The 128,447-nt window shown below is 26.6% G+C and overlaps 6 protein-coding genes and 3 long non-coding RNA genes across 16 annotated transcripts; 4 read left to right on the top strand and 5 right to left on the bottom strand.

The window, feature by feature from the left end:
* The first annotated feature begins 4,100 nt into the window (after positions 1–4,100).
* LOC135925076 (uncharacterized) lies at positions 4,101–4,633 on the top strand. The gene is made up of 3 exons (XR_010571518.1): positions 4,101–4,186; positions 4,230–4,252; positions 4,414–4,633. It is a non-coding gene; the product is annotated as an uncharacterized LOC135925076 (long non-coding RNA).
* Positions 4,634–21,891: 17,258 nt separating this feature from the next.
* On the top strand, positions 21,892–23,010 carry LOC135924167 (uncharacterized). Its single transcript, XM_065459216.1, has one exon. The coding sequence runs from the start codon at positions 21,892–21,894 to the stop codon at positions 23,008–23,010; it is 1,119 nt and encodes a 372-aa protein (XP_065315288.1).
* Positions 23,011–26,962: 3,952 nt separating this feature from the next.
* On the bottom strand, positions 26,963–28,521 carry LOC135924686 (uncharacterized). Of its 3 annotated transcripts, none has more exons than XR_010571356.1 (3): positions 27,617–28,521; positions 27,161–27,514; positions 26,963–27,118 (listed from the first exon to the last, which is right to left on the bottom strand). XR_010571356.1 is itself a non-coding variant. In XM_065459783.1 (2 exons), exons 1-2 carry the CDS (start codon positions 28,193–28,195, stop codon positions 27,362–27,364), a joined length of 732 nt encoding a protein of 243 aa, XP_065315855.1. In that variant the 5' UTR covers positions 28,196–28,521; the 3' UTR covers positions 26,963–27,361. The 3 variants fall into 3 exon arrangements, 1 of the variants encoding a protein (XP_065315855.1); XR_010571357.1 differs by having other exon boundaries at positions 27,307–27,514; XM_065459783.1 differs by having other exon boundaries at positions 26,963–27,514.
* A 2,829-nt stretch (positions 28,522–31,350) lies between these two features.
* LOC135924887 (uncharacterized) lies at positions 31,351–32,828 on the bottom strand. Its single transcript, XR_010571435.1, has 3 exons — positions 32,765–32,828; positions 32,216–32,453; positions 31,351–31,724 (listed from the first exon to the last, which is right to left on the bottom strand). It is a non-coding gene; the product is annotated as an uncharacterized LOC135924887 (long non-coding RNA).
* Positions 32,829–34,071: 1,243 nt separating this feature from the next.
* Positions 34,072–37,209, bottom strand: LOC135924601 (uncharacterized). The gene is made up of 7 exons (XM_065459689.1): positions 37,019–37,209; positions 34,984–35,262; positions 34,843–34,938; positions 34,662–34,791; positions 34,532–34,607; positions 34,329–34,476; positions 34,072–34,287 (listed from the first exon to the last, which is right to left on the bottom strand). The coding sequence occupies exons 1-7, from the start codon at positions 37,151–37,153 to the stop codon at positions 34,252–34,254; spliced, it is 900 nt and encodes a 299-aa protein (XP_065315761.1). The 5' UTR covers positions 37,154–37,209; the 3' UTR covers positions 34,072–34,251.
* Positions 37,210–37,641: 432 nt separating this feature from the next.
* LOC135924722 (uncharacterized) lies at positions 37,642–49,121 on the bottom strand. The gene is made up of 2 exons (XR_010571374.1): positions 48,276–49,121; positions 37,642–37,829 (listed from the first exon to the last, which is right to left on the bottom strand). It is a non-coding gene; the product is annotated as an uncharacterized LOC135924722 (long non-coding RNA).
* Positions 49,122–53,889: 4,768 nt separating this feature from the next.
* LOC135923499 (GPI mannosyltransferase 2-like) lies at positions 53,890–62,817 on the top strand. 3 transcript variants are annotated; one of them, XM_065458289.1, is made up of 5 exons: positions 53,890–54,112; positions 54,158–54,249; positions 61,389–61,902; positions 62,115–62,416; positions 62,480–62,817. In XM_065458289.1, exons 1-5 carry the CDS (start codon positions 54,076–54,078, stop codon positions 62,663–62,665), a joined length of 1,131 nt encoding a protein of 376 aa, XP_065314361.1. In that variant the 5' UTR covers positions 53,890–54,075; the 3' UTR covers positions 62,666–62,817. The 3 variants fall into 3 exon arrangements, with proteins under 3 accessions (XP_065314361.1, XP_065314360.1, XP_065314359.1); XM_065458288.1 differs by having other exon boundaries at positions 53,894–54,112; positions 62,112–62,416; XM_065458287.1 differs by lacking the exons at positions 61,389–61,902; positions 62,115–62,416; positions 62,480–62,817 and having other exon boundaries at positions 54,064–54,112; positions 54,158–56,282.
* Positions 62,818–77,416: 14,599 nt separating this feature from the next.
* Positions 77,417–118,669, top strand: LOC135925092 (uncharacterized). 4 transcript variants are annotated; one of them, XM_065460270.1, is made up of 20 exons: positions 77,419–77,612; positions 77,666–77,830; positions 79,321–79,541; positions 82,793–83,087; positions 83,136–83,243; positions 83,316–85,653; positions 86,385–87,859; positions 87,909–88,154; positions 88,204–89,593; positions 89,636–90,042; positions 94,815–95,334; positions 101,746–101,883; positions 102,575–102,801; positions 105,148–105,272; positions 105,643–105,881; positions 107,666–107,830; positions 109,710–109,851; positions 113,288–113,431; positions 116,589–116,786; positions 118,083–118,669. In XM_065460270.1, exons 1-20 carry the CDS (start codon positions 77,478–77,480, stop codon positions 118,417–118,419), a joined length of 9,015 nt encoding a protein of 3,004 aa, XP_065316342.1. In that variant the 5' UTR covers positions 77,419–77,477; the 3' UTR covers positions 118,420–118,669. The 4 variants fall into 4 exon arrangements, 3 of the variants coding, with proteins under 3 accessions (XP_065316343.1, XP_065316342.1, XP_065316341.1); XM_065460269.1 differs by having other exon boundaries at positions 88,204–90,042; XR_010571525.1 differs by lacking the exons at positions 105,643–105,881; positions 107,666–107,830; positions 109,710–109,851; ... (1 more) ...; positions 116,589–116,786; positions 118,083–118,669 and having other exon boundaries at positions 77,417–77,612; positions 88,204–90,042; positions 102,579–102,801.
* Positions 118,670–119,136: 467 nt separating this feature from the next.
* Positions 119,137–123,043, bottom strand: LOC135923858 (uncharacterized). The gene is made up of 10 exons (XM_065458837.1): positions 122,707–123,043; positions 122,360–122,650; positions 122,146–122,299; positions 121,270–122,087; positions 120,745–120,843; positions 120,256–120,687; positions 120,116–120,209; positions 119,992–120,068; positions 119,713–119,931; positions 119,137–119,413 (listed from the first exon to the last, which is right to left on the bottom strand). Exons 1-10 carry the CDS (start codon positions 122,986–122,988, stop codon positions 119,255–119,257), a joined length of 2,625 nt encoding a protein of 874 aa, XP_065314909.1. The 5' UTR covers positions 122,989–123,043; the 3' UTR covers positions 119,137–119,254.
* Positions 123,044–128,447: the final 5,404 nt, after the last annotated feature.

Here is a 128,447-nt window from a genome sequence, read left to right as displayed (position 1 = left end):
AGCAAAGCGTATTACAAACAACATTTATAAAATAAGGGTGAGCTATGCCCCAACTAATCACTCGCATTATTATTTTTCACCATACTCAAGGGTTAATATTGGTGATTGATGAAGAAACCATCATCACCGCACAACAAATTTTTCAACTTAATTGAACTTTACTTCAAATGCTAGAAAATTTAAAGTACCGCCCCCCTCCCCAATGTTAAAAATGTGCTTAAACTAGTGATGAAAATGTTTTATTAATAAAAGCTAGCAATATATTTTGGTTTCGGTTTTTTCAGGTGCGATGGATGTTGAATATGAAATGGATCATTAATTTTGGAAGACTCAACAGCGCTATTTATTGTATAGCTATATATTTTTTTTTCTATATCACGCTATAAACATTAACATAATATAGTTATTTGCTCAATATTTCCAACCAACAGATTCTACTTATTTAACATAGATATATAGTAATTTAAAGTTAAAATCGGTCTTCCCTTACCTTACAATGTTATTAAATATAGCTGTAGTTTTTGGACGTGGGTTTTTAATTTTGACTCATTTCCTTACGCCCACAGGTGTTTAAATAATACTCCTTGAACTGTTATGTATACAAGTACGTGCGGCTTAACGTGTAAAGGGCTTTTCGTAATTTTTCCTCAAATTTTTTTTTATCTGTTGTACCTACAACGTTTAGATGTCATGCGCTTTATCGCATAAAAGCTAGCATTAATATCATTTAATAATATATAAATGAATGGTAATGGAGTGGGGGGAGGGGGGGGGGGTTCCAATGGAAAAAGAATGTTCACACTGGGATACCTTAATGAAGAAAACTATGAAAATGTTTTATTAATAAAAGCGAACAGTAATATTTTATAATCATTTAATTATATATTAACGAAATATTAATGACCCCCATCCTCTCCTTGAAAAATAAATTTTTGGAAGAAACCCAAAATTATTTTTGCATAAAATATGTCTTATTTTACAATTATTTTTTCTGACCTTTAAATTTATTAGGTTAGGAAATGCAAAATTAATTCACAACTAAGGTACTGAATAAAATAAACTTGATAAAATTTTTTTTATTTTATTAGGCAAGGCATTTGCATTTAATATCTAAACCAATAGATCTTATAAAATCAGGCCTCGCATTCCATCACAGTATTCCTCGCAAAGTTTAATTGACGAACTTGGGTATTTGTTCGTTTGCGCTTTAATGCCTGGTGTCTACCTACACGCCATTGTTTTAGTATTCTGTCGGAAGCTTTCTCGTATTTCATTTTCTTATCAATACCTAAATCGATAGTGTTTAACGGTTGTTCCATCCTTCACATTGATGGTTAGTAGTTCTTCATTAGTTAGGTACTATGAATTATGTTAATGCAGATCAACAAATTTTTATCGAAATAGTTGAGAATATCTTTTCTATTGTTAAAACTAATCGTTCTTATGAATTTCATTGCATTGTTTATATAATGTAGCAAATGCTAATTTGTCCATCATTCCGAAAAGAAGCTTACAGTTTCATTGGTCCTGTATTGACTTTCCAGGCATTGTCTGAATTTTTATATATGTGCTTTGACACTAAATAAAAATACCATATGATATGATATGATCCCCTCATTAAAAGATAGAATGTAAATAATAAATATATTATTAATCATTCGAAATTTATCTTGCGTTATTTTTGAAGTACACAAAAAACAGCGGTGATAAAAATAGCGTTCATTGATGTTCGAATGACATAATTGAGGTTGGATTACTCTTTCTTCGGCAAATCGACCATTATCAAATAATAAAAATATGCTTGAGTTCTATCTAGGAACCACAATCTGCCATATCACCTATAATACATAAATTTTATAAAAATATAATTATATTTTATATATAACATGTGATTAACACTTTGGTTTATTTTACAACTTCTGCTTAAATTTGAAGAGGCTTTGTTAAATTATCTGTTCAGTGATTTTACGTGTAGTAAGCGGATTTCATTGCCGTTAGTTTATTAATATTGGGTGGGTGAGTAAGAACAGTTACAATTACAGGATTTTGAATTGTTTACTTTAATATCGCTTGACATTTAAACGATGAATACTTTGAGCAACACCATCTAATCTTGTTAAACATTTCTTATGATGGTATACAAATAGTTTTCAAATATGATCTTTTTAGAATGAATTAGATCGATATAAAATTTACCTTATTAGTAATTTATATTTTTAATTGAGAAATTATTTTATATCATAATTAACATTTTGTGATATTATGTTACAAATTATATTTTACTCTCTTTATTTGTATATTATGCCATATAATGATGTCTATAAATCCATTATAATCCACACAATTCGCACTTATTTTTCCATCTAAATAGAAAAAATATTGGTTCTTTGTTTCTTGCAAAAATTTTAAAATATAATTCTATCTCATTTCACAAAATGAAATCATATATTTCAATATTTAAGCCCAGCCCATTTTTTTTTAATATTAAGCCCGACCCAGCCCAAACGATTTTTAAACTTTTGCAGACCTTTAATTTAAAGATCAAATAACAAATAAAATATAATTTAGGTTAAGCTAAATCTCGAGATATGTTCACAATCTTGATTTAAAATATATCGTTTATTGCAATTGAAAACTTAAATTTAGATATTCATTGAACAATTTTTCATAGGTGTAGTGTAGTTAGAATATTTTTCCGTCAAGTAAGATGAGGAAAAGTTAATATTAAGCTTGCCTTTATAATTTTTCAGTGATAACCTTAATAAGAAAATTACCTTTTTTGGTAGTTTATTTTCCGGGAGGGGGAATTCAGAACATTTTTTGAGGTACTTTTACTGTAGATCCTTAATGTATTTAGACTTAATTAATTTTTGAATTACAAATTAGCCAGGATTTAAAACTCAGTGACTGGCAAATCTGATTGATGAATTAGTTATTATTCCTTATACATTAAGGCTGATATTAAATGATAAGGGTTGACATAATTTTGCTAGGGGGGGGGGGGGGTTATTAGGAGTTTTCTGCATAAATTTTACTTAAAGTCTTTAAGTCCATAAATTGTGGGCCTTTGGCTATGTTGCATTTTTTAAAGAATGATTCGGGTATTTAACTTTTTTTATAATGCTTTTATCCTACAAAGTTTGAATTATAGTCATTATTTTAAAAAATTAATCATTTTTACTCGTTTTTCTTTTAAATATTGTTTATAATAATATATTGTAAACATTTTTTATACATTTTTGGGGGAGAAAATGTTGAGTGGTGAATTCAAAAATTTTATGGCACTTCTAATTTATTAGCAAATTGTAAGATATTTTATGATCTCCCCTCTAATATGGTTAAATTACATGTAGGGGATGTGGAATTTCTTTCTGATATTCAACAAAATTAATATAAACTAAACATCATTTGTCAACTTGGTAAAACTGGAATTAATACCTTGTTCTATATTATCTACTTTAAATAATATATTTCTTTAATCCATGGACGTTGCTCATATTAATAAAATTGGATGAAATAGATAAAATCTTGATTCTTCTTTCTAATCTGATCATAATATTTATATCTTAAGCAATTAATTGTGGATTTCTCATCTATAAATATTTTTAAATCCTAATAAATACAAGGTACTTTATAATTTTTACTATTTAAAATACAATTCCTTACATTATTCAAATAAATACTAAATATAAAAAAATATATTTAGTATTTTAATACAATTATCCATGATAATACCAACCTTGTGTTTATAGGGGAGAATAGGTGGGGGGGGGGGGGGGGTGCTTTATACATACAATTAGCAAGCCTAATTATCCATCAAGATATCGTAAAGCCTCAAAAAAAATTTACGCTATATAATTAATTAGTAATTTTTAAAAACAAGAGGTCTCAAAATCTTACATATCATTAAACAAAACTAGAAATTCCTTTTTATCCGACATAAGATTCATTCCGACATAACAGAGTCCTTTTTGGGAAAGCAAATAGTAAATATTTGTAAATAATTATACTATGATATATAAATTATTTATTTTTTTTTCTTGTATCTTTTTAAATAGTTAAATACAAATATAGATAGATATTTCAAAATTTTATAGAATGTGATATAGTAAGTTGTTAAGTATCTATCCTACTTTAAATTTCCTGTATTACAATTTTCAGTTAATTTCCAAGTATGAGACCTAAAGTAATTCAATATTTAAAATGTTAATTTTTATATTATATTTTAGTGGAAGAAAAAAAGAATGAGAAGGTATAAATATAGTTTTTATGACCCAGTGATGATATCTATAGCATACAAATTATTTTTTAATTATTCTTTTTTATTTTAATTTTTTTCGTCCACCATGTTCGTGAATGAAGATTATGAGATCTGAGGGTCATATTTATTACATCTTTATAACTTATTTTTAGGCTCAAGCGTAAAAGAAGGAAGATGAGAGAACGCTCGAAATAATTACCAAGAAAATAATGCTGCTAAAATATATCTTCATTATGAATTAATTCATTTTTTAATAACATTCTTCTCATACAATATATTGTGAATTACAAATAAAAGCAATCGATGAATTAAAGTGTATTTGTAAATAAAACATGTAAGCATTTATTATCATGAAATAAATTTCGAAATTCTTATGTTGCCCTTTTTCTTGTAAACACTGTCAGTTTAATTTTTTGGGTGTTGAGTTGATACCTTTATTTTTTAATCTGTGAAGAAAAGCTATAATGAGCTTTATTTTCTTCTTTTGCTTTAAGTTGACCCATTTTTAGTAATAAATTAAGTTCTTAAAAGGAACTTGATTTTCTCAGACTAATATATCAAAAAATATTAATATCACAATTTTTATTTTCAAATATGTTTTAAAAAATATTCCAAAAGAAATGTTTTGAGGTTCTAGGAAACTTAGCTACCTTGAGAGATTTTATTTAGACTATAATTTTAAAGGAATATCTCTATCATAACCTTGGGCACCCAAAGACCCATTGGGATGGAATAGGGACATGAAAGATTGTGATTTTATCTAATTTGGTAAATCAGACTAGTGTTTTGGTTTAAAGTTAATTATTAGGCAGCTGAAATCCTAAATGAAATTAAAAAATAAGTTTAAAATTTTACTAGTCAGGAATATTTTATATCATTTGGTATATCAGGAGTTCCTATAACAACAGTGTAGTGATATTGTTATCAAATTACTATATTTTGGTCATTTTAAAATGAGATTTTATCTATATGAAAAATGTTTTTATTAGGGATATCAAAACATTGTTTAATATAGATTTTTTTGACATTTATAGAAGATATAACTTGAACAGGCATATAACATTTTTGGTTGTGGCTTCTTTTGGGGGGCTTATTCTTTTTTGCTTTAATATTGGATTGGTTCTTTTTCTAACTGGTTTATTTTTTATTTCATTTTTAAGATATTTTTTCCAAATATCCATATAATTACAGAGTTTATATATGCGGGTTAGGAGTATTTTGCCTATAAATTTTGTAATGGGTTAGGATAGGAGTAAGGTGAATGAAGGTTTTCAATTAAATTTTTAGATGAAACCAGGGTTGGCCAGTCATATTCAAATAAAAGTTTTTAAGATAATATTTACTTTATCTTAAATATAATAGCAAAATGAATCTATAATATTTTTTAATTTATTTTCATTCAAAGGCTAATATTTTGCTCTGCCTGTTCTGATTTATATTCAATATTAGCTTTTTCTTTAATATTTTTTATAATCTTATATATAATTGTAAAATGAATTTATAATATTTTTTAAATTCATATTCATTCAACAGCTAATATTTTGCTCTTCAGGGCAGTTTTGTTCTGATTCATATTCAATATTAACATTTTCTTAAATATTTTTTATGCTTTCCTGTTGAGATCTTCATTCAATTTTTGTTTTAATAAGAAAGAAATGGGAATTTTTAATAAAATGCCACTTCTGCTAATGGGCATAGTGAGCAACCATTTAACTAAATTGAGATCGGAATCTGATTGTTTGCTATTATAAGTGAAATGCCTAATTCATGCATTATATCATATACTATTAAATAAACTACTAGTAAGTTCCTCCCCTTTATATTGGGGATCCAACAAGCAGCATTGTGATCATGTAATTATCTTGAATTTTTTTTAATAAACGCAATATGTGTAAATAATATGCCAAATTAAATAGAATGCTTAGCATCTATGTAAATAATATATTATTAGTAATAACATAAAAATAGCTTATATTAAAAAATTATAATTAATCTTATAATTGTGATAATCGGATAAGTGCGAAAAAATAAATCTTTTCAGTTCCAACACTTCACAATTGATTGCACCAATATAATTACCAAAAATATTCTCCAGTTATTAGCCCTCCTCTATTCCTAAGTAAGAAAAACTTTTAACTCTGCTCAAGTTTTAAAAAACCTTGCGGAGTGAAAAATAATAGTTGTTCTAACTTCTTATCATATAACTAAATGTTTTAGAACTTTTTCCAATCGCAAATACTTTTAACCAAGCTCTAAACATAGTATTTAAAAAATTTTATAGGTGTTTATTCAATTTTTTTAAACTATTTCCAATACCAAAAAAATTGGGCTAAAAATAAAGTATTTTAATTTATATATATTTTTTGTTTTCCTTCTGGAGTAACATAATAACAAAGGTGCCAATATTTTAGTTGACCCAAAAGTCTAAGAAATATTTTCTGATTCCATAACTGGCCTCAAAACAGAGTATTATACATATTTTTTTATTTTCCTTCGAATTAAAAAAAATAAAAGTAGTGACAATTTCTTACCAGACTTTAGTGTTTTGTAACTTATTCTATTACTAAAAAACCATTAACTCGTCTTACGTAGTTTTAGTTTATTTTTCTTTTTTGATCCAAAAAGCCAACAGAGTAAGTCTATATGAGGAGTACATTAAGTCAATTAGGTCATGGCGTATCGATGGCTCAATAAATTGTCTCAGGTTTGAAGCTGTACTTTGAAATAAATTGTTAACATTATTAAATTTAGAACTCTTAATTTAAAGATAATCTTAAATATTCATAAATCAGATAAATTTTATTCAAAATATTATATAATTATTCCATTAAATTTTTTTATCTTAGAAAAAATTTGATATATAATTTAAAATTTTTTGATGTTATTATAACTCTAGTCTACATTAGTTTTAGCTTAGTTCCACGGTTAAATATAGTATTTAAATACACTAATATAAAAAGTATCTGTATATCTAGATGCTATTTTAGAGGTATCTGTTAGATATTTTTCAAAATATGTTTTGATATACCTTTATTTAACGCTTTTTATATCAAAAGTAAAAATATATGAATAAAAAATTCATTTTATTTCATATGGTCATATGATTTAAATAAATATATATTAAAAAATATTAAGATTATACTAATATAATAAAAAAAATATAATATAAAAACTTATATATAAAATATTAAAGCCTTTATATAAATATTATTATATTAAAACATATAATATCATTGATGCACAAAATTATTTTAAGTATATAAATTCAAATATTATAATCAATTGAAGGGATTTCGTTTTCATAATATCATATGATTTTATGAAAGGTTAGTGAAGCATCCGGTGGTAAATATTATTTTATTTTAATCATATTTATTTACAGATATAACTTACATTAAAGAAATTAAGCTTAAAATCAGCCATCACCCACCTTTAAAGTAATTAAATTATACTGTAGTTCTCTGATATAGGCTTTTTCTTTGTCCCACTCCTTTTAAATTAAAGCCTATAGAGGTTTAAACAACATTTTTCGAAATGTTGTGCCTACAAGTACGGCTTGCCCACAAACGTGTAAAGGGCTTCTCATCTTTTTCCCAAATTATATTTAATCCAATTAGATGGAAATGAACCTAGCGTAGCTCTGTTGTACCTACAACGTTTAGAGGGCGTATGCGCTTTATGACGTATGACGTATTTAGAATTTTTAAAATATTTTTTAGATATTACGCTGACATTTAATAATAAATTATAAGTTTAATACAAAATTTTTTTTAAATAAATACTCGTTTTAAATATGAATTTTTTTCGAAAGAACGATAAAAATGGGAGTATTACACTATCAACAAAATTGTAAAAAAGTTGCAAAAAAATATTTTAAATGGAAAACGGAAATGTGCTCAATTTGAACGAATGCATTTAAAATCCATTGTTTGCGTTTTGAAACGCAACGTTCAATTTGTGCGCACTATTAATATTTATTTTATTATTATTTTATATGGTGTTCGAATTAAATGAAAACAAAATATAAAAATATTGTTTAGATGTTTTGTTTTGTGTTCTCATAATAAAGTTTCTGTTCTAGAACAAAGGCTACAAGCATGACAAATATTGTATCTGTTTACAAATACATTTGTGTAACAATACCACTACTGCTTTTTATTTCAATTTATTTCAAACATCAAAATTTTATTAATTAATTTTCGAATGTTCCATTCTATTTTTATATATAATATCTATAAATAATATTTTATTAATTTATTACATTTCTTCATTTTGAAGTTAGATTTCTTCAATAAACCTCTTTGTAGGTTTACGGTTTCTTAATGAACAACGTAATGTGGTATTTGTGTTTGTATTTGCTTCATTCACTGGCACAACCATTTCTATAACTTCCAAAGAATTTTCATGATTTGGGATAACTAAACGATTTTCTTAACTGATCTCCATGCTTTCGTAATGTTTTCCCAGAAGTTTCAACAATATAAGAATAAAGTCCTATTCTTTTTTTAATTACTCCCTCTCTCCAACTATTGGTTATTTACATTATTTAACTATACAGGTTGTAAGATTTCAAATTCTTTTTCCTTTGAATGTAAATTATGATGTTGGCTTTGTCTATCATTGGCCTTTACTATTTCATGTTCAGCATTTGGTCGGATCCAATCCAGACTTGTTTTCAATTGCCTCCCAAACATATTTGGCAGGAGATCTCCCTGTGGAGCTATGCTCTCCCAATCGGTAGGTTGTTAAAACCTAAGTCATAGCTTCTTAGGGATCGCTAATTGAATCTCTCGTCGCATAATAACGACTTCAAAGTTCGTACTGTACGTTCAGCTAATCCATTAGTTTTTGAATAGTAGGGTGCCGAACGTAGGCCTACAAAAAAACGAATCGAATATTTGTGCTATTCGTATTCGTACGATCAAAGTTTCGCTAACTTTGCTGAATATGTATTGCTACTTTTTTTAATATTAAATCTTGCATCGACTCTTTTCGTAGGATATTTTCTGACAATTGCATATCATCCAAATTAATACTTCGAATATCCAAAGCATGTTTAGAATCTTGATTCTCTTCCGTGTCTAATATCGGAAGCCTTGATAATGCGTCGGCGATTATATTTTTATTACCACGTCTATATTCTATTGTAAAATCATAAGAAGCCATCTTCCAGGCCCAACGTGTCAAAAGATTATTAGAAATTTTAGGTAAATCGCGTTTCTCCCCAAAAATTCGCTCTAATGGTTTACGATCAGTTTGAAGTAAAAATTTTATACCATAAATAAATGAAAGAAATTACCAAATAAAAGTGCTCGAGCTTCTTTATCAATCGGAGCGTAGTGTTTCTCTGATTCTAATAAAGTATGTGACGCGAACGAAATAGGTTTTGTCCTTCCGTCTACTAATTGATGTAACAACACAGCCCCTAATCCTAAATCAGATGCGTCGCATTCCAAAATTATTAACGTTTCCTCGGATGACAATAATTTCTTAACCTCATCGAAGGAATTTTATTCATCTTCCGACAATCGCCAAGGTATTTAACGCTCGTTAATCTATGTAATAGCGCAGATTTACAATGTAGATTACGAATAAAACGTTCATGATAATTTACGAGTCCTTGAAAAGATCTAAGTTGTTGTATATTTTTAGGTTTTGGTACATTTCGGATAGCCTTCGCCTTTTCCGGTTTAGGATGTATACCGAATTTATCAATAATTACCCCTAGAAATAAAACCGATTTTTGTAAAAATCTCACTATGGTCAATTTCGCCTTAAGACCTGCTGTCTGTAATCTGTCTAACACTTTTCGCAAATTATTTATGTGCTCCTCATCATTTCGACCAGAAATAATTACGTCATCTAAGTAGACACCAGTCATTTGGCAATCTTTTAGCAACTGATCTATATATCTTTGGAATTATAGTAGGTGCACTTGCCAATCCAAAAGGCAATCGTCGGTAACGGAAATAGCCCTTATGAGTCACTATCATTAGTAATTGCTGAGATTCTGATTCTACTTCCATCTTTAAATACTACCACCTTGGATTTTCTCTAACAAATCGTCTAAGGTAGGAATAACATGATGGTCATACAATAAACACGGATTGAGTGTAACTTTGAAATCAGCACAAATTAGAATATCGCCATTACTCTTGCGTATATTTACGGTTGGCGTTGACCACTGTACTCTAGTTATAGTCGATCACTATTGAGATTTAATGTTCATAGAATCTGTAAATAAATATGATTAAAATAAAAAAAAATTTGCCGTAACAGTAGATATAGTGTTATTTTTTTATTAATGATTCAACCCATACAATACAGTAATCATAGTCTATGTTCAATTTAATGTAACCATTTCCAAAGGGAATTGAGTGGTATAAAAATATTTAATATAAAATTGGATAATCCTTTGCTCTTATAAATTGCAAAAGGATGTAGATATATACAATCAAGAGTGGAATGAAATGTTCAATAACCTAGTTGTGTGATCTTTTGGTTCTTATATATACAAGAATAAGGATGTCAATATAACTTATTGTGTGACCCTTCACTTAACTTTGGATCTGATATACTCAACAAATTAAAATAGATCAAATGTAACCATTCCAGTTTAGAAAGTATATGTGTAAGTAAACTTATAATTGCAAAAGGAAGTGTAGAATATTATAATAAATCTAATTTTTTGGTTATTTTATACGTACTAAGTGGAATAAAAATATTCAATATAAAATTGCATGTCTTTTAATCCTTACAAAGAATAAAGATATTCTATATATCTAATTGTGTAAACTTATAAATTACAAAATAATGTAGATATATACAATCAAGAGTGGAATGAAATGTTCAATAACCAAATTTGGTCTTTTAGATCTATCTGATGTACACAACAAATTTAAAATAGATCAAATGTAACCATTCCAGTTTAAAGGTATATGTGTAAAAAAAATGATATATTTATCTACATTATAGTTAATAAATGCTACTTCCTTAAAAGGGATTTATAGATGTAATATCATTACAGTTCCTTAAAAGGGATTTATAGATGTAATATCATTACAGTTCTAAAAACATGTCCATAATTAGGGTTCCACAGGTAGCAAAACCTTTCTTTAGGTGTAACTAAGGGATTTACAAATGCAAGATCATTACAATCCTATACATATACATAATTAGGGTTCCATAAGTACCAAAACCTTTCGTTAGGTATAACTATCTAAAGTTTTCTAAGAATAGATCAAAGTTACGAGTTAAATTTTATTTAATTAATTTTTTAAAATTTTACATCTGTTTAAAAACTAAAAATGTAATGCTTATATAGCATGTTACAAACAAAAAATCAATTTACATATTAATATAATAATTTATATAAAAAATCAATTTTCACAATTTATAAAAAAAAATCAATTTATATATACACAATAAGAAAAAAACTCATATCAACATTCCACCCTTTAAAAAATGATCTCCACTCAGGTTTTTCTTGCATGTGAATCTTATCGTGCAGTCAACGTTTCTTGATAGTTATATTGTCATCATTAGTATATTTCATTAACTTTTGCTATTGAAAGTTTATAAAATATTTTATTATATATATATATATATATATTTTTAGTCTTTATTTCATTATAAAATTATCGAATTTTTTGGGCAAAATTATATTCCTGCTTGGTCTTTGACTAACAAGACTCTGTTCTTGTATGCCTAAATTTTGATCATCATTTCTTCTAAAACTTACAGTAAAAGGTATTGCATTTTCAGTATTTGTTTTCAAATGTGTCGTTTCATCAAGAGGTGTGCTACTCGTAGATCTTTTTTTAATTTGGTCTAAATGTCTTCTAATAATCTTGTCTCCTGTATCCACTTCAAATATTAAATTCCTTTTTTACGTTTTACCGTGCCTTTGCCCCATATAATATCCTTGAAGATTTTATACCAAACTTTGTCACCATTCATGATATTTCTATTTGACGTTAAATTACGATTAAATTCATTCACATTATCTTCTTGCGGTTTGATTAAATCCTATCTGGTTCTTATGGTTCTGTTGAACATCACTTGGCTTGGTATCTTGTTGGTTGTCGCGTTTAGTGTGTTGCGATAATTGAATAAAAACTTTTATAAAGCTATATCTAAGTCTATTTTATTATTACTTTCTATATTCCTTTTCATACATATTTTCATTGATCTTATCATTCGCTCACAATGGCCATTGGACTGTTGGTGGTGAGGCGCGGTGAAAATGTGATCAATTCCATGATCATTACAAAATTTTTTGAACAAGCTACTTGTAAAATTCGTACCATTATCGCTGATTATCATATTGGGTATACCAAACAAACTGATTATTTTTAACAATTCTCTAATTGTAGACTCAGTAGTTATATCTCTCATTCTTCTAATGATAGGAAACTTGCTAAGTGCGTCAACATATACAAAGAAATTGCTACCTTCAAACTGTGCAAAGTCGATGTGCACGCGTTCGAACACTTTTACAGCTGTTTCCAATGGATTTTGTATATTATGAGGATTGTCCGCATATTTATTACACGTATCACAGTTTCTCACCTCCTGATCTATTTCAGCGTTTAGACCAGGCCAGCACAAGTAATCTCTCGCCAACAATTTCGTTTTCCCAGCACCAAGATGCCCTTTGTGTAATTCCTGTAATATCTCCTTTCTCATATTTTTCGGTATAATGATCCTATTATCTTTAAAAAGACAATCTTTAATTAAGCTTAGTTCCATTTCCATATTTTTATATATTTTATTATTTATATTGTTAATTACCTCCATTAATTCGATAAATACTAGTTAATTGAACTATTCTTTTAAAATTTATTGGTAAGTTCCAAAATTTGTCATCAATTTTTTTATCATCTATCTCTTGTACCATTTCTTCTGTGTTCATTTGGGGTAATCTTGACAAACAATCCGGTACTACATTTCGTTTCCCTGGTCTATGAATTATCATAAAGTCATAAGCTCCCATAGTCAAACTCCACTTTTGAAGTCGCATTGATATAGATGAATTATCCTTGAATCCCAGTGGCTTGTGGTTGTGATCTGTGATTATTGTAAATCTCGTACCAATTAAATATTCTTAATACCTTTTTACCAAATATATAACATATAAAGCTTCCCTCTCTACATTAGTGTAATTAAACTCTGATTTTAATAAAGCTCTTGATGCGAAAGCAATGGGTTTCTTTTTGCCATCACCTTCAATATGAAATAAGACTGCGCCTAGACCTTTCTCTGAAGCATCAGTTGCAATACCTATTGGTAGATCCGGATTATAAAAATTTAAAGTAGGCGGAGTACTTATCAGTTTTTTTAGGTCGTCGAAGCTTTCTTGATGTGTACTATCCCATAACCATTTGTCTTTATTAACCATTTTGTATAAGGGATCAGCTATGTCCGCAAAATTACATAAAAATTTTCGATAATAGCTCGCCATCCCTAAAAAAGTTGTCAATTCATCTTTTGTCTTCGGTTCCGGCATGCTAGAAATAGCTTTTATCTTATCATCGTTGGGATGTATACCTTGTTTGTCTATATCATGTCCCAAAAAGCGTATTTTATCTTGAAAGAAGTTTAAAAACTAAAAATGTAATGGTTATATACCATGTTACAAACAAAAAATCAATTTACATATTAATATAATAATTTATATAAAAAAATCAATTTATATAAACACAAAAAGAATAAAAACAATCTAAAGGTTAGTATTAATCGGTCATATCAACACTATCTATGTACTGATCATGATTCAAATGTATATAAGATAAGAAAATTAAATGTTATAAATATAAATTGTATAAGCTGGAAGTACATAATTAACAAAATATCTCATTTGAGGATCTTCTGATAAATATAAAGCTTCTTGAAAATAATTCCATAACTTTGAATGTTCTTCATAGGACTTCAATTAGTGTTTACATGGCATACCCGCCACCGATGTTATAGTTTGATTTCTAATATATTATTGAATCTTGTTATTCTTTATTGTGATTGAGGATAACAAATTTTATTTCGTTTCAACGGAAATCAATCCGAAATCCAGTAATATAATTTTCTAATAAAAATTCACATTTTCGCCCCCCCCCTCCCCTTGAAATATGAACACCTTTATTTAACAGCAATAAATGGTGTCATATAAAGTTATTTTATTTTTTTATTCAACACGCTTGTTTTACAAACAAATATTAAAAAAAAGTTGTTTATTATTTTTTTTAATAAATTTTTTTTTACGTATTTTTTTTAATAAATTTTTTTACGTATTTTTTTGGGAGGGCCTCCTTTGATCGTATTATTTTGATCGTAAAATGGTACCTTTGTCCATTTCAGGTCAAAATGGTCGATTTTTTAATTCATATGAATTTATATGCACGTAATTTTTCTAATTCTTTATATCAGATTAATGTAGTAATGTATACCTATTAATAAACATATATCAATGTATTATTTATTAGATAATGAAGAAAGAAGAGCTACTGATTTTGAACTCCTTAAATAATGGAAATATTTTTCTAATTCTTTATATCAGATTAGTGTAATAATGTATACCTATTAATAAACATATATCAATTATTTATTAGATAATGAAGAAAGAAGAGCTACTGATTTTGAACTCCTTAAATAATGGAAATAGAAGCAACTGATAAATATGATTACAATTTATTATTTATTAGATAATTATAACTTTTAAATTAAATTAATTGATAATTTGGTCAGAATATTATATTTTATTATACATCTATATTATAATTATACATAAGTTTTAAACAAATAAATATTTATTTATAATTTTTAAATTATATTGAGTAATTAGATTTTGAATATTCTTTTCTTTTGTTATATATTATCCATCATGATACAAGCACAAATTCCCTTTTGAAGTTGGAATATATTGTATATCTAAAAATTACAGTGTCAAAATATAAATTATTTATAATCAGATTATGTAAATGTAATAATCAGATTATGTAAATGTAATAATATAATTTATTTACTTAAATTTTCATTGTTGGAATTATGTAAGTCTAATAAAATTCCTGCATTGTTAATGTCTTCCAGGTCTAATTATATTAAAATATAATTTAAAAAAAATATTTGTAATCTACTTGTAAAAGTAGTTTGATCATTAGTGTGGTTAAATGCAAAACTTTGTATTTGGGCCACATTTGTTAATATATCTAAAAAAATGTTTATTAATTTATACAATTATTTTTGTTACTTGAAATTGGAGGGTAAAAGTTATCTCTAGTAATTGGTTGTAATATTTGGGGATGTATATGTTGTGGTTGTATTTGTTGAATTGTATTAGCTTGTTTATTCAAAAATAATTATTTTATTTGTTACTTATTGATTACTAGATGAGCTACTGGGTTGGCTAATATTCTGATCTATATTACACTGAGAATCTTTATCTAAATTAATGTATGTAATCTAGATAAGTTTAGTATTAAATATACCTTCAACTGTTAGATGATTTTGTGTCACTCTAAAAAAAATATTTTTTTAAAAATCAAATTAAATATATCATACTTTGTAATGATTCATTTCTTCTTTTAAAAAATAGTCTTAAAATATCAGCTACAGTATTAAGCATAATGTTTTTAAATGATTTTAATTTACCGCGATTAAATAGACCAATCAGAGAAAAATTGACAAAATTTACGATCAAATGACTTTACGATCAAAGTTAGGCAAATCATTTTTTTAAATAAAATTTTTTTACGTATTTTTTTTATCTAATAGAAAAAGTGGTAATTTTAAAATTGATGCTTATTTAATATATTTTTATTTAATAGGAATTAAGATATAATTTAGAACTAAAAGATTTTTCTACTTTAAAACAGGTTGTGAGTAATTATGAGAAGAATAATCATCAGCTCATTATTCTTCTCAAAAAGGATTAATTTCAAATAAAAAATAATGAAAAATATTAAAATGCCCATAAAATATAAACGAGGATCAATACACAAAAGGCCTAAAAAAATGTAAAAAAAGAGTATTATTTAAAAATTATAAAATATTTCACAGTTAGCAATTTTTGAAAATGATATTATAATATACATGTATTTTAAAAAAAGATTTTTCCCAAGCTAATCAAAATATGACTGATACAATTAACCTACCACATTCTAATACAGAAAACACTCAACTATATGGTATCACTAAAAATTAAATGTTTATTGTTTATTAAAATACATTAGCAGTCAAATTATCTTCATGTCAAATTATTTCAAAAAATATGTTAGGCACTCAAGTTAAGATACCAGAGAGTAAACATTTTACTCAACAAAAAAATAGCAACAAACTTATATTCCCAATATCATTTTCAAAATATATCAAAAAATTTAGGCCCTCAGTCAAAAACTATTCCAGCTAGTATATTTTATGTTTTCATTTTTATTAAATATAAAATAAAAATAGCATTCGAATTCTCTTCATCTCAAAATATTTCAAAAAATATATTAGGCACTCAAATTAAGCTACCAAATAGTAAACATTTTTCCTTTATTTTATAGAACAAAAATTATAGCAACCAAAACTTTAGACTACACTGGATATTCTCTTCAAAATCTTTCAAAATTTTTTTAGGAAACCATAAATAAAACAAATAATTTTATATTTAAAATGTTTATATTAAATTTAAAAATATATAGAAACCAAATACAATCTAATAGAGCTTCCTGAAAACATTACAATCAAGATTTCAAAAACCTAATAAAAAGCAATTTATAATTTATATTATATCAAATTTTATTTCTATATATATATTTACAAATATAATATAATACATAATTTTAATTATATATATATAGAATTATAATATATTATTGTATTCTTACAAATTTTATTTCTATATATATATTTTCAATATATTTCTAAAATATAGAATAAAAAATATAAAATAGATTCTTGTGTTATAAATAACAAACATTCAATATTTTCGACAAAAAAAACAATAAAAATAATTCTTTATGTTAAATTATATTGTTTAAGATATATTCATAGGAGGATTCATAAAATAGTTATTTGCAATGCCTGATCACCCATTAAAAATATTATAAGAATTACACAATATAATAAATATTAAAATAAAGTAAATTTTTAGGTTTGAATGGGAATGACTAAAATACGCGTCCCCGAAAACTACGCGTCCCCAGTCAAAACGACTTATTTTTATTAATATTAATAGGAAATCTTATTAAGCTTTATAAGATGAGTTAGAAAATGTTTTTTTTAATTTAAAAAAAATACGGTAACTATAAAAAATTTACAAAAATTTATTTTTTTAAAAAATAAACTACGCGTCCCCGGTCAAAATACAGTTTTTTTAAAAAAATCAAAACGGATTCATATTTAGCTCATTAAAAGAATACAGAATATGTAAATATTATATTTTAAACTATTTTATAACTTAGTGATTTTTTCAAAAAACACTTTTTTTTTCAAAAACACTACGCGTCCCCGGTCAAAAAAACCGTTTTTTTTAAAAAATAAAAGCAGATTCATGTTTAGCTTTTTAAGGAGATTCAGAAAATGGTATTAATAAAAAAAAATTAAAAAAAAAATTTTTTAAAAGATTTTTTTTTTGGGTAACCTACGCGTCCCTACGCGTCCCCGGTCAAAATACAGTTTTTTTTAAAAAATCAAAACAGATTCATATTTAGCTCATTAAAAGAATACAGAATATGTAAATATTATATTTTAAACTATTTTATAACTTAGTGATTTTTTCAAAAAACACTTTTTTTTTCAAAAACACTACGCGTCTTAGGTCAAAAAACCGTTTTTTTTTAAAATAAAAGCAGATTCATGTTTAGCTTTTCAAGGAGATTCAGAATAATTTTGGTAGTTGAGAATTCAAATAAAATATTTAAAAAAGCCAATGTCTAGCCCATATTTAAAATTAAAAAATTTTCAAGGATATCTATTTTAAATTTTACCCAAGTTGATTTCTATCATAAATGTAAATTATGATATTTCTAATACCCTTACATTGCAACATTTTTACCTCTTTTTCTCCTAAATATTAATATTTTTATGAAATATATTAATAAAGCATATTTAGTATCGTATACACCTAACTAATTAGTAATTACCCATCAACCCCGTCATTCTGATTAAATTAAATTAATTTTATAAAAAAAAAATTTAATATATATATATACAAATATATCAAATTATAAAATTGACGGGGGCTCAATGGTTAGAACGTATGCCTTCCGAACGATAAGTTGCGAGTTCGAATCCCGTGTTGCCATAAAAATTTAAAAAAAAAATTTAAACATTAGCGAGATAATAATAGCTCTCGATTTATTTAACATTAAGATGATAGGAAAGTTGATAGAAAAAAAAATTTTAACATTAGGAGATAGGAAAGTGAAATTAACGTTAAGAAGATATCAAAGTTGTATGTAAAAATTTTTTGAAAATTTCATCAAAATTTTATTTCTTAAATAAAATATTTCAAAAGATTTTTTGTCTATAGATGTAAACTAATAAAAACTATATTAGGATATTTAATTTTGAAATGAGATTAAGTGGTTTGCCAAGCCCGGGGTACTAACCCCAGTCTCCCATATACAAAACATATAAAATGATAAATTTTAACTATTAATGTAAGAATAGAAAGTTATTTTAAAAAACTTATTACTAACATAAATGAAAAATAAATTATAATTATAATATTTTCATTCATCAATCAGATTTAGAACACTCAACTTTGTTTGATTTTTTAGCTTTTTAACACATTGATTTAATATGTATATCTATCTATCTATAAATGTAATCAAGAAATGAACGTTTTCGTATCTTGGTAATGTTAATTTTTTTCTATCAACTTTGATATCTTCTTAACGTTAATTTCACTTTCCTATCTCCTAATGTTAAAATTTTTTTTTCTATCAACTTTCCTATCATCTTAATGTTAAATAAATCGAGAGCTATTATTATCTCGCTAATGTTAAAAATTTTTTTTAAAAATTTTTTATGGCAAAACGGGATTCGAACTCGCAACTTATCGTTCGGAAGGCATACGTTCTAACCATTGAGCCCCCGTCAATTTTATAATTTGATATATTTGTATATATATATTAAAAATTTTTTTTTATAAAATAAATTTAATTTAATCAGAATGACGGGGTTGATGGGTAATTACTAATTATAGGTGTATACGATACTAAATATGCTTTATTAATATATTTCATAAAAATATTAATATTTAGGAGAAAAAGAGGTAAAAATGTTGCAATGTAAGGGTATTAGAAATATCATAATTTACATTTATGATAGAAATCAACTTGGGTAAAATTTAAAATAGATATCCTTGAAAATTTTTTAATTTTAAATATGGGCTAGACATTGGCTTTTTTAAATATTTTATTTGAATTCTCAACTACCAAAATTATTCTGAATCTCCTTGAAAAGCTAAACATGAATCTGCTTTTATTTTAAAAAAAAAACAATTTTTTGACCGGGGACGCGTAGTGTTTTCGAAAAAAAGTGTTTTTTCAAAAAATCACTAAGTTATTAAATAGTTTAAAATATAATATTTACATATTCTGTATTCTTTTAATGAGCTAAATATGAATCTGTTTTGATTTTTTAAAAAAAACTGTATTTTGACCGGGGACGCGTAGGGACGCGTAATTTAGCCAAAAATTTTAAATTTTTTTTTATTAATACCATTTTCTGAATCTCCTTAAAAAGCTAAACATGAATCTGCTTTTATTTTTTAAAAAAAACGGTTTTTTGACCGGGGACGCGTAGTGTTTTTGAAAAAAAGAAGTGTTTTTTGAAAAAATCACTAAGTTATAAAATAGTTTAAAATATAATATTTACATATTCTGTATTCTTTTAATGAGCTAAATATGAATCTGTTTTGATTTTTTAAAAAAAACTGTATTTTGACCGGGGACGCGTAGGGACGCGTAGTTTAGCCAAAAAAAATTTTTTTTAATTTTTTTAAATTTTTTTTTATTAATACCATTTTCTGAATCTCCTTAAAAAGCTAAACATGAATCTGCTTTTATTTTTTTAAAAAAACGGTTTTTTGACCGGGGACGCGTAGTGTTTTTGAAAAAAAAAGTGTTTTTTTGAAAAAATCACTAAGTTATAAAATAGTTTAAAATATAATATTTACATATTCTGTATTCTTTTAATGAGCTAAATATGAATCCGTTTTGATTTTTTTAAAAAAACTGTATTTTGACCGGGGACGCGTAGTTTATTTTTTAAAAAAATAAATTTTTGTAAATTTTATATAGTTACCGTATTTTTTTTAAATTAAAAAAAACATTTTCTAACTCATCTTATAAAGCTTAATAAGATTTCCTATTAATATTAATAAAAATAAGTCGTTTTGACCGGGGACGCGTAGGGACGCGTAGTTTTCGGGGACGCGTATTTTAGTCATTCCCGGTTTGAATGATTTAAACAAAGTATAAAACAGATTGTGTAAATCCTATAAATAGAAATATTAGGAGTAACATAATTAGCAAAGTTATAATATTAAGAATTATTTGAAACAATTTATTGAAGAGATCAAAATTTGAAGCCTTTCCTAAATTTTCAATGACATAAGAATAAGCTGTAGACATTGATGTTGATGTTTTTCACAAGTCCCTTGCAATTTATTTTAGTATCTTTCAGCCAATTTATTTTTATGTTATGTAAAAAAATAATAGCATATTTGGGATTTGTTTAAGAAATCTGTCACCATGTCTTAATAAGCCTACAAAAATATTTTACTTTTATATATAAAATATCAAACTGAATAAATATTATTTAGTAAATTTTGATATTACATTCACCTTACGATTAAAATAAAATATTGTATTTATAAATCTTAAAACATTAAGCTTAGGCCATGCATCTATATAAATATGAAAAGCATAACAAGTCTGGTGTACCAGGATATATAGGTTGTTTTACTTTATTAACATTATATGACAAAATTGCATGAAGGTTAATTTATATAATGAAATATTACATTTTTAATAGTATCAAAAGATTATAATAAAAACCTAATTCATGATTAAATAAGACATTCAATTAATCCCATTAATTGACCCTATTGTTTGGGAATATTGTTAAATTCCTCAACATCTATAAAAAATTTTAACAATTGGAATATAAATGTTTTAAATATAATAATTTGAAAAGGTATTCTTCTCATAATTACTCACAAACTGTTTTAAAGTAGAAAAAAATATAATAATTTGATAAGGTTTTCTTCTCATAATTACTCACAAACTGTTTTAAAGTAGAAAAATCTTTTAGTTCTAAATTATATCTTAATTTCTATTAAATAAAAATATATTAAATAAGAATCAATTTTAAAATTACTATTTTTTCCATTAGATAAAAAAAATACGTAAAAATTTTTATTAAAATACGTAAAAAAAATTACTTTTTTTTAATATTTGTTTGTTAAAGAAAAAAAAACAAGCGTGTTGAATAAAAAAATAAAATAACCTAATTTTTTCCTGTAATTTTAAATTTCAAAAAAGTTTCATTACCTTCTTTGTCTATTATATTATTATTTGATTCTGCACTTATAATTTCCTAATTGTGTTAATACACTTTTGGATTCAAACCAGTACACTGTTATGGAGGAATTATTAGCAGGAAAGTTACAAATAGCTTCATTAAATATAAATGGACTAAATAATAAATTGGCGGTTCTTTTAAGATTGTTGGAAGCAGAAGAAGTAGATTTAATAGGCATCCAGGAAACTCATTGCCCAGGTAACAGTACGGCAAATTTTAGTGTATATAAGATGTTTTGTTCGGGAACCACTTCAAATAGTTGGGCCGGAATCGCCTTTTTGACTAAGAAACGTTTACATAAATACATTATAAAATTTGTACCCGTGTCGGAGAGGTGTGGACTTCTATATCTGAATACCAAGTTTAGACCCACTATTGTTGTGAATTTTTATGCCCCACCTAATAGGAACATGAGGAAATTTTTTTTGGACGAAATGATAAATATATTAAACTCTCTCTCAAATAGATATAACGTAATAATCCTGGGTGATTTCAAAATAGGTAAAGACAGTGAATATATAAGTAGAGGAGTTATTGGGCAAGCTGCCATTCAACAATCTAATGATGTAGACAGCATAAAATTCCTAGATTACTACAGTAACAAAAACTTTAAGGTAGAAAATGCTTTTTTCTGCCATCGTGATATCAACAAATATAACTTTATGAGGGGCAGGCAGATATCTCAAATTGACTTTTTTATTTCTAATATTCATAGTTGGTTTGTGGATGTTAAAGCATCTACCAGGGTCAACATATCTGATCATAAGATGGTTATTGCAGTTATAAAAATAAAAAACATCTGGGGATATCATAATAATAGTATTCCTAACTTAATGGCCATCAATGTTACCTCGTCCAATATAATTTTTCCACGTAAATCAAATAAGTTTCTATTGCAAGGAAACAAAACTCTCTTTGAACAATCCCTTATTTCGAAAAAAGGAACCTTTATTAATGTTACCAGAAATGGAAACGTTGAAAATTGTTGGGATCTTTTTAAGAAAGAACTAGCGGAATCTTATGAGAGACTGCCAAACGTAAATCTTGTATCTAGGAAAGAATGGATGTCTGATGAAACTCTTGAGAAGATATATCAACTAAGAATGACGAACAGCTCTAACATTGATTTATGGAAAGACATTAAAAGATTACTACGGAAAGATAGGAGAATTTTTTAGCTAAAAGGGCGGCTGACATTGATAAAGATATGAAAGAGAACAGGATCTACGATGCATTTAAAGTGCTTCTGCAAATCCAGTTGCTTCGTGAAACTCCCTACGATTGTCTTAGCGAATGGGAAAACCATAACAGACCAAGATGAGCAAATGGCACTATGGCTGGATCATTATATGTCGATTTCCGACTCCCGCAAGGCTACTCCTTTAACTACTATGAATTCTCATACAATTATATCCCTGGCTGGTTTCTCTTCAAATGAAATTTCAAACATTGTAAAGAAACTACGGAACAATAGAGCTCCGGGTTTGGATAACATTACTGCTGAATATTTAAAAATATCCTAGAACATAATCTCTTCTTTTCTCCTTGCTCTCTTTAATAAAATTTGGGAAAATGGGAAAACTCCGACAGAATGGAATAAATCTCTCCTGTGCAACTTCCCGAAAATCAAGGAACCTAAGAAATTCGTGGACTATCGGGCAGTAGTTCTGACCTCCTGTGTATCGAAAGTCTTTATGACACTCATCAAGAACAGGATCTTAACTTCTACACCCCATCTTCTTTCTAAATATATCTGCGCATATAAGCCAAATAAAAACATTTTGGAACCTAATGCAAAAGTGCTGGAAATACAGGATTCCGTCTTATTACACTTTTATTGATTTTAGTAGGGCCTTTGATAATGTAGACCATAACGCCTTATGGGTAGCACTATCAGAGTGCGGTATCGAACAAAATATTATCTCCATCTTAAGGAATCATTATTCCAAATTAACTTCATGTTTTAAAACAAACGATAAAATATCACCCTCCTTCAAGATAAAAAAGGGAGTAAAACAAGGTTGCACTTTATCACCGCTTCTCTTTAACATCATAATAGATAAAGTCATAAAGGAGGTAAATGCTGCTGCAGACTTGGCTGACTTTGGGTCTAATGAAAATTTTCACTTTGTTAATAAGATCGTTTCGTATGCCGACGATATTGTTGTAATATCAAAAAATATTGAAGAGACTGTAAGTCTGATTTACCTTATCGAAACCATAAGCCTCAGAGTTGGTTTAAAAATTAATTTCAATAAAACGGTTATTCTTTCCTCGCCAAATACACCACCGCTCCAAAATCTTTTGGTAGGCGGGAACGTTATCAAAAAAGTAGATAATATCAAATAGCTGGGTGTGATGCTCAATAACAAGGGGGAATGCAAAGAGGAAATGAAGATTAGAACGCAAAAAGCCAAAAGAGCGTTCTATATGTACATGAAAATCTGGAAGTCTAAGGAAATATCGGTTTTTACGAGGTTGAGGCTATTCAACTCTACTATTATCCCCATTTTATTATACGGAAGTGACATATGGGAAGTTAACAAGACTGACTTAAGATGCATTCAATCCTTTATAAATAATTGTCTGAGAACTATAAATGGTATTTTTTATCCCAGAGTCATCTCTAACTCTAACCTCTGGAGGAAATCTAGCCACACTCCGATAAATATTACGTTAAAAAAACGTCGGATACAGTTCCTAGCCCATATAATAAGGAATTCAGATCACAACCTTGCACATGATGCTATCGTTTGGTTATATACACATAAAGGGAAACAGTATACTAAATATAAATCGTTATGGAGCTGAATGTAAACAAGAAACAATTTATAAAGCTTAATAATTGCAAAAGGTCTATCAGAAAACTCTTTCGCATCAAAGATAGATATTTCAGATGAAAATTGTTCCTAGGGATCTCTCGTTTACATACCTTTTTCTTACTTTTCTTCTTCGATTTCTCATGTGGATTTATTCCTCTCGAAAGTATTTTTCTTTTTTACCTCTAAAATAAATAAACTTACAGTAAAACCTTTTAATTTAAATTATCCACCTCCCACCTTTAAAGTAATTAATTTTAAAATCAGTTCTTGGGTATAAACTATTTTTTGGTCCCGCTCTTTCCTCTAAGCCTATAGACGTTTTAATAACATTTCTTAGAAATGTTGTGCGTACAAGTACGTGCGGCTTGCCCACAAACGTGTGGAGGGCTCCTCATATTTTTTTTCTCCCCCAAATTAATAAATTCCAATTAGATGGAAATGAGGAAAGCGTTGCTCTGTTGTGTATTCAACGTTAGAGGGCGAATGCATATATCACGTATCACGTATCACGTATATTACACCATTTATTGCTGTTAAATAAAGGCGTTCTTAAAATATATTAATTGAGTTATGTTAATTTTCTACATTTTGCGTATGGACTATTAACAAATTATTTATGAGTGGCAAGATTATCTGTAATAAATATCAAAATTTTGTTAAATTAATTAATTCTATTAATATATTAATAATTCGCGAATATGGAATATTATTCAGCATAGTTAAAAAGATCAAAAATATACACAAAAATTCAAAAATTTTGAGATATTTAAATCAAGTACATTATAAATTTTAATATTTATTTTATTTTTAGTTATAGATAAAATCAGCTTTTCATCTTAATAATAAAATAGACAATAATTTTAAAAAATTCAAATTTATTAAGGCAATCAATTTCTTAAATTTGAATACTTCCAAAAGTCATGTTTTTACAATCTGGAAACTTAGAAACAAATCTCTATATTATTGCAATTCTCAATGTTGTCATATAACAACATGCAAACTTCACACACTTATCAAACGTTATGCAAAACAAAAATCTTATATTATACGAAAAATAAAGAATTTATCTAAAATAGTCTTCATTTACTCTTATAGAACAATTAAAATGGGATTTTATTTGGGTTTAAATTTATTATTATTATCTTTATGTAGTAGGTTACATATTTTATTTACATATCAAAAAACACAAATACACAAAATGTATATATTTAACAATAAACTAAAATAAATATATCTGACAATAATAGTCATTAACATGTAATTTATTATAAATGTGTCATTATTAAATAACCAAAGTCATAGGTAGACTGAACACTAAGCTAGTTACAAAAGTCTCACAGATCCTTGAGATTTAAAAAAAAGTGAAAACCTTTAAGAAAGTAAAATAAAAATTGCTTAACATTGAATGTTTAAAAGAGATTATTTTGTTAAAAATTTTTTTTTAAAAAATTGTTTATATTTCTAACACTAAATTTAAAACACTTTAAAATAAAAATATAATTTCATAAACAATTATATCAAAAAATTTCTATTTAAATTTTTTGTCATATATATAAATTCTATAAAAATGATATAGTGAAACTTGAATGAATGATATTATATTATTGATCTAAAATAATGTCAAGAACAATACTATTCAATTATCAATTATATTAATAGATTGTTATATATATAATCTAAAATACAATTAATCGATTATTCATTACAAACATCAAAATTATATTTAATTTTTAGTGGAATCACCTATGATGTCAATTATAATTTTAATTTATTATCTGGGCATGACTAAAATATGCACCCCTGAAAACTACACGCCCCTACGTGCCCCCTATGAAAGAAGCTTAATTTAAATTATATTAATGCTTCATAGGATGAGTTAGAAAATTTTTTTTTTATTTAAAAATTAAAAAAAAATGGTAACATAATAAAATTAAATTTTTTTTATTTTTACATGACTAAACTACGCTCCCCCATACGCGAACGCGCCCTATCAATGAAACTTAATTTATAAAAAATGAACGCAGATCATATATAGCTTATTAAAAGGAATCAAAAAATGTTAATATATTTTAAAACTTTTTATAACCTAGTGGGCAGGGATGCGAACCCGACAAAATTTTAGACCGGGTTCGGTTCGGGGTATAAAAAAAAAGTTCGGGTTCGGTTCAGGGAAATATTTTTGAACCCGGGTTTGGTTCGGGTTCAAGAATTTTTGAGTTGATAAAAAAAATTCTATATTTAAATCATAATAAAAAACTAGACATAAATTTGATATAAAAAATAAATTTTTTATTTTATTTATAGGCCAATATAGTTAAAAATACAAAGCATATAGTCATGTATCAATTTTAAAAATTTTATTTAGACGTATTAGCATAATATCTTCCAAGAGTTGTTCACTCATCCTCGATCTATGTGGTGAAAGAATGAATTTCAAATGTGAAAAAGATCTTTCAACGCTAACCTATGTTAAATGTATTTATATGTGAAAATATGAAAAATTAACTTGGGTTGCAGGAACAGCAAATAAGATTTTAGATAAAATATATAATTCAGGGTGTTCCAGCTTAGCAGACTCCCAAAAATGCAAAATATTTTCCTTCTTATCTAATCTTATATAATCGCTAAATCCAGTAATTATTGTTCCAATACTTTTCTCAGCAATCGTTGGCCCTCTTTTAAATATTTTCTCCTGCCTTTCTTTAAGTTATATCAATTTCTCTAAATCATCTTCTTGTTCAATAACTTCATCGGAACTAATATCATCAGATAAAATTGGCGTTGTTAAGCTTTTAATTCGTCTCCATAAATTGACAAGATGTTTTTTCGCACAAATCTTATCATCATCACTAAGTAATACCTGTAATATTTAAGGATTTATATTGTTTATATTTAAATATTTCATAAAATAACAATTTTAATATAAATCTAAAATAATTAATTTACTAAGCTTTTAATTAACCTTGTATCTTGGGCCCAGGTATATGGCAGCTAAGAGAATTTCGTTCTTTATAAACCTTTCTTCTCTGTTTTTAAGACAAGAATATAGTAATTGAGCAAAATGGTTTGGATTTTTTTCCAGTTCGATGCAGCATCTTGCTGCATAAAAATCTGTCAGTGTTAACTGTTCAGATTGGAATTGTTTGGTTGCGATTTTTAGCGGTTTTAAAATTTCAACAATCGTTATTATCTCTTTCCAATCTTCAGTCAATAAATAATCAGATTGCTCTGTAAAAAAATCTTCGATATTGGGTTTTAGTAAAATCAGCCTTTCTAACATATCATGGGTTGAATGCCATCTGTGGCAATCTAACACAGGCTTAGGGAGTTTCATATTTTTTAATAACTTTTGGTAAGTGGGATGTCTTAATTTTAAATTTAGGCTCCTAGCTTTTGCAATGGTTTCCACAATAGGTGATAATTTTATAGCATCTTGAAGTGCCAGCTGAAGTGTGTGCACACCGTACACTATAAATCGGATAGGATATAATAGTTGATAAAAAAGTATTTTGTATATCATCAATATCATATTTATATACATTTACATCCATATTTTCCTCATCTGCTGATTCACTCCTTATATCATAATCAGTTTCAGGTTGCAGGAGCTTTATAGCTCTTAAAAAATTACAACCATTATCAGAAGTAATTGTGTATATTTGTTGAATATTAATTTTAAATTTTAGTAAAGTTTTTAATATATTCTCTTTTATATATTCTCCTGTACATCTCTCTTTCAGCTCTACAATTCCAAGAGCCTCAAATTTATAATGGACTTTGATATAAATTGAATATTTACACCAAGAATTGACCTATCTAGTCGTTGAACTGCATCAACTTTTAAACTTATTAATTTTCCTTCTACCTCTCTCGATATTTTGTCTCTAATTGATTGGGCTGTTTTATTAATAGTTCTGGATAAATTTTCTTTGTTTATAACTAAATTGAGCCCAGATAAAAGTGGATTTATAATTCTTTGAAATCCCGAATCTTCAATAATTGATAAAGGCCGGCCATTTACAGTAACAAGTTCTAATATAGAACTCATCAAATCATTAGATGATATATTTATACTCATATGCTTTTTTGGAAAAAAGGTTTCTATATTAATTTTAGGTTTTTTTGCCAATAACAATTCCTGATATTTGGTTTTTTCATTTAAATAATTTAAATATTCATTGTTGTGATTTCTTTCCAGGTGTCTTTCTAAATTTGACAAGTGATTACCAGACATTTTTACTTTGCAATATGAACATATTGATTTTTTTTCTATTTTATTAAGGGTAAAATGCTTATCAAATATGACTTTATCTTTAATCTTAAATCTATAAAAAGAGAACAATTTTTTTAAATAGCAATGATTTCAGAATTAAAAAAGAGATATTTATAAATTTAATTTCATTTATAATATGCACTTCATTAATATCTTGTAAAAATTAAACTGAACCAAAAATAAATGATTAGCATATATAAATTTTAAAATCATTTTAATAAGTTCACAAAAACTGCCCTACATTTAACAATTTTTAAGTTAGATGTTTAGAATTTTTTAAATTAACAATATAATAATTTTTACTTTGATTTGTTAACCATTTTCTTCTAATTAATAATCTTTAAGAATAATAAGATAAAAATTTAAAAATAAATGGCGTAAATTAATTCAATTGTTTAAAATTTTTTAACACTCCAATAGGAATCGAGAATAAATTTAAAAATGGCATAAATGAATTAAATTGTTTAAAATTTATTAAGACTTCATTTAATTGGAAATTTGAAAATATAATATTTGTATTTACATATATTAATATATGATTTTAAATAATACACTGAACCCGATTGAACCCGGGTTCAAATAAAATTCTTGGGTTCGGTTCGGGGTTTTGGAAATTTTATAAATGGGGTTCAGGTTCGGTTCGGGTTCAGAGTTTTTTTCTAAAAACCCGGGTTCACTTCTCCGGGTTCGGGTTCGGTTCGAATCCCTGCTAGTGGGCTTTTGAAAAAACAGAATTATTTTTTGACAAAATACTCACCCCCTATCAAAGAAGCTTAATTCATAAAAAATTAAAGCTTAATCCTATTAAGCTTATAAGGAATCAAAAAATATTTATTAAGTTTATAAATTATTTATAACTTATTGAGATTTTAAATAAACACTTAATTTTTTCTTTTTTTGACTAAACTATGCGCTCCCAGTAATTCTACATTATTTTTAAAAAATGAATACAGAATCATGTATAACTTTTCAAGGAGATTCAGAAAATGATATTATTCATTTTTTTTAAAAAATTTTTTAAATATAATATTAACATTTTTTTTACCTTTTAATAAGCTCTATATGATTCTGTGTTTATTTTTTATATTAAGCTTCTTTAATAGGGGGCGCGTAGTTTAGTCATGTAAAAAAAATTTTTTTTTAAATAAAAAAAAACATTTTCTAACTCATCCTATGAAGCTAATTAATATAATATAAATTAAGCTTCTTTCATAGGGGGCGCGTATTTCTCATATGCAATGTCAACAAATCAGGGATCCAAATCAAAGCTAATATTGGTTTAGTTTCTTATAAAATTAACACTTCAGGTTCTGTTCATAAAACATAATATCTGTTTAGTTCAATCTAAAAACTGGTTTAATAATCTTTTTAGAAATAAATATAAAAAACGAAATTATTTATAAAACGTTGTAAAATGGTAATATACAAAAATATATAAAAAATGTGACTGATACTTATCAATCAAAATTGAATAATAATTTTTAAAACAATTTGAATATTAGAATTTTTGCAATATACTAGTAATAACTTTCACTTTATTTTATAAGCATAAAATCATGAGTTTCAAACTGTTCGCAAGCATTTTTAGTAGTTCAGGTTGATAGAAAATGATTTAATAGCTCATGTTGGGTTCAAGTTTGATAAAAATAATGGTTATACCAGTTTAAAGGCTCGGTTTCCTGGCTTAGTCATATTATTCCATATAGATACAAATGCAGCAATTTCACATAAACAAAAAAACTAAAGTCCATGCTAATGTATCAACTTGAAATTATATAATGGGAGAACCTTGCCCTAGAATAAAAATAAAAATTGTGTATTATTTAGGCCTAAAATGAATTATTTGATTGGTATTTTAAGAATACGAATAGCACAATTGTTCTAATCGAATATGAATAATGAGAAAATATTCGTCGTATAGTAAATTTTAATTATTTATTCGTAATTTTTAGGAAATATTTTATTTTTTCATTAGTATTCGTAAGTAAGTAAAAATCAATGACATAAAAATATAAAGTAATTCTTAAATTTTACTAAGATAATTTATTTTATTTTAATCTTCATAAGAAGTAATTTAATTAATTAATTTATATTATATATATATGTTGGATAAGGTTATGAAATCTTTGGGTTTTATTTCGCTTGTTATTTTCTACAAATCTTGATACACTAATGACAAATGGTTTAATAGAATTCTTAAAGGTGTCATTTTAAAACATCCACATCTGTTCATAATTTTTTTTTCAAGATATAATTTATTTTTTTATAAACTTTAAAAAAAAATCGAATAATTATTGGATTCTTTTGTAGGCCTAACCATGTTTGGGTTTAATGAAGATCTTAGACTGGACCATTTTAAGAAAAAGATTGGACTAATATCTGATCGCAATTGGAATAATTTTTTTTAAAGTTTTGACGATTATCATTATTTTTATATTTTTAAAGCGAAATTGTTAGAGAGAAGCAGAAAAATAAATTTATGAGGATCAAACATTGAAAAATAAAATGTATTTATTTGCCGTTTATCAGGGGGATACGCAATTGTCGTAATCATTTGAAAGACCCACTGGTTTAAGAGTGGTTGGAATATTAACTTTTTTGAGAGCAGCTAGGAGAAAATTTATGGCATTGACGTCCGCGGGAGAACTTGCAGTGCAAGGGATGGTTGGTCGATTCGATAGGCTGTACACAATTGACATGGAGGGTACAATTGTTCATATTTTTATTTATTGTTATTTAGTTTTGTCATAATTCCCAATATCCACAGCAAAATAATTGAGCATTAATTTAATATAATCTTTATAAATTTAAAAATAATCTTTTTTTAGTATATACGAAATGATAAAAATAGAAATCAGTTTGAAAACAAAAAGCTTTTTGCATATTAAAAGCAGCATAAAAGAAATGAATCAGGACAACCTCTTTAGTTATCAAAATATCATATTTTGTTTTTTTTTGAGCCACCTATATTAATAATAAATGCTTGGCAATTATATTTATCAGAGTCCAGTAGAAATAGCAATGGCATGGCCCTGTAAAGAAATTTCGGCCTGGTGGGCTGAATTATTTAAAAGTATTCAGCTCGGTCCAGGTTCTGGCCTGTATTATTTATGAAAATTTGGCCCAGGCTTTAAAAAATAAATCAGCATTTTACAGTTTATCATTCAGCTAATATGAAATCATGTAATATCTAATAACTTTTAAAATTTTCTTCTTTATTTTAAAATTAAGAGTATTTTTTATTTAGTGCCAAAGAAAAACTACATTTGTGTTCATTCTCCCACTGACCTGGGACTACACGTGGATTGATTTTGCAGCGATGTCTAACCTTTTATTCTGTCATCGAAAAGGCAGAAGTTGTTATGCTGGCTTCACAAGCCCAGTTTATTCATCTTAGGGATATTCGGAAAGGGAGCTCAACAGGCAAAAAAGGAAGCTCGTTACAAGTGGCCCTAACGAAGGATTCTACCTTCGTAGGCATAGCATATTTCCTGCCGATCCAATTTTATAAGCAATAGTGACATTCCTTTAAAAATGTTTTTTTATAAATTATATATATATTTTTTTTAAAACATATTTATTTTTATTATATAAGTTTTATATTTTTTTAAATATATATATATTTTCTAAATTTGCGATTATTTGAAATTGGAAATAAAATAAACGAATAAGCATTTAAATAAGTTAAAAATTCATATCCCAATATTTTCAACAAGTTAAAAAAATGTCCCCCTGTTCTTAGGGAATTTAGGAATCTAACTTGATGAATTTCATTTTATTTCTCATTACATAATTTTATCAGTATAAAATCATATTTTGATAGCATTTTTAACTTACAGAATTATCGTCTGATTTTGCTTGTTGTGGGTAATAAAACATGTTTTTTAATCTGATGTTTGATAACCTAAATATTTTGTTATAATTAGAATTTTTTAAGGCGAACCTGAGTACCCATATAGCTAGTGTTGTGTAATTGGTTAATTTTAGCCGATTACAAAACGGCTTGGCCAAGTTTTTAGGTAAATAAATCGCTAAGCTTATCGGCTAAACCTAATTAAGCCTAAAAATAGGGCTAAACCTAATTAGGAGTAGCCGAAAAATCGTCGACAACTAATTAGGCATTGGCCAAGGAGCTCGGCTAATCGTCCATTAGCGTTACATAATAAATCTAAATAAAATAACGATATATAAATAATTTTATTAAATATAAATAAATACTTAAGGCTAGGTTTATCTTACGTAACGCTGACGAACGAATGGCCGAACTCCTTAGCCATGACTAATTAGTCTTATTTTTCAGTTAAGGCTAATTAGATTCAGCCGATTTTCAGGCTAAGCTTAATTGGACTTAGGGAAAATTTATATCCGATTATGCATTATATATAGCCTCTTTAAAAAAATTTTTTTTCAAGGGTCGTTATTTTTTGTTAAATTTTAGCATTTTTTATCAATTCCCTAAAAAATGAAGTTCTAATTAATTTAGATTTTAGAATATTGTATTCCATATATTCTTTATAGAATATAAAATCTAAAAAAAACGATTGGCGGGTTTAAAATTATAAAGATTTTACATTTTTTGAGGCACCCGGTATAAAAAAAGATACTAGAAATCGAAAATTAAAATATTTAGCATTAAAAAATTTTAACATCCTGACAAAAAAACCTGATTGAAGACCTTTTTTAAAATCTAGCCCATTTAAATTATATATTAATATTTTAATTTTTTAATATAAAATATAAAATATAATCTTGACCTCTAGAAATTTTTCAAATTTGATATCAAAATATTATTTCTCATAAAATTTTTAATAGTCATTTATTTCAAGATATTTTTTGTCTATAGTTGCATACTACTAAAATATATATTAGGACAAGATTTAAATATCTGTGCTTCTTTAATTTTAATGGAATCCCGTGGTTTGCCAAGCTCCACATTTTAACTGGCCTCGTCTGCCCTTATAAAATATTAAAAGATGGAAAAGATCGGCACCCTTTGTTAACGCTAACTAAACTTTGGGCAATAAATATTTGACAATTTTTTTTTTAATTTTCAATATAAAATTATATATAGCATGTATAAAAATGATTAATGAATTATAATTTATTGAATTGATCATTGAAATACTCAAAAGTTTAATATTTAAGGCATAAATATTATTATAAATGATTTTATATACATTTATTTAAAAACTAAATTATAATATATAACAAATGATTGTATTTAAATAAGGCTCATCAAATTTATACCCGTATTTTATCATGATTAATTATGGATTAAAAATCAAATATTCTTTAATTCATGGAATGGTCTGTTACTATGAATTTTATTCTGGTAATGGAAACTGACCCTTTTCTATAACCTAAAAACATATGAGATATTATTTTAAAAAATTGTAATAACTTGTAGTTTCTTCAGCAAATTAGTGCACAATTGTTCTAAACCTTTTTGTCTCTCTTCTAAACTTTTAATTTTTTCCTCATAATTCTGACATTCTTTGATGTAATTAACGGAAGCCTTTAAAATAGTGCCTTTATTATGTTTAATATCCCTATATAATATGTAATATGGCGAATAAAATCATTTATTTGTCAATTAAAACTTACGCCAAAATACTGGTAGGCAATAAAGAGGCGAGCTCTTTGATTCGGTAATTAATATTGTCTCTTCTAGCTCTTTCAACTATTTTTTAAATGAGTGAATAAGGTTTATATAATATAAATATTTAAAAAAAACCTCGATTGTGATTGTTTTTCTTTACCCTGTCCTTGCCGCCATAATTTATATTGTCATAATGCCGGTATTTTTCACTGCAATCAGAATTTTTTGTTAAGATATAATCAGGGCAAGATGCAGAACTTTGAAACTAACAGGGATTTTAATAAAAAAATGAAATTTTTTTTATTAATGAAATTACATTATTCGAGATATCATCACCCGGAAAACACTTGATTTCATAATCGGTTTTTATGAGATCTTCGATCATGTCCAATTCTCTATCGAACTTTTCGATCTAAAATTAGGTTATATTTTATTATAATATCAATATTTTTTTTACATAAAATCCTTGATCTTTGCCATTCTTTGTATATTTTTCTCTTTCCAATTCGGATTTTGAATTGAAATCATAGGTAATCATGTCAGAAAAATTGATCTCTTCTTCTAAATGAGGTAGCACATAGCAATTATCTCCATTTACATTGGTTTGGAAGTTTTTATAATAACCTCTATATTTATTATTGTTGATCGGATCAATCTTTTTTTCGTCTAGATCTGTGTATTTTTTGTAAAGTTCCTGAATGTGATATGATGTGGGATGTGCTAGAGGGCTTATGTCCTGTAAATAAAAGCATTATTTTTTTACACAAATTATTTGGAAATCGATTTGAATTCGCAAAATATATTTATAAAGGAAACCACAAGGTGATCACTTAAGTTTAGGTTGCAAGTAATTTTTTTTAAACTAGGATGTCAAAATTGCAACTAGGCCTCGAACCAAATGCGATTTTTTTTGGACAATTTAAAGCAAAACAAAAACATTTTTTGGAAAAAGCAAATTTTTAAACTAAAAAAGAACCAAGATAAAAATGTATATTTATTTAAAAATTTGGCAAATGAAGGTAAAGTTGTTTATATTTAATTTCATAGATTCACGCCAATTTTTGACTATCCAAAAAAGGTGCTTGTTTACCAATGCAACCTTAATATTTAAAATATGAAAATCTGACACAGGGTGTGAAAGCTTTTGGATTAGAATTGCTATATTTGATGTAATACTATAAATAGAATATAAACAAAAAATAACTAAAACAAATAACCTTTTCAAAAGTAAACATAAGATTCAAATTTCTAAGCCTTGAATCACAATGATTTTATGTCATTAGTATTTTGAATGTTATTTTAAAAATAAGGAGATATCAGTATTTTTTTTTTACAAGACGTCACTTCATAAAATAGAAATATTTCTTTAATAATTTTAGTGTTTTCTTGAGGGGGGAAAGTGCATGTCTGTAATATTAAGATATTGTAAAGCTTGAACATGATCCCATTAATAATAAGGTGCTGACGAATGGGTCGAGATAATAATTGCACGATGAGAAACGGTGACTTATGTTGGGGAAGTAAAGGATAAGATCCTATACGGACTATTCCACCGGATTCGATTGGGAAAAAAAATGTATGCATTAAAATAAATCATTTTCCCCAAGCTCTTATAATTTTAACGTTACTTAAAAAATAAATGCTGATTTTTGATAGTCTGGATCTATTTTTAAAAATAGTATAGTTGGGATTTGGACCTTCGAAAAATATTAATATTTACATTAAAAAAAGAGATGCCCCAAATAATCTTCTTTGGTGACACTATCTCGTAATTAGAAAATTCTAGCCAATACAGTCAAATGACGACGACTATTTTTCTTCAAAAATCAAGAGCCTTACAATCATAACCAAATACTAAAATAGAAATAACTATTTTACAATATTTAAGAAATCCATCTTTTGAAATATATCATTTTTAAGAATCCATAAATTAAATAAATATTTATTAGTTTTAATAATGCGCCTATCTTCAGCTTTTGTTTAATAGATTGCTTTCTGTTGTAACTTTAATTTAATAAACTGAATAGATGGCGATGGATTTTTTTAAAAATTAGCTAAAGGAACTAATTTGTATATTTATTTTATAATGAACTGCATATATTTATATTTATTTTTTTTAGAGTTTTCTATAAAAAATAATTCTTTTTGTATAAACAAACATTTCCAAAAATATTTTAAAATTTTTAGGTATTTTGAATGAAATTTTATATTATAGATAACTAACGAAAGGAACTTTCATTTTTCTGAAAGTATTTTATAGTTGCAACTAAATACTATGATAAGTATTTTGCCTAATTCTGCTGTTATCATTTTAGGCGGCTGAGAGTATTGGAACTTTTTTTTAAAATCTAATTTGGGAACATTTATAAATCATATTTAGAAAATATTAGTTTTTATAAATTATATCACTTGAACTTTATATCTTCTTAAATAATAAATTACGAAAAAATTAATAAAAAGTCAATTTTAAACTAAATTAAAATTTTTTTTACCTTATTTGATTCGATTGAGTGATTACTTGAATTAAAAATAATAGAGGAATTTGATGCAGTTGACGAATCAGTCATTTGATAAGTTTCCGAATTTAATCTTTTAAATGATTCAAATGGAAGCACGTTATTTCGCATAATTTGAAAATTGAAAAGCCTTTTATTTTTTAAAAATGAGAAAAACTCTAATACTAACGCTTTTGTTGGACCGTAACTTTTTGGCAATTTAGCCAATTTTATTTAATATATTTTAAAAATAAAAAAACACATGTTTTCTAAGAAAAACGAGTAAAATTAATTTTTTAAATGATGAGAAAGCGTCAATATTTTAGAGCAACTCTTACTTAATTATTATAATGCTTGCTATTAATCATTAGTAAATCACTCAGAAATATTGAAAAGAGCTCAGCTAGATTTTTATATTAGATATTTTTCGATTTAATATTGTTTTTCTATTCTAGGATTTACCCCTTTCGTCATTTTCTTGGCCTCAAAAGAATATTTTGAAAATGCCAAAACATGATGATTGATAGTTAAATAAAACATCAATACACAATGAAATAGATTTATATTATAATTTATTAAAGACTTGAAATATATCAACATTATACATAATCTAGGGCAAAAAAATGCATTTCTTTATTGAATTCACAAAAAATATAATTAAATAATGATTTCAAAATCTCCAAGTTCTTCGTCGGACGGCAAAATCACCCTCTCAGGTGGGATTAGGTTCATGTCTACATGTGGCAAGCCGTATTTTTCTCTCCTTGCTATTTCAAAACACGCCTCTCGAAAAGTCCAATCTTTGTCTCTAAATAAAATTCATTAATATAATTAATTTTTAATTAGAGAAATGATCAAAAATTAAGGCTACGTCGATATTAAATATCTAATCGGGACTTTATTCACCGTTTAGAAAAGATGAGATCGATATTTCCAAAAAAAAACAAATTCAATATTATCAATGCTTTTGGCTATTTTATGATTGTAAATGTCATATTGGGATATGAAATCCAAGGGAATTCAGAATATCTCAATTTTATATAATTTATTAAGGGCAATTTTTAAATTGATTTGATCGGAAATCTATCCAGCATGTGTAACCTGTAAATTTTAGACAATTTTTGCCATTAAATTTTGTGCATTTTTTCAATTTATACGAAAAATTTGTATAAAAATGAGATAAATTAAATGTAAATTAAAAAATTAAAGGTAAAATTGTTTGAAATTCAGTGTTGGCACTTTATACGCCAAATCAGATTTTTGATATTTAAAAATCGCCCTCAGTAATAGATATAAAATTGAAAGATTTCGAATCCCCATAAATTCCATTATTTTTAATTTTACGTTTAAATTTCCTTAATAATAAATGAATAAAAGAAAAATAACCAAAATTCAAATGTTTAAAATATATCAACTCATTATAAAAGAATGAGTAGCTAAAAATGTGATATTGTTCTTTTTTAGTTTTATTTGTATCGAACGAGCCACATTTAGCATCATTTAGCATTAAGCTTTGCCCATCGATATTAAATGAGATGATTCACTTTTGAGGAATAAAAAAAAATACACTTTTCGTGATAATATACGTCAAATATCGCCTTAGATATGAGAAACCAAACATTGTTTTTTTGTTTTGCTTGTAGTTTAAATTTAGTTTTTTTTTATAGAAAATAAAAATAATAATTTTTTTTATCATATTGATTTAAAGATAGATGGTAAATAAAAATCATTTTAAATATCAGACCGGTAAAAAATTGCACAGTCGCATTAAAAATATAAAACACTTCAATAGCTTATAAAAAATAGGAAGTAAAACATAAATTACAAAGTTGTGCATAAAATAATTAATTTTTAACCAGAATCTGTTTAGACCGGTCAACAATCCTAAAAATCCAAAAAGTGGAGGCAGCATTCAGGTCGTGTTAAAATACCAAATAAAATCGACCGGATAGATTTGGCTGATAAAATATCTAAATTTCTAAACTCGATCTAAATACAACCGACCACATCTTTTGGATTATAAAGTGGTCTGATATGGGTTTAGTTGACCTTCGCTAATGAGAATTCCTTTTATAATAGTTTAGCGCCTTTAGCATTTGAATTTTGGATTCCAGAAATATTATCAGAGACTCGAACCAGTAGTTGATTTCATATCTAGATACAGATACATTGTCAAAAGGGTCACTAGCAATATATTATGAATAATTTATTTAAATATAGATACAATTTTTTTAAGATATAATGTTTAAAATTATAATCGTGTATCAAAATGGGAATCTATTTTTAAATTTTGAAATGAAACAAACACCTTTTATTTATTTTATAAATACATGTAAAATAAATAATTATTTGATAAAATATTATTATTAGCTTTTAATGATAAAATATTCTCAAAGTTTTCATTAGTGAGGTATCCCCGTTTATCTTTAAACACATTTTACCCAAACTAAAATGTCTTCCCAAGGCGAGCAAGGGAGGATAGTACTATGCTATACTTTAGGAATAGCAGCTTAATATTAGGATAATCTTCACAAATATAAAAAAATTCTGATTCATTTAAAAAAAAATCATATAAAGTTTGTTGGGTGCAAAATGTGTCCTTGTTCATTATCTTCTAAGGAGCGCGTTTAAGTATATTAAATCTGAGAATTTTTTCTGGGATTTATCCAGAGTGTAAAATAAAATTTGTCTTGAATATTAATAAATTAATATAAAAGATGGAATTAAATATTTTTAATATAATAAATAACGCAAAATATATCTATATCAAATAATCGATACTACAGCCAAAAATGCCTTATTGTCATGATATTTTTTATGAAAATATATTTAGAATAGACACAGCATCTCTAACAATTTGTTTCACTCATTTTCATTTTGGCTCGGTTAAGGTTCTACTCCCGATTCTGGTTAAAAAATTTGTTAGGGAAAATGGTTTAGGACTTAAGAGGAGTGAGTTTGTGGAGGATTAAAAGTAAGTGTTAAATTTAATTTTTATGATTAATACATTTTCTATATTGTGTTTATGTAGAACGCGTAATGATCTATTCCAATGAGTTTTAAATTATCTAATACTTATTAAATGTTATGTTTTTTTTAAATTTAAATCTACAAATAAAAATATACTCTATTATTTCACCAGCTATCTTAAACTTATGAAAAGAGATATACTCAATAAGGGACGAACGTGGTAGATTGCAAGGCTTATATAATTATTTCATGAGAATAATGAAAACCCATGAGGAAAATAAAAAATACAAATTACATTCGGGTTCAGGGATAAATTTAAAATAGGTTCAGAAAACCAGTTTGGGTTATCTCTTGTAGGTCTAACATAATCAGAGGTCTGCAGAAAAGGCATATTAAAAATATATAATTTTCAGGCACGGCCATTAGTAAAATTTGGTCTTATATATATAAAAATATGAATCGAATATTTGCCTTATTCGTATTTTCAAATCAAATAATAAAAACATTATTCGAATTGATTCGTCGAATAATGAATCGGTTCAAAAACATAATTCTTTAAAAATATTTTGAAAAATGGAATATTAAATAAGTGATTTATATATGTGGGAAAAAAGTAAAAAATCCTGCAAGGAACATGAAATGATTAATAATAATTTCAAATATTTATGAATAATTTTGAATATTTACTTATTTATAATAATTTTAAATTGTACCAATTCGATCGAATAATAGATAAAAAATTATTCTACAGATATTTTTCTTATTCGTATTCGATTCTTTTTATTCGAATAATTTTGTTATATGTATTTGTAAATCGTTATAAGTTTATTTGGTTTTTTAAAAATAATTTTATAACTTATCCTATTGCTTTTACTAATCCGGCCCGACCCGGTTTTTAAAATACTTTTTCCAACCTCATCCCGGTTACAAAAATATTGATTTTAAGAATCGGTCGGGCCTCGTCTCTACTAAAAATGGGAAAAATTAGGTCATTTACTGTGGTGTAGTTGGGAGGGTATGTCCCCTAAAAATGTGGGAAAAATTTAGCTTAACCTTTCCCTGAAAGTCCTTTTAAATTTTTTGAATATAATATTATTTTAACATATTAATTACTATTATTAAATAAAAATATTTTTATAAAAACAAATGATAAAATATGGAAAAAATTTTTTTTGCGAGCATTTTAAATCTCACCGGGTTAACATTTTACTAATTTTTAGATCTATACATAATATCAAGAATAGTTTCATTAGTAATTTTTGTCATAGGACCCAAAGTTTATTTGAGTTTTATTTAAAAGGGAAGGATAACCGTCTATTGTTTAGTAAAAATGTAACTCTAAAAAATACTTTAAACACAAAACAATAGGGGATTATAATAGTAAACATGAAAACAAAAATTAAACCTTCGACTTATCTAAAAAATAAATCTAAGTAATAGCGATCAATTTGATTCATAGATGTTGAGTGGTATTAATTTTGATTCGTATACTATTTACTAACATTTAATTATCGCCTTAATATGTAGAGCATGTGTACGCTATAAGATTTATAATATCATATTATTTTTCTATAAATAAAATTTTATGTTAAAATTTAATAATTATAAAAGTAACATTTTGAGCGATCTTATTAAATTTTAGTAGTTTGTGGGGAAAAAAATTTGTAGAAAAAATTTATTTAGGTTTTAAAAGCTTTTCTTAAATTTTACAAATATATTTTAAAAAAATTAAAAAAATACAAAATAGATCTTGGTAATCAAAAGTAAATAAACAAATTTCCAAAAATTGATATTAAGGTTTCGATTCGTTCCTTTTGGGAATTTAGTGAAAAATAATTTTAAAAAAAAATGTAGAAGTTTTTTTAATCTTAAAATTCAATTGCGTGCCCTCTATTTTTTTTAGCGAACTAGCGTGCCATAGAACTACTGCACTGTTTATTACTAATTATTACTTAAAAATTTAATAAATTTCTGGTTTCCTTAGTTTATATCGCATTATAATTTTGGGGCAATATTATTATATAGTATTATCTTCTCCTTTCTAAAATACAAATGGTTTGTTTAAAAATATTTTTTTTATATCTATTGAAATTATTTTGATGTAATTTTATTAATTAATTATATCTTATATGATGGTTTGCCAAAAAAATAAAAAGCTTTAATATCTAAATATTATACCTTATAAATGTATATTAAATGATGAAATTTCTAATATGTATAATTTATCATATATCACTCATTGTTACTTGAAAATATTTTTTGGAACAATAACATAATAAAGGATAAAAGACTGATAATACCTACTATAGCAAAAATAATTAATAAAATGTATACTTTCCACTTATATACAATACTTATCATAATTTATAACTGTAGATTAATGATAAGTGTTGCGAAAGGTAACCTCTAGCAATGTCAAAATATTTTCCCCAGAGGCGTAGCCAAGGAGACACCCACCCCCCTCCCCCAATCAAGTAATTTTGCTAAATAATTATCTCTATTCACCCCACCCCCCTCTCCCCTGCTCGCTCTAAAAAATTAATGTAATTATAAAATAAAGATTAACGGACATAGACCTTGGTAAAAAGGTCTGGACAAAAATATATTCCGACAAAAAACTCTAATTTAATGTTTAAATGCTTTGAATGGGGATTTTTTTTAGAAAAATTAATTTATTTTATCAGGGTTAAAAAAATAAAATATTTGAAGTGATTTTAAAAATATTGAAACCCTATTTTAATGTTACATAAACCGTATCCGTGCTGGATTGCTGCCATTTATTTAACTCCTAGCTAACTATTGGTGATGATTTGCCTCAGAAAGAGGTGCCAAAAATATGAGTCCCGTTCAAATTTAAACGCATAAATATGGGATAGCTCAGATGCATTATTAAAAAATGAACGACCTAATTTTATTAAATCCTTTTTTAAATATATATTAACCCTATCCCAGTGTCCGTGCTGGCGTGCTGCCATCTCTCTAACCCTCAGCTAACTGCTGACGTACTCCCTAGCTTGTTTCATTTATTTTTGAGCCTTCATTGATTCCGTCGACCAGATAAATTATTAAAAAATATAGAGCACCTATTTATTTTATTTGATTACCAAGATCAGCTGACGCCTTGTGTACTATATATGTGCAAACTAGATCTTTTGCTACCTATTCGCTTTTTTTAAATTAAATTCTTATTTTTACCTATAACACCATTATATTTTATTATAATTGTATTTAACAATAAAGTTATTAAAAACCTCTTCCCATAGATTTTGAACATTATATTAGTTATACTTAAACCGGTGCGCCAAAGCCTCATTTGACGTCGGAGGTCCTTATATATCTTTTTATCAGCGTTCGGCATAATTCAATATATTACATTTTTTTATAATTTATTTTGGCGTCCTTATATCTAATACATAGTTTAATTCATTTCTTAAATTGTTTCCTGTCTCATTCCTATTTAAATTTAAGAAAAAGAGTAAGGAAATGCATTTTTACTCAGATCGGAGTCACATTTAGTAATGATTTAAATAGTATTTTATCAGATTCGTGGGACATAAAGTAGTCCTTTTTGCATTGAGTATTAATACAGGGAAGGTGTACTGGTTGCAGGTATACAAAGAACCTTTCTAGCTAAATTATCAAGCTTAGGAAGTTCCAATCGCTTTTTCCCAAAAAAGTTAGTGCATCCTCTTCTGGTATACTATTGGCTTAGCAAAAGAAACATTCTTATTCTAGATCGTTAATGTTGTTATAATCGTTGCTTGAAAGGGACTGATTACGAGCTATTTTACCTATGTATGAACTGGATGTTTGCCCATTATCTTCAACTTGTATCTCGCTCTGTGCATTTCTATTATGCTCTAAAAGTTTTAAATATCTAATTAAAAATTGCAATGATGTAAAATTTCGAATTTAAATATTCTGAAACAATTTTAAGATTTCGAAATCTCGTATCAAGTAGTGTCGATAATATCCAATGTTTAAAATAAAATTTTATTAATAAAAATAGAATATAAAATTACTTAAATTTCGGTAATCGGAAACCTATGGTCAAGCTTTTTTTTGCATTAGGCAAGTGATATCTGAGCAATCAGATTTATTGTTTAGTATAGGTGTTTCTACTTTACTATGATATAATAACCCTAAATTTATTATCGATCCCTTTTAAGAGGAAAGAAATTCCACCGACTTTCTAAATGGATTTAATGTTTAAAGCTAGTCAATTATATCTACCATTTGTTATTAAAAAGTTTTAAGGGTTGTTTTCCTATTTTATTTAGAACATTATTTATAAGAATCATGTTGGATACTATATAGCATAATTAATATGTTGTGCTAGTGGGTAAGGCAATTTAATTACAAAGTTTTCATCCTAATTAGATCTGTTGGTGAAATACAATTTATAACCAGAGATATCAAAATGTTCATCAAGGTATGAATAGGAATCACCAATATCCAAAATATGGCCTGCCTCATAAACTGATATCAGCTGCTCGATATCTAAGGGCTGAAATTATTTCTCTATTTTTTTAAATCAGAATATTGATTCTGGCAACTTTTTTATGTCATCAACTATAACTAAATTATGAAGTCCATGCCCTAGGCATTAATGATGCTCATAATCCCAATCTTACGCTTCTCTTGACATCAGTCCCAGCATCAGTTACCATCTATATTCTTTAGTTTATTAAATGGAATTCCTCTGTTATACTATCGATATCAGATAATATGGTTTCAATCAATTATCTTATATTAATTTTTTAGACAATTTATTTTTTAATAATCATTTTATTTAAAAATCAACCTTTCAAATCAATCATTCCTTTATTGTTTAAAGAACCAAATAACAATAATCTAACAGCACATCAAAACATATATATTTATTTTATACAATACAATTCATATTTTATTAATGTTAATATTCAAATTTAAATAATTATAATTTAATATATAAATATAATTAAATAGCATTCTAAAAATTCTACACACCGAGCCGCCTCTAAAAAAAAAAGCCTGATGCGTCGCGCATCTTAATCGGCGACTTTTCCGGCGTTAATAAAATTGCCGGCGGCACCACAAGTCTAGTTATTTTCAATAAATTTTTTAATATTAATATCAACAAAATACATATTTCTATTAAATATAATCTGTATTATATTTTCTTATTAATAAAAATTTAAATAAAATTAAAAAAACCAAAATGACTATCGATATTCATGATCAAACAAGTTAAATATGAAGGGGTAATAAGCATTCCTAACGATCAATACCCAAAAAAATATTTTCTCAACAATGTTAATTTGTTATTTTTACCAAAATAAGAAAACACTGATTTTTTTAAATTTTTTTTCATATTTTCCAATGTAGAATTTTAAGAGCTATAAAATATTATGTAATTTATAACTCTATCTTAAGAATTTTTTTAAAAAACAAGATTTAATTAAAGGCATTGCGTGTTCTCCGAATTTGAAACGTATATCTTTGGGTCTGGTTGTAATGGCTCAATAATAATATTCAATTTAATAAACAGCTGCTTCCATAACTTCAAAATATCTTGATTAATATTTTATGGCCGATGAACCTTTTTAGTTCATCCTCATAATCGTAGGTAGATGTTGACATTTCATCAGAATCAGAAAATATCAGAATTTTATAAATGGTTCAGTAATAAATATGTGGTTTTTTATGGATGTAAAAATGTGAGTGGGTATAGTTAGATGCATATCATCGAGATTAATTATATATTGCAGTTACAAAATTGTTGTAATTATTTTTGTTTTTCTACATCAGTTAAAAACTTAAAATTTGGATCTAGAATCAAGTCTATCTTTCTTTTATAACTTGTTCTTAGGTGTTTTATTATTATCGTATCACCGGAAGGTTGATAAAATTTTATTAAATTTGTTTCCATAGATAAACTTCATTTATTGTGGGATGAGTCTGCGCTCAGATTAATCGAGCATTCTTTGAATGTATAGAAAATTATCTAATTCGTTTATGATTCTTTTCTTATATCAATTGCCGCTAAAGGTAAACCAGTATTTCATCATATGATTATGTCATTTAATATATGACACGAAGATGGTATCCTTTCATCATCTTTGAAGGCGCTTGCCATTTATAACCACGTCAGGCGCATAACCAAAGGGGGTGGATTCCCCCTATAGCAAATTCGTCTATTTCGTAAATATCGTTTTAAAATAAAAATCCCCCCTATCCACCAAATGTGTATACAATATAGTGAAGGTCACGGTCCGGTCTTCGGTCCGGACTGGGCCGATACCCTCGGACCGGACCGGATCACGGTCCTTAAGAAAAAGATCGATCCAGACCGTGGTCCTAAATAAAAAGACCGGTCCTGGACCGGTCTTTTTATTTGTTTAAAAAACATATTTTTTTAAACTAATTTGATTTGTTTTATCATTTTATTAAATATAAGAGTATTATATAAACAATAAAATTTATCCAATGGTAATGAAAAAAATGATTTTGTGCTTGTAGAGGGCATATTAAAATTAAGAGTAGATTGTGTTTTTTGAGATATTTTCATTTTCATCATTAGAAGTATATATTTTATGTTTTATCAGATGTCTGCTTAAGGTACCTAATTATTTTATTAAGAATAAGGTTAAGTAATTTTTACAATAAATTATACAGACAGTTTCTTTAAAAAAAATAGAACTATATAATAACTAAAATATTTTAATAATATTATTGCTTTATTTTGATTAATTTATTGCTTAAAAAATTATAAACAATTATTTTGTTACTAGGTGCTGACGATACATTAAATTTGGTACTGCAGTGAACACATACTCTATGTTTTTATTGGGACTATAAGTAAAATGTTTCTTGGACAAACTTATGGTTTTCATATTGTAAAATAAAAATTAACAAAATCTAAAATGACTCCTCTAGAAAAATATCATAAAATAAAATATACAAAAATATTATATTAATTGTATAGTAAAGCAAACTTAAACAATAATAAAAGATCGGTCCGGACCGCGGTCTGGACCGTAAAAAATAAAAAGACCGGTCCGGGCCAAGGTCCTCAAGAAAAAGATCGGTCCGCCGGTCCGATCCCGGTCTAAGACCGATAGGACCGGACCGTTGACCTTCACTAATACAATATATCACACAATAAAGAAGATGAAAGAAAAATTAGTTAAAGTTATAATTTTTCGAGGAAAATAAAACATTTTTATAATAAAATAAGTTTAAACCCAAAGCCTACAATAAGTGAACCTAAAGACCTCCAATAAAGTTTATGGGAGAAAAATTCGCCTAATAATGTTCCCCTCTATAGGAAAATTTTGGACACACCTTTGAGTCACGTCTAAACATTTTTATGCTTTGCCTTTCTATGTATTCTTCTAGCATTGAATTGACTACACTTTTAATATCGTTGCCCGGTTTTTTATTCATTTCTCTTATGGCCAAAACCATGTTTTAAAATACAATCCATATTAATTATAAACCCTTAACTGTATTGGTTGAAAAACTTCGTTTTAACAATCATCGTCCACAAATTGGTGATTATGGACAAGTAATTATTAATTATGCTTTTAAACTTAATTTCATAATTTTTTTTTTGACAATTTTCCATTTTACAAAATTTTGTAGGTTTCCTTAATAGTATATGGTTAAAATATTATCCCAAATTTTGCTCTTCCTATTTTCTGAAGCCTTAAAGATATCAACGTCTCTTATTTTAGTTAACCAAATCATTTAAAAACCCCAATTATTTCATTTTTTAATTTGACGGGGTAATAAAATGTTTTTTATAAAATGAGGAAGATTTTTAGTTTTCAAAATATTCCTCTTTCTAAAAGAATTAAATAAAATTTTTAAAAGAAATTATAATAATTATAAAATTAATATTCATAAAAAACAATTTTAAAATTAAAATTTCTGTGATTCACGAGAAATTTATATTCACACCCAATCACGCCTGGTAATATTAATTTTGGAGAAGCCAGTCATGCCTAGTAATTTAAAATTTACATTGTGACCCATTTTGTCACACATAATTTCATAGCCTGCCTCCACCTCTACTAAGAATAACAATCAACAACATATTTTGTTTTTAATCTTGCCTTTTTTGTCCATTGCACACTTCTACTATACCCTACCCCTATTTGAGGTTAATAGCTTATTTTTTAAATATTATTAATGTTGTTTAAAATATAATTTTAATGAATTTTCTCTTTTATGGTTAGAGATTTAATAAAATTATTACTTATTATATAAAATAAAAAATTATATAATTTAATAATTTTACCTGATTGATGTACTAATATGATCTATTGCTATTGTTAATATTTTTATTTTATTGTTAATATTTTTATCTTATTAATAACAAGCAGCATTAACTATTTAGGTAAAATGTTTTTGAAAAATAATAAATAATAGGTTATTAAATATTTATAATTAAATTAAAACAATAAAATTATAGAGTAATATAAATAAAAACAATGAGGTGAGAAGAGATCAGAAGAAAACATAAATATTAAAATAAAAAATATATAAATTAAAATTAAGTAATTTATTTAAAAATATTAACTATAAATTTAAAAAAATTATTATTCTTTTGGCCTAACCAAGCCAATGGGCTTGACAGTTTCTAATGTAAATATTTCTTTAATTTTAGTTTGAAATCAAATTTTGCATATTACAAACAATCTGTATATATATATTGTTTTGGGTAAAATATAGTTTAAAAAAACAATTTGGATTGATTTTTAAAAACAATATGATTAATATTTTAGATAATTAGCTGAAATCTAAATCTTGTTAAAAATTGACCCAAATTTGGCCCTTTAACAATTTCAGTAAAATGTTGTAATATCTAAAAATAATTAATAGTATAAAACTATCAAAATATAATAAAGGAGTATTGGGAAGGGAGGGAGGAGTCACTTGCCTATAAATTTGGAAGTTGGTTAAAATTTTTGATCAATTGGTGGGAAAAAATTTAGGGATGGATTACATTTTATATTTATATAAATAAAGTTTAAAATAGATTATATAATATAAAAACATAACTTTTAATCTATAACTTTTATATTTTATTAGATAAACAAAAATAAGATATATTTTCATAAAAATAATTGAATGTCTTTGTAGATACAATTATATTAAATTTTTTTTTTACTATATCTGAATTAGTTTATTTAAATTTAAGTTCAAATTCAGCTGCCTAAGCCAACTAAATATGAAATATAAATTAATATTTGGAAAAGGTTATCTGATATAATAATGGTAAATATACTAACTTTGGAGATGGGAAATAGTGAAGTATGAATACCAAGGGTACTAAAAATATCGATACACCCCAAAAAAATACATATCTTGCTCTCCATGTATCTATAAATTGATCAGTTTCATGATAGCCAAAAGACATCCAATTCTTAAAATAAATTTGTAGTTTTATTAAGCTATACTTATATATACAGGATCATGGTAATTTGTTTTAAATCGAGCCTCAACATCTGAAATTTTTTGAAGTAAAATATCTTGATCAATTTTTGGAGATGGTCCCATCATTTTTTTGTCAGGCATAAGAGGAGATTTAGATTTTTTAAATGCATTTAATGATAGAAACTTAATAAACCTTAAAACCATAATTAGACAAATAGTTTTAGTAATATGGCAAAAAATATGGTGGCAACATGTGGTTTTTTAACATATGTTTTAATATTTTTTAAATTAAAGATATAGCACTATTTTGGTTAGGTTGCTTACATGTGTTTTTTTTCTTTAAAATTTCAGCGTTCTTTTGTAAAAATAAATTGGGAATTCAATGGAACAACTAAATTAAATTCATATAAATGAGATGCGACGCGATGGACAAAAGTTATTTATTTAATTATATATGTTCCAGCACGACAATAAGACGTTCAATTTATTCATATAACATCAACACCACCAGCATTTACTTATTTAACAATGACATTTAAAATTAAAATCTGTCAATCATTGACATACCAAATAAAGTAATTAAACATATGTCAAATTCGCAAGTATATGCTTTCCATTTTCCCAAATCGTTTTTTTATCTTGGTTTATAGTTGTTTAACCTGTTGCTACAAACATGCAGAATGCTCCCCATTTTTGATTTTTCATGAAACTTGACTTATCCGTTAGATGGGACTGAGGAATATTTAAAGTACCTCTGTTAAATTCTTAACATCAGAGTCAGTGCGATCATGAGCGGGTGGGGTGTAGAGTAGTTACGATGCTTCTAATTTTTAAGAGGGATTGGGGATAGGTATTTAGGGGGGTGGGAGGAACCAGATGTTATCGCACTCTAGATAAACATTTATATATCGCTAATCGTATCATCATTTTAACGCATTCAAATCGGTACCTAGAAAAATATAATTTATCTTATAGGTGTCGGAAATTTGTTCAGCAATATAACTATTCGAGCCATATACTATTAAATATCAATGTAATCACTTTAACTTATTATTTTTATCAAGAATATTTTAAAAACTTATTTTAATTGTAAAAAAATTTCATTATAAGATATTATTAATTATTTCTAATTTGAATACAAATTGCAATATAAAAAACTTTTGTAATATAATAGCAATAGCCCGCCTTTTTTATAGAAGGTAGCTAATTAGTAACGAAGCCACTAGTTTTGGGAATTAGCTATAGCGGGTTTCTTTTTAAAGTAGCGTTAACAACATTAATTTAAACCAATTAATATATCATTATAGTTTTTGTAGTAATACCAACTACTAATTATAAACAATACGACCACTGATTTATATTTCAATTAATTTTTGATATCAAATATTTTATTGATTATTTTTCGAATGTTCGATTCTATTTTTAATATACAATATACATAAATAATCATTTATTAATTTATTAAATTTCCTTCAAACAATTTAAAGTTAGATTTCTTCAATAAACCTCTTTGTTGGTTTACGGTTTCTTGATGAGCAACGTAATGTGGTATTTGTATTTGTGTTTGTATTTGCTTCATTCACTGGCACAACCATTTCTGTAACTTCCAAAGAACTTTCATGATTTGGGATAACTAAACGATTTCTTAACTGATCTGCATGCTTCCGTAATGTTTTCCCGGAAGATTCAACAATATAAGAATAAAGTCCTATTCTTTCTTTAATTACTCCCTCTCTCCAACCATTGGTATTTTCATTATTTAACCATATAGGTTGTGAGATTTCAAATTCTCTTTCCTTTGAATGTAAATCATGATGAAGGCTTTGTTTATCATTAGCTCTTAATATTTCGTGTTCGGCATTTGGTCGGATCCAATCCAGACTTGTTTTCAATTGCCTCCCAAACATAATTTTAGCAGGAGATCTCCCTGTGGAACTATGCTCTCCCAATCGGTAGGTTGTTAAAACCTGTGTCATAGCTTCTTCGGGATCGCTAATTGAATCTCTCGTTGCATAATACCGACCTTTCAAAGTTCGTACTGTACGTTCAGCTAATCCGTTAGTTTTTGGATGATAGGGTGCTGAACGTATATGACGTATGTTATTTAAATCACAATACCTACGGAATTCCCCAGATAAGAATTGTGGTCCATTGTCTGACACAATGTACTTGGGTATTCCAAACCTAGAAAACCATTTATTTAATCGTTTTATCATAGCATCAGCAGAGGTATTCTGCATTAGATCAACTTCTAACCATGGTCTATTTTTCTGGCATCCAGAACATATTTTGATAAAATTTTCTATATCAACATCACATCTGGGCCACCAACAATACAATCTAAAAATAGATTTCATTACATTTTCCCCAGGATGTCCCCAGTGAATCATTCCTAACACTGCATTTCTTAATTTATTAGGAATAACCAATCTCCCATTCCATTCTATAATATTACGATTGACAGAAAGCTCTTCCCGTCGATTATAAAAATTAACTATTTCTTTATCTTTATGACGATCAAAGTTTCGCCAACTTTGCTGAATATGTATTGCTACTTTTTTTAATATTAAATCTTGCTTCGACTCTTTTCGCAGAATATTTTCTGACAATTGTATATCATCCAAATTAATACTTCGAATATCCAAAGCATGTTTAGAATCTTGATTCTCTTCCGAAATTTCTTGGTGTTTATTAATCAAATCTCGAATTCTAGAATCTAGTGTTATGCAACATTTTTCTTTTTCAATATTGTTGACCAAATTGCGTACTTGTTTAATCATAACCTGACGAGGCATTTCTAAATTGAATGCTATAATCCACGGTAATCCGAAAAGAGGCACCCCAGTTGTATTCATTATTACCACTGGTAGAGTCCTTGTCTGTGATCCAATCCTAACATTGACTTGGGTCTCGCCCTTGACGTCTAACAGATGATCACCATATGCAGTCAATGGACTGGTTGGCCTAATTTTTGGTCGCCCAATACTTGTCCATATATCAATTCCTATCAATGACGCTTGTGCACCAGTGTCAAAATCAAATTCAACATCTAACCCATTTATCTCTGCAGTTAGTTTTGCTCGATTCTCTCGATTTTGTTGAATCTTCCAAATATTATGAATAGAATCACTTGATGACACTCTTATATAATTTAAATTCTTTGATTTACAGCAAACTGCAAAATGACCAATTTTTTTACATTTATTACATGCCGCATTTGTAGCTGGACATCTCACTTCTCGGTTATGAATAAAACCACATTTATAACATTTAAGTTTATTATAATCTTTATCTTTATCATTATTATATTTGTAGTTATTATTCTCTTTATCAAATGTATTATTATACTTGACTTTATTATAGCCTTTATCAATTGTAGTCGTCGTTTTTATTGGATGTTTATAATTATTATCATTATCATTTCTTTTGTTATTAACATTTATCTTATTAACAACTGGCATATTTTTATTTGCCATTTCTTTATCTGCTCGCTCAGAAGCTAATGCCAGATCAAGAATAAATTGAAAAGTCAGCACATTATTATCTCTATCAAGACCGTCGGGATATAGAGCTCTAAGATCTCTTTCCAATCCCGGTATTTCCATGCCAACCATAAACTGATCACGTAAACGCTCGTCAGTATCATTAAGATAATGACAACGCTTGCCAATTGCTCTAATTTTATCTGCAAATTCAGTTATGGTTTCAGTTGTTCTCCGTAATCTAACGAAATCAAATCTAGAAGCAAAAGCTGTTGACGTCGGTTTAAATAGTTTAAAACATATTGACTTAATTTCCTTAAAAGATAAAGTTTCGATCGAATCAGGATAACAAAAACGGTCCACCAACTCAATATTCTTATTGCCAAAAAATGTTAAAAATATATCTTTATATTGACATTCAGATGGGCTTACGTTTTTTAACCGAAAACTGGCTTCCCATTGAGAAAAATATCTGTGGATAGAAGTATCCAACTCGAATTTATCAAATTTAATCGTAGATAAATCCGCTATTTTTTTTGAATCTCCATTTAAGGAATTATTTTCTCCATTTAAGGAATTATTATCTCCATTTAAGGAATTATTTTCTCCATTTATCGTCGCCATTTGTAGTAATACCAACTACTAATTATAAACAATACGACCACTGATTTATATTTCAATTTATTTTTGATATCAAATATTTTATTGATTATTTTTCGAATGTTCGATTCTATTTTTAATATACAATATACATAAATAATCATTTATTAATTTATTACAGTTTTATCTTCCATATTTGGAATTTATAAATAATAAAAAGCCACAAAAATAAGAATATATAAATGACCTAGCCTAGAGTATACTATACAATGCCATATGACATTGATACTAAATCTTCTTAACATTTTTTTTAAAAAAATTTAAAAGATATTTTTGTTAATGCAATTAAATTCGATTGCAAATCAATTTTTGCATCGCCATACAAAAGCGCATATTTTAGGGTTATTTTAAAATTAGTCACTATCATAACAAATATAATCTACAAAAAAAATTATTTTTAAACCAATCAGAAGAACTTTTCAAAATATGAATTTATTGAATATTTTGTCAGATATAGCAATTGTACTTTATACAGAAGCAGTTGATGATTTTATTTTCTAAAAAATAAGAAAACATGTAATGGGACCGCAGAGAAAACCAAGAAAAACAGCTTATAGTATTTATTTTTTTAAATACAATAATTTTTTAACTAAATTATTAGCAAAAATAGAATTGAATTCAATCATAAATGATACACAAAGTCCTATTCGTGTGTCCAGTCGAGCAAACAAATCTACTTCAAATAGATTTAATGTAAATTCATATTTAAAACATTTTATTCATACAAATGGCTTGTAGCCATATTATATCCTTTATTTTTATTGGAAACTTGTTCTATTTTTTTTAAAAATTAATATAAAAAATAACACTTATGATTATATATATATTTATTTTAACTTTGTTTACTCGCTTGTTATCCATCATCATCCAATTTATATTCAATAATATGATAGCAGATCATGTTCCTGATGCTTTTCAATTTCCTTTTATATTACAAATCAATAATAGTATACCATTTCTTAATAATACAAACAATGTTTTAGATGGATATTCAAAATGGGATGCTAAATATTTTTTATTTATATCAAAAAATGGTTATATATTTGAAAACTTATTAGCATTCTTTCCACTCTATCCCATGATGATAGTAGTTTTATCTAAACTTATAATCACTTGTTTTAGATATGAAGAAAATATTTTCGAACATCTTTTACTGCTTTCAGGAGTTGTATTAAATGCAACCTTGTTTATTATGGCATCAGTTGTTATGTATCATCTTTCCAAAAACATATTTCTATTATCTCCCAGTTATACAAGTAATATAATCCAGCTTATTTTTAAAAAGGAGTTAGAAAAAGTGGATATTGTTACAAATTATTCTATTAATGAAAAATTAGCTTTGTTATCAACATTGTTTTTTATTTTTAATCCTGCAAATATTTTTTTCATTGCATGCTATTCTGAATCATTGTATACTTTTTTTACATTTTTATCTTTTTATTTTCTAACAAAGTTTTATATAAATTTTCAAGACCATACAAACAAATTCCCCATATTAGAATTAATTATGGCATCTATGTTAATAGGACTGAGTCTAATTACACGTTTTATTGGTATATTCAACATAATTTATATTATCCATACCCTTATATTTTTCACATTTAAATTCAATTGTGGTTATGGTTTTAATTACAATGAGTATGCTGATGATTTACAGAAATGTTTACCAGTGAAACATATTATTAAATCATTTATTAAGGCAGGTTTATATTATATAATTTCATTTGTCTTGATATTTTTACCTTTCTTTGCTTACTCTTACATAGCCCATTCTTTGTTTTGCTTTCATCAAAATAATATCCCACATATTATGAATAACTATGTTAGTGATAAGATTTTAAGTAGAGCATTAGCCGAAAATTATAAAATAACTCCATATGTGTATGACTGCAGTGTTGCTTTAAATACATCTATAGAATACAAAAGTCCCTCTTGGTGTTCAAATAATTCCTACAACTATGTTTTAAGCAAAAAATTTAAATACTTTATCCAAATGTTGAGGTATAACCCGTTTACATTTTATTTCTCTATTCAAGAAAAATATTGGAACGTTGGATTTTTGGGATATTACAAATTACGTAAAATACCTTGTTTCATATTAGCGTTTCCCATTCTATTCTATTTTATCAAAGCTCTTATATATTCATATCAACAGATGCTGATCGAATCAAAGAATAGTTGTCTGCACATTAAGATATCACATAGATATTATTCATTTTTATCAAAATTATATTTGGCTGGCATCAATATAATAATTTATCCTCTCTTCCCTTACACATTTAATGCCATTATTCTGGTATCTGTTTTGGTATTTATGTCACACATTGAAATATCCACTCGGGTTATTTGCTCCTCAAACCCCTTACTATACTGGTATTTGGCATGTCAATTCTTAAAGAAATTTCCCACCTTTCCCTCAAAGGGCATTATCCTAGAGAAATACAAAGGTTACTTTGGAACTAAATTAGTGATAAATTTTTGGGCGTCACTTTTTCGAAAATTTCCATGCTATGCCTGGTATAACGCGTTATTTATTGTTGTCGGAATGTTAGCGCACGTTAACTTTTATCCTTGGACTTGATGAAGATTATTTTTGATATATTTACCCTAATTTATAAAATATTGCATTTTGAAGATAACTAAATTTGAATTTTTTTTGTTTAAATATACTTATAATTTTAATAAATATTTTTTTTAAACATAAATTATATGAGAATTTTTAGACTTGACGCATATCGATCCAACCAATTTTATTAATGAAATTGGAAAATATATTTCTAACTAGCAAACTGATCATTTAATGACTTATCTATTTTATGCAAATATATGATCTGAAAATGATTATAAAATATATCCCAGTTCATAATTTTTTTTCAAAAATTTTTGTTTTTTTCTTTCATTTTGTAACATTTAATTGAGCAAAATAGTAAAATTAGGAAGGAAATATAGAATTAATATTTTTTTCGGGCCACGGGCTAGAGATGCGAGCCCTGCAATACTCTGATCAGAAGGGTAATTGAAGTTTAGTTTAAATATAAATTCTACACATCTGCATTGTTGGTTTTAAAAAAATAATTCCATTATCTTTCCAAATATGCGAATAATGAATGCAATATTCGTTTCATATGGGTATAAATGTTAAATCATAAAAAGGTTTAGATTATTTTTTTAAGTTATGATCTGCCATCTTTTTTAATCTTGAAATTAATTTTTTAAACACCATATATTATTTTGGTATCATAGAGGTGTGTCAATATCATTTTTTAGAGGCCGATCTGGCCTATTACTATTCATCTAATCCGATTTATTCTTACTACAGGCATAAATTGTCTATAATAGAATAGAATTAACCAATAAACTAATTAAATTTATATACAATATAAAACATATTAGTTATTCCCATTTAAAATGAATAATTAACCATAGTTTAAAAAAAATTCGCATGATTCAATATTAGTATTACCATTAATAATTTTTTATCCGCCATTTTGATATATCGCCCGAATTTAATAATATCAATTGCTCATAAGATATTCCTAAAAATATAAATGCTCGGACCTATCCGATATTAAAAATCGGTATAAATTCCTATGTTTTTTTATTTATATAAGATAAGGTCAGGGTTGGGCAAATTTTCTTAAATATATTCAAATATAAATACAAATACACTCCAAAAAAGTATTTTAAAATACAAATACGCCTTTAAAGTATTTTAAATGCAAATAACTATAAAAAAAATTTGTAAATAGTATTTAACTACAAATACTTTATGACTAATACTTTTTGCAAGTAAATTCTTATAGTATTACTATCAATTTTTTTTTTACTTAACCCGTTAAATATCAAGACATAAAAAACTTTTTAAAAAATTTATTTTTCTTTATTAATTCATTATATGATTTTTTTTTGAATGTTCCAAAAATCAAACATTAGGAGGTAATGAGTTATTTTTTTTGGTTAAATAATCTTGAGCATATCATGAATCAGTACAATCATGCTTATATGTCGAATTTATCTTACACCATTTGCAACGACCTGAATGATTGGCATCATTCTTACCTTTCGAATTAAATCAATTAATCATCTTGATGGACTAGGAGGGTATTGTTTTCAGGTGCATTTTCAGTCATAAATCACACAATTAATTTTTTGAATGGAAGATGAGACATATTCCCACCAAATGAAATATATATTGTATTAATATTATTATGGTTATCACTATTATATTAAAATTTTTCCATCTTTTAGATGGTTGTATATTATATACTATATTCTGACTATTTAGTTCAACTTTTCCCGCAACATCCTCTAATTGTTATGACGATATACCTTAATCATTACCTTCTTTATCTGTGACTCATATGGTTGTAATATATCAGTTTCATGTTCATTTCAATTTTCTATAATGCTTCTAAAGCTGTTTTTAAATGAGAAAATTTCAGGCTGGCTATAATAAATCTAAAAAAAAATAGAGATTTAGATTAGTGATCTGCATCGGGCCTAATTTCCCAAGCCCGACCCAAATTTTTAAAAAAAATTTGTCCGGCACGATCCATAAAGAATTTTTTTATTTGTCCCGAAAAGTCCTACCTAAAATAAAAATTATTTGCCCGTCCCCTGGCCCCAAAGAAAATTTTAATTCTTTTTTAAATTCTACAAATAAAAGATATTAGCCACTAATTTCTTGCAAGAAATTTATAATACATCACTTTATTTGACAAAATGTAATGATATCATATTTAAAAATTTAAACCCGACCCGAAATTATTTTTTTTAAATAAACCTCGGGCCTGGTACGAGCCTGGCCATGATTTGCAGATCTCTAATTTAGATATCGTTATTTATCATTGCCTACAAAATTAAACAAACATAAAAATATTTAACCTTATTTCGGTAATGAAAATATCTGAGACTAATATTTTAAAAATTTATAGTTTAGGATATGTGTTATTAGAATATATATTTTAATTTTTTGAATTAAAATTTTATCTAAACTAATTTTTTTTTTATGCTTAAAAAAAATCATAAAATTTGCAAAAAGTACAAATTCAACAAAATAATTTCAAAAAAATTTTTCTGTGCATTTTTAGAGAAAAAGATATGGAGAGTCAGTTCACACTTTTTTAAAACTTATAAATCACAAAACAAAAAAAATTATCCAACACCAAAGTTGATGTTCCAAAAATCAACCGTTAGTAGTTGTAGGTTCATATATTTTCTTCAAAAAAATTTGTAGAAATTGTTTTCAGTAAATGAAACGATATTTATACCTGTCCAACAATTTTGATATCGATAAAACTGACAAAGAAAGTTATACTTTTTGGATATTAATCGTTGAAATCTGTAAAAATTTTAGGTATACAGATAAAATATAAGTTTGGCTAGATGACCAAATTCCTTATTATGGAAACCAAACTTTAAAGATGTACATGCGAGAAAAGCCGTTATTTATACTGGGAATGATAACAATGAAATTTGTCCTCTTGGTGTGGTGAAAAAATTAATATTATTTATAACGTTGAAGAACATGCACTATTCTTCGATAATTTTTTTAACTCCACAATTTATATTGAAATATAAAAGAAAAATTGTACAGGATTAATCCGCATAAATTAAACCAAAAAATGTTCATTGGATCAAAAATTAATGAAGAAAGAATATCTTATAAAATCTTCAGCGATAAAAAGATAATTTTTTGTTATTGGAATGATGATTGACTAGTAGCGGTGGTGTGCAATCATTAAGGAATATATCCTCTAATTAAAGTCAAGCGATGGAGTTCTAAACAAAAGGTAAATATTAATATCGATTGACCAAATATGATTACCTCATATTATCAACATATGGGATGAGTTGATCTATTGGATAAAATTTTAGGTGATTATCATACTGCACATCTATGGTGATGGTGTCTATTCTCTAACTTTCTCAATTTATGTGTTGCAGCCGCTTGGAGAATACATATTTCTTCTGGTGGGAATATTCTATTCAGATTTATTGTGCCATCTATAATAGGAAATGGACCTGAAAAGCAATGTTTTCCTGGCCCATCCAGATGGCCAATGGATTCAATCTGAGAGATAGAGATAAGTCATATGTCAATTAAAGCTAATCATCAAGATCGTTGCAAATGATGCAAGATAAATACGATATATAAGTGTGTTAAATATGATGTACTGATTCATGTAAAATGCAATAAATTATTTCACCAAAAAATGAATTATCTACCTTCCAATATTGATTTATCTAACATTCAAAAAATCTTGTAACTTTATTATTAAACATTTTCGAAAATTTTGGCATCGAAACTTTTTAGTTTTGTTTTTATCTGCCGTAATCAAACATTATAAATACAGGAAATATGCAAAAGAAGGCCTGGCATCGGGCCTATCTTTTTTTAAAAACCGGTCCGATATTTTTTATTTTGGTTATTTTATAATTGAATATATCATCATAATTTTTTTTATTTTATAAATGATTTCATAATAATGAATTAATGAAAGAAATTAATATACAATTTATTTGTTATAATGTTTAAATAATAATATAAAATTTTACACTATTTTTTGTTATATTATATGCAAAAAGAAAAGAATTTTAAAATATCTAACGAGTCACATTCAGTAAGTGTTGATAAAAGCTCGATTTAACCAATTTTAAAAACGATTAACTCTAAATTTTGGCCAAGACTAAATTACCAAACCTTATTGATTTTCCCTATAGATATCAGAAAGTTTGAATCTATTGGCGAAATTTGGAGGCAATTTTAGTTAAAATTTGGATTTGGTTCTTTTTAAAAATCAGTTAAATGGAGCTATTTAACACACTACATTCAACCATTGCAAATATTTTAAATGAGAATATTAACTTATGAAAAATTAAAAAAAATAAAATATACTTAATCATTCGTGAAAGTCATTTGGTTTTTTTAAAGTAGAATATATATATATATTTATGACATTGATACAAAGATAGATAGTAAATAAAAATCAATATAAATATCAGATCGGTTTTTTAGTAGTATCGGATTCGGATTGGTGAAAAATTTGTGGATCGGCACAACCCCAGTTAACATTTTATAAATTTTCAAAACTAATATAATTGCCTTCATCAACATAAGAAAATGGAATATTTGCCTAGTCCATTATCTTATTTTCTTTTTGAGTTAAGAAGCGAGAGCCGCTAAAAAGGTTTTTAAAATTGTTAAATGACATGTAGAAGATGTGGATGTTGCTAGTATTACAAATTCTCTACTTATATTATAAACATAATAGCTTAATGATAAAAAAACTCAGTGGAAATGAAATCTATATCTTCATTAGTTCATATCATTATCTTCAAAAAAATTTATATCTTCGGTTTCGCTTTTGTAAATACTCATTTTAAAAATAAAGTGGGATTAAACGAATAAAATTTTATTTTTTTCACTAACTTGGATCTCAAATATAATGTATAAATAAATAAATTTTTATATTTAAAATAAAAATAGCATATTTGTATTTGTATGAAATCGTAATAAATTTAAAATACTCTATTATTTAGTTTAAAATACCAAATACTTTCGAACTTAAAAGTGTTTGATACTTTATTTACGTTACTTTCCAACCCTAAATAGCTTTAAACACATATATAAGTGTAACACGAATTTATAAAAGTTATCTACAATAAAATAAAATTTTATTAATTATATTTTTTTTTCAAAAACGTAAAGAAAGGGGGGAGGTATAATTATGTAATTAAAGAAATGGGTTCAAAAATAATTGCGTATAAAATTATGAATGTTTTTCTATCGATTTATATTTTCAATATATATCTAATCAAAAAATTAAAAGAGCGATGAATACCTCACATATTTTCCGTTTAAGAGGAGCCCTTTTAAGACTCCCGATTCCACTCACAAGAAGCGTAAAAAACTTGTTGACGACAATCAATCCTCGATAACAGCAAGTACGAAATCTAAGTCAGAAGTAGATGAAAACCTTATAGTGGGTAAAAGGTTTTCGAGTTCTAATCATTCCGCGAGACTTTTAGATAGTCTGGATATAGGCATTACATCTGCTAAGCATAAACATGTTAAGGCTATCGGGTCCGAGACAGGACCCGTATCAGAGCGTGATAACCATAAATCGGGGCAAGGGATAGGCCAATTGTTACCTATATCAGTGTTAGGAGACGGAAAATTTTCTTGCTCAGATATGGTGGCTATGGGAATATTAGGAATCGTCTCTTCAACCACTTCCCCTCGCCCTTCTTACTTCAAAAAACAGGCTGATTGCCCTAAGCCCGCCAGAAATAACGTTCAAGCTAATAAGTGCGAACAGAAATTGTTATCCCCACTATCTATGAGTTAGTTTTTATTTTGTACATTCGATGTTCATTTATATAATATTATCTGATATTTTTATAGTAAATTAATCACTAATCATATTTCAATTTGGCAAGGGCCTAGGGTAAAGAAACCAATAAATTATTTCTATCTATACCTATAGTATAATATACTAATATATGAATGGTTATTCAGAGAAGATTGCTTTTAAATTTTATATTTAACTCAGAAGATAAATATTTTCGAAACGTCCCCGATAATATTACTCAAGAGGACCAGCAGCACGCTTCCTTGTATTCTCTTTGTAGAACGTGGGTAAATGGGAAATTTAATAGATCTGCTTTCCGGAATGATTTTCTAGCCATAGAAACCACTGAAACATTTTCAGATGAACAAGTCACCAGCCTCCCTGCCCCACTTCCTATTTCAGGTGGAAAAGGATTAAATAGGCATCCTAGGATTGCACTTGCGCTATCTAAAGAGGAAAGGCAAGAACTTGCCGACAAGATGATAAAACAAAATCAAACTTTAGAGGTATATATTTATATATACTTTAATATTTACTCATGATTTCTATCCATTATAATTCTACTTAAGAAACAACTCGAATCAAAAAATGAAAATTTAGTTCCGAGCATATCCCATCATATGGACATCTGGAAAGCTGTTAGATCAAAATGGGTGAAACAGGCGGATATAGATGATAATCGTTATACTGAAAGCTTTTTAATGTTGGATTCTCTATTTCAAAACAATATTAACACAGTCACTTCTGTGACTTGAAGAAATCTTTTATTATTTTATGAATATATATATATATTTGTATATCCATAAATATATTATAATAATTTTTCACTTTTTATATATTTTTTTCCATTAAAATTTATAGCACTACTTTAGAAACGTATCCACATTATTTGGGCCGCGATATTATAAATGGATAAATAAAAAATATATTTCTCAACTTTACATGCCTAAGCATTAAGGTACGGTGGGAATTTAATGGGTTCTGAAAAAATAATTTTTAGGGTGATTGGATTTCCTTTTTATTTATTAATCATTTTTGAACGGTAAAATGTGATTCTAGATACACCAGTGCCTGCCCCTTTCACATTCTATTAAAATATCACGTCATGCTCCCCTCCCCTCCTAAGATGACTTTACCTCATTATAATACATCTAGTAAATTACATAAGAAAAAATTTACATATCATGCAGTGTAATATATTATATTTATAACAATTTTTTAGTAAGTCTAAGGTAAATAAAACATGCAATAAAAATAAGGCAGATCAATTTCATAAAAATTTACAAATTAAGTGATCAGATTATCGGTAATGGAATATTTTCGATTAATTGGGGCTTTACCAATCAACCCTTTTATGCTTATACCGATTTCGATATTTACCACAATAGACCGATTCCGATATTTGTATTGATTTATAGTTTTTAAAAAATAATTGGTGATAGTGATATTTTTAAAAAAATCCCAAATAAATGGAGCAAAAAATGATAATATTTAAAATAATAAGATTCATAAGCAACTGAATATATTAAAATTCAGCAGCATTAATATAAACCGATTTACCAATATATTGATGCAAGTCAATGATATGATATAATTATTGTGAACGATGGTCATTGATGACTCTTTTTCTCCCTATTTGATTTTTGTTCATATTTGGTAACCTTTGTAGTATTACCCGATTTTGGCTAACATTTTTTCAACCTATCACGATTTTGATTTTTTAAACTTAATTTTCCTCATTTACATTTGTATTTCTCTGCCTATTATGAGTGTTTTATATTTTTTTAAATTTTAATCTGACTGTTTTCAGTTATTTATATTTTCTTATAATATTTTATTATCTTTGAAACTTAATTTTTATCTAATTTTGTATTTTTACACTCATTTTGGAGTATTTCAAGATATTTAACCGGATATATCTTAATTTCTGACTGATCTTGTATTTCCAATTGAGTTTTTTTAATAATATTTTTAATTTAAATGTATTTTTTCCCCTTTTGGCTTACTTCCCTCTCCCCTACCCAATCCTCTCACAGGATTTTATTTGATTTCTCCTAATTTCTCCACAAATAAATTCATACTTTTTTAAGTTGTATGTTTATTTTATTACTTATATTTCAATGTTATTAAAAGTTATTTTTGAAATGAAAAGTAATTAGTAAAATTTACTTATATATTTTTTAATACAATTTACAATAGTTACATTGCTAATTACTATTTATATTTATACAATTCATTATTTTTAATATAATTTTTTTATTTACGAAATAATTTTACGATTTAACAATTATATGCACTGATAAAGTATCATAATTTGATATGTATTTGCAACGAAAATATCTAAACTCAATTTAATATTTATTCTTCAAAAATATTAGGCGCTATTTTTATAATTGGTGACTAAATGGTATGCGAGTAAGTTAAACAAGCGTTCTATAGAGCGCTTTATATAAGTGAGGCATATTTGGTTAATAGTAATTTTAAATTAAATCAACATTAAAAGATATTGAATAACATAATATTTTTTGTCTTTAAATTTCAAAAAATGTAACTAGCTATAGTTAATTACTGGTAACTCTTTATTTAACAACACCAATTTTTTCTGTATGATACAAAACATGTAGGCATACCTAATTCATCGTATAAGTTTGGCACTAACAAAGCTTAGATTACATAAGTTAAATTCGATTTTCGTGAAAACATCTTAGTAGAAAACTTTAGGCATACTAAGATTATATAATCAATCTTCTTGACTGATTATTACTGTCCACATATTTCGTGGTCCCAAAAATCGGGAACCTAGATTGACATATTTATTCCCAGGGAGTAAAGTTTTCTAAATGTAAAAATAATTTTCTCAGCTTGTTTTAGCACCTTTATTCCGCAATTCATTTTCTTAACAAAGTGCCAAAATAAAACGAAAACAAATTTATAATAGTTAGAAAAGGAGGAATCCTGAAAATAGTTCATTAGGAGACTTTGATGGCAAATCTTTATGTAACAAATCTCTGAAATTAGCTAAAGGAATGTGGAATAAAATCTTAAAAAGTCTAGGAAATGCTTGCATCATCTAGGTAAATTTAACTCTTTGGGGAATTGGGATATAGAATTCGAACCTTGGTTCCAGATTTTGATTATAAAAGAGGGGATCATGGTTGACAATAATTATAAATCAAGAAGTTGGCTTTTTTTAAATGCTTTTACGAGAAACTAATTCAACAGGGGGTATAAAATTAGAACAAAGGGAGAAATAATAAGTTTAAATTAAGATAATCATAAATGAAACTCAAAAATTGGAAATATAAGTCGGGAAATAATTTAGATATATCCTGATTAGTCACAAATTATATATAAATTATAAAATGCAAAAAAAAAATAGAAAGATATCGAAAACAGTAAAAATCAGATCAAAATACTCAAAAATGAATTATATATTAAAGTTAAACGAAAGAGACATGTTTAGAAACTAATCAAAAATGTATAAAATTTGTTTAGGGTGTTGAGGTACTTCGCCTTTCCTTGTTAAAGCAAAGAGATACTTAATGGATAGTAAATTGGTTTCTGCAAAAATACTTAGGAAAATTATTTCATGATATAACTTGCTGTGATAAGTTGAGTATCAGAGCCTATAAATAAAATACATAGTATAAATTCTAATTATTTTATTAAAATAAATTAACATAAAAGGAAAAAGTAACAACAAATAAAAAGATTAAAAATTAAGAAATTATAAGCGAAAAATAAAATGTTTATAAGAAAAAGGGGTAAATTAAATAAAATTCCAAAATTTAGAAAGTGGTATGATATTCACAAAATCTCAATTACATATCCTTTCTCTAATAATCATTTACATGGTCTGTAATCTTAAATAATATCATTATAATTAATTTAATTTGAATAATAATTTTTCGTTTTCATTTAAATATTACACTTGATCGCACCAAAAACATTTTATTTTTACCTTATCAAATTATGATTTTTAACAACCTCACACAGTCTGTGATCCATCATCATTTGTTACTCTCCATTATTTGTGATTTAAAACAATAAGTAATTCACTATCATATAAGATGGACCGGGCTGTCTCTAATTTTATTATTATTTAAATAAATTTATATCCTAGTTATTCTTAAGATTCTACGATTTTGAAAATTACCAATCGGTCTATCGAACAATATTAGCATTATTTTGTGATTCGCTTATGATTATTTTAAATATTAAAATATTTTCCTGCTTTATTTCTTAATAAATCCTCAAACTTCTTAATCTTTTTAGTCACTTAAAATGAAATACACTTACAAATTAATAAATAATGGCAATATATAGAATTATTTTAAACCAATCCTTAGCCAAGCCCCAAAATCTCTATTATATTATATGCTGACTCCTCATAATATGTGGTCTATTACCATTTGTTATTCACCACATTGTAATTCATCGCTATTTGCAGCGTCTACGTGACAGAATTTTTGCGGCAATGTTTTTCCATTATTAATTACAACCTTCAATTATTTTATCTCTACTACCAACTATCAAAATATTGTGAATTGGATGGAGTTATTTTTTAGATTATGAATTCAATTGAAAACTCCCTCATTTAAAATAAATGCATTATTATAGAATTATGAGTTAACTCTTTCAAATTACATTTAAAAGAATAGCTAAAAGTTTTAATTGGAAAATAATGTCTATGATTTTTGCAATATAGAGATTTGGTCGATGATCAGCAATATCATTATATCATAATAGGTTTATAATAATAGTGTTAATTGCAGTAATATATTTTGTCCTATTTTATCTCCAAATTTAATAGATAGCTCACCAAAATACTCTACCCCCTGAAAAAAAATTGTATGCAAACTGTTCCTACCCCCCCCCCCCCTTCCCTTACCTCGCTCATGTAAAAGATATTATCGGAAATTTTCAGAGGTTATAAAAAATAGCGCTGTAAACGTTACTTCAAAAAAGAAAGGTGATACTCAGTACGTTTGAAAAAAAGGAACACATTACCATACTTTATTAAAAAATAAACGCGTTACTAGCTATTTAAATAATTAAAACGTTTAAAAATACGAAATATTATATGAAAATTTTTTTTCATTTTTTTCCATAGATGATAAAAATAAAATCAAAAATAATATTTTGTAAAATAAAATCTTTTTGTAATAATTTTTTATTTCAACAATTTTCAAAATTTTGATCCGATAAACAAGAACGCTTAGAGCTGTGCTAAACATTTGTTCAATTGGCACAGAGGATAGGAGGGTTGTATTATATACAAATAAAATATTTAAGGGAGAATTTATTAAAAATATTTAAAGATCTCTATTCTCAGCTTATTAGATCATCACAAGTATCTTCATTCTCATCCTAATCAATTTTTTTTTATCTCTCTCATAATTGGGTATGTGAGTTATTAAAATAAATCAAGTCTAATTTTGATAGCATTTGTCAAGATCTTTTCTCAAGATTGAAATATATGAATTAGAAAACAATCTACACTTAAAAAGTGTAGATCTAGTGCCCTAAACTTTCTATATTGGTTTAAAAAAGTTTTTACTATGGACAGGATAGAATTAAATTATCTTCATATGAACAAATAAGTACTATTGAAATATTTTTTTTATTAAATAAATGATAATATTAGAGAATGACAATTGAAAATTAACATAAATTGATTGATGCAATATTAATTAGATTAACAGTTTTGATTGGGTAAAATTAAACAATAAATAAGTAACAAATAAAATAAAAATGAAGAACTTTGGTGGTTGAACTTAATTAAATTAAATTATTTATAAAATTAAAAATATAAAATATAAAATACATAATATATTTAAAAATAAATATTTTGATTTTGTTTCTTTATATAAGTAAATATAACTAATATATAAAAAAAGAAAAGAATATATTTTTTTTAACACAATATTTATAAAGATGATAAATATAAAATTATAATTATAATTATGGAGAAGAAAAGGATAAAATTTTTAAAAACATCCCTTAAAATGATAATAAGGAGAAGGTAGAGCCTTCACAATCTCAGGGGGCTCAACTATAAAATTTTTTATGGGGACTTCACCCCCCATATCCCCCAATTTGCGGGCCTTCGGCCGGGTTTTATATGAATATATTATACTTTTTTAAAATTATTAACTCTGAACAATTATTCTGATTCTCATATTTTGTCATTTAATATTATGCAAAAATAAACTGGCATATAAAAAATCACATAATGCAATAATATAATTCTTAGCAACTTACATTGACAAAAGGTTATCAAACTAGTATAATTCTCTGCAACGATTTTAAACAATGTTTTATAGAATCGACTAAAAAGGAAAAATTTATAGGCCTAAACCAAATCAATAATTTTTGTAGGAGAGAGTATAAACGACCAATTCAAATCATAAAACTATATGGTGGTTAGAGCTTCCTCTTAGATGACATTATTGAAGCTAGATAAATAATCGAGAAAATTATTGTGAGATATTAAATTTCTAAAAGATTATCTTCCATTTTAAATGATATATAAACGACTACACAGTTGACCATTATTGTTTATCTAAAATATGCAATTATATGCTCTCAGCCTTTATAGTAATAATCTTAAATTACATAGCAACACAAATAATAGATGCTGGTTAATTTGGCAGTAATAGCCATGACACTCACGATGTAAACTAATATCAGAATTTATTATGTCGGATAAATTGATAAAATAAAAACACTAAAAATCTTTGGAAGAAATAATTATGCAAATATTGAAGCCTGGTTACACGGCAATGCCATATTAGAAAAGAAACATTTTCTAACTATAAAATAAGGACCAGAATGATATGATGAAAGAATTAAGATTTTATATATTGTCGCACCACCTTGGTATATTATATCTTAAAATAAAAATAGTTTAAATCAAAAATATACTTGTATTAAAAATTTAACACAAGACTCGAAAAAGAAAAAAATAGCTTTCCTAAAAACACATAAAAAAGAGAAGAAAAGATATAAAATTTATTACATCTATTGCAGAATGAATAATAAAATGTTTAATTTTAAAAATTAATAGATGGCGTTAATTCCTTGAATGCAATTTGTTATTATATTTATTAGTAAAATTTATTATAATATTAACTGTAATATATTATATAACTGTCAAATACGTCTATAAAAGTGGCATTATATCTAATATTTTATAAACAACTGTATATAGTAGAGATTAAAAACTATATGTCTACTTACTTATTATAAAGAAATCTCTTATACTTATTTGGACCTTGAAAATATTTTTAAGGTAATTTCAAAATAAATATACAGTTGATTAGTCATTTTGAACTAGGCTAACAATATTAAATTTGTTATTTTTCAAATAATATATGATTATATTTATTTAATTAGGGTTAAATAATAATTTAATTAATAAAAGTCAAATAAACTTCAACTGTTAAAGCTAAATTAATATTTAGTGAGTTATTGATATTATATTTTTGCAGAATTTGATTGCTAGCTGACATAGTGAAAATATAATTTATATGTATTAATCTAATCTAATAATTAAAATAATATTCATTTAATAAAAATTTAAATAGTCTTATTAATTTCTAAATAATAAAATTATATCTATATATTACTTAATGGAATTATAAAAGAAATCATTCAGTGGGCAATCAAAAAAATTTATTCTTAGTTCAAGGGGATATTAAGGAGCTATTAAAAAAAAATTTTTTTGCTTCAGGGGGCTATTCAAATTTTTCAGGGGGCTCGAACCCCTGCGCCCCCCCCCTAGCGACGCCACTGGGAGAAGGTAAGTAAGTATAAGGATGCATGGAGGATTGCTATGGAAGAAATAAAGCTTAGGCAGAGCTAATAATCGCGGTAGCAAGCCTTTGTCGTAAAAATAGTAGGCTTATCAGCCACTAATCCGTCCCCCAAATTTTATATAAAAGCGTTGAACTTTGCTGTCGAAAGTGTTAAGATTGGAGCAAACCATGGGTATATGAATGAATAAGAAAGATCGATAGAGCTGTATTTTGTGATTTTCCGAGTTTCTACAGCCTCCACCTGTAGTCGAATGGTGCATTTGGATAAATTTAGGTGAAGTTCCAAGCAATATATTTAAATAACGAGAAACGTTAGCGTTGCCTTATCTCAAATAACAAACGGGTTCCTTATTACTAGGGCTGGGAACCAATAGTAAAAAGTCAATATTAACAAAATATTGTATTGGTATTGGGTCTAAAATATTGGTATTGGTTTAAACAATATTTTCTATTTCTTGTATTGGTATTGCTATTTAATTGGTTTATATTGGTATCTATTGGTTTATATTGGTATTGGTTTAAATTCAAATTACTAATTAAAAGAATAGAAATAGTGGTTATAAAACCCTTAATTTCTAATTTTAAATAAACATGGGAAAAAAAATCATGATACCATAAAATCAGGGCTAAGAACCAACTATCAAAATTTTACTGAATTCAAATTCTTAAACTAGGAATTTATTATTATGTGAATATAAAAAATTTTGATTTAATCATGTATTTTTTGTATCAACAATAATAAACGTTTTGATTTTGAACCATTTTATTTATCACAAAGAACATAGCAAAATAAGTAAACTAAAAATGTAACATAACTGTCTATTTATACAAAATAGAATGCAAAAGAATGATATAATTTTAATATAGGAGGAAATAATTTTATGTATTTAAGAAGAATCTTGCATGCGCATCTTTAGGCACAGGCAAGCTTGTTGTATAGTATGCTCATCTAGTGAACAACGTTGGTCTGTTATAAGATACCGTCCTAGATGAGGTGGCCGGAATTGCTAGATAATCTCTGGCAATTTTTGATAATACTGGATATCTATTTTTATTTAATTTCCACCAATCTAATGGATTTGTATCATTGGAAATTGTGGCTTCATCTACGTATTTACTCATTTCTAAGTTGTTATTATTATGAGGTTTCACCTGATAAATTTTGTCATAAAAGGATAATTTTTTGTTATTTTGTGCTTCATTTGTAAGTTCCGCTGAATTGTTATTATTTATTTTATAAATATTGTATTCATTAGTAAGATATCCAATAAGATTTTCCATATTATTATGCTTTAATAAATGACTTGATAGTTTAAATCTTGGGTCAATTATTATTGAAATAATAAAGAGGTATTTATTAAAATTATAGTATTTATTAAGTTTTGTTAAGGCAGCTAAAGAAGCTGTCTTTAAAATAGCATTAGGATTATTATTATAACTCTCCACATGCTCAAAAATACTGGAATATAAAGGAATAATTGTTGAAATTGATGGAGTATTAGCACATGAGGCCATCTCTGTAGCAAAATTAAATGGTTCCAGAAATTCTCGGTATATTTCTATATTACTCCAGGCTAAGGCACTAATATAAAGGCACTAATATAATTTTCTTGATTGGTATTTTGTAAATGATTGGTATATGTTGTCAAATAGGGTTTGAGCAATATTGCCCTTTCAAGCATTTGGTATGTTGAATTCCAACGTGTTGGTATATCCAAAATTGTGAGGAAATTTTAAGTGTGGATTTTTTTCAAGATATATTTTTTCGAGTTTATTAAATTTAGATATAGAAAGTTTAAAAATTTTTAAAAAATTTCATGCAGCCATGACAGCCAAATGTATAATATGGCAAAAGCATTTGCACACATTATCAAAATTATCTTTTTGTTTTAAAATTTTTAGAAATGCTAAATTATTACTTGCATTGTCTAATGTAATGCAAAAAAAAATCAATTTCAAATTTTACTTTTAATACAGAATTAAAAATATTAATTTAATTATGTGCTGATCTAAAAGGAATAAAATCTAATAAATGATTATTTAATTTAAAATCATTATCAATACAATGAATTGTTATGCCCATAAAGGGTATTTTATTTGGAGAGGACCAAATGTCCATTGTTAAGGAAAATTTAGATGTAATGTTAGAAAGTACAGATTTTAAATTGATAAAAGAACTATGATAATGTTTCATAATTTCTATTTTTAGTGTTTTTCTAGAAACTAATGTTAGTGAAGGGTTACAATCTGCTATTAAATTTTTAAAAGTGATATCCTCAACTATTGAAAAGGCTAAATTATTTTGAATGAAAAAGTTTATAATTAAATTATTTAAATTAGCTTTATTATTTATATTATTAAGTAAAAATGATTTTATTGTCTTAATTTTTTTACTGCCAATATTTATTTGCTCACATTTCTTATATAATGTTGGGTGGATGGATTTAAGATGTGTCCATAATCCTGAGTTTCCAAAATTGGGAAGAGATTTTTTTTTTTACATTTATTACAAATTGCCTTTTTTTTATTATCACAAGTAGTATAAAATTCCCAGATTTTTGCTGAATTTCGTCTTTTATTAGATATTGATAATTCTTCTTGTTCTTTATCGCTATTATTATTAGTACCAACAGCATCTATATTTATTAACCATTTATTATAATATCCTAAATAAATAGATAAAATTGATAGATATCATGTAAAAAATTTACTTCCATAATAAAAATAAACTTATTATAAATAACAGAAATATTGATATCACAGTAGTATTTGGAAGAAATAACAGATGTAATCAGTTTTTGCAATGAAAGTAAAAAAAATACTACGATATAATTATCCACGATAAGCCCAAATAATTATTTTATTTTTAATATTGGTATTTGTATTGGTTAAAATTATATTTAAACAATATATCAAACCAAATATATTTAGGAATATTTAAATATATGTTGTATTCCATATCAAATCAACTGAAAATTCAACCCGACCCTCTTCGATTTTTTTAAAAATTTTCATGATGGTAGTATATACACTAACTAGCAATAATATAAAATTTTAATTCTCAACTCAGCTACTTCATGAGATATGGCCATCTTTAGAAACGCGAAAAGTTCAAAACACCATATTTAATTTTTAATATCTCAAAAAGTAATTAAGCTAAAGGTATAATTTAAACTTTATTAAATAACTCTAGAATAGCCCTTTAACTTGATATAAAATTTAATATATTAAAAATAATTTTATTACCAAAAACCGGAAATAGAAAACCGGATATGGTTACAAAATAAAAATTGCCTTTTTTTTTTCTTTCAAAATTTTTTAACAAATAGACATTATATATCTTAATATTTGTACAAAATCCTAGATTGGGACCATTACTGGGCCAATAGTTATTACGCTTTAAATATAAATAGTATGGCTTAAATTCTTATACGAAATGAGTAATTTTAACAAAAGTGATAATATTTGTAAATAATAGTATTAAAACTGAAATCCGAACCCTATCTTAAGATTTATATTCGCCCCCCCCCCCCCCTAAAAAAAATTTCTTCTTAAATACGAGATTTTTGACCTGGCCAGCGTCTACATGAGCGGGAGGGGTAGGAACAGTTTGCATCCTATTTTTTTGAAAGGGTAGGGGGTAAGCTGCTCTAATGGGTAGGATAAATTTTTTGGGGGGTTATCTATTAAATTTTGAGATGAAATAGACAATATTTATTGCTGTAAAAATTAATACTTTTATTATAGTATTATTATAATATTCAGGATTTCTATCTATTTGTCGAGGGTATTGCAAACAATCATACACATTGTTTTCCAAATAAAATATCCTTTTAAATGTAATTTAAAAGCATATTTTAGCAAGCTCATAATGCCATAATAAATTAATTCATGTAAATAATGGAGGTTTTAATTGAATTTATTATCTAAAAAATAAATTCTTTATATTCACAAAATATCGATAGTTGGTAGTAGAGATAAATTAATTTAAGTTATCCTTTATAAATTCTTTGAAAAGAGTATCAATGATTTTTTAGGGGGGTAGGCAAAGGTTTTTAAAGGGGGTTTGCATCCAGTGAAAATCCTGTCATGTAGGCGCTGGACCTGGCAATTCTATAAGTGAATTATGTAGATTATTTTCTTTGCCGGATAAAAAATTATCTTTGTGATCGTCAGAAATATATTTTCATAAAGATTATTTTCTACTTATATAATTATCAAATAAAATAATTATCATAAAAATCAAATTCAATTCCAACAGCAACAGCCGTCATTTTTATTGATTAATTTTATAAAGCCATTTTTCTAAGAAAATTAAATTATCGGTATTCATTATCCAATTTATTTTTAATTTAAAATAATTATATAAAATTAATAGCTATCTTTTATTCCTTACCAAAAAAATTTAAATGTCTAGAAATGTTATTTCTATTCCAGTAAAGTGCTGTAATCCCTTTAGAATAAAATCTCATTCAGTAAGTTACGATCTTAGAAATGTTTTACAATGGATGATAGAAGTGAATTCTAGCTTATCAATTAATCAAAAAATTTGTAGCTCTAAATATTTTAATTCCTCATGATTTATTTCTTCGGAACAATCTTCATTTTTTTAAGTCATTAAAATCAAATTTGAAGGATGGGGAATATCTAATAATATCCGATTTTGCAGAGAACTACGCTTTTGTAGTTCAAGATCAAGCTCAAGGCTTCCATTGGACTAATAATCAGGCAACACTTCACCCATTTATGATTTATTACTGCGAAAGCGGTACCATCAAACATATAAGTTACGTAGTTATATCAGATTGTCTAAAACACAATACTTCTTCCTTTTATTTATTTCAAATAAATTAAATTCAATTCTTGAAAGAAAGATTTGATAAGATTTCAATAATTTATTATTTTTCTGATGGAGCCGTTACTTAGTATAAGAACAAAAAAAAACTTTGTAAACCTCTACAACCATTATAATGATTTTGGGATCAAGGCAGAATGGCATTTTTTTGCAACTGCACATGGCAAAACTCCTTGCGATAGTTTAGAGGGAAATACAAAGAGGTTGGCTGCTAGAGCAAGCCTGCAACGTCCTTATGAAAATCATATATTAACTCCTATGGATTTATATAATTATGCAAGAATTAATATCCCGGGTATTAATTATACATTTGTCAGCAAAGTTGAATATTTAAGAATGGAAACCAATCTCGAAAATAGATTTTTAACGGCCAAACTAATTCCCGAGACACAAAAATATCATTCATTTATTCCAATGGAAGGAAAAATGAAAGTCAAACGTTATTCGAATTCATTAGATAATTTAATGTATGATATTATTTAATTTAATATGTTTATAACAATATTAATTTTCCATTTGATATTCATATAATATAAATAAATAGCTAAATAAAGTTATAAATATTTTTACAATTATTTTCTCTCTAAAATAAAATCGCTAAACTTATATGTTAAATATGACATAATGTCTACTAGTGGGCTCACAGTCCGAAACATTTATAAAAAAAATATAATCGGCCCGATCATAAAGGAATTTTCTTTTTATTTGTTTCGTAAATTACTATATATTTGGTATAATTTAGGATTTAAGCCATACTATTGATATTTAAAGCGTAATATCTATTGGCCCAGTAATGGTCCCAATCTAAAATTTTGTACAAATATTAAGAAGAATAATGTCTATTTGTAAAAAAAATTTGAAAGAAACAAAAAGAGCAATTTCTATTTTATAGCTATTTCCGGTTTTCTATTTCCGGTTTTTGGTAATAGACTTTTTATTAATAAAATAATTTTTATATCATATTAAAGGGCTATTTTAGAGCTATTTAATAAAATTTAAATCATGTCTTCAGCTTAATTACTTTTTGAGATATTTAAAATTAAATATACTGTATTTTGGAATTTTCGCGTTTCTAAAGATGTCCATATCTCATGAAGTAAGCTTATTTGAAAAGTAAGATTTTGCATTTTTATTAGTTAGTGTATATACTTCCAACATACAAATTTTTAAAAAAATCGAAGGGGGTCGGTTTGAGAATCGACTTTTTTTGGTTGATTTAAATATGGAATACAACATATATTTGTTTAAATTGGTATTGGTATTGTAAACCAATATTATATTGGTATTGGCCTCACCCCTACTCAATACCCATTATCAATAAAAATTAGTAAGGCGATCCCTTTCCTCAAAAAAATAATGCCAATGATTACGTTACTTTTATCAACGTTACTTTACCACACTAATACAAATTAATCAGGCGCGTACGCAGGAATTTGGTCTGGGGGGGGGGGATAATAAATTTTTTTTAAAGAAATATTATTGTTTTTTAAAATATCAAGCATAAATTTATTAGGACTAATAACTATTCCTAATACACAATTTTAAATTAATGTGAATTATAAAAAAATTATATGTAAAGAAACACTTAAATGACCCAAAATAGAAATTTGAATTTTTTGAGCCTTTACACAAAAAGTTTCTTAGGAATATGTATTTTGTATGTTATATATTTACAATGTAAAATCCAGTCTTCGTTGGGATTGAGCTAATTTTTCAATTATCTCATCCTTGCTTGTCGTCAAATGCCTATGAGTATTCAAAAGATCCAAACCTTTTAATCTACTTTCACATGTACTTCTTGTATGTTTTTCAGAGACCTGCGGACAGTATTTTAGTTTTTTTAAATATACCCGGGCCGGGCAGAAATTTTTTTTAAAAAAACACCCAAGCCGGGCCTTAATTATTTAAAAAAAACACCCAAGCCGGGCCTTAATCATTTAAAAAAAAACACCCAGGCCGGGCTGCATTTTTTAAAACAGCATATATTTGAAATCGTTATTATTAAGTATAATAATCAAAAATAAATATAATTTATTTAAAAAAAATCCGGGCCGGGCCTGAAAATTTATTTTAAAAAAAGCCGGGCCGAGCCTGAAAATTTTAAAAATAAAGCCGAGCCGGGCCTAAAAATTTTTTTAAAAAAAGCCGGGCCGGGCCTGTGTGATATTTCAGTAATAGCAAATAATTGGCTCTTCTAACTCCTTAATAGCTGTTAGTGCTTGATGGAAGAGGCTCTATCCCGTTGGACAAGGTTGCAATTTCTTTCTCCCTGTTGGACCAGAAATTTCACAAATAATTATTATTTGACTAGATATTTGAAAATGGTAGATAAATATTACGCCACTAAAAATTTGAAAATAATAAGTAAATATTATGCCGGATTACTTGAAATCGAAATTAATTGATAAAATAACTTATGAATTTGACAATAAATGCAATAAAATATATATTTAATATGAGATACGAATAATTATTAACAAATATAAATTAATATAAACAATAATATCTTTAAAAAATATATCCAGCATCTGCATTTTTTATTAATAATTAAACGAAAATTATTTATAAAAATATAACCTGCCCCAACTTTGCATAAAGCTTCTATTACAATTAATGAAGGGAATGCCAACAAGAATGCTAGCTCCTCTTCCCCCAAAAATATGTTTATCTAATGAAGATATAAAAAATTCCCTGAATTATTGTAAAAACAAATCAGCAATATATTGGCCTGTCTAAACATCTTAGACGTCACATAATATATGATATGTGACGAATGTATCGTTATTTTCTTCTATGGTATCTTCAATATATTTTAAATTGGTATCGTTTAACTTTAGTTTTGGGATCTTTTACCTTGACCTGATTAGAGTTTGATTCTAAATAATCAAAAAAATGGAAATTAAATTGTTAGATGAAAATTCCAAAGAATGCAAGCAATATCAATTAGCCATTGATAAAGCTTTAAAAAACTTTGAAAATACTGAAGAATGGCCTGATTTAATATCTGTCTTAGGAAAATTACAGAAGGTAAGAGTTATTTAAAAATATAAAATTATGTTTTTAATTAATACTCATAACAGGTGATACAAACATACCTTTATATTTCATATATTCCAAGAAAAATTATACTTTGTAAAAGATTAGCTCAATGTTTGCATCCAGCATTACCAAGTGGTGTTCATTTGAAGACACTTCAAATATATGAACTAATTTTTAAAACAATAGGAATAAAGAATTTATCAGAAGTATAATATATAATTTAAATGATTTGGTGATCACTAATTTAACTTAATCATATGCATGCTTTTTTAAAAAATAGATCTGTAGAAGTCTAGATTTAAACCATAATTGAAATTTTCAACCTTAATATGGTAATTAAAAAGCAATATTTCTAGCCTAGCTCCTATTTCATTGAGTTATAGTTCAGCTGATTAAAAGATTTTATAAAAATTATAACACTTTTTAACTTTTGATTTTTGTAAAATATCATATTTTTCTTATAAAAAGACATGTAACTTGGATATAATATTTTATATGAGTGTGAGTTAGCAAAATTAAAAACAAATATTTGGAAGGACATTAGGGTTGAAATCTTTTAAACTTGTTTGGCATTATATTCTGATAATTAAAAAAAATATTGGTATTTGGCTTAGAATATTTTCTAATTGTTGAATTAAAATATTATTTTATAAAATTAAACTATTTGATTTTGGTACTAGTGTTGTTAAACGGCTCGTTTTGAGGCTATTTTTAAAATCGGCAAACTCAATATTTTATCCAAGTATTGCCTAAGCCTCGAGATTTCGCTAATAGATATCCACCAAACCTTTGTTCCTTCTACAGACAAAATCTTTAGGCTGGCGTAATATTATTCTGGATAAAATATTGAGTTAGCCGTTTGGCTCTAAACGAGCCATTTAGCAACACTATTTGGTACACACATTAAAATTTATAAAAATCTAAAAATTTATAAAAATCTATAAACCATTTCTTATATTGCAACTTAGAATTAATAAGTGATTAATATTGAATTAACAAATGACCATAAACTGAAATTGTATTTAATCATAATAGTAATTGAATTAAAACACCTGTTTGAAATTAGTTTTCTTTATTGTAATTCTTAGTTTCTATAGCCAAAATGCATAATGTTAATAATGATAAAATAGGCCTATTTAAAAATTATCACCTAAATTTTGTTATTTTTAACTGCCTTTAGATTTTTAAAAAAAAATAGGAGATTTTTTTGTTTACTGAAATATTAAAAGGATTTTAATAAGGTGAATTAGAATGACACTATTATAATAGGGGGGGGGGATTTAATATTCTCCATTTTTTGATATAGTTTTATACTAGACCAAAATTAAAACCCAATATTTTAGCCAAAAATAAAATGTAAGCCTCAAGATTTCATTAATATATGTTCAAACCTTTCTACCTTCGATGAACAAAATCTCCAGACCTACGTTTTTGGATAAAATATTGGATTTTCCCTTTTAAAAATTGAGCTGTTTAACAACATTATTATTTGGGATTGAATTAAAAGAATTTATTAATTTATAAAAATGCCTGTAAGTTATATTTTCTATTGAAAATTTTCTGAGCTCATGTCATAATGTGGGCTCTAACTGAAAAATATTATATTTCTCTTTTATTTTACAATTCCCAACCCTATTTTTTTTCATAAAGATATATTAATATTATATATATTTAAACTCTTGATTTATTTTTATAGGATTTTTCTATTTACACATTTGGCATTTTCCCATTATTCCAGAAGGCTTCCCTGGCTATTAAGCCTGTGATATTGAACCTGGTAGAAAATTATTTAGTCCTCCCTTTCATAAATACCGACGATGGAATAGTCGTTGAATCATTAATTATAGAACCTGGATTACTAGGCTTGTTCATGGGAATATTTCCAGGAATCGAAATAGGATCCGAGTTTTTACCACAGTAAAATTGAACATATTTTATATTTGATCCTTTATTAGTTTTATAAATTTGATATTATTTTTGTTTGTTTGTTAATCTATTGTGCACTTCATAAGCAGGATTGCCAGGTCAAAATTTTTAAATTGCGAGAAATATTTGGTTTTTTGCAGGAGAAACATTAAAATTGCTAAAAAAAATTTCAGTTGAGTTTATGTAATGGCTTAGTTATCCCCTTACTATTTCTTATAATTACTTTATATAAATATTAACAAAGTCGGTAACATTTTATAATATTTTTCAAAATAAGTAATATTTTATACTTAGTCTTAATTTCTACTTCTTTGTAGTGGAGTTTATTTATTTATTAGGCTGCGTCCAAAATGTTTTGAAAAAATCATTAAAATTTTTAAATTTTTGCAAATTAATGACAAAACACTTTAGACATAGTTATCAGTTTTAAAAAAATTAAAATATTCAAAATGCTTGATATGATTCAATTATTAGTTATTTATTAAAAGATATCTAAATATTTAATTGTATTTATTATTTCATATTACCTTTCAGTTATTAAACTTTGTATAAACCTATTATTTGATAATGGTTATATTTAAATTTTATTTATATACTTAATAAATACATATAAATAATTGTATCAATATTTAATAAACAGTTGGAAGACCAATAATAACTTTTTAAAAGATAATTTTTCCATAAAACATATATAAATTATTATATTTGAGTTATATAATAAAATTATAATAGAAATATTATAATATCTTTTAAAGGTAGGAATAAGTTTTTTTTATTAATAACTATATTGTTTTCATTTTCTTTGTTGGCATTATCTTGATCTAGCTATTATTCAATAATAAATATCAAATAATAGTAATATAATGTACGGAAATTATAGTATCATCAAAAGAATAAATAGGCATATTTTACCCAATATTTATATCATTAAGTGGATTATCAATTTCATTAAGGTATGATGCAGCCTATTGAAATATATTAATTTTATATAAAAATATAAAATAATAATGTTCCCAGATGTCACAGATTCCTAAAACTATTTTATATTTTTGCTTTTAATATTTCACATTTAAATGTGTCAATTTAAAACCTGACTCAGAATATTTGGTAAAAACATCAATATTTTCTTTTAACCACAGCTAAAAATTTCTTTTCCACTATTAAATTATAATATAATATTTAATTTTACCAGATTTTTGTTGGGTGAGAGAATATAACTCATTAAATTTAGCCTTTATATTCAAAAATTTCTTTTTCACTTGATCATAATTCAAGTTATAAGTTTTTCCTATTTCTTCCCAAATTTTCCTATTTTCTATGGAATCTCTAAATTTTAAATCATTTTTGCACCACAGGCTTCTGTGCACTCTTATGCTTTCCATAAAATTATTTTCTGACACTAAAAAATATATTAATATAAAAGGCTATAATCTTTTGGGTTAGTAAATTTATATTAAAAATTGTACTTACTAATTTTTATAAATAAATTATGAATAAATTTTTATTTGAATTTATTTTTTTAAAATTATTTTTACATTAAAAATAGTTTATGTTATTTTTATCTTCAAAATTTATTTATTTATATTTTTAAGATTTTGGGCGCAGCCTTATATAAAAGAAAATAATTTGATCAAACAAGGCAAAAATTTAAATTAACATCTTTATTTATTAAAATATATAAATTTTATTTAATAAAAACCAACCATCTTTATTTTCCAATGTAAAAAATAGATTATTTTATGCAAATATATATATAAGGTTAATATTAAAAAAATATGGAAAATTGTAATAGTTTGTAATTATAAAATTAATTATATTTTATTTGAGATTTAAATATTGGAACTAAACGTTTACCTTCTTTATTGAGATATTTATAAAATTGCTGGCATGACATATTATAATTTTGTTTAACCATGAGCTCGGCCCCTAATTTTTTTGGAGCAATCTGATTTCTCTACGTTCCCCACCTAGTCTTCATCAGTCTAAAAATGCGCTCCGATGAGGCATTCGAATAAGGTAAGTAGAATACATACTCGCCTTTTTTTCGAAGCATAGGCATTTATCGTTATTATGAAAAAATTCTACCCTATTCTCCTCTGATTGTAGACCATCTAATAGAGTGTTCTGGAGAATCATGAAAAATTGGAGCATAACAATTTCCTCAAACAAGACATCAATATCTATCTGTATTTTTAATATATTTATTAAATTAAAAAACCTTCAATTGATGGTTTCTGTTCCAAGGTTATAAGTTATAACATTTATACATTTTAAATAGAGTTATTAAAATCAAATTTCTATTGTCAAATAGTCTAAAATTGTTTTAGTAAACATATCTGCTTCATTTAAAAAGTCATTAATTAGGTCAACATTTGAACATTTAGATTGACATTTTTAGCAATAACGCTGTAAAAATGAACAAAGTTGTTAAGTGTATACCATTTCCGCAACTGTATTTGTATCTTCATTATTTTATTTTGTAGCATACTTTTGTTTACAATAGATGTAGGTATACTCTCCTGCACTGTTGTGCTTTAAAGATTTCTGATGTCTCAAAATATCATATTATCTGCCATTGTTGTAATTAAATACCGTTAAACATAGTCAATATTTAGCATTACTCTCTGTTAGCTTCATCATACTAAGTAAAATTAACAAAATATAATAATAGAAATTTATACCATCTGGAAGATTGATGTAGCTGTAGATCTAGTAGTCGGTAGAACTTGAAATAGGAGTTAATTAATGATTGTTTCTTCATAATTCTAAAACATTTAACGCTATTTTAAATACTGGTTTTATTATAATAATAATGAATTGCATAAAGTGAATTATATTAAATAAAATAGTTTCATAGAAATAAGTATTATGTTATTATCTATTTAAATGAATATAATGAAAATGATATATATGCATGAATGACGTTGTGTTATTATTGGATAAAACATTTGAAAAGAAATTTAAAATTTATTTTAATAATATAAAAATATTCCATACTGTTTCTCAAAATGATTTTTATAAATTAAAAACGTTAAAATGCTAAAAAAATTAATGTGGGAGAAATTTTGAATTGCGAGAGTGGCGGGGGGGGGTGTCGGCATATAAATTAAAAAAATACTGAAGTCTCCGGCTGATAGGGGGCCTGGCAACCCTGTCCATAAGTGTCGCCTATAAATTATGATATAGGCTAAATATTAAATAATTATATTTTTGTTATAATATTTTTTTTTAATTCGAAAAAGATTTTTTAAAATAGTTGACAAAATTTACGAACATCTGGCATCGAAAGGGTCCGATCTTAAGGGATCAGCACGTGTTCAATATCGCGATGTTCATCAAAAGTCATATGTGTCTTATTTTTTTCATTGCATTTTCGTTACATTAACCAAATCCCCTAATTCCCGTTTAGGCGTTTTAACCTATCTTCTTGAGAATAAAGTCAAGTTTAAGCCCCAAATCAAGGAATTAATTTCTCTTTCAAACAACGATTATACCTCTGTTGAAACATCAAATATATTGCGAAATAGGGAGATTATGGTAAGAAGTATTTTTTGTAATTTCGATTATATTAATATTTTGATATAGATATTTTCTCTATGCTCGGCGATAATGGATGAAAATATATTGGTAAAAAGAAATGTACTGGACGTTATGCAAGTTTTGGTTCCTTTGGCTTTGCTTGATACAAATATGGTTTTAAGCATTATTTTATTAAAACCGTTTTTATTTTGACTATTATTATTTTTTTACCATAAATTTATTTAGCTATCCGAATCCAAGGTTCAAGATAAAGATCATATTAATTCCCTCAATCTTCGATTAATGAACATCATTTTGAACATTCTGGTAGGGAAAAACACTACTTTGCAAAAACGCATATTTAATTGGCTATTTCCTGGCAACTACGATAGTTCAAACAAATATATTCAGAGATCCAGCTTATTTAGACCTCCAATTAAGAACTTCTTAGAAACGGAACCAAAAAATAACACTATTTATCAGACAAATAATGAGAACAATGGTGTTAGCAAAAAGGGCCATAAAAGGACTGGCTCTAAAGACGATTCCTATTACTGCATGATGAAACGGAGTGGTGTCACAATGCTTAGCAATTGCACGAATTTAGACCGTGGGGATCCAAACATTGATACCATTCAATCTTACAATGTAAATTCCCCGAAAACCAACTCATTAGTATCCAATTCTCTATTAAGTGGTAATAGCCTTATTTTCAATTCTGAAACCAAACTGGATTTGTATTCGCTTAAGCAACTCGGTCTAGTCAACGATAATTTGCATTTGGACTCCTCAACGGATAATAATTCCGATTTTTGTAATCTAGAAAATCAACTGGCCTCATCTTTCCAGTCCCTTGATATGGGAGGAGATCCGAACGAAGTTGATTTTGTCAATGAAAAAGATTGTAAAAATTATTTATACCAAAGCTTGCTCATTATTAAAGCATGTTTTGAAAAGGCCTTAGCACACGAAGCATTTAAGGGTCACGCTAACGAGAGTAAAGATGCTATAACTGATCTTAATATTATTCCTCAAACTATCAATATCAGCCTACAAAATAATCCTCTTCAATGCTTGTACACTCTACTCAGCTCATTCTCAAACCATTACAAGGAGATTAAAAAATGTGGGATGAATGATAACCGCAATATAAACTCGCTTTTGATTCGAGCTCTTACTTTCGATTTAGCGCCCTCCATTATAAAATATTCACTTGATTTGTTGCCACGAGACACTTTGGGCAACAAGAAAGAGATGGATTGGCTCAAGAGATTGATCACACACAATTGTTACGGCAAACTGATATTAGAATCAAACATGTCTGATCTTATGAACACATTCCACCTCGCTCTTTGGGAAAAAGTTCAAACTAAACAATTTAAACATAAGTTGGTCATTTGGTGGGATTTTATAAACCTATTTTGCCCGCTTGCCTACGCAAATACGGAGACGGGCAAATTTATTTCTGACAACAATACTATACCTTCCTATACCATGATTTGGTACAATCTCATCAATAGTTCCCTACTCATATTTTTTTCAGTCATACAAAATCACATTGTCGATATAGATACTTTTACAGGTAATATCGAAGATAACAGTATTCCTACACTCAAACTGATTATGAATTTTATCAACAATTGCATGATAGATAAAATCAAACTTTTAAATTTTTGTTCAGCCATCGACAAAAAGTGCAATCTTAATGTCAACAATTTAATTGATCATGATATTGTTGATAATGATGAAATGGTTCTGTCTTCATGCAATCCCATTGATATACTTAGAAACATCGATTATTATTCATTAAATTCTTCTTTAAACCAAGAATATATTCTTAACGGCAAAGGCATTGCATGTAAATCTTCCTCTTACCATATGGTAACCTTAAAGCATCTTTATTCTATCAATGATTTAACTTTTGAAAACATGGATGAAGTTGACAATATGATATTTAGAGATGCTGATATAATTGAAACAACTCCTATAAACATTTGTTCAAATAAATCTGATTCTGAAGAGATTTTTTATCGCAATAACGATACACTTTTGCAATCATCTTTTAAATTTGATGATGCTTGTCTTTGTCAAAAAGATTTTGCCGCTTTGTTGGCCATTATGGAAAATATTTACGATAATATGATTCCTAAATTATCAGCATCTATTCCGTATCAAACTTTTCCATTTTTAGCAGGAGAATTTAATAGCCATGCTCACATATTAATAAAATCAATATTCCCGAAAACATTATATCTCTTATTTGAAAAATTATTTTTAAATGAAACCCATAAGTTTAACCCTGAAAAGGGCTTATCAATTTTACCGAAATTGGATTATATATATAATGATAATATTATTAAATCATCTGACAATGATAATGAAACTTCTCATAAATACTATCATTCTACATTTAATTCTACCACGAAAAATGTAGACGATATAATATATGAAATAATGATAAATAAATCACAAATTATTGGCAAAATCATTTATTCACATTTTTACCACTTTATTTACTTTATAAATTCTCAACCTGAAAAATTAAAGAGCGATCCAGAATCAAACTATAATATGCATTTATTAAGTACGTCTCCTGTATAAATATCTATAATTAATAATAAGATAAGATCTTTAATTATCTAATTTACTAATCAAACAAAAATGATTATATTATGTATATTAAATAGTTTAATCTATAGTCAAAAATAAAATAACAAATTATTTGGCATCAAAATAATTTCAATACAAACATTTTTTTTATCTAAAAAAATTCTCAATTATTATAAAAAAAAGAACGAAAGCTGTTTAATTATATAGGATTTTAAATTTTTTTACTATATAATATAAAGACACAAATTATACTTATAATATTGTCCATTATGGCCATTTATATTTTATAATAATAAATTATAACTACAGTATATAGCCAACATATAGCGCTTCTCAAGGGACCACTAATCTAAAATTTTATAAGCGAGAAATGTTAATAATTAAAACCTTAAAAGATTATAAAATCTAGGAATCGCAGTTAATTCTTATATATATTTTTTAAACTATTATAAAACCATGCCATTTTATCAAACTATAAAATGGTTAGTATAATATCAAACCAGAGACCTCACTAGACTTCAATTTACCGAGTCTTAATGAGTGCTCAAAATCTTGAAAACCATTAATTTTAGCCTCACTAAAAATCGAATGGGTTCTCCAAAATTTTGACAGGAATCGGGTCTCCAATAGCCCATCTATAGTGATGCCACAGTATCAAGCTAATTTAAAATTTCTATTATATATTAATTATATTTATGCATTTAGACGCAACGATGAAATCATTCTCAGACACTTTCAATTTAATGAAAAGTCAATTATTCTCAAATAATATATTTTGCCATCATAATCGATTGCACATATCCGCATTATTAATGAGCGAACTTATTTTAATTAAATCTAGCCCCAACAATATTAACCATGATATCATGAAATTAGATGATAATTTTTTTAGTGCGCTCATAAATGATATTTGGGAAAATATATGTACGGAATACAATTATGATTGCCAAAATCGATTTTATGACTCCCATCATGATGAACCTTCAAATGATTCATTTTTTATTTTATTAAGTACGCAATTTTCACCAAATAAGATGACACATAACGCTAATCTTGAATTTTATAGGGAATATTTGGATGCCTTAATATCTTCGGAAATCAACCGAAAAGATTTGACCCTTAAAATTAAGTCTCTTAACAAATTTATTCAACTGTGGACTTATATAGGCAATTATTTTATCAAACATCCCCCCGTTATCGACGCCAATGATTTTTACGATTGCAATTTTTTGAGCCAGTCTATTTTGTCTATACTCGAATTGTTTAAATATCAATGTGAGGAATCCCTATTGTGCAATATTGCAATTCGAAAATTAGTTGAAACCATTTTTGCGGGTAGAAATAACGGACAACATTATTGGGTTATTGCTTATTTTTTGCGTCCAATATTATTACCATTGATTTTGGTATACCCCTCTCTGGTCAATTTGAATGACATAGAAATTCGCGCAATTGAATACCAGGATAAAGATGACTTATCGAATAGTAGTGGTGTATGTTATAAATTTATTCGGATAGAAAAAAATTCTGCAAAAAATGCAGGAGGAATAAAAGATGAGCTTGGTAGTGGCGAAAATGATTTATCTTCAAAAGATGTCCCACTAGTTTTAGCTTCTCATTGTATTATGATCACAAGTCAATCAAACTCCGTAATAACTAATTCATACAATGATTCGACAAATGAATCCTTCTTTAGATCGACTGACATGACACCTATTCTCACCATTTACAATAATGCACTGCAGATTGTCATCTATCCTTACGAGTTGGAAGAAATTAATTTTACTTTGAAATGCATCCACGATATATTACTTAGTACTCCAAGACAAAGTTCACAAGATATAGCCACTTTTCTAGTCTCCTCTTTCCCAATACTCCATTCCTCTCAGACAACCACTTCATTTCAAGGGAATACCTTTTTTGATAAAAAATTTAGGAACAACATAGAAATATTACTATTCACTTGTATTCGACTCTCAACCTCGTATTTTACTAATTTTCCCTCAAACTCCCCAGAATCAGAGAAGACGAGTAATTTAATTAATTCTCAACGTTTAGCCTTGCACGAAGAAAACTGCGTATGGGCCCTAAAAATTGTGGATAAAATTGTTGAAGCATGTTTAAACATTAGGAACTATGAAATTTTTTCGGATATATTGCATTCCATTATTAATTATAAAGTATAATAATTTTATATTATATGCGTAAAATTTATTCATTTTTTTATAGGTGATAGAGCATGTATTGAGTTGTTTGAATATAATACCCTTTCTTCAAACATTAAAATCTAGTCATTTCACCGAATCATTCCTCGAAAAAGAAAGATTTCTCAACATAGAGGAGAATTTATTGCTAATCAACGACATTTTGCATCATAATGATCCAAAGTATCGATATTTGGAACTCAAAGTTCCTCTACTTTTCGATATTTTAAATAAGTTATTACTTATATCTAAACCATCCATATCTAGTAAGGTAAATTTGTTAAATATTAAATCATATACTCCTATATTATTTTTTTCAGGAAAAGTTTAGCCAAGGCTTGCACTCGTTAAATCCTTCGCTAGACGTAGCTTCGGAAGCCATAACTTCCACATTTAAGCGACCCAATTTTTTTATATCTAACCCTTCTACCAAACTCGAAAACTCATTCGTTCTTTATTATATTTTAAATCGAGAGATAGATAATTGTGCCTCGTCCTTATTTTATACCTGCTTTCGCAATTTTTACCTTCAAAATAGAAACTATGAACATTTATCGACAACTATGGAGTCTAAAAAGGAGAGATGGTTAAATTTCCTATCCAATTCGACATATTATTTGCTAGAAATGAATCGCGCGTTTATCTCCTCTACTCACATAGAACAATTGAGTAAGCTTTCCATCTTGACGGCTGATTTGAAATCTCTGACTGTATCCTTCCTAACTCATCTATTCGCTGTTACAGATTGCATTTTACAAAGCGTAACTGACTTCGAAAGTAATGACCTAGAACGATGTAACTCTAAATGCTTGCCTCTAAACTTAGTCAATTTGAACGCCTGTTTCGCTCTGATCCTCAAATTTTGCGTCTCTTCTCGCCTTTATCCCGATTTCGGTGATGATTTAAAGAAATATAATTTGGAAACTACTATCCTAACTTGCCCTTCTTATAAAAACTGGTTCGATGCATGTCTTCAAGCCCTAATTTCATCCGAAAATCTCTCCAAAGATTTGTATAACTTACCAGATCCTACCGCGAAAATTCGAGATCCTTATTATGTTGCCATGGCTAAAGAACTTTGGGCCTTTCACAACCCATTCTATGTTGAATGCTTCTTCAATTACTACCTCTACATTAATAGCCAACCCGATCATGGTAAGTACGAAACTTTGTTTTACTTCATATCTGAAATTATATTCAAACATTTTTTCAAAACCAGTGAATCCTCATTCTCACTAATATCAACTCTTTGCCCTTTTTTTGCTAGCTCGTGTAGCAAAGATCCTCACTTACCCATAGATGCATACTATTCCAAGATGCCAGAAATAATCAACGCTCTGTGGAACAATTTGAAATCGAACCAGGAGGATTTTTATTTTCTAGATCAATTTCTAATGTCCACCTTTCTACGATGTTCTTTGATCTGGTACGGACTTAAAGATTCGTCAATCGAGCCCCCTTGCTCCTCTTTCATACCCAACCACGTAAGAAGGCTTTTTAAGCATCTATATCACAATTCCAACCGTTTTATCGGAATTTATTTTACATCTGCTGCTAAAAATTGCGATAAAAAATCGCAAGGCATCCTTTTTAATATATTCAACACAATATTCAAGTCCATAGTCGCTTATAGAACGCAAGCCCTTCTTACTACATTCTTGAAACAACGTCCTTTTACGCGACTCACCCATAATACGAAAAATGATAAAAGTAATCTTAAATATCCTTATTCATTTGACACGCTTATAATAGTTTCTATGCTAGAGTTTCATCATTTTACTATCCTCGAACTCCATAAAAATGACAGGTTAAATTGTTCACCAAACTTCGAAAATATACTAAATAACCTCGATACAAATATCTTGTTTCAACTCCTGAGTGACTCCACTTTTTTGGATCTTATAGTCCCCGGGATGAATCCCGAAAATCTTAAAAATCAAGCCCCAAGTCTCATGATTTTGCGCAATTTACACACTGCTTTGAGCCGATTTGACAAATTATTTACTAGTTCTACCCATTATCAACAAAACCTATTACACAATACAACTTGTGAGCAATCTTTGCGTGATATCTTTCAAAAGTCGCTGGAATCGACTCTGCACTTATGCCAGTTCTCTTTAAGTAATGCCTCTTGGATGCTTTTCAAGAAAAGCCCCCAGGTTTTTTTGATAATTATGAATACCCATTAATAGTAGTATCTATTCATTAAATTATATAGTAGTTTGTATTTTGAATGAATATGTGTAGTTCTTTAATACTAATATTATTTATTAAAAGTTTCTTAATGAAATCTTTGGTATAATTACTTTTTTTTTGTTATTGGTATTCTTATAAAATTATAATATCTTCCAATATAAAAAAACGACCACCTTAAATTTTTCATGGTTTATAATTTCAAATTAAAATAAACACATGAAAGACTTCTTTTCTTAAAATGAGCCAGCCTTTAAGTTAATATAGTAGAACCACAACTCTTTACGAAAAAACTTAATTTTTTTATTCATCTGGCCTTTAATGGGTCACTGAAAGCTTTGAAAAGTGGATACTCATTAATTTGCTATTTATGCATACAAGGAAAGAAAATTACAAATAAAAATCGTTGCTGAAATGCAAGGTTAAAGATATTATTTAAACCGTTACACATTGTTGAGAAGAGTTACGAGTGATAAAAAGGTGAAAGATATGGTCGGGTTCTAGTTTAAATATTAGCTTAACCCTACATTCATAGTTAGCATGAATTCGCGGCTGTTACCCTGCATTTACGATTTTTTTGTGGCCCGAGCCCGAATTATAAAAAAATTTATTAAATATTATAATATTCAAAAAACAATTAAAAATTATGTGTATTACCTTAAATAAAAGTTTATTTGACCGCCATAATATAATCAATATTTATATTAAGTTGCATTTTATTTAAATTGGGAACATATACCTTTTATTCAGTTTAAATATGAAATACAATCGAATTTAATCATTATTGCTATTAATATATAAAAATAATGTGTACAACATAATGAACATATTATAAAGATATTTCATTATCAATAGTATCACAGTGAATAATTGTGATATAAAAATAATGGGGAGTAGAGTTTATCAGGCTTTAAACAAGTCCTCCTATCTTCAAGGGCCCTACCAGCCGCTGAAAGCACTCTTTCACTGCTAGCCGAGGAAACAGAATAGCTAGCAATTTAAGAGCTAAAACACTTAAATTGAGAAAGTCGTTTTGATAAGTCTTTAATCAATTTAAGATTTGGTAAACTATTTTATGAAAATTTGAAGCTATTTAATTTAATAGATGTTAGATAATTATATTTTAATTAACCTGATAGAACATGATATGTAAATAAAGTAAAAAATATGATAACAAAATAGTTTTAACGGATGTTAAGTAAAATAATAATAATTGAAAATGACATTTTATTCTAATTGACATTATGAATTAAAATGATTATTTAAGATATTTATATATATTTATCTATCGGGTCAGGCCTCGGGTCGAACACCTCTTACAACCTGAGCCCGAAACTAGTCTTTGCAGGGAAACTCGGAGATATTTAGAATAAATCTAATTTGATTCATCTGGATTTTTTCAAAATTTGCCTATAATCTATAATATATATAAAAGCCGTGTCACACTCACAGTGTCACAATTTATAATATATATTTGAAAAATCGTGAATTTTGAAAAGCGTCTGTGGCCTAATCGGCAAGAGCATCCCTTACAAATCGGAGGGATTTTGGATTCGAATTCCAGTAAAGATCATTTTTTTTTCTTAATCCAACTTGGTATTTTTTTTTCTTAATCCAACTTGGTGGTTCCATCCTATGGGCATTAACTAAATTCCCATTGGGCCTGAAAATGTTGTCAATTGCAGACCTCTAGTGATAAATGCATGAGAAAATACATTTATAAATGGATTCTTTGGCAGAGGTATAATCCATTATGATCTGCTGTTTCCAATGTCATCCTGACTAGGGGTCTGCAATGGGCAAGTTTTGGTACACCTGCCTGTTCATTTATTTAAAAATTTTGCTACCTTTCCAATGTTTAGAAATTATTACATTGGTTGATTTGGCTCTTACTTAAACTTATAGATTATAAAATTAAAAAAAAATATCTAATAATAAATAGAAGTCAGTTGCTCATTTTGCCGAGAATATATTTCAAATTCACTTACCCATTGTTTTAAAAATATTTTTTAACCCTCCCACTTACCAACCCAATATCTTTCAGTTTATCCATAGAATAGGCGGGTTTAAGTTAGGTAAAAAAACAACTTTAATCTAGCAAGAATAAATTTTTTAGGTTTTAGATTGCAAATGAATGTATAAAAATTCATTTAGGAATATTTTTTTATTGAGTACCAAAATACAATGTTTACAGATTTTATGAAATTTATATAATAAAAATTCATATGTTCCGATTATATATTTATATTAAAGGTAATAAAAATATCATAGACCTGTAGAGCCTGCCCTGGATTTTGTTTTGAAATTTTTTTTGGCATGGCTCGATCTAGATTTTTAAAAAATATATTATATTCTCAATTTTTATAGATAATAATGGTTATGTAAAATATACAGCCCGATCTGGGTATCTTTAAAAATTTCAGGTCAAGCCCGGGTATATTAAAATATGGCCTAACCTCTGTACCTATATCAAAATATATTCTCTTATAATAAAGATCATCTTGAAGAATGATCCATATTATGAGAAGATGCAAACTTATTCAAAATTTTGTGGCCATTCCTACAATCTAATATTGCATTTATATGATTACTAGCTGATGTCCCACAAGAATGACAAGGAATTAGTATTCTCCTTAATTTGATGATGGATAAATTAGAAATAAGCCTATATGAGGTGTGAATTAGAAATTTACCTTGTTTTGATAATGAACGCCAAGGTAAAACGTGTACCCCCTGCTGGATCTTTTCTTCAGAATTTGTTACACGTGGAATAAAGGAGTTTTAATGTTACAGTATGTCTCTAGGAATTTTGAATAAACAGGAAATTTGGGATATAAACGATTTATGAATTGTTCACGAAATTTGCTATTGAAAGCATTTTTAAAGTCTACCTTTATAATAGCCATGTTTGGAAAAGGATTTTGGATATAATACAAATGGCATGTGAAGATATTATGCCTTCTCGCTTAACACCAAATCCTAAATGATACGTTGACTTAATAAGTTAAGACCCTGGGTTTTGATCCTTAGCAATTATTTTTGCTAATAATCTTCTAAATAGCCCATTGCAATATGGTGGATACCATCACAGTGTTTGTGAGATAATCAGGTTTGCCCCCATAATTGATTCGAATCTATGATGTTAGGTCTTTTTTTAAAAGAGTATTTAGGAAGGTTTTAAAAGCATTAAATGATAATTTGAGTTGAATGTAGATTGTATACGAAGTGAGAGGCAAAAACCATTGCGTCTGGATGTGGAAAATTGTTAAAAGAATTGATAAATATTATAATTCACAAATCATATTTTTTTAATTCCATATTTTATAATTTATTTAGCCTTTTCTTTAAAAATTTATAGAAATCTTGGATTTGTTTATTATTTCGCCAACTATCCTAAAGCATATTAGAACACCAAACTAGAGGACTGCAATGGGCGGTTTAAAATTTTTAGAGGCTAGGCGGGTCGTTTTAAATTTTTTAAATGCACCCATTCCTGATTCAAATTAAGAGAATTCACTTCAATATTGTATTACAACAGATGGGCAGATGTAGTTGTAAAAGAGGAAAGGGTTGTACCCAACGATATCTCAAAATATTTGAATTTAAATACTGTTGATTTGATTATGTATATTCGTTTATTTTGAAAATGAAAGAAAAAATTTTTAAATATATTTTTTCAACCAAGAAGAATATTAGCTATTTCAGCAACCAGCGCTGCATTGCTAGAAGGTTTTAATAGCAAAGAAGAACTTGTTTGAATCCAGAATACTTAGATGCATTATTCTTTCTTATAATGATAAATATCAGAATTGGATTTTATTTTTTTTACCTTATAATTTGCCATAAATATTTTATCCTTATGATATTAGAAATGTATATACTTATTTTTTATTATTTATCCAAATTATATAATAAAACTATATATTAAATTTTTCTCACAAAAATAGATTTTGCACATCTATCATTGCAAGCTAACTAATAATTTTTTCAAAACCAAGGGCGGGCAGTCTAAAAAATTGAAAACAATGGGCGGGCTGATATTTTTTATAAGCCATGGGCGGGTGGGTTAAAATATTGAAATAATGGGTAGGCAGGCGGGTATTTTTATCCAAAAGCCATGGACAAGCCAGCGGGTTAAAAAATTTCAAACAATAGGCGGGCAAATAGTTTTTTTCGAAACTATAGGTGAGCAGGTTAAAAAATTTAAAACAATATGCGGACGGGCTTAACATAGATGAAGGATTAAAAACCCGATTTTTATTTGACAAGGAATGACGCCAATTTTTATCTCAATTTAAAAAATATCGACTAAATCAAATTTTGACGATTTTAAGAAGCTCAATAATAAAATATAATTTTTCACAAGTTTTACAATTATATAGGGCTCAAAATGACAGGCTTTTATTGGCAACCCGTATATGAAAAATATAAGGTCGTTTTTTATTGGATTTTGATAGCCTAATGACTAGAGTCCCATGCGAATTCTATTTTCTCGGTTCCATTTTTTAATATATTTTTAAACCGGTCTAAAAATTTTAACTTAAAAATATAATTAAAATCATTTTTATAAACCTTAATAAAATATAGATAAAATCCAATTACTTTGTCCTAATTCCAGAGAAATTCTAATTATCGTTTTATTTTAATAAAAAACACTATTTTATTTTTTAGAATTTTGCGCCAAGGATCCAATAAGAAATATTAAAAAACATAATTTAAATAAATATTACCTCTAAAGGTTTTACGCCAGACTCAACCCGTTGGTTCTTATCTCTCTGCCGCGAGTAGTATTTCTACCATTCCTTCCTTGCCTCTTACATTGGGCAGCCAAGTGGATAGCGAATCCCCTTCAGCTTCACTCTCATTAACTCTCACCACCCCCTACCGATCCTCTAAGCCAATTCGGTTTGCTTTCAATCAATACTCCTTATCACCTAAAAAGAGAAAAAAATCTCGTCAAAGGGATGTGGCCAATGATTACCAAGTATCCTCATATCACCCAGACTTCCCTTCCTCTCGACTTGACCGCTCAGACTTAAGCCCGCCAGCCTTTTACCGTCGAAGAAGGAATCCAGTTATTTCCTCGTCAACAGCAACCGATAACTCCCATGCGATTACACCCGTTTTTGTGGATTCACCCCACTTTAGCCTTGGCGATCTTCCAGATTCGAATCCTGTATCTTGCCGGCACTCATTGAACACCTCCACTACAAATGATACATCTTTGATTGGTCCATACCCGCCTGGAATCAACATCGGTTTAAATTTGTTTACTTACTCAGGAGAAGGATTTAATTTATAACAAACCTTTATTATTTAAATTTAGATTACGCTCGTTTTTTTGTTTAATAATATTAATTTTTATTATAGGGCTTACATATTGAAACATTTTCTTTTTATTTCAAATAAGTGTTTTAAATGGTAACAGACAAATTGATAGACCCTTTTTTTTGGTTGAAAAAACGCGAAATATTCTGTTTTTATTTTTTCCCCAGTTTAAAAAAAAAATACCTCGATTTAAACATCTAGGCGTTTTATAGTAAAAACAACGCTAAACGCTACTACTTTGTAAGCATTCTTAGTTTCAATTATTTATATTTTTAAAAAACCTAAGAATTTTCGTTTTCCGATTTTGAATTAAATCGGAATCGGAAAACGAAGTATAATTAATAATAATAATCTTATTTTATTATTTTAATAATAAAATGACAATATTTGAAAACTTCAATATTAAAATTTTATCAATATAATAATATTAAGTTTGTAAAATAATAGGTAGTTTTCCTTACAACATCACATACATATGGGTAGGGGTGGGACCAATACCAATATAATATTGGTTTACAATACCAATACCAATATAAACCAATATATATTTAAATATTGGTATTGCTTTTACAACCAATACTAATACCAATTACCTAAATATATTGGTTTTGATATATTGTTTAAATACAATTTTAACCAATACCAATACCAATATTAAAAATATCATAATTATTTGGGTTTATCGTGGATAATTATATCGTGGTATTTTTTTTACTTTCATTGCAAAAACTGATTACATCTGTTATTTCTTCCAAATACTACTGTGATATCAATATTTCTGTTATTTATAATTATAGTTTATTTTTATTATGGAAGTAAATTTTTTACATGATATCTATCAATTTTATCTATTTATTTAGGATATTATAATAAATGAAGACCAAATAGAGTTAATAAATATAGATGCTGTTGGTACTAATAATAATAGCGATAAGGAACAAGAAGAATTATCAATATCTAATAAAAGACGAAATTCAGCAAAAATCTGGGAATTTTATACTACTTGTGATAATAAAAAAAAGGCAATTTGTAATAAATGTAAAAAAAAAATATCACTTCCCAATTTTGGAACCTCAGGATTATGGACACATCTTAAATCCATCCACCCAACATTATATAAGAAATGTGAGCAAATAAATATTGGCAGTAAAAAAATTAAGACAATAAAATCATTTTTACTTAATAATATAAATAATAAAGCTAATTTAAATAATTTTATTATAAACTTTTTCATTCAAAATAATTTAGCCTTTTCAATAGTTGAGGATATCACTTTTAAAAATTTAATAGCATATTGTAACCCTTCACTAACATTAGTTTCTAGAAAAACACTAAAAATAGAAATTATGAAACATTATCATAGTTCTTTTATCAATTTAAAATCTGTACTTTCTAACATTACATCTAAATTTTCCTTAACAATAAACATTTGGTCCTCTCCAAATAAAATACCCTTTATGGGCATAACAATTCATTATATTGATAATGATTTTAAATTAAATAATCATTTATTAGATTTTGATACAATTTGTAATTATAAAAAATACAATACAATATAAAATGTAAAAATATCGATGGCTCTAAAAAGAGCTTATAGTAAAAATGTACCTAAAAAACATGTATAATTATGTTTAAAAATTTCTAATTGTATTTTTTGTTTGTTCCTTTTAAATCAGCACTTCTATTAATATTTTTAATATTTTTAATTCTGTATTAAAAGTAAAATTTGAAATTGATTTTTTTTGCATTACATTAGACAATGCAATTAATAATTTAGCATTTCTAAAAATTTTAAAACAAAAAGATAATTTTGATAATGTGTGTATGCAAATGCTTTTACCATATTATACATTTGGCTGTCATGGCTGCATTGGAACCCTTGAATACAACTTTAAAAAAAATAAGAAATTTTTTAAAAATTTTTAAACTTTCTATATCTAAATTTAATAAACTCGAAAAAATATATCTTGAAAAAAATCCACACTTAAAATTTCCTCAAATTTTGGATATACCAACAAGTTGGAATTCAGCATACCAAATGCTTGAAAGAGCAATATTGCTCAAACCCTATTTGACAACATATACCAATCATTTACAAAATACCAATCAAGAAAATTATATTAGTGCCTTAGCCTGGAATAATATAGAAATATACCGAGAATTTCTGGAACCATTTAATTTTTCTACAGAGATGGCCTCATGTGCTAATACTCCAACAATTTCAACAATTATTCCTTTATATTCCAGTATTTTTGAGCATGTGGAGAGTTATATCCTAATGCTATTTTAAAATAGCTTCTTTAGCTGCCTTAACAAAACTTAATAAATACTATAATTATAATAAACACCTCTTTATTATTTCAACAATGATTGGCCCAAGATTTAAACTATCAAGTCATTTATTAAAGCATAATAATATGGAAACTCTTATTGGATATCTTACTAATGAATACAATATTTATAAAATAAATAATCAAAAATTGCCAGAGATTATCTAGCAATTCCGGCCACCTCATCTAGCTCTGAAAGGGCTTTTTCAGAAGGACGGTATGTTATAACAGACCAACGTTGTTCACTAGATGAGCATACTATACAAGCTTGCTTGTGCCTAAAAAGTTAGATGCGCATGCAAGATTCTTCTTAAATACATAAAATTATTTCCTCTTCTTATATTAAAATTATATCATTATTTTGCATTATATTTTGTATAAATAGACAGTTATGTTACATTTTTAGTTTACTTATTTTTCTATGTTCTTTGTGATAAATAAAATGGTTCAAAATCAATACGTTTATTATTGTTGATACAAAAAATACAAGAATAAATCAAAATTTTTTATATTCACATCATAATAAATTCCTAGTTTAAGAATTTGAATTCAGTAAAATTTTGATAGTTGGTTCTTAGCCCTGATTTTATGGTATCATGATTTTTTTCCCATGTTTATTTAAAATTAGAAATTAAGGGTTTTATAATCACTATTTCTATTCTTTTAATTAGTAATTTGAATTTAAACCAATACCAATATAAACCAATAGTTACCAATATAAACCAATAGCAATACCAATACAAGAAATAGAAAATATTGTTTAAACCAATACCAATATTTTAGACCCAATACCAATACCAATACAATATTTTGTTAATATTGGGTTTTTACTATTGGTTCCCAGCCCTACATATGGGAATGAAGATTTTTATGTGTTATACTTGTATTCATTTTTGATCGAAAGTTAGGCTGAATTCACAGTGGACGCTATTTACTGATCGAGTTCATAAAATCTTTTAATAACATCAATTTTAATCGTACTATTAATTCAATCATGATGATAATTTAAGTTATTAATATATTAACCCTTAATATAAATGGTGAGTATTTCTACCAGAAAATCAAATTGATTTGATAGTAGGCCTTCAGAAAATCGAATATAATAATGAGACATTCATACCTAATAATTAAGATATTCTTACCTAAAAATTAGATATTTTTACCATAATGAGATATGTATGATTTGAATAATTAAATTATTCATATTCGTACCAATTGAGTAATGTATTAATATTCTTAATACGATTCATACTAGGTCTTTATAAAAATTGTTCAATATTTGATTTGTTATTCGAAATTAACTAATAGAAAAAAAGTGTTATTTTTTCAACTTTAAATCATTTTTTAAGCGCGTTTTTAAAGATTTAAACATCTGATTTTACCGGAAATATGTTTCATCACGTTTGGAAAACCTATCTTGAATTGTAGATAATTTTGTTGTTAACCTTTGAGTGATTTATAATTTATATAAAATATATATGGAAATTTTAATATAAATTATATTAAGTTTAACAGTTAATGGAAAAATTGTCTACAATTCATAAGATAGGTATTCCAAACATGATAGAATATTTTTCCGGTAAAACGATTTATAAATTTTAAAAAAAGTGCTCAAAAAATGATTTAAAATTGAAAAAATAACACATTGACGCTAACATATACAAATATTCGTAATTATTTTTTTTTAAAACAAATATTTTATTCTTTTCTATTATTTCAGTATTAATTTTTTTTTTTGATTATGATAATATCTTCTTGTTTAAAATTTCCTAAAACAAATTTAAGCAATTATTTATAAATGGTAAGTAATAATAACTACGAATATTCTCAGGCATGGAACCAAGTCCAAATTGTGGTATAAAAAAATATTATTTACAGAAGATAAATGCGATGGAACGAAGTTTAACTCAAACAATTATACTAATGGAATGAAGTCCAAATAATTTTACGGATATTTAATTTAGTCGAATTAAATCATATAAGGATCTTTTATATAATCAAAATGTATATGTTAATTTAACCCAATCAATAATTTTTATAATGATTGACATATATATTTTTTTAAATTTAGTTAAACAGCTAAATATATGTTGTTGCAATATTAAGATTATGCTATTAGAAGAAGAAATAATAGGGCTCTTCTTAGTGAAGGTCAACGGTCTTCTCGATTTAGATTAGATGGTAGTTGTTTGATTATTAGGATTGGTTTACGGTTCGGTTTTTGCAATTAGGTTTTTCGTTATGACCACCGATAAAAGTATTCTCTTTTTATAATTATCAAATAAATATAAATAATATCAAAAAGTTTCGCCTATTCAAGTTTTATTCAGATACAAAACTAGTTGCAACGTTTTAATTTTATTAATGTATTATAGGTGTAGTACGCTTATGTACTCTTACCAAATATTATCCACGACATTAAACCTACACTCTAAGTTAAAACTAAATATTTAAATGTTAAGTTGGGAAATCCAAAGGGAGTGATTACAATTAAAAATCCCACCTGGCAGAAAGTGGTAAATTATATTAAATTAATATTGTGATTTATTAGTGGTGCCGATCCACAAATTTTTCACCTATCCGATCCGATATTTACTAAAAAATCTTTAGTTTTATTTACCATTTATTTTTGAACCAATTTCATAAAAATATCAATATTTTCTATTATAAAAAAAACCAGCCAACTTTCACGAATGAAAGTATCTCATTTAAAATATTTGCATTGTTTATGGGTGAATATCTAATGTTGTTAAACAGTTTCATTTAGCATGCTTATAAAAACCAAAATATTATTACCTAAGCCTTGAAATTTCGCCAATAGAAGTCCAAACCTTTCTGCCATATGTGGGCAAAATAAATAAACATGAGTAATTTTCTTTTGGCCAAAATTTTGAGTTAAACATTTATAAAAATTGGCTAAATCTCTCGTTAGATATTTAAAATCCTTTACTTGTTGCAGATAATATAACAAAAATTTTATAATAAAATATATTATTATTATAAAATGGATAAAATCCAAAAATTACCCAAGCCTTGAGATTTCACCAAAGAGCCTTATTTCCATTCTGGTATGATTTGTTTTCTTAAAATTTTGATAGAAGTTTTAAACAAAACTATTTATTTATCATATTTTATTATTATTATATTTGCAAATAAATTATATATTTTGGTCTTTGAAAATTAGCTCCAGACCGAAGCATGATTTTTATTAGTTCTTTCACATAAATGATTTTTTTTGTATAAATTTATTTTAAAATTATAATTGCATCTAACTTACTATTATGAATTATGCAATGTTTAATTTTATTCTTATTATGTACACTATAAAATATCCGAAAACAAACATTCATTATTTTATCTAATACAATTATTTTACTATTCAATTCGATTTCTGTAGACCTAATTCACACTAAGCTATAGAGGTACACCATGGGTATGAAGGAAATTAATACTTAAGAGCCAATTTCTAATCATTACCATCCATTTTATATCATATTTATTAAATAATAAATATAAAAACTTTCATATGTTTCAAAAAAAAATGGCAGTGCCATTAGTACAACATTGGCAAATTTTAAATTTAATGTTTTAAAAAAATTTGAGAATATTATTGAAGATTATAAATTATTGTTTTAATATCTTTAAATTAATAAAATTTATTGTCCTCCTAGGATATTTTTATTTTTTTAAAATAACATTAAATACGTATATCTCAAGAACTAATTAATATTAAGACTTGAAATTTAATAGAAATATATATATACATCCTGTCTTTACAATGACCGAATTTGGAAAAATAATATTATAAATCGCTTGAGATATGATAAAAATAAGCTGCATAGCATTTATTCAACGTTGGCCCTTAATAATCTTAACCAGATAACATGGTGTTTTCTAAATGGCTCTCCCATAAAGTAGATTGAGAGTTAGAACATAACAATAATTAGGCAACGCTTTTATTTATTTATTTTTTTAATATTTTTTTTTAAAAAATCATGCCTCGTGGCGCAGTTATAGCGGAAGAAAAGCCGCAGGACTCTTACGCTTTTCAGCGACGTTATTACCAAACGTTTGAAGAGAAAGGTCAAACTTTTCCTCAACATTACATCAAATACAGAGATTTTACTCAGCATTCTTACCCCGTCGTAGGTTGATTTAAATAATTTTCCGTTTAAATTTTTTTTTATGTTTTAAGGTATAAACTAATCGTGAATTTATAGTTTAAAGGGTGGAATAGAATTGTAAAAAATGAATTAATTTAGGAGAGGTAAGAATTGTGAACAATAAATTAGTTTAGGAGTGGTAGGGATAATATTTTTTGGATGTGAATGATCGATTCTAGCAAGACGTGTATGAGCACTTTTCATTCAATTGGTAAAAAGAATTAATATATAAATATTAAATCAAGATAATGAATGAAGTATATCAAAGTAATAATTATTGAAATAATAATTTTTCCACGAATATCAAACATTCCACTACAATAATATGTGTGCTCATCATATTAAATCAGTCTAACAATTATTAATAGCTAATTAACAAAAGGTGGCTAAGGGTTTAATTTCAAGTTTGAGCCAAAAAAATAGGCATAAATCTCAAGATTTAGAAAAAATTGGTCTGAATCACGATGTCAAAAAATTTACGCAAAACTCGGCTGCCATTTTGGAGTTAACTCGAGTTAGATAATTTACGTTGTACCAACACCAATAAATTATGATTATAATAAATAAGTTAGACAGCTAAGTATATACGAGAGCCATACACAATTGCCTTAAAATCATTTTATTTCCTAAAAAATAAACCTCTTACTATTAATAGTGGAATTTCATTTATTTAACAGGTAGTTTCAACAAATCCCCCTTTGCATCCAATACAGAATCTGACAATTCTTCCTTCGACGTTTTATTTCAAAATTTTTTGGATGTTTTCTCATCACTTTCTCCCAAATCATCTCGTGACTCACGATTATTGTTTCAAACCGAACACGAACATCTGCTCTTTAAAATTATTCTAAGTCCAAACGTTAATAGCATAATTCACGTGGCTGCACTTAATACTATAGCTTACGTGAGAGTTTTATTATTATTTTTTTTTATTTAAACTTTTTAACAAGATTGGGCAGTACCGCGATATTTGTATCTAAATACAAGATACTTTTTGACAAAATTAATAATACTTTTATATCTGATTCTTGGATACTTTATTTTCAAAAAACCTTGACAAAAATACAGATATTTTTATTATTTAAAAAAATATTTAATATTCACTTTTAACCTTATATTCTCTAATTAATTTTTTCTCCTTCCCTCTCTTTATATTTTAAAATTAATTTTTATTTTATACGCCTTTTATTTTACAGTTTATAAATTTTAATTGATTATTATATCCTTATTCTATATTCAATATTCTATAACATTATTTGATACATCTTATTTTCTAACATTATCATTATTTTGTATGCTTCTAAATTATTAACAATTATTATATTATTTTACTGAAAATTATAATTTATTTTAGGATATTTTATACTTTATCAAAAAGGACAAAAATTGTTTGACATTTTATTTTTAAAATTTATCAATTATATATAGAATACGAAAAATTGCTAATGATTAATGATAAAAATATATATCACAATATATATTCAAGTTTTTCTCTATTTATTTATATGCAATAGTAATTTCCTTTTACTAATAAATACAACGCCAATATATTTATTTATATTTTACTATCTATCATTTTGGATTGCCCTTTGAACATAGTATATCAAGATATAAAAATAATAATTATTTGGTTATTTAAATTTGTTGAAAGTATTTTCGTTTAAAAAATAAAATCATTTTAATAATGATGTCAATTTAGGTTATTAATTAAGGTTATATGAATGATATGTAATAAATTGTTAATATATTTTATTATGGTCATCGTGATATCATGTGTTTTTAAGATAATAAACTATTCTAAAAATTTAGTCATAGTACCTCTGGATAAATAAAACCACATTATGCCATTTTTTGGACTTTATTTTTCAATTCGTTGAAATAATCAACTTGTTAAATATCATATAGACATCTGTTGGTTGATTTTGAAATCTCTCCATTCTTATTGTTTAGACAAACACTTTTATTGTAGTTTGGTGGAAAAACGATGTTATATAGAATCATTGTGTTACACAGGTTGAAAAGTTTATCTTGACCTCCTCATCGACTTTATGGCATTGTGCAGAAGGAATGCGCAAATATATTATACAATAGAATTATTCAACTTTTCATTTATATTTTAATTCAATACTATATTTATCATGTTAATTGCATGAATTAAATAATTATTAATATTTGTGTTCAATGTCAAGAATAGGATTTTTATCTAATTATATATTTATTTTCTTTGGAAATAAATTTTATTTGTAAAATCTAATTTATCCTTAACTATTCTAATTTAAATTTTTCATAAAAGGTATCTTTTATCTGAAATACTCTTATTTAGCAAAAGATACAAGATCCTATATTGTGTTTCTTTTTGATATTCTTAATCAAATAGATACATATTTTATAAAGAATCTGCTTAAGGACCTGCCTTTATTTTTATTCTATTTCCCGATTGATTAACAATAGGAAAGGATAGAAATTAACATATATTTAATATTCTCATTGTGTTTACATTAGAAATCTGCAAATCTCGGCCCTAGCATGCCCTATTTTTAAAAAATAATTTTGGGTTCGGACTGGGTCGGGCCTAATATTTAAAAAAAGAGCAGGACCGGGTCGGGCTTAAAATTTTAAATATGATATCACTCAAATTTATGGAATAAATTGATATATTTTAAATTCTTGCAAGAAACAAGACGCCAATATTTTTTTTAGAATTAAGAAAATATTAAATATTTCTATATTTAAATAAATTGGGGCCGGTCTGACAAATAATTTTTTTGGGCTAGCCCTTCAAAAATTATGCCCGATGCAGATCACTAATCTACATATCGCTGCTGATAATATTTGAAGATAGGCATTTGTATTTAATTTTACTTTTTGTTAATTATTTAAATCCTTGATTATTATTTTAATAGCACAACACTGAAACGTTGGAATCAAATTATTAGAATTTTCTTAACGTGTAATGTCATCCAGTTTAGAATGTAAATATAAATTATTTATATACAAACCGGGCTATGTTTTAAATATTTCCGAGCTGGACCTAAAAATTTTTTTTACAATAATACCCAGATCGGCCCGGCCCGTATATTTCAAAACCAAATATTTTAAATCGTCATTATTAACTATAAAAATTTTAAGTAAATATATTTTTAAAAAATCCATGCCGAGTCGTGCAAATGGTACCCCTGCAGGTTTCTGATTTATATTTCGGATGATAATAAAACTAATGTTTACTTTTTTCATTTAATTATTTTTACAGTATGTATTTGACATCATGGATATATTATACTCTGACGAATTTTCTAAAACAACGGTAGGCGGAAATAGGCCTTACGTATACACTCTTATATCACCCGTCATCTTTCCCTACCTTAAAGAACGCAGGTTTTATATTAATATATAAAATGATGATACATTTAATTAATCAATATTATTACTTGTTTCCACTAGTGTTGTTAAATGGCTCGTTTTGAGCCGATTTTTAAAAACGGCTAACTCAATATTTCGTCCAGAAAAATATTACGCAAGCTTCAAGATTTTGCTCATAGAAGGAACAAAGGTCTAGGCATTTATTTTCGAAATCTCGAGGCTTAGGCAATATTTTTCTGGCTAAAATATTGAGTTAGCCGTTTTAAAAAATCGGCTCAAAATGAGCCGTTTAACAACACTTCCACAAAAAGTTATGTTTATTTTTAAGTTTGTAAAACTTTTTATAATAAGTGGTTATTATTTTTAAAAATTATTTATTTTATAGATATTTTAACGCTCCAGCTTTCGAAGCTAGCGCCAAAATATTAGAAAAAATGTTTAAAAATCCTGAATCCGAGATGAATGTCAATCAATCTCTCCTCAAAATATTTCGCAAGGATAGCTGGGATCTTTTTTGCGATCAGAATTTTTTCAAATCATCCGACATAACTAGCCTAATCTCATTGGGATTCGTCATTAATCGGCTTATATTAGCCGATAATGCCTATTTCAAGGAAATTATTGGTATTAATAAATTATAAGTTTATATGCATTAGAGTAGTGAAGGTGTTTATATTAATAAGGGAACTATAATTTTTCTTAAAAAATTATCAAATATATAATTAATACTAGTTATATATTTTTTTATGTTAAAAAATTACTATTTACTCTTTGGAAAATTATGAGAAGGCAAAGTTAACGTTGCTTTTTAAAATAAATACAAGAGAAAAGTATTTTAAATGTTATGTAATTCTATAAAAAAGGGTAATGATCTATAGCATTGGTCATTATATAGCAATTTGCTAAACGACAATCACATTTTATTTTTATATATATATCAGAGATTTGCAGAGGTATCATTTGCATGGTCCGGTTTGAATTAAAAAAAATTCGCCTAGCCCGGGTGTTATATTTTCAGTCCCGGCCCGGATTTTTTTTAACAGATATTATATTTATTTTTAATTTTTAAAGATGATAATGGCAATTTAAAATATTTTAAAAAAGAAAAATTTAGACCCGGCCTGGCCCGGGTGTATTTTAAAAAATTAAAATACTGTCGGTTCTCTGATATATATTTACAGAATCACGCTATCGTTTACGATATTTTATATATCATTCCTCATAGTGGTCAACCTTCTAGTTAGCTTCAGAAAAACTCGATCCTTCTAGGATTTGAACCCAGAATTGCAGGTGAAGAACAATAATTTTTTGATATACAAGGATAAATTAAGACGCTATCTAATATTTTAATAAAAGCACTAATTGATACCCTAAAAATAAACTTTGTGGAAGCTAAGAAAGAAAAATCTTATTTTATTTTAATAAACAAAAAGGAAGAAAGAAAAGGGTTTTTTTTAAAAAAATATCTCCACCCATTTTTTTAAAAAACAATTAAATTTAAAATGCCTAATTACAATTGTATTGTTAAAAATTTATCAAAAATATCCCCAATAAAATTTTGATGTGAAGAAATTGATTATCGCAAAAAGAAAAACCAACATGAACTTTGGATAGCTAATTTCTAACATTTCTTCAAATTTTCCCCAAATAATTATTAGTATTTTAAATAAAACTTATTCTCGATTTTTTAATTTACAAGCTGGAAACTAAATCAAAAGTAAAATTATCCGACGATGAATTTAAAAAGAATATCAATGAAATGCAGTAATTCTTAATATATATCGAATTGATGAAAAGTTTTAGAGAGTTTTTTTTAAATGTTGTAAATAAATCCTAACCCTCCAACAACCGTAAGTGCAGAGTGGGGATTTAGAAAGAATGAAAACTTATATAGAAACAGGATTAGTCAATTTCAATTGAAATTTTATTTTTTTATTAAATACTTTAAAATCTAACAATTAATTCAGTACTATTTGACTCAAAAAGTAAAACAAATTCCCCCTAATTGTAAATCTTAATATTCTATAAATTTTTTCTCTATTAGTAAACCGGAAACTTCGTCACTTCATTAGAGTGTTAATTTATTTTGAACCTCAAAAATTAATAATTGGGCTTCAATAATTGCAAAATACCATTTTCAAACTCAAATATTTTTTTGAATATTTAAGAGTCAAAATAAAATTTTTAAATAACTCTTTTTTGTTTTTGTGTCTTAGCCTTCTTGGCATATTTAAAAATCCTTTTTGGTCATAAACCAAAAATAAACTATCTTATGGAAACTTATCTTAACACTAAATCAACTAACTTGTTTAATCGGATCATTGTGTGTTATTGGGAAAAACTATTTTAATATTTTTTAATACATTCTTATTCAGTAGCTAAATCTAACTGAAATTTCTTTTTTATAGGTCATTTGTCTCCTTTGAACACCAACTACTCGTCATCTTTCATGCAGCTTTTTAGCAGGACTGAACAGGAAAATGGTATTAGATTAGCCTGGGTCAAGAGGTTGGCTTTCATGATTCATTGTGGAGCCTTCAATCAATATGAGAAACATTTACCCGAAATTCAAGGTTATGCGCTTTAAATTTCACTCAAATTTAACTGTATTAATTATAAATTCGAAAGTTATAAATCGTTTTTTCTTTTTTTTTCACATATCCTACCCGATATTCAGAAAATCCAATTCGTCGAAATTTTTTTTCTTATCTTGCATATTTTCTAGTAATGGAGGAAAGAAGATAGAAGAAAAAAGGTATAGAGTCTTATCAATTTTTTTAGGCCAAAGCTCGGTGGTTGAGTGCGATGCAGTCTATAAATTGAATTACAATTAGGAAAAAAAAGTGAAAAAATTTATTTTATTCCCCAATTCCCTATTATAATGGTATACAATAAATTTAAATATTTGGTGATCAATAGGATAATTTTATGTTTATTTATACAAAATATGAATATGAAAAATGAAATATTTAGCAATTATGAAACTAATGAATCAAACATATTAGGATTTAGACAAGTTGTCAGTTTCTTCTAAAATGCGCCTGACAGTTTAAAAATTTTGTTCACTGCCTTGCTAAAGAGTTCCTTTTATGTTTATTTGAAAGTTTATTCTTTATGATCTTTAATCAAGGGGAAAGAAAGCTGATATAAAATTAATATTTTTGATTATGAGCCGGGCCAATATTTTATTGATGATATTACTGGGTCTCAGACTGTTGTAGGAAAAGTCCATAAACCATCTATTTAAAATGCTTTATTATATAGTCTCAGTTTAAAAAGATGTTTTGTATGTATTTAAACTTGCATTTATAAAACTAGTAGAATTTACTAAGTTCAACTTTAAATAATACAAAACCTTTTTAAAACTCCTAAATTATTCGACCCTTCTATTAAATAAATAATAGTAAAGAAAGAATGACATTTACTCAATTAAATTTAAAACAAAAACTACAGATTTTTGGTTTGTTTTTAAAATTCAAATTACCAGCCTTTATATAGTTAACCTTAATCGAAATCTATATTAAAAACTCTGCCATTCAAAGATATTATTTTTTTAAAATAATTTAGGATATTTTCGATTACTAAACAGGCGCAGTATACAGTATAACGAGTATTTTTATTACTCTCTGCCACCGTTTATTTTTAATTAGGTCTGTGCCGTTATTGAATATCGGATCTGATCGGCACCGATAGTTAGCGTTTTCCAAAAATATCGGATCGGGCCGATACCTGTAAAAACCCGATCCGATCTTTTTACTTTTCTTTTTTTTTGTTATTTTATGTATATTTATTTTACATTAATAATATTTTCTAAATAATTTTTTTTAAACAATGCACAACACCCCTTAAATTTTATTTATTTTTTAAAATAGATTTATAGTATTTTATTTTTATAAAAATAGAAAGGAACACCCAAAATTTTATTTTATATTAAATAAAAGAATTTTTTTAAATATGGTATCTAAATTATGGAAATATTTTACAAAAGACAAGATAATTTTGCAAAATGCGTTATTGCGGAATTCTAATATCACGGGGAGGAATAATGAAAAATTCATTTAATACTACCAATTTCTGTAAACATTTTTTAATTATTGTAGAAATAAAAATTAAATGCATAATTCGATTTTTGCATAAAAAATATTTATTTCTTAATAACATTTGGTTCAAAGGGGGGTGGTGAAAAATAAATATACATAAAGGATCGGTGAAAAATATGTGGGGATCGGCGCAGCCCTATTTTTAATCATATTCTTTTAAGCTTAGCTCATCAAAAAAAATTTTAAACCCAAAATACATCAAAACCCACAACGGCCCCATTGAATGAGAACAGCCGAAAATTTAGCAGAATTTACCAGACTCTTAATAATTCATATAAAATCTATAAAAATTATAGAAGCTGCTATAAAAAATATTCAAAAAATGTAATTCTTTGTGAAATTTTTTTATCAGAAAAACTGGTAGAATATGCTAACACACATTATAACGTTTCCTCACATCTTTTTGGCCCTACTCAACAGTTCGTGCGTCACGCCACTCTCTGTTCGGTGTTTTTATGTTTCGAGGTTTTGACACTAAAGGTTTCCGATTCCAGGTTTCTGTGTTACATTATTAAAATAATTATTTATTGCATTAGCTTTTAAACCTTCGCAAATATAAAGGTTTTTGAAGTGTTTATATATTATTTTAAAAGTGCAAATTTAGGATACATCATATTTAGTAAGAAATTAAATTGATATAAACGAATATATAAAAAATATAAAAAGAATTCTAAGAATATATAAAACATAGAAATAGATTATAGTACATAAAAGATTATTAGTTTTTAGATTAAATCTTGTAAATAGTGACAGGTAGAAAGAATATATCCTTCATATCGATTAATATTATAAGGTATTTTGTGAATTTCGATAACTTCTCTGATTATCCTCTTTTTATAATGAATTTAATTGTTAAAATTTTCGTATTTTTGAAGTTAATGAGATGTTTGGAACTAATGCTGTGTTTAGCTAAACAAGATGGAGAAGGTTTAAAATATAAGAATGTTCATAATTTTTTTAATTGTTCGCTTAGTTTGTCCAATGTATACATTGTTACAAGAATGACAGCAGGGGCGGACTGGCCATAAGACCAGGTGGGCATTTTGCCCATGAGGCAGCGAGAAATGTCGATTTTTGAGGCCGATCAGAGGAAAATATCAAAAAAGAGGCCGATTAGAAAAAAAATATATTATTATGTTCACATTATTTTTTCTTATCATTATTTATTTTTAATGAGATCACTATGATTTGAATATCACATTCCTTGACAATTGTCATGTCATTTACTTAAATTTAATGCATAAAATACCAGTAACGTCGCTTGACGCTATACATTATTACGATGTTCTTTTCTTTGTTTTTTTTCAAATGAAGTAAAAACGCTTCCGTTTGAGTAGAGTGAAGCTAAGTTTTGATTAATTCATTATATTACATTTTTATACATTGACTTAAGCTTTTTTTAAAGGGCCACCGAAATAATTTTCACTCCAGAAATAATATAGCCAACATTTTTTGTTCTTGATTCATTGAAATCAAATAAAATCCAGGTTGGTGAGTCAGATTAAAGGATGGATGCTTGGGTGAAACAGAATAATTCATCTGGCCAAAATAAGTTGAGAAAGCTGCAAAAAATAGGTTAGATAAGATATGGGCACGTGAAAAAGCCCTTAGAGGATATATGATAAAGAGAGCTTGCTCCCAATAACGATAAATGCACTTCAATTTATAATAGATAATAAATCATTTGATACAAAAACTTAATAATTTATGTAAATTTAAGACTCTAACAGCTATAATATATTTGGAAATTTTTGAAATAATTGGCCACTTTCGTATTCAAACTAAAAAATTAGGTACTTTGTCAGCATGGAAAATGATAGAAGATGCTAAGTCTTCTTTATCATCGATTATTCCATCGATTCAAAATAAAGCAATAAAATGGCTTCTAATTTAAATGAAACACTTAAATATTTAAAGCTCCAGGAGAGTATCAAGGTACAGAATGGTTTGCCAAAAAATCGAATAGGACGAGCGAAGAGAATATATAGTGACAAATGCCAAGATAAACGTCCTCAAGAATCGATTAACCTTTATAGGTTCGGAGTATTTCGTCCTATAATTGATCAAATTATGAACAGCTTGTCGGATCGGCTCTCTGCGAATTGAGAGTTTATTTTGAATGTGCAATATTTGCATCCTAGACATCTGAGTATATTCAGCAGATAGAATAATTTTTAATATCCTCTTAAAAATTAAAGATACGTATTTTTAATTTTTAAAAGGAAATTATGCCAGGCTCTAAAGGAAGGGTATGCCAGAAAAATAATTTAATGACATACCCCCTTTTAAAATGTTTAACTATTTAAAATTTATATTGCAAATCTTATATTGCTGAGGATATTCAGCAGATAGAATAATTTTTAATTTCCTCATAAAATGTACAAAAAATCCTATGAGGTTGGGAAGTAGGGATTTCAGGATTTCTATCTTGATGAAATAAATAGTAAAGATATATATATTGCGTGTTAAATTACGTAACGAATAATGTTCATTTGCCAGTGTATTCAAAGATATGGTAGCAGAATAAAATGAAACGAACGATGATCGTATGAACAAGTGAGGAGTCAAATGAAGAAGATGGAATATTACAATATGGTAATAACTCAGAGTGTGATAATAAGTGTAACAAGTGTTTAATATGCGTGTATGAAATTTTTAAAAGATGCAATATGCATACAAGTGACACTAATTTATTGGCATATGAATACATTTTAACTTTATCATTTACGCAGGTTAATTGCGAGAAAACATTTAGTAAATTAAAAATTATAAAAATAAGCTGAGAGCTAATATTGACCAAGAAAAATTAGAAGCGTTTTAATGATGTCAGTTGAATGAGAACTTAGCGCAGATTGAACTAGAAGAGATTCTTGTATATTTGCGCAAAGGTTCAAAGTTTGAGAGATTTATTAACGTAAAAATTATATATTTCCTTTTTTATTTGAATTTTATTAATATCTATTTACAATATGATCGGTGCCTGATTTTATAAGTGTAGCAATTTTATACGCTGTAATATTGTATAACTGCAATAAGTAAAATTAATTGATTTGATATATTGAGTATGTATTTTTTATATTTTACATGTGATGTATGATATTATTTTATAGTGCAATATCGTTATAAATCTAATATAAATATATAAGTGCCATGAATATTATTTTATTTTGGTAGTGAATATGATTTTAGATGTGCATTTTTAAAAAATAAATTATATGATTATCGTATAAATACTATTCCTTTTCTTCCTAAAAATGTAATTCTTTTTATATTCTCAAAAATAATAAGTAATAAAAATCATGTAAATCGAAGAAGCCATATAAGGAAACCCGGGAAAAAGCGGGCCGAAGGCCCGCAAAAATAAGAGTATGGGGGCGATGCCCCCATATAAATTAGGCCCCTATAAAAAAATGCCCACGAGGCCGTAGCGTCGCCAATCCGCCCCTGAATGACAGGGTATAAAATAAATACCAGTTTTATTGAGGTAATTATTTTTATTAAGATTGGAATTAGGGAAATATTGTTTATTTTATTTTCTTGAAATACTGTTCTTATATTATGTTCTATTGTCAATAAAAGAAATAGTAACAATAAATTTACTATGGTTTTAGAATTATTTTTAAATTTTTGTTTTAATTTACAATTGATTTTGTTGGATATACTTATATTGTTGCCATGTGAAGAAAAAACGGATTTAAAAGTTTAATTCGTCATCAAGGGGAAATGAAACGCATAAAGGTAAATTATATTAATTTATGTTTTTACTAAATTTGATGTATCCTAAATTTGTATTTTAAATAATAAACTTCATAAACCAATATTAATAATAAAATTATATGAAAGGATATAATTTTTTATATATATTTTCCACGAATTTTTTAAATTAAACCAAACAAATTTTACTCTGTATTATCCCTTACCTGGCTCTAGGCTCTTATCGTTGTGGCCCGTGATTATGACTCTCTCCTTCACAATTCTTCGTGAATTTTGGCAACATTTACTTGACTCAAGTCAGGTGAATGCTCTCAATCAGGAAATCGATCAGACGCCGAGATCTGTAACTCCACCTTGTAGGTTCGTCATATATTGAAGATTATAAAAATATACCTTTTCCTATGATCGAAAAATATCATTGGCAAATTGCAAACCTCTATTACAATTACAGGGATTGTTCTTTGATTCTATTTTATTATTATTTTATTTAAAATCTTTTATTAATTATCCTAACATACAAATTGGAACTGATATTAAATTTACGAATTTGTAATTGTGGGCCTATATTTCACTCATTTACCAATTTTTTTTTATGGGAAATTAATCTTAAATTAAGACTAGAACGAAAAGTAAAATGTTACGCATAATATTTTATTTGATTCGAAATAAACTGAATAGGAATAATGTCTGAAGATGCATACTCGAAACTTTACATTTTCGGGACCATGTTTAATTCATTTAAATTTAGTCTCATATTTTTTAGACTTTTTAAAAATAATATTTATCAATTATTTCAATCTAATCAAGAAAACATATAAAAAAATAATATAATAATATCAAAATGATATCATATTTAAAAATTTTAGCGAACAAATGTAATACAAATGATAAGAAGGTACCTGACTAGTTAGGGGAAATATATTTGGAAAATATGTAGTATCTCGAATTTTTCTTATATTATTTTTTGTTTTTAAATATAAGGTATGCATGCTTTGGGTTATAAGGTTTTTAGTTTTTGACCTATTGATTTTAAAACCCTTAAATTTGGGACCAAGTATCCTAATGAATTAAAAATAAGAGGTGTGATAAATGAGTAATCATACATGAATGATCTCCCTCTATGCCAATAAGTGATAATGACCCAATCAGATATTAAGAAATAAAAAATCTGTTGGTTCAATCTGAACTGGGAAGCCGTTTTATCACGGCCCGTAGAAGTAGACCAAGAAAGATAATGTTTACCTCTACTATCTATTATTAGTAGTAGGAACATCTAGCTAGTGTGGCAGGGTAATACCACATTCTAGGAAAAGGCCTACTGCAACTCTTAATTCTTTATTACTTAACAACATCCCTTTATTCTAACTTGGTAAAGTATTAAGTTAGTGATCGTTATTATTTTTTATTTTGGACTAAATATGCAGAGGGATATCAATGGAATGGGCAATCTTAGTATTTTAGTACGTAATTCTGTATTACAACTTTTTTTACATATTTTTTTTATGTAGTCGTATTTTGATAAAATAATTTCTTTCAACAGATTAATTTCGAAAAAACTGATTGATCATTATTATTCAGCGGTGAAACTCTTAAATTTAAAAGAAAAGTTTCGAAAAAACTGATTGATCATTATTATTCAGCGATAAAACTCTTAAATTTAAAATAAAAGATGTTTGATACTTTTAAATATTTAAAATAAGTAAGATTTTAATAATTTTATATATTGGGAAATCCTTATCATCCCATCTCTTGTTTCTTCGATGAGTTTTCAATCTTTGCATAAATTTTAAATGTAATATAATTAATTAAACACTCAGTAAAGATCTTTCTTGTTCATACTGGAAGGGTCAGAAGGACAAACAAGTTTTCCCATTCTCCTAAAGCACGGACATGAAGAGGATCTGGCAGAGAAATGAGTTGTTCTTCTAAATGATAGAAAGTAAGCTTGGGAAACTAATGAAAAAGGCATGAAACCAAGTCCACCCATTTCGTAAGGGTGCTAAATTCATTAAATTTTAAGTCTAAAAGTTGTTTTATAAAAAGTTTAGAGTTTTCTTTTTTGGCACAATAAATCTCAAGAAATTCAGTGGGACATATAAACCCCTAAATATGTTTGGGTAAAAAGAAGTTTTTTTAAAATAAGTTAATTCTTGTAAGGAAAATGTTTTTTAAATGACATACATGATATCATTTCGTAACTATAGACCGATAGACCTGTTTCGACCTTGTTAAGTCTCATTGATATACAGCCTAAATACTCATAATATCATAGAATTTGATTTGAAAATATTTTAATCATTATTATATTAATGCTAGCTAGATCCGATATAATTATTTTTGAATTGAATTAGATGGAAATAAAATCTTTTTATTTAAATTATACAAATAAAGAATTGATCAAAGGCAGGGATCCAAACCGAAACGAATATCGGTTCAGGTTCAGGTTCGGATAAAAATAATGGTTTAAGGTTCAGGTTCGGTTCGCAAAAAATAAAAATATCGGTTCGGTTCGAACCTCTAAAAACTGGTTTGAACACATTTGTATTCAAACCTACATTAGGATTACGTATCAGGAAAAAATTTTTTTTATTTCATAATTAAAATAAAAACCATCATTTTTATTAATTGCACATTATAAAATAATATTTAATTTATAAATATAACAAATAAATATATCAATGATTAATTTAAATATGAACAATTACTTAAATTTTTTTTATTAAGCTGCACAATTAATATATTTTCAAAATTCGTCTCACTCAAATTACATCTATAAGGAGATAATATAAATTTAATTGTTGAAAAACATCCTTCCACACTAACTTGGGTAGCTGGCATTGCCAGTATGATATCAGATTTGATGTGTCATTTATAATACTATATGTAAATAATTTATATATTAGATTTAATTTTTTTCATTATAATTTATAAGCTTAAAATATTTAAAAAATATTGCAAAATGGCAATACACTAAAGTTTATAAAAATTATGACTGACGTTTATCAATCAAATGTGATTGATAATAATTTTTAAAACAATTGGAATATAATTAAAATATTTGGAATATACTACTAGTAATAACTTACACATTATTTTATAAGCATAAAATTATGAGACTCGAACCGGTTCAGAGGCATTTTAGCGGTTCGGTTCAGGTTCGGCTAGAAATTTTTTAGAGGTTTAGGTTCGATAAAAAATACCGGGTTTTAGCGGTTTAACGGTTCGGTTCAAGTTCGGTTTGGATCCCTGTAAATAGGTGTCTAAAAGGTCCTGAATATGTGTAGGTTTGACTCCGATATATTTTAAAAATAAATTCACTGATATAGCAAGCTTCTTAAATTTTATTTTACATTCTCCGCTTTAAATAATAATTTTAGACCGTTTTTTATTTATTTTACCAATATACAATTTTAAAATATAACTAAGTAATTCGAACGTGCTCACATTTCCAAATTCTTCTAATTTTAGGAAAAATAAAAATGGGTAGTATATAAATTTATTATTATACTTTAATTAGGCCTCTTACTCTACCTTTGGCTGGAAACGGTCATTTAGTCACTCATTGTGCTGTCGACAATCAACGACAACGATTGAATTCCTCTGGAAGTGAACGTTTTCTTATATCGCCTTCCGCCTTGCAGTTGATGTTGTCACTCTGTAGATTGTTAGAGTTTGCATTGGCCCTGCCTCCCGATAAATCCCCTTACTTTCAATCGTATGAACAATAATATTAGAATATTTATTTATAATAGTTTTAACGATACACCATTTTCCTTAGAAAGATAAGAAATTTGGGGCTCAAACTTGCGCCCTCTGACCTCGAAGTTAAATGTTGAGTTATGCTATATAATGTTTTTAATCATTAGGCATTTGTAGGGTAGACCGGGGTTATATTGTCTGTAAAAAATTGAAGTGCTATAAAAAAATAGATGAAGCAAATTTTACAAAATGTTTAAACGTAGTTTTATTATTTATAAATTAATGTTTTGGAAAAAAACCTTTTAGTTTTTTTTAAATAAAGAATTTAAGAATTATGAAAAACACCCGGGGTACCTATTATACTTTCGCATTGCGTATCAGAGCGTTTTTTTATTTTTAGATTTTTTTATAAAAAATGTTAATCTTAAGTGGATAGATAAATGAAAACAAATTGTTAAATTTACCTGGTTCATCTATATTATATATATCTGCCGGAAGAACTATTGTCACTAACTATAAAAAGTAAATCAATTATCTTTATATTGTATTTCGTGACCTAGTAAAACTCGTGGCTTCTAATGTTCCTATAAATATAGTTAGATTTTTTTAATTTAAAAAATTTTCTGCTGGCTAATACCCCGCCAAGCCTTTCTCATGTCTTCACATATAATTAAAATTTATTCACGACATTAAATTATCATAAATATTGCCAATATTTTACACATGATAAAATTGAGATTACTTTATCATCTAGAATGTATATTAATTTTGAGTAACTTTTATAAAAAAAATTATTATTAATATTGTAAAAAATCTATTATTCGTATACCAATATGATAATACAATTATTCGATCTCTACAAATACGAATACTAAATTGTTTGATTTAAAATTTATGAAACGAAAACGAATATTTATATATTTTTAATCATTCTAAAAATGCCGATTATTTTTATTTTTTTAAAAATATATATGGATATGAATATTGCGTCATATTACCCGTTTTCATGTTTAAACTTTTAAAATAATAATAAATATATAGTTTTATTTTCATTTTCGTGCATAAATAATTATTTTATTATATATAATATGTATTGTACATATTATGGAACCTAATAATGAGATAATCGTGGACACAAGTTTAGATCTAGTTTTAAATGCGTTAATTAATATTAATTTAAATACTATTTTAAATTTTCGTTTTTTAAATTTGTTGTGTGGGGATCCTTCTCTGCCAGTTTTGTCAATTAAAATATATATTATAAGCTTAAATATAATTTCATATTCAATAATTAATTCACTCTTTATAAAAGATGTTCATGGTGTTTCGTAAACTCCTCTTTCATTGGCGCGGTAAAGCTGAGTGACCTACAAAAAATTGCACGATATTGTTGCGAAACTTTTCAAGATAACACAAACCATGGCGACTCCCTTCATCAAGATGATCACCATACTCTTGAGCCGCCAATGACATTATCAGGAATCACTCGTTTAAACGCCTTAAATCAGCTCACACCATTTTTTCGGAAAGTTTTGGCTGTCTCTGATAGATCATTTACAACTTTTAGTTGCCGAGGAGGAATAAAAACGTTACAAAATTACGTGGCAGAAGAATTCGCGGAATCATATTTAGCAGATGATATGGGGTGAAAAACATGAAATATTGCTTCATTGTTCTTTAATAATTCCTTCTATATGCATATTACTTGTTACTGACTAAATTATTTATTCTATTCATTTTTAAAGCAAGAATAAACTTAAAATTATAAATGCTTTTTTCTTTTTACAATTCGTATGTTATATCGCTTAATTATTCTCAGCTTTAAATTATTATCTGAAAGAATGATAAAAATTGTAAATATATGTGTCCATTTTATAATCGGTGCAATTTATTCTATAAGAAAACTGTATGATACTTTTTTATTATATTTAGATAAAATTATTTATAATATATCATTATACTATTATTTATTTTAAATTATAAAAAAGAAACTTATTTTGCAAATATTATTTAAATTAGGTATTACTAGTATAAACAAAGTCTGGAATCGGAACAAATTTTGAAACTATAACTTAGAATTCTCTTAATATTTATAGAAAGAGGAATTAGAACCCTTTTTAGGAACCAGTTCCGGAAGTGATTATGTGTGAATTATTTTCAGTGTTTATTTTATGCTTCAAATTTTTTGATTAACTTTAAAAGAATTTGGAATTGAAACCTGGAACCCCCGGAACTAGAACAACTTTTTTAAAATATCAAAACCCTTTATGTCCAGGTTCCAAACTTATAAAAAATATTATTTTTTTCTTGCGAGGTATGCTTCTTAAAATTATTTTGAATGTTATTTATTAAATGCACACTTAGATTTTTTTATTTAATTGTAGAAAAAAATTAATCACAATTATAATCTTTAAGTTTTAAATGAACGCATTAAATAACATAAAAAAGTTGAATATCTAATAATGGTAAAATGAAGTTAAATTTTCAAAAAGGTTCAATTCTGACAAAAGGCCTTCTCTTGTGTGGCCTATGAGGCTGGTGTCTATTGTACAAACGGATTGGCTCTTCTATCCCATTTAATTCGTTAAACAAATATCTCAATGATCCAACAATATTGTTATAACTTACGCCTTTTATAGCACTCTATAATAATAAATTAATATATATATTTAGATCGGGTCGGAATACTAATTTAGGATGATTATAATTGTCGAATAATTTTAGACTAAAAAGTTTATGATCTCTGTCTCACTTAATTTTTTTTTAAATAAACTTTTTCTAAGTTCTGACTTGGAGGAAAATTTATAATAAAATAGCAATGGGAATTTCTTTTTTAATATAATTTTTATTGTTAATTTATTTTTCTCTCCTTGTTTCTTGTATTTTGTTATTTATATGAGATTCGTCTAAGCATAAGGTTATTTGTTTATATGGTATTTTACCTCGTATGAGTTTTTCAAAAATCCCATTACCATGCTAACCTTTTGTTCTACCCCGTAATAGAAATGATTGATATACGTAATAGCATTAAAATAGCTGATCCAATATTCTAAATCGTATTCTTTGAAATTTTCCGTTGCCTGCGTATTTAGGGGTTTGGCTATGTAATCAATCAGAAAAGACTCTAATTTTAAATAATTTTCAAGAATATCTTGGTGTTCCTAAGTGATTTATATTGCATATACATATTTAGAGTTATGTTTGTTTTTTTAAAATATCACCTTAATTTGTTGTATATTTTTTCTTAATAATTCTTCAAGCTCAATATTTTGAACTCCAGATATGGTAGTAACGGTTCCTAATTTTCGTATAAATATATAGAAATTTGATTGTATATTAATTTACTGTCATTGCTCTCCTTATACTTTTGAAATTTCCCAAATGCATCATATTTTTTAAAAGTGTTATCGTACTCATGCACGAGTTTTTGATAATTAATCTACACGTATTTATAATCATAAAGAGAAAATATTTAAGTTATAAACTAATTTGATATTTTTGTCTTCCATATCTCGTGTGGCTTGTTCTAATTTGTCCTCCATGGTCATTAGACTGCCAATTAATTGCTTATTTTCTTTGATAAGTTCCATCATACGCAACAAATTTAGTCTACTATTACTATAAAAAGAGCTATGAATATCAGAATGGTTGCCATTTTTATTTTGGTCCATATTAGGTTTCTCTCTATCTTCATTTTTGACAATATTTTGAGGGGTAAATATTTCGCTTTTATCTCTTTTTTTGAAAAATGTGTTAACATTTTGGGGGTTCAGCAATGTATCTGATTTATTCTTTGTGCAATCCTTGGAAATAATTTTTATAAGCGAAGGTCTTAATTGCTTTTTAATAACTATAGTCGCGTGAAAAAGCGATGGTTCAACATCTTTATGAATCTTTGGAATTTCTTGATTTTTATTCTGATTATTAACAAAAAAATGTTTTAAAAATTATTTCTTTTATAAATAATCATATACCTGTAAAAAAAATTCTAATGGGCATAACTTTTCACTCCTTGGTTTATATTCCACTAGCGACATTGGCTTAAATGGCAATACATCCATACAAACCTTTTTCTTATTCATATAAAAATAATTGATTAAATTGAAATACTTTATACGACTAAAATATTAAGATATTGGATCATATCCGACAAGTCTCCAAAAAATCTATATTCGTATACATCTTTTTATTTAATTAAGGGCTAGTCCGAGTTTAGGCGAGTAGATAACATCATTAATAAAATATCTGCTTAATTTATATCCCGAAAAAAATTTATTTTATTTTTTGCTTTCTCAATGAAATCACAATTACAAAATGAATAAAAAACAAGTAAAGTTTTAAAAAATAGAGAGGTGGGACAGAATGGAGGGAAGTAGTCAAATTATTTGCTATCCTAGCTTATTCGGTAAGAGCCATATTTTAAAAGAAAAGAAAAATAGATTTTGCAGGACTATTATTTTGATATCATATTTTGGATTTTTTAAATATGAAAATATTACTTTTAGAACCTCGTTGTTAATTGCTTTATTTTCTAGTGGTGCGGTTGATTTATCGAAAGGCTTAAGTTCTTCTCTCTTTACGGCTATGATAGGTTTAGTGTTAATTATTATTTTTTTCGACTGAGTAGGAATTTCGTTGTCATTTTTTCTTTTCGCGTTATAATTCAAAGCCGAAAGCCTTGCCAATCTGACACTTTCCTCTTTATTTAAACATCTTTTTAGGTTAGATTTCTTTTTGATAAAAAATTTATGACCTCCTATGTTAGGCACCAACAGTGTGTTATCAATATCGGCCTGAATGGTTGAATGAAATTTGGGCGATTTATTTTTTTTGAATCGTTTATTTATAGCATATTTTTTAGATTTTATCTTATCGGATATCTCAAAACTTTGGACCGCTTTAACACTACTCATACTGGAAGTAGTATCTTCGTTTTCCGTATTAATCGATTTATTTATGACCTTTTTGGCAAATATATTTTTGGCGCTGATATTTTTCAAGGAGGGTGGCTCATTGTTAAAATCTATTTTTTTAACATCGTTTTTGACGCTTACATTTATGTTAAAAGCTTCAAGTATGTGGGGAGTTAAGCTTTTTTCTTCAACTTTTAGCTTTTTGGGTTTTAATTTCTTTACATTTTCTTTCTTTTTTTTCCTTCTTGCATCTTTTAAGACTCTTCTATACATTTTGCCTATCGTTCTACCTTTCGTATACTTTGAATAGTCTTTATAATTGCTTGACACATTTCTACCAACAGACTCTCGGAAGAATCTTTTTAAAATATACGGCTCGAGCCATTTAATATAATCTTCGCAAACTATACAATAGATATATTTAATTTTGTTTTTTTAAAAAAAAAGATAATATAATTTTACTTGGTAGTTTATTTTCCGTATGATTTATTGTAAAATTAGGATTCAAAACAATTCGTTCCGGTTTATAAAACCATAACCTTTGACTCTGTCCTAAAACTTTTCCATTTTCATTCACATAGAGTAGATAGTAGTGGTTTGTGGTATCCAATTTTTCCTTAAAATGTATGTATATATTAGAAAAATTCTTGAATAGAAATAAAAAAATTTATCTTACTTTAATATGCTGAGTGTCGATATTAACTTTATAAGTTTTTGTCATGCCTTTGTTGTAAAACGTCATGCTCTTATTGGGTGTTTTTATAATGCTGCAGTTTATTTGATTCATAATCGGAAAATTTTTTACCCATTCGAAGGTTACATAAGCAGATGTTTTTTTCCACTCTTTTGGAAATAATCCTATCCAATCACAGGAGTTGTTTGTAACATTTTTGCCAACTTTACATAAAAATGTAAGGCAATCACCATTCATAAATCGATTGCCTTCTAACACAAAGTGAACCATATTCTTAATAATAAACATTTACCAATTGTTATTTTAAAAATAAAAATAAAATATTTTACCACGTCTGCTTTTTGGTTATAGTAAGTAGCTATGCCACCCAAATGTGGATCTAGAATTTTGACTACTTTCTTTGGGGGTGTAGGCGGCCTTAGTGTCACTTTTAAATGCTTATGATCATTTGGGATTTTTGCTCCATTGGTAAAACCAAAAATAGCTTCCATCATACTTTTCCATCCAGATTTTTTATCCCTTTGACTTGTATTCTTTTCCAAGCTCGAGCATGCTATATTTTTTTTTGTTTTTTTGCATTTTTGATAATCACTTTTATTAACACCTTCCATTGTGATAAGGTAATTATATTTATTAAGAATTAAATGGAATGGAGTTCAATTAAAGATAGAGTTGATTAAATAAAATAGATTGAGAAAGAATGATTAAAATTTAAAGAGTTTTTGTTAGAAACTAAAAATTAAATTAGAAAATAGAATAGAATGTAAATATCGTCATATATCCTTTATTATAATTCTAGAAATACATTTTTATTTTATTTAGTATATATATATATAAACAAGGTTGCCAGATCAAAATTTTCAAAATGAGACAGATAATTTTTAATATATATTTTAAATAGTGTTGTTAAAAGTTACTTTGAAATATAAATAGTTACAGTTATTAGTTACATAGGTAAAATTAACTAGTTACAGTTACTAGTTACATCTTTATATATTCCAAAAGTAACTAGTTACATTATAGTTAATTTATACATCATTCATAAACGCATTATTTATTTACTGAACGCATTTATTTAATATAAAAAAAATTAGGATATACAAATTATAATCAATTATTTGGAAAAATATACTATTTTTTTATATAAAAAAATAAACCGAAAAAAATTTCGGAAAATAGAATATATTTATTAGAGACCTGCAAGCCCAGCTCGGGTACACGGGCCGGGATGCGGGTCTTAAATTTTTTTTAAAAAAAATATCCGAGCCAGCCATATATTTTTAAACCAAATATTTGAAATCGTTATAATTAGCTATAAAAATCAAAAATAAATAAAATATTTTTAAAAAATCCGGGCCGGGCCTGAAAATATAAAATCCGGGCCGAAAAAAATTTTTGAAAAAAAATCCGGGCCGGGCCGTACAAATGGTACCTCTGCAGGTATCTGATATTTATATTTACATCGAATTAAAATATCATATGTATAATTTAAAAAATAACATATATTTATTTTTCATAAAAATTAGAGTTTAAAAAATGTTTATTTGTTTTTAACAACAAATTGATTTCAAAATTTTTACTAAGAGACGTGCTCGTTTCTCTTCAAAAATGAGCTTCCCTATAATGAATAAACGCTCTACGGGAGCACTTGATGTAAGGACAACATTATATTTAATAAAAAGTAATTTTAAATTTGGGAAATCATAATATAAAGATAATATGTTATTATTGGATTTCATAAAATTTTCTATAAGTTCAATATCAACAATATTTTGTCGCTTTAAAAAATTCAACTACATAAATACAATTGAACATGATTCAATTGTCTGAAGCGTATTTGATTAATCTCTTGTTGAAGGAAATTATATTTGATGACTGCATTATAATATTATTTTTTTTTCATAGCCTTTGCCTTTTCTTAATTTAGTGTTTTATTCAAAAATTATTTAATTCTAAAATAATCTAATTTGTCGTTCCTTATACTAAGTTCTATGATCTAATTTCGTAAAATTTAAAAAAAAATACATTTATTACTTATGAAATTCCATAAATATTACCAGCAGCTTGAGGGCAAAAAAATATGGAATATATTGTGCTAAATATGTAAAGAAATATAATATTAAAAATAGGTTTGTTACTTGAATTTGGTTACAAAATTATGAAACCCAGCAATGTAGCAATTTTAGAAAAGAAAATCTATTTGGACGGGAAATTATATTATTGTTGCATATCCTTTGTGAGACAATCAGACATTTAAACAAAATTTTAAATTAATAAATTTTAAAAAAATATTTAATTTAAAATTAATTTATCACCCTGAATCGGACTACCCCTCTGAAAATTTTATTGTATTTGACAAAACTAGCTTTACCCATCTAGGTTCACCCATTGGAGATGAAAGTGCTATATTTCATTCCAGTGATAAATTTTTTGCCAAATTCAATAGAATGAAAAATATTTTAAAACATTTACCTGCTCATCAGGCTTTTTATTTATTTAAATATATTTTATTCATTCCTTAAATTTTACATGTCTTTCGTTCATCAGCAATTTTCATAAAATATTATTAGACCTTGAGGTTCATTATAAAAATACTCTCACTATTTTAAATATCAAATCCTTTTTATCCTCAGATGCTAAATTTCCATACAACTTGGAGACTTGGATACTATCGAATCCACATCATATGGCACCATTAGACCTCTGGAGCAAAAATCTCCATGATCATATCTAAATTATAAGAAACTGGAATTTCCCATTGATACAGCATTGCCTCGAATACTTACACTTCAAAACTGTTCAAAATCTCCGTCGCCCTTTCTCCCCTTAAACCCAATCCTGAGTATACAGAATGGCAACAATACTACTCTTTTGCTGGATCAAATACTTCCATCCTCAGCCATATGCCACCTTAGTTACGAATGGTTAGAAACTATACCTGTTCTAATTTAGGCTTGTTTATTAACCAACGAAGAACTTAGAATAGCTATAATTCTTCGTTTTGAAATCGTAACGTCGACATTATGTGTCCCTTGTGAAACTCATATCGATAGCCTTGGACCCCCCCCCCCCTAAATTACTGTCGTTTTTCAAAAAGCAAATTATCCAGGCACTATCCCATCAATTCGATCATCAATTGAATCTTGAAATCCGGAAATATTCCTTCTACACTGGAACCCTCTGGCCTCAGTCCTGATGGAAGTCCCTTGGAACCAAGGCATACCTCTCGCTTGGGATTATACATGTGTAGATCATTTTGCCAGATCTTTTTCTTTCGACTCCATCACGAAAGCTAAAAATACAAAAACAAATAAATATAGCCACCTTAATAATCTTTTGTTTGTTCCGGTAGTCTCAGACACTGTGGATCATTTGGACCCCAAGCCATAAAATTATTCATAATAATAGGGCAAAGGTTACGTTTAATCACAGGTGATCCAAAAAAGGTTTCTACCTATGACAAAGAATATCAATCAAAATTTGTCGTTCTAAATGTATATCTATACATGTGTCATTAAGCCCCACCGACCAAACCTAAATACATTATTTTATTTTATTTCTCTTCTTTTAATATATAGAATATAGATATATTATTATAATTTTAATAAATAGTTATATTATTTTTTTTAAAACATATTAAAATAAAATTAATTATTGGAAAATATTATTTAGATTTATACATATATATTTTAAAAAGTAACTAGTTACTTTTTAATTTTTAAAATATAACTAGTTACAGTTATTTTTTAGCAAAAATAGTAACTAGTTACTTTAACAACACTAATTTTAATGTTGAAGGAGCTGCGCTCTATATATTTTTTCCAAGATTTTCAGTTGAGTTCCTACTCTCCTATCCTTTTATTATTATTTTAAATTTTCTAAAATAAGCGATTGGTAACATTTTTTGATGATTATTATAATTTTAATAATTTATAAAAAAAAATTTGTATATATTATTTAAAATGAAATCTAATTTTAAGATTAATGTTTTGCCATCCATATTGAGAAATTTATAAATAGCCCGACCTTTTTTTAATTATATTTTACAATCATTTTGTTGCTACTGCCCCCCCCCCCCAGTAGCAATCTGTTACTCTCTTTTCATTAAACTATTCTCATCAGGCTAAAATACATTTTGATGAGGCATTGTAGTGCGAAATACGCAAACAATGCTTATCAAATGGTATCGTGCAAACAGGTATGAGAAGCCCGGCAAAATTTTTGCCCTTGTTGGTTCAGGTTCGGTTTAAGGTAAAAAAAAATAGGTGGGTTCGGTAATATTTTTGAACCCCGGTTTGGTTCCGGGTTCAGCTAGGGTTTAAGAATTTTTAAATTGATATAAAAAATCTATATTTAAATCATAATTAAAAAACTAGACATAAATTTAAGTATAAAAAATAAATATTTTATTTTATTTATAGGCAAAATATAGTTAAAATACAAAGAATAGTCATTTATCAATTTTAAAATTTTATTTAGACGTATTTCTTTAAATTAACAATATCCAATATAATAATTTTTAATTTGACTTGTTCACTTTCATTTTCCTCTAATTAATAATCTTTGAGAATAAGTTAAAAATAAAAATAAATGGTGTAAATGAATTTAATTGTTAAAATTTATTAACACTCCAATAGGAATCTTTTAGAATAAATTTAAAAATTTAAGAATGGCGAAAATGAATTAAGTTTAAAATTTATTAACACATCACTTAATTGGAAATTGAAAATATTATAAAATTTCAATTAAATTATTAATATTTGTATTTACAATTATGCAAATATCTTAATATATGATTTTAAACAATACACTGAACCCGATTGAACCTGGGTTCAAAAAAAATTCCCGAGCTCGATTCGAGGTTTCGAAAATTATATAAATGGGGTTCAGGTTCGGTTCGGGTTCAGATTTTTTAAAACCCGGGTGTCCTTCTGCGGGTTCGGGTTCGAATCCCTGAGTGCAAAATGATCACAATTTATAGCATTTAAAAAATGCAAACTGGTTTGCCTTTTTTAATATTTTTTTCTAAAACGCTCAATTAAATCACACTTTAGACATTGAAATATTTCTTTAAGGCATGGACATTTATCATATTAAAAGCAAATCCATTTTTCCATATCTTTGAGATCTTTAATTTTTAAAATGTCTGAATCGAATAAATTTATTATTATACAATTTTTTCAAACAAATTAACTTAATTTGATTCATATTTGTAATTTTCGACTAAAAATGAAAATTCATTTAATGATGATATTTTTTCTAGTGTAAAATTAATCTTCTATAAATAGGGTCTTTGAAGTCATATTTAGACTCCAAATTCTCCCTATGATTTGGCAAGTTGCTTACAAATAAGTTTCAATATTTAAGATGCAGACGGTTAGCTATTGGGTGCTGCTATACCACATTTTAAATTATTAGGATCAATTTTGAAAAAATTTCTTACCACCTATTTTTCAGAAATATGCACCCATTAAGAAAAATACATTCTTATTTTATTTAGATAGATTTTTTAAATATGCCTAATTTTTATTCTAAAACTACCATTATTAAGTGATAAATCATTTTAAAATAATTTTATTCTTTCAGATATTTATGCCTAGATAATAAATTTCTTGTACTTTAGAGCTTTTTTTTTATCATTAAAGCTTTTAGAAATATTTTATTTCCTTGACATTTATAAACACAGAATATAAAATTGCAAAAAATTTAATACTTCAATTACTATATGTCGTGGATAGGGATTTTTCAAATTTAGGTCTCTGCATTATACCTAAAACGAATTATTCCCTATTTGATATTCGATTCGTATTTTACAAATACCATTAACAAAATTATGAATAAGGTTAATATATTATCTCTTGAATAATTTTTTATCCATTATTCTATAAAATTATTCTTATAATTTAAAATTATATATATTATTTGAAATAATTTGCAAATACTCCACATTATTCGTAAATATTCTAAAATCATTGGAAATATCCGAAATTATTTATAAGTATTTGAAATTATTCTTAATTATTTAACATGTTCCTTACTGAACTTTTTACTTTTTTTCCACTTTTATAAA

Source organism: Gordionus sp. m RMFG-2023, chromosome 2 (assembly GCF_954871325.1).
Source record: "Gordionus sp. m RMFG-2023 chromosome 2, tfGorSpeb1-WG-v2, whole genome shotgun sequence".
Lineage (NCBI taxonomy): Eukaryota > Metazoa > Nematomorpha > Gordioida > Chordodea > Parachordodidae > Gordionus > Gordionus sp. m RMFG-2023.
This window is presented reverse-complemented; position numbering and strand designations above follow the sequence as displayed.

Bases quoted from the DNA above. Each gene is read 5' to 3' on its own strand.
- LOC135925092 (XM_065460269.1), top strand. From the start codon at position 77,478: ATGGAAATTAAATTGTTAGATGAAAATTCCAAAGAATGCAAGCAATAT. The intron at 83,088-83,135 runs GTAAGAAGTATT...ATTTTGATATAG, and splicing joins TGCGAAATAGGGAGATTATG to ATATTTTCTCTATGCTCGGC. The intron at 85,654-86,384 runs GTACGTCTCCTG...TTATGCATTTAG, and splicing joins CTATAATATGCATTTATTAA to ACGCAACGATGAAATCATTC.
- LOC135924167 (XM_065459216.1), top strand. From the start codon at position 21,892: ATGGAGGAATTATTAGCAGGAAAGTTACAAATAGCTTCATTAAATATA.
- LOC135924686 (XM_065459783.1), bottom strand. From the start codon at position 28,195: ATGTATATAAATATGATATTGATGATATACAAAATACTTTTTTATCAA. The intron at 27,515-27,616 runs GTTAATTAAAAG...TAAATATTACAG, and splicing joins ACCTGGGCCCAAGATACAAG to GTATTACTTAGTGATGATGA.
- LOC135923858 (XM_065458837.1), bottom strand. From the start codon at position 122,988: ATGGAAGGTGTTAATAAAAGTGATTATCAAAAATGCAAAAAAACAAAA. The intron at 122,300-122,359 runs GTAAGATAAATT...ATACATTTTAAG, and splicing joins TCGACACTCAGCATATTAAA to GAAAAATTGGATACCACAAA. The intron at 119,932-119,991 runs GTGATATTTTAA...TAAATCACTTAG, and splicing joins AAAATATACAACAAATTAAG to GAACACCAAGATATTCTTGA.
- LOC135923499 (XM_065458287.1), top strand. From the start codon at position 54,368: ATGATTATATATATATTTATTTTAACTTTGTTTACTCGCTTGTTATCC.
- LOC135924601 (XM_065459689.1), bottom strand. From the start codon at position 37,153: ATGCGAAATAACGTGCTTCCATTTGAATCATTTAAAAGATTAAATTCG. The intron at 35,263-37,018 runs GTAAAAAAAATT...TTTTATTTACAG, and splicing joins ACTCAATCGAATCAAATAAG to GACATAAGCCCTCTAGCACA. The intron at 34,939-34,983 runs GTAAAAAAAATA...ACCTAATTTTAG, and splicing joins GCAAAGATCAAGGATTTTAT to ATCGAAAAGTTCGATAGAGA.